Genomic DNA, 112730 nt, shown 5'->3' on the forward strand with positions numbered 1-112730 from the left:
TTTCAAAAATTAATAGGAGACAAGCCATCTCTTGCTTGAATTTTCCTTCATAAGAAAGTTGAGAAAAAAAAAAACCAACATATAGCATTAAGTAAAACTATGGGTGATAATTAGAGTTAATCTTAACTTTTTCTTTTCTGGGACTAAAATATACAATTAAATATTGCAAAGAATATTGATCAGAGTTATTTAACTGCACATATATAGTAATGGTGAGAGACATTAGTAACCATCACTTTGCTTGTAGGATTAATCAGTCATGCTTTATTAGGAATTTTCTTGAGTCTAATTAATCTCTTTGCTAGTGAAAATTGATATTCTATTAGGGATTAATTATAATTAAAGCCTTGTTTAATTATTGTAGTTAATTAGGATTAGTATGATTTATTTATATAATTTGAACTTTATTTTATGTCTCCCACACTGCCTTAATATAAAATAGCTCTTAAAGTTCAAGAATGCTATTGGTATATTGTCGGTTATTTTGTCTTGATAATAAATTTTAACTTGAAAGCATCAAATAGTTTTTAATATATATATATATATGGTAGTAGCAGTCATGTTGTTGCTAAAACTCTTAAAAATTATTGTGCTAGCTAACCTTTTTTTTTTAATGCATTTATTCTATATATAAGCAATTTTAAAATACCCTTAACTTTTTCCTAAACATATTGAAATATGAATAGAACATGGATCCCCCAAGGAGTTAGATGTATGCTAGGAAGTTAAAAGATGGACTACTGAACCCAGAGTTTGTTAAAGGGTTGGAAGCATTCATCAAGTTTGCTTATAGTAAGCCAAAATTTATGGATGGGAGTAAAATTAGATGTCCATGTAAAAAGTGCATAAATCAAAAGTATTTACCTGTGGATGATGTCCAGTTGCATTTGTTGAGATGGGGGTTTAGACCGAATTATCATGAATGGACTGCACATGGTGAATCTGTGATTTCTTCAAAACCAGCTATTGAGTTGACTGTTCCAATTGTAGAACTTTCCCATGGTGACAATAATCCATACTATAATATGGTGTATGATGCTGTCGGTCCCCAATTTCAACATATGGCTTCAGATGATCCATCTCCGAATATTGAATTTGAGAATATAGAAGAATCGCCTAATTCAAAAGCACAAAAATTTTATGACATGCTAAATGCAGCTGAAGAGGAATTGTGGCCTGGTTGTGACAGGCATTCACAATTGTCAACTGTAGCTCGAATGTTGAATATTAAGTCAGAATATCATTTGTTCGTGAATTTCATTAGGGAAGTATTACCGGACGATAATAAGTTTGTTGATAGTTTTACAAGACAAAGAAACTCATACGTGGTTTAGGTCTACCTGTTGAGAAAATTGATTGCTGCAAGCTTGGTTGCATGATTTATTGGGGAAAAGATAGTAGTTTAATAGAATGTAAGTTTTGTGGGCAGGCAAGATACAAGTTTCAAAGTGGGTTAGAAAAGGCAAAAGTAGCATGTAAGAGAATGTATTATTTTCCTCTTACACCAAGCTTCAGAGATCTCTATGCTTCTGAGGCGATTGTTGCACACATGCAGTGGCATGATGAGTATAACATGGAAGATGATGTCATGCGGCATCCATCTGATTCTGAGGCCTGGAAGCACTTTAACCGTACCCATCCACTGTTTGCAGTTGAAAGTCGAAATGTGAGGTTGGGATTATGTACTGATGGGTTTCAACCATTTGGACAGTCGGAACAGCAGTATTCATGTTGGCCAGTAATAATTACGCCTTACAACTTGCCTCCTGGTACATATATGAAGGAGCCTTATTTGTTTTTATCGATAATAATACCTAGACCACAAAATCCCAAGCAACGATTAGATGTCTATTTGCGGCCATTAATTGTTGAACTAACTCAATTATGGAAAGTGGGTGTGCAAATGTATGATGTATCTAAGAAGTAGAATTTTCAAATGAGAGTTGCTCTAATGTGGACAATTAGTGATTTCCTTGCTTATTCAATGTTGTCTGGGTGGAGCACCACAGGGAGATTAGCGTGTCTCTACTGTATGGATCATTCAGATGCATTTTCACTGAGTCATGGAGGGAAAATTAGTTGGTTTGACAATCACCATAAGTTTCTTTTAGATAACCATCCATTTAGACGGAACAGGGTAAATTTCCTCAAAGGAAAAGTATGCATGTTTGAGTCTCCTCCAATTCTAAGTAGCAAAGACATTTTTTTACAAATAGAGGATTTGGGGTTGAGGAGAGTAATAGACATTGATGGTGAAATAGTTAATTTTGTTGTAACCAGAAACACAGGTTGGTGGGAAAAGAGCATATTTTGGGATTTACCATATTGGTCTTCCAATCTCATTCAACATAACTTAGAGGTCATGCATGTCACACCTTACCCCTCCGTAAGGCATAGCATGCTCCCGTAGAATACTTAATGAACTACCGAACTTCACCTACTGATAACTCATTAAGTACCCTATAAGGGATTTTAAAACAATTTTCTTACATTTTGGAAGTGGTGAGCATTTTGGTAAGAATTAGAAACCATTTATTCCAAGTTTAAATACTAGTAAAAATTTTTGTCCATTCAAATTTTGTCGCAAATTTTATAAAAATTTTGACAGAGTTTCCTCTGTATTTTGAGAAACCAGTTCTTCAAATACCTGTAAAAAGCACTTCCAAAACTATTTTACAACTCCCAACCTCCAATAATTCACATTTCAACTCAAGTCAATCCATTTCAAAACAGTTTCACAATCCAAGTCAAATTTATCAACTCAGTATGTTCAATAATTCCATTCACAAAACATAAGGCAGAAAATCCATATGTACAAATATTAAATTTACAGAAGAAAATCTAAAATAATATTATTATAGTTTATTTACAACTGCTCAATTTACATTGATACTTATGACATTACAGTATTTACATCAAAATAACCATAAGGGTATAAAACAATACCCGTACAAAAAGGGATCAAAAAGATCTTGTCAATCCCGCAGCTCACTCTGCTGCTTTCTCCTTGCTTTTATCTGCGACAGTAAATTAAACTATCGCTGAGTATAAACATACTCAGTGGTGCACAATAAAGATTTAAAATGCGATACATAAATCATTTATTGATGAAACATAATTTGAATACTTCACAATCACATTTTGCAAATATCAAAGCTCATAACAACTCATTTTGTCAAATAATATATTAAACAACAGTTTAGTCAAACAATTGCATAAACACAGTGTTGCCAAAGTCGTACACAACTTAAGCCATGACACAAAATTTTCGATCAATGCCGTGTTGTACACCACGACAAAGCAATCTCAACCCCATTAATCGAAACCAATGAGGGAGGTGGCTAGCTAGCTAATGAGTACTCATCCGATCTACAACCTCAACTGGCAAGCCAGAGAGGGAGGAAAATAAACGATCTCAACCCCATAAATTGAGGAGGAATAATAAGTAACTGTCATGCTAAGTGTGAATAAAAAATTCGTTTCAAACATTTCATTCAAATATTGCATACAAAAATCAAATCCATTTCCAAAGTTACAATTTGATCACAAGGTGGCAACACAAAAGTTCATAAATTCATAATGCGTAATAAATCAATTTTTCAAGGATAAAATGCTTAAATAGGGTTTATTGTGCACAAACCTCAAGCGAGTCGTCTCTTAGCCTCGACTCGTTTCCTCGGGTTCCTTCCCAATATTCTTTTCAACTGAAACACAAAATTTTACAATGTTTCAGTACTAGAACTTAACATAAATCCCAAAATAAATTTTAACTTCGCATTTACCTATTTCTAACGTGTTAATTTCGACGTTCTCAAAATTTTGTGTTTCGGGTTACTATTCACTGCACTATTCAAGTCAAATTATTGACTTTCTAAGGCTTAATGAGTATGGGAACTCCAACTTCACCCACATACCACATTTTGGTCACCAAACTTGTTGGTTTTGGTCATTTGTTTAAAGCTTAGGTCATTTTGGCAAAATTGCCAATTTTCGGTTTTGGTTCTCCGAAGTTGCACTATTCCATTGGTCGATCTACTGTTGGAATTTGACAAAACTTCCTCCATAGAAAATGTTCCTTATTGTCTTAAGTGTATTCTCATTTTTGGATCACTTCAATCGGAGTTTTGTAGCTCAAGTTATGGCCAAAATAAGTTTACTGTTCACGTGCACTGTTCATACTGCACTTTTGGGTTCTGGCAGATTTTGGTTCAACTTTGGTCAGTAATTTGATTAAGTTAAGTTCATAATTTGGTCTAACTTTCTTCATATGAAATGTTCTACTATGTCTTAGGTTTCCATCGGTTCAAGAATCACCTAAATCCGAGTTTTCTAGAGAGAGTTATAACCATCCAAACATTGCTGCTCAATGAAAATTCTGCAGAATCTCAGTATAGTAAATTTAACTTTGCTCAATGATTTGAATGAGTTAATGGCCTAATTTGGGTTGGTGTTCTTCATGAAAGTTTTAGGTCTATATCATATCTAATTTCTGGTAAAATTTCAGGTCAATTTGACCTACCTAGCTCGAGTTATGACCAAATGAACAGTTACTGTTCATTTGGTCAGTTTGGTGCAGTGGCAGCCAGCAATCAATTCACTTTGGTCAATTATTTCACCAAGTTTTGGTCAGTTTTTGGCCATGGTTCCTTCATGAAAATTGTGCTCTTTTATGTCTATTTTCATCTCCAATTGGTGGCATATCAATGGGACTTGTAAAATTTGAGTTTTGGTCCTTCAAAGTGGGTTTGGTCATGCTGCCAGCAGCATGACCATTGACCTACGAATTTAGCTAAAATTTCCACCATTCCCTTACAATTTATTTGGTCCTAATTGATCATTATTTTATTTCACAATAGGTCAAATATGCCATTTATGCATTTCTCCAATTTTTGGTTCATAAACCCTTGCATTGAAACCCTAAACTCACTAACTCTTGCATTTAACCATAACTAGTGCACTTAACCTTAACCATTCAACTAATCAAAGCTTTTAAACTCATTCTAATGCATCAATTTCATGTAAATCATACTCCTATCAAGCTGCCCAAATTTCAGTTTGGTCCCTCTCCCATGTTGGTTTCATTTAAATCAAGTTCTAAGCTCACTTAATTACCTAAACATGCATTTAAATGGAAAAATAAAGAGTTTGATATGCTAACCTCACTTAAAGCTTCAAAACCCTAACCTTTGCTCTTCTTTCTTCTTGAAATCTCCTTCTTAAGTAGTAATAACAAGCTTTAGTAGTATTTTTAGGGGAGTTATGAGAATTGAGTGGGAAAATTAAAGCTTTTATGCAAGCTTTAATGGTGGCTTTCCATGGAGGAAAATGAGAGGGGATGGGGACGGCACAAGGAAGAAGAAATGAGGCTTTTCTAATTTTTTTTTTCTTTTGTTTCCTTTTGTTTATTTTGCTTTGGAAGACCATAAATATCAATTTAATAAATATTTAACAAATTTGTTTATGACATCATTAGTGATGTCATCAACTTTGACTTTTCCATCCTTTTTCTCTTTTTTTTTTCTATTTATTTTTCTATTAGTTCTTTAATTTAATTGTCGATTTCGAAATTTTCTTTTCTTCGATTTTATTTGACAGTTAGGTCAGGAGTCAGCTCTCGGGGTCAATTGACCAAATTGCCCCTCGCCGGTTCATCCCGGTTTGCAAATAATTCCATATTTCTTCTGGCTCCCTGACCTAATTATTTGACTGGCTTAACAGTTCTTTTTCGTGATTTTCTCTTTTCCACTGTGTTCATAAGGGTCCTAAGGACCGCAGCGTCACTTTTTACGGTTCGAAATTTGAGTTTAAAACGACTTCGCAGTCGTTCCCGAGGAGGTCACTCATCGCTGTGACTCTCGGCTTGTTAAACCTCTTATGTTCTGTTTTTCTTATTTATAGTCAACTAATTAAACATTACTAATTATTTGTGTTTATGGCTTCTCAAGTTGTCTTAAGTGTGGCCCTAATCCCATTAATGTCCGGACCGACACCGGTCACCAGAATAGTAAAATATACTAGGCTATACAACGGGGGTGTTACAATTCTCCCCCCCTTAAATAAATTTCGTCTCGAAATTTTACCTGGTATCAATCTCTGAATAGCTGTGGGTGCTATCTTCTCATGTCCCCCTCTCGTTCCCAAGTAGCCTCCTGGCCCGAATGATGGTTCCACAGCACTTTTACTAACGGTATCTGCTTGTTCCGTAGCTGTTTCACCTCATATGCCAGAATCTCTATGGGTTCTTCTTCATATGTGAGGTCTGGATTCACTTCAATTTCCTCTACTGGTAGTACATGAGATGGGTCTGATCGATACCTCCTCAACATAGACACATGGAAGACATTATGTATCTTCTCGAACTCTGGAGGTAGTGCCAAACGATAAGCCAAAGGACCCACTCTCTCCAGAACCTCATATGGCCCGATAAAACGAGGACTTAATTTCCCCTTTCGGCCGAATCTCATAATCCTCTTCCAAGGAGAAACCTTGAGGAAAACTTTCTCACCCACTGCATACTCAATATCCCTTCTTTTCAAATCAACATAGGACTTTTGTGATGCGATGCGGTTTAAGTCGACCACGATCACCTTGATTTTCTCTTGATCTGTTGAACAATTTCGGGTCCAATCATTTTTCTTTCACCCACGTCATCCCAACACAACGGGGTTCTACATTTCCTGCCATACAAAGCTTCATATGGAGGCATCCCAATGCTTGATTGGTAGCTGTTGTTGTAAGCAAACTCAATCAAAGACAAGTGTATATCCCAACTACCCTCAAACTCAATCACACAAGCCCGTAGCATGTCCTCCAAGATCTGAATTACTCTCTCGGACTGGCCATCGATGCATGGGTGGAATGCGATCAAGTTCAATCTAGTTCCTAGGGCTCTCTGAAGACTACCCCAGAATCTAGAAGTGAACCTAGGATCTCTGTCCGATACGATGGATATTGGCACTCCATGCAGTCTCACAATCTCATCAATGTATAACTTGGCCAATCTTTCTAAACTGTAGTCCATCCGGACTGGCAGAAAATGAGCAGACTTAGTTAGTCTGTCGACAATGACCCATACTGCATCATGACTCTTCTGTGTCCTCGGAAGTCCCATTACAAAATCCATCGTTATCTTTTCCCATTTCCATTCTGGCACTGGTAGTGGATGTAACAACCCAGTTGGTACTTGATGCTCTGCCTTTACTTGTTGACAAGTTAGGCATTTGGATACAAACTCTGCCACATCTCTTTTCATACCCATCCACCAGTAATGCTCCTTTAGCCCCCTATACATTTTTGTGCCACCAGGGTGCATGGCAAAAGGAGACTCATGTGCTTCCTTCAAAATGATCTGCCTCAAATCAACATCATTAGGAACACATATTATGCCCTGGTGTAACAGTAAACCATCATCTCTAATTGAGAATTCTGGTTTCTTGCCCTGTCGGACTTCTTCCATCAACTTCTGATACTTCTGATCATTACGGCGACCATTCTTATCGATCAATCAAGCCTTTGCTGTACATGCCATGCAACGGCTGCTTGCCCCTCATCATTAACCTCAAAGCTGGCATGCAATGATCTTAACTCATGTACCAAAGACAAAGGAGTAACCCGTAGACTTGCCATAGTCTTGCGACTTAAGGCATCAGCCACAACATTAACTTTCCCTGGCTGATAGTCTATCAGACAATCATAGTCTTTTATCAATTCTAACCATCTCCTCTATCTCAAATTCAACTCTTTCTGGGTGCCCAAATACTTCAAACTCTTATGATCTGTGTAAATGTAACACTTCTCCCCATACAAATAATGTCTCCAGATCTTAAGAGCAAACACAATGGCTGCAAGCTCCAAATCATGCGTCGGATAATTTCTCTCATGCGGTTTTAGCTGGCGTGATGCATAGGCAATAACATTTCGATCTTGCATCAACACACAACCTAATCCGTTGTGAGAAGCATCGCTGTAAACTGTATATTCTTTACTCGATGTAGGTAAAGTCAGGACTGGAGCCTCTGTCAAACATCTTTTCAATTCATCAAAACTTTGCTGGCATTTGTCCGTCCACTGAAATTTCACATCCTTTCTAAGCAGCTTGGTCAATAGAGATGCCAACATGGAGAATCCCTTCACAAATCGACGGTAGTATCCAGCTAACCCCAGAAAACTGTGAATCTCTGTGATATTTCTGGGTGGCTTCCAATTAAGGACAGCTTCAATCTTGCTAAGATCTACCTTAATGCCCTCTTCTGATACTACATGCCCCAAAAAGGATATCTCATTCAGCCAAAATTCACATTTCGATAATTTGGCATATAGTTGTTTCTCCCTCAAAGTCTGTAGTACAATCCGCAGATGTCTATCATGCTCTTCTGCATTCCTCAAATAGACCAATATATCATCAATGAATACCACAACAAACTGGTCGAGGTATGGTATGAAGATAGTGTTCATCAGATCCATAAAAGAAGCCGGAGCATTAGTTAACCCGAATGGCATAACCAAAAACTCATAATGGCCATAGCGGGTTCTGAAGGCAGTTTTAGAAATACTCTGCTCTTGTACTTTCAGCTGATAATAACCTGATCTCAGGTCAATTTTGGAGAACACAATGCACCTCAAGCGATCAAACAAGTCATCAATGCGGGCAATGGATATCTATTCTTTATTGTCACCTTATTCAACCGCCGATAATCAATACACAAGCGGAGAGTGCCATCTTTCTTCTTTACAAACAACACCGGCGCTCCCCAAGGTGACACACTAGAGGCGGATAAAGCCCTTGTCAAGCAATTCTTGCAATCGCACTTTCAACTCTTTCAGTGCAGGTGCCATTCTATATGGCGTTATGGAGATTGGATCCACACCGAGCATAACATCAATTTCAAAGCGCACCTCTCTTTACGGAGGTAATCACGGCAATTCATCAGAAACACATCAGGAAAATCACATACTGATAGGGATGTCCCTTAGTCTTTGGACTCCCCACTTGGGTGTCTATCACATGTGCCAAGTATGCTTCACACCCCTTTCTGATCATCTTTCTGGCTAGTGCAGCCGAAATGATGTTTGATGGCAGTAAATGCCTCTCCCCGTGTATGACCACATCACCGTACAGAGGGAGACCAAAAGTGACTATCTTGATCTACTGATCAATCATAGCATGATGCCTGGCTAACCAATCCATGCCTAAGATAATATCATACTCTCTGAAGGGCATCTCAATCAAGTCTGACAGGAAAACATGTCCTTGGATCACCAAAGGACAGTCTCTATAAATTCTGTTGACCCGGACCTCTTGTCCTAACGGACTAGTTACTAGCACTTCAAAACCCATTTGCACACATGGGACAGCAAGTGAACTGACTATGCTAGCACTAACATATGAATGGGTTGAACCCGGATCAAACAATACAAATACTTCTTGATCAGAGATAGAGAATGTACCAGCTACCACATCAGAAGTCTCAGCCTCTTCTCGCTGTCTCATTGTGTAGATTCTGGTCGAAGCACTTCCTTGTCCTGACTGACCAACTGTGCCCTGACTGCCTGAAGTAGTGCCTCTACCTCTGCCTCTTCCTCTGCCAACTGACTGTGAACCTCTGAGAGCAGGACTCTGAATAGATCCCTCGGCAGTAGTAGGAGCTGGACTATATCTCGGAGCACTAGTACAGTCTTTAGCTATATGGCCCTTGCCTCCGCAGTTAAAACAGGCTCCAGTGGCCCAATAACATTCCCCCCCATGAATCTTGCCACAAGTCTCACAGGGGCGGGCAGAATGTGAACCCCTGCTTGACTGCTGACCAGACCTAGGGGGTCTCTGACCAGAAAATCTACCTCTACCAAACCTTCCACCTCGACCCCTGCTGGGTCCACTAAACTTCTTTTTCTTTCCAGAGGTAGCACCAGAACTTTGTTCAACTGATTTTTCCCCCTTGTCTTTTTCTAATTTCTCAGCTTTTTCCTTCACTGGGTTTGCTTCTGCTTCAACTCTCTCCAGTTCAAGTGCTTGAGAAATAAGCTCTGAGAAGTTGCTGTGTCGAAATCCCACAACTTGCATCCTTATGCTGGGCTTCAAACCCATCTCAAATCTCTTGCATCTTGCTTTACTGGTAGTAAGGAGACTCTCTGCATAGTGACTCAGGCGGGAGAACTCCCTCTCATACTCTGCCACTGATCGATTCCCTTGCTTCATACTAAAAAATTCTTGCAATTTCTGGTCAACATATGCATCTGGGATGTATTTCATGCGAACTCTCGATGAAGTCATCCCGTGTCAAGACCGTGGTTACGCTAAGTGGGGGATGGTCTTCCACCAATCATATGCATCCCCTTGCAGTAGCGACACAGAATATTCAAACTTCAACTCCTCTGAGCAGTGCAGCTTCTTAAACACTCTGTCCATTCTTTCAAGCCATTGCTCTGCCTCTAAAGGGTCCACTGTACCCTTAAATTCTGTAGCCCCATACTTCAGTAATTTATCATATTGTCTGGCTGGAGGCAATGGTTGTGCCACAGGTGGTTGGGGTGGAGCTTGAGCAGGCATACCCCCAGCCATTTGTTGAAACATCGCAGCCATCTGCTGTGCAAACTGTGCAGGGAACTGCGGCATTTGTGGGGCTGGAGCTACTGACCCACTGACATTCGGTAAAGCTGGGGCTTCCCCTTGTGTCTCAGCTTCAAGCATCGCTCAAGGCGATCCCCTTCTTCCATTTCAGGCTGAAGCTAGGGTATCTCCTGAACAAGTAACACAAGGAGATTTCCCTCCGTTAGTTCACATTCATGATGTAATGCACTGTATGTAACAATTATGGACATTGAGCAGTTGTACTTAACAAAGAAAAGACACAAATTCACAATTTAAAACATAATTCAAAAACCTGGCTCTGATACCACTAAAACATGTCACACCTTACCCCTCCGTAAGGCATAGCATGCTCCCGTAGAATACTTAATGAACTACCGAACTTCACCTACTGATAACTCATTAAGTACCCTACAAGGGATTTTAAAACAATTTTCTTACATTTTGGAAGTGGTGAGCATTTTGGTAAGAATTAAAAACCATTTATTCCAAGTTTAAATACTAGTAAAAATTTTGTCCATTCAAATTTTGTCGCAAATTTTATAAAAATTTTGACAGAGTTCCCTCTGTATTTTGAGAAACCAGTTCTTCAAATACCTGTAAAAAGCACTTCCAAAACTATTTTACAACTCCCAACCTCCAATAATTCACATTTCAACTCAAGTCAATCCATTTCAAAACAGTTTCACAATCCAAGTCAAATTCATCAACTCAGTATGTTCAATAATTCCATTCACAAAACATAAGGCAGAAAATCCATATGTACAAATATTAAATTTACAGAAGAAAATCTAAAATAATATTATTATAGTTTATTTACAACTGCTCAATTTACATTGATACTTATGACATTACAGTATTTATATCAAAATAACCATAAGGGTATAAAACAATACCCGTACAAAAAGGGATCAAAAAGATCTTGTCAATCCCGCAGCTCACTCTGCTGCTTTCTCCTTGCTTTTATCTGCGACAGTAAATTAAACTATCGCTGAGTATAAACATACTCAGTGGTGCACAATAAAGATTTAAAATGTGATACATAAATCATTTATTGATAAAACATAATTTGAATACTTCACAATCACATTTTGCAAATATCAAAGCTCATAACAACTCATTTTGTCAAATAATATATTAAACAACAGTTTAGTCAAACAATTGCATAAACACAGTGTTGCCAAAGTCATACACAACTTAAGCCATGACACAAAATTTCTGATTAATGCCGTGTTGTACACCACGACAAAGCAATCTCAACCCCATTAATCGAAACCAATGAGGGAGGTGGCTAGCTAGCTAATGAGTACTCATCCGATCTACAACCTCAACTGGCAAGCCAGAGAGGGAGGAAAATAAACGATCTCAACCCCATAAATAGAGGAGGAATAATAAGTAACTGTCATGCTAAGTGTGAATCAAAAATTCGTTTCAAACATTTCATTCAAATATTGCATACAAAAATCAAATCCATTTCCAAAGTTACAATTTGATCACAAGGTGGCAACACAAAAGTTCATAAATTCATAATGCGTAATAAATCAATTTTTCAAGGATAAAATGCTTAAATAGGGTTTATTGTGCACAAACCTCAAGCGAGTCGTCCCTTAGCCTCGACTCGTTTCCTCGGGTTCCTTCCCGATATTCTTTTCAACTGAAACACAAAATTTTACAATGTTTCAGTACTAGAACTTAACATAAATCCCAAAATAAATTTTAACTTCGCATTTACCTATTTCTAACGTGTTAATTTCGACGTTCTCAAAATTTTGTGTTTCGGGTTACTATTCACTGCACTATTCAAGTCAAATTATTGACTTTCTAAGGCTTAATGAGTATGGGAACTCCAACTTCACCCACATACCACATTTTGGTCACCAAACTTGTTGGTTTTGGTCATTTGTTTAAAGCTTAGGTCATTTTGGCAAAATTGCCAATTTTCGGTTTTGGTTCTCCGAAGTTGCACTATTCCATTGGTCGATTTACTATTGGAATTTGACAAAACTTCCTTCATAGAAAATGTTCCTTATTGTCTTAAGTGTATTCTCATTTTTGGATCACTTCAATCGGAGTTTTGTAGCTCAAGTTATGGCCAAAATAAGTTTACTGTTCACGTGCCTTTATTCATACTGCACTTTTGGGTTCTGGCAGATTTTGGTTCAACTTTGGTCAGTAATTTGATTAAGTTAAGTTCATAATTTGGTCTAACTTTCTTCATATGAAATGTTCTACTATGTCTTAGGTTTCCATCGGTTCAAGAATCGCCTAAATCCAAGTTTTCTAGAGAGAGTTATAACTATCCAAACATTGCTGCTCAATGAAAATTCTGCAGAATCTTAGTACAGTAAATTTAACTTTGCTCAATGATTTGAATGAGTTAATGGCCTAATTTGGGTTGGTGTTCTTCATGAAAGTTTTAGGTCTATATCATATCTAATTGCTGGTAAAATTTCAGGTCAATTTGACCTACCTAGCTTGAGTTATGACCAAATGAACAGTTACACTGTTCATTTGGTCATTTAATCTTGATGGCAGCCAGCAATCAATTCACTTTGGTCAATTGTTTCACCAAGTTTTGGTCAGTTTTTGGCCATGGTTCCTTCATGAAAATTGTGCTCTTTTATGTCTATTTTCATCTCCAATTGGTGGCATATCAATGGGACTTGTAAAATTTGAGTTTTGGTCCTTCAAAGTGGGTTTGGTCATCTTGCCAAAGAAGATGACCATTGACCTACGAATTTAGCTAAAATTTCCACCATTCCCTTACAATTTATTTGGTCCTAATTGATCATTATTTCATTTCACAATAGGTCAAATATGCCATTTATGCATTTCTCCAATTTTTGGTTCATAAACCCTTGCATTGAAACCCTAAACTCACTAACTCTTGCATTTAACCATAACTAGTGCACTTAACCTTAACTATTCAACTAATCAAAGCTTTTAAACTCATTCTAATGTATCAATTTCATGTAAATCATACTCCTATCAAGCTGCCCAAATTTCAGTTTGGTCCCTCTCCCATGTTGGTTTCATTTAAATCAAGTTCTAAGCTCACTTAATTACCTAAACATGCATTTAAATGGAAAAATAAAGAGTTTGATATGCTAACCTCACTTAAAGCTTCAAAACCCTAACCTTTGCTCTTCTTTCTTCTTGAAATCTCCTTCTTAAGTAGTAATAACAAGCTTTAGTAGTATTTTTAGGGGAGTTATGAGAATTGAGTGGGAAAATTAAAGCTTTTATGCAAGCTTTAATGGTGGCTTTCCATGGAGGAAAATGAGAGGGGATGGGGACGGCACAAGGAAGAAGAAATGAGGCTTTTCTAATTTTTTTTTTTTGTTTCCTTTTGTTTATTTTGCTTTGGAAGACCATAAATATCAATTTAATAAATATTTAACAAATTTGTTTATGACATCATTAGTGATGTCATCAACTTTGACTTTTCCATCCTTTTTCTCTTTTTTTTTCTATTTATTTTTCTATTAGTTCTTTAATTTAATTGTCGATTTCGAAATTTTCTTTTCTCCGATTTTATTTGACAGTTAGGTCAGGAGTCAGCTCTCGGGGTCAATTGACCAAATTGCCCCTCGCCGGTTCATCCCGGTTTGTAAATAATCCCATATTTCTTCCGGCTCCCTGACCTAATTATTTGACTGGCTTAACAGTTCTTTTTCATGATTTTCTCTTTTCCACTGTGTTCATAAGGGTCCTAAGGACCGCAGCGTCACTTTTTACGGTTCGAAATTTGAGTTTAAAACGACTTCGCAGTCGTTCCCGAGGAGGTCACTCATCGCTGTGACTCTCGGCTCGTTAAACCTCTTATGTTCTGTTTTTCTTATTTATAGTCAACTAATTAAACATTACTAATTATTTGTGTTTATGGCTTCTCAAGTTGTCTTAAGTGTGGCCCTAATCCCATTAATTGTCTGGACCGACACCGGTCACCAGAATAGTAAAATATACTAGGCTATACAACGGGGGTGTTACAATGCACATCGAGAAAAATGTCTGTGAGAATATTTTTAACACAATGATGAATATAGAAGGGAAAACGAAGGATAACGCAAAAGCTAGGGAAGATATGGCACATTTATGTCATAAAAAAGGATTAGAGAGAAATGTGCAAATGAGAAAATATCCTAAGGCTTGCTATGTTCTCGATAAATAGCAGAAGCATGTTTTATGTGAATGGGTAAAAAACCTTAAGTTTCCAGATGGGTATTTGTCCAACCTAGGAAAGTGTGTTGATATGCAGAAGTACAAGTTTTTCGGCATGAAGAGCCACGATTGTCATGTATTTATGCAGAGGTTATTACCTATTGCATTTCGTGAGCTCCTTCCGAATACAGTTTGGCAAGCATTAACTGAGTTGAGCTTGTTTTTCAAACATCTTACTTCTATAAATATTAAAGTTCAAGATATGGAGTGTCTGGTGTCTGGAGGCAGAAATTCCCACTATTATTTGCAAATTAGAGTGCATATTTCCTCCTGCCTTTTTTGACTCAATGGAACATCTTCCCATCCACTTGCCATTTGAAGCAAAAATTGTAGGCCCGGTACAATATCGATGGATGTATCATTTTGAGAGGTAATAGAAACTTCTTATTTTTCTTTAAATGTTATGAAATGTATCATAAACTTTTTGTAAGCCATTTGCCCTTTTTTTTTAATTTTTAGATTTCTCCACCACCTAAAGCAAAATGTAAAGAACAAAGAAAAAGTAAAAGGTCCAATATGTAATGCACACGTAGTTGAAGAAGCATCCAATTTTTGTGTGCATTACTTTGAGCCTCTTGTAATAACGCGGGGTTGACAAGTACCCCGTAATGATGATGGTGGGGACGATGCTGATATCAAAGGAAATTTATCAATTTTCAAGTATTCCGATCGACCATAAGGTAAAGTGAAAACAAGGGTGTTGACTGATGATGAATATAAAGCTGCCCAAATATATGTTCTACTAAATTGCCCTGAAATTGACACATATGTGAAGTAATTCATCAACTATCCAAAATTTAAGTTAAGTTTTTAGAATTCCTTGTGAATTTTCCTTTCCCTCTAAAAATGGCCCAATTTAATTGTATATGTAGTTTGTTCCTAACTGAATTGGAACAAACGTCACGTAATATTAGTGATGCAGAAGTTGATGAAGCACTAGAAAAAAGATTTGCAGATTGGATCAAATGTTATGTAAGTATCAATTTGTTTAACTCATTTCATTATCAATCTTTAAAATATATAATACGTAATAATAATGATTTCAATTCTCTTTAACTTATTAGGCAAGGCATTCAAATATTGATAATAAATTCATTAAGGATTTAGCAGAGGGACCATTGAGAAGTGTGAAATCATATCCTGTGTATTTCATAAATGGTTATAGATTTTACACAAGCAGTCATGGTGCTAATCAATCCACAATGAATAGAGGAGTTTGCATTAGGGGTTCAACATATGGTGATAACTCCAATGATTACTATGGTATCTTGAAAGAGATATTTCAACTTGAATACCCTACATTACCAATAAAGAGAACTGTTCTCTTCAAGTGTGAATGGTTTGATCTAACTCCGAATGTTGGTATTAAGGTTCATAAACACTATAACTTAGTGGATATCAATAACTGAAAAGGATTAAATAAATATGAACCATTCATACTTGCTTCACAAGTAGTTTACATCCCTTATCCTAGCTTGAGATGAGACAAAGCTGACTGGTATGCCGTATGCAAAATGAAGCCTAGGTCTGTTGTCATCATGCCTCAAACAAATGTAACAGAGCAAATACCAGACCAAGCATTTCAAGATGAAGTAGTAGAAGTGTTACAAATTAATACAGAAGTAGAAGATCAACAGATTGGACCATTAGATGATTCAAGTGGTGAACTACTAGAGCTTACAACCGTTGAAGAAGAGGAACTATTGGACGAGGCAGATCTAAATCATACAACAGAAAGTGATGAAGAAGAACTCCATGAATATGATGATGATAGTGAGGATGATAGTGAATAAATTTTATTGTAATGGAGAGTGATCTAAATTCCAAAAGTAATATATAATTTAACTTTAACGTAATGATTGTTATATTATCATGTTATTCATGTTTATATCTATTATGTTATAATTTAACTTTATGAACTGTTTGTGACAAGGAGATGTGTATAATATATGTGTAAGTCAGGGTGACACTGTTATTATTATTATTATTATTATTATTATTATTATTATTATTATTATTATTATTATTATTATTATTATTTGCAGGTTGTGTTGTTGAAATTTTGGGAACATTTAATTTTAAGGGGAGGTTTTGCCAGATTTTTGGTACAAATAGAATAAATTTTTTTACAAATTAATTTTTCTTACTATGTTCATTTAATTCACAGATATGGTTAGGAGCAGACACAGAGCAGGTGCTTCTCATGATGTTAACACGGAAACACCCACATCATCTGAAAGAGACGAGCCTTTGACACCTTAGTCACAGCCATCAGTGTAGTTCAACACACCAGTGGCTAGCCAAGAGACTGCACCTGTGGATGGTCTAGAGAATGCACCAAGGTCTTTACATGAGTCTATAGTTCTTAGCTCACAAGATTCTCATCCATCCTTTGAAGCGGAGAGTGATTCTTTAGGATGACAACGGTTACAACTTCGTGATGGTAAGTGAGTTAAATAATTATATTTTCATTAGTTTATCAAGGTTATGTAATACAAATGTACCCTTTACTGAAAATATTTTGTTCCATATGTTCAGGTTAACGGGTGGATCTATAATCACTCGCATGATTACAAATACCTTTAAGCAATGGATCGACACTGAGGGTGTCAACTAGAAGGCTGTATCAGAAGAGACAAAAGAATTTTACTGGAAAGAATTTAAGGTAACATCAATTTTGTTTTTCTTATCTTTGGTCATATTTTGATCCGTATGTATTGTAGAAAAAATGTTGTTGGGAGTCCTTCGAAGAAGCAGGGATAAAGGCTGCATGGAGATCAAAAGCAGCTGTACGCTACAAGGATATGATTGCAGATTTAAAGAATTTTAGGAAAAGGCCCTTGTACATTTCTGAAGAAACTTGGGAAAATTTTGAGCAGCACTGGAATGACCCCAAGGTCATTCAATGGTCAGAGATATATTCTAGAAACTGCTGTGGTGCTGCAGATGCTCATGGACCGTCCACTCACACAGATGGATTCATAACATATGCTGAATGATCTGATAAATTGGTTAGTATTTTCACATAAGGAAAAAAAAAATTATGGATGGTTGTTGATGGAAATATGATGTAATTTGATAAAATTGTCATGAAAAATATTACAGATTGTTGTGTGATTGAATTGTGAGATTTTTGTTGATTCCTAACAAGGGGAAATGTCAAAATATAGGGGAAACTCTACCCGTTTTTACAAATTTATTAGTTATGCATATAATAACTAGCTTCTAATAAATGTTTATTTTTGTTTTGAAGAAAGAATTGAGCAGAAAGTCAACTCCAACTGAGTTGTTTATCCATACTCACACTCGAAAGCATGACAAGGAAACTTTTGTGGACCAAAAATCCAAAGAGATGCATGTATGATACTCTTTTATTTATTTAACTATAATTTTTTTATTATATTATATGATGAATTAATTATAAAAAATTTTCATTTTTTTATTACATACAGGACGCTATAGTAGCTAGGAGGGAGGAGCTGACACAAACCACACCTGACAACAGCGATGAAAACTAACTTTATTTAGATGTAGTCTGAGGCGGGGAAAAGAGACGAAAAGTGTATAGTCTTGGATCTGAATCATCTACTTTTTACCCATTAGTTGGAGCATCTTCTAGTAGGGTGTCTGCATTATACAATTATTAAAATGCTGCCTTACAACAACGAGTACAAGAATTAGAGAAACAGTTTGAGGATGAGATGTAAGCTATGACAGAACGAATGGATCAAATGAAGTTAGAAATGGAGACGAATATGGAATGCATGAAAAGCTCTATAATGGAAGAAATGATGAGATTAGTTAGAGACCTATCAATACCTTTGTCTCCACCTACACAAAATTGAGGATTTTGAATTTTATATTTGACTTATTAGACTTTAGTATGCTTTACTTTACTACTATGAATTTTATATTAATTTATTATATGTAGTGATTATTTCTATTTTGAATTTTATTATTATTATTATTTTCTTGTTAATTTTTAACTTTCGATTTAATTTTAAAATATTTTAAAAATTAAAAAATTAAAAATTATATATAAATTAAAAATACTGACTAAAATATATAGTCGATACATTTTTTCAAATTAAAATAAATACATAATGATATATTTTTTATTGTTGGTAATTAATTTTAAAAATAAAAAATATTACCGACCAAACCTTTAGTCGGTATATTTTTTAAAAATTAAAATATAAATTGATAAATTACCAACTAATTTCATTGAGTTAGCAATTACCAACTAAGATATAAACAGTAAATAGTAGCTATTTGCCCTCCTTACCGATCAATCTATAAATTACCGACTAAATTTACTTACAAATTGTGATGTCACTATTTAATTTTAAATAATAAAAAAAGTACCGATCATAAATTTTAATTGGTAAATTTTGAAAATTAAAATATAATTTATATTTTACTGACTAAAAATTCAATCGGTAAATAGTAGAATTGACTCTTATAGCCTATAATCAACCAACAAAGAATATCGACCAATATATACATTTTACCGACTAAATTATTAGTAGGTAATTACCTACTAAATTATTAATAGTCGGTAATTATCGACTACATTGTTAGTCGATAATTAATAACAATAGCTTAAATACTGATTAATATCAATTTGATCAGTAATAAAAATTACTGACTAATTGACCATGTATTTTGTCTATAATTTTAGTCGCTATATTTTTAGTTTCTTGAAGTGATATATTTTCATTATTAATAATTATTTTTATAATTTTTTATAACTCATTGTATTTCCTATTTCTCTTTCTATTTATTAGATGAGATAAATGATAATTTAATTAAATTATAAATAATTAAATTATTTTTTAAATTATCCTATAAAAATCTTAAATCACATATAAAAGTACATGGAGCAGTGATATAGGACTAAAAGGATCTTAAGAAGTGGTTAAAGAACATATGATTCCAGGATGAAGGTTAAGATGCAACCGAGATGCTATTAATCCACATGATGTCATTGGAGTTGCAGAAAGAAAGTTTTGTCATTAATTAATTAAAGCCAAAAATTAATCTTTCAATTCGTATTGTTTTTAATGGTTGAATTAAATAATATCATATTTTGCAAGAGTAAAATTATAAAAAATAATAATATCTCTCTTATGGTTTATTGTTAAAATTAATGTAAATTTTAATGAAAGCAGAGAGTGAATCCACTTATTAATTAGAATAATTTTTTTAATAATAGAATTATTATATGAATTAAAACCATATATAAAACTTGGAAAAATATGTAATATTGTTATTTAAAAAAATTATGATTAAAATCTAAGATTTTTCCTTTCCTTTTTCAGCTCGTGGGCAATCCATGGAACCCACCAAAGAGCCCTACCGGCCATGAAGTAGAGATGGAAAGCATTTGCCAAGAGCCTTCAGCTAATAGAAGGGAACAGGAAGCATTATCAATCCCCAGCATGAAGAGCATCTTCGAAGGACGGGCCAACACGTTTTTGATGATGCCATTCAGCATCATCACCAATGTCTTCGCAGCCTTGTGGGCTGTCGATGGCAATTGGAAACTTTGCTGTTAGGCCTTTCACTAACAACGTCGTCATTTTCCTCCTGGTGATGCTAAATTTTTATGCATCAATTGTTGGAATTTTGCTGTGGCAGGTTTCTCCCAAGTTGGCTCAGGGGATTTATCTGATTGCCTTTGTATGTGCCCTGCTGTCAATCACTATGCTGTTTTCTGCAGTTCTTCCAGGTAAACTCAAGGGGGTGCCCTGGATTTTTTATGGCAATTGTGATTGTCTTAGTTATTGGGGTCCTCATCTGTGAGCTCCCTTCGTTCTCCAAGAAATCATCCAGGCAGACCAACGTTGTCTGTCATATACACAAGGTCCTCCAGGATCATCAGCATTCAGCATATGTGCTAGCCAGCATCATTCTTGTTATCGCTATATTGTGGAAGAATGTACATATATTTAAGTATTGAGATTAGCTGAAATTTGAGTCTTATTGTCCATATTATTACAAAAATATTAATTAATTTAAAGAGGTTAATCAAAATGTACTTTGATTGTCTGGCTTTACTGGCTTATAATTTTTCTTTGTAATTTATCCGCTATAAAATTTATAAATTAAAATTTATGGGTAATTTAAATTTTATAATTGGAGAAGGCATTTTATTTATATACAGAATACAATGGACGAATATTTCTTAATTTTCAGAAGGTAAAGATTATAGTTAGAATTTATATAAGAAATATATGTGAACTTTATGTATAAAATTCAAATATTAAATTTTAAAAAGTAAGTCTTTAAAAAAAAATCTCATAGATGAAAAGAATTAGAAATTAAAAATAAATAAATAAAGGAGGGACCGGAAGATAGAAACGCAGAAAAACTGAATTTTAAACACTGGAGGAAGGCAGCGAAACATGAGTGCCATGGTTCATGGCAAGCCGCACTTCTCCACTTTGCTTAATCATCACAAGAATCTTCTATCGCCCCCCAAGAATTCTGTTCAACAATGCCCTACAAATCTTTTCCTTTTCTGCACTTCTTGCTCCAAACCAATCAAAACCATCCGCCAAGATAAAAACTTTTTCCTGTATTTACCAGGAATGCTCCAATCACCACTCCCTAAATCCAGGCAAGCAAGCCCATGCTCGCATGATCGTATCTGGTTTTGTCCCTACAGTCTTTGTCTCAAATTGTTTGATCCACTTGTACGTGATATGTTCCCATTTGAACTACGCGTACAAAGTGTTCGACAAAATGAATCAAAGGGATGTGATTTCTTATAACACAATGATATTCGGGTATGCTGGCTGTGGAAAAATGGATATTGCAAGGAATTTTTTTATTGGCATGCCCCAGAGAGATGTGGTATCATGGAATTCTATGATTTCTGGGTTTCTACAGAACGGAGAGTGTCGAAAGTCGATTGAGTTTTTCGTGGACATGGGTAGATCGGGCATAGGGTTTGACCGAACTACTTTTGCTGTTGTTCTGAAAGCCTGTGCGGTTCTGGAAGAGGGTGCAGTGGGGATTCAGGTTCATGGGCTTGTTATCCGAATGGGATTTGATAATGATGTAATTACAGGGAGTGCTTTGTTGGATATGTATGCGAAGTGTAAGAGATTAGATGATTCACGTCGGGTTTTTGGTGAAATTCCAGAGAAGAATTGGGTTTCTTGGAGTGCCATGATTGCCGGTTGTGTTCAAAATGACCAGTATATGGAGGGTTTAGAGTTGTTCAGCGAGATGCAAAAGGCTGGAATTGGGGTCAGTCAATCTATCTATGCTAGTGTTTTCAGGTCCTGTGCAGGGCTGTCTGCACTAAAACTGGGCTCTCAGTTTCATGGCCATGCCTTGAAGTGTGATTTTGGATTGGATATCATTGTAGGAACTGCCACTTTGGATATGTATGCAAAATGCGGTAGCATGGCAGATGCTCAAAAGTTATTTAACTCATTGCCAAAACATAGCTTGCAATGTTATAATGCCATTATTGTTGGGTATGCTCGAAATGACCAAGGGTTTGAAGCTTTACTATTATTTCAGCGTTTGCTGAAGTCTGGCCTTGGTTTTGATGAAATTAGTTTATCTGGGGCATTTAGTGCTTGTGCATCCATCAAAGGGGATCTGGAGGGGCTTCAAGTACAAGCATTAGCAGTTAAGACTACTTTTAGGTCAAACATTTGTGTGGCAAATGCCATTCTTGACATGTATGGTAAATGTGGAGCATTGGCTGAAGCTGTTTGCATGTTTAATGAGATGGAAAGAAGAGATGCCGTGTCTTGGAATGCAATTATTGCAGCTCATGAGCAGAATGGAAGTGAAGAGGATACACTTGCTCTTTTTGTATCAATGCTCCGCTCAAGGATGGAGCCTGATGAGTTCACTTATGGAAGCATCTTGAAAGGTTGTGCCAGTGAGCAAGCTTTGAATAGTGGTATGGAGATCCATAGCAGAATTATCAAATCTGGAATGGGGTTGGACTCCTTTGTAGGAGGTGCTCTTGTTGATATGTATTGCAAATGTGGAATGATGGGAGAGGCAGAGAAAATTCATGACAGAACAGAAAAACAAACAATGGTTTCATGGAATGCAATTATTTCTGGATTCTCACTGCTAGAACAGAGTGAGAATGCTCTTAGCTTTTTCTCTTGGATGTTGGAAATGGGTGTGAAGCCAGACAACTTCACTTATGCAATAGTTCTGGATACTTGTGCTAATTTAGCCACTGTTGGATTGGGAAAGCAAATGCATGCTCAAATCATTAAGCTAGAATTACATTTGGATGTATATATATCCAGCACTCTTGTTGATATGTACTCAAAGTGTGGAAATATGGAAGATTCCCAACTAGTGTTTGAGAAAGCACCTAATAGGGATTTTGTAACATGGAATGCAATAATTTGTGGCTATGCTCAGCACGGTCTTGGGGAAGAGGCCCTTAAAACTTTTGAGAATATGCAACTTCAGAATGTAAACCCAAACCATGCAACTTTTGTTTCGGTCCTTAGAGCTTGTGCGCACATGGGACTTGTTGATAAAGGGTTACATTACTTCAATGCAATGGTAAGTGAGTATGGCTTAGATCCTCAATTAGAGCATTATTCGTGCTTGGTTGATATAATAGGCAGATCAGGCCGTGTAGGTGAGGCTTTGCGTCTTATACAAGAGATGCCTTTTGAAGCTGATGCCGTTTTGTGGAGAACTCTACTTAGTATTTGCAAGATCCATGGGAATGTTGAGATTGCAGAAAGAGCCACAAATTCTATCTTGCAATTAGACCCACAGGATTCTTCTGCTTACATTCTTCTATCAAATATTTATGCTAATGCAGGAATGTGGGCTAAGGTATCAGAGATGAGAAAAATGATGAGGCACAATAAACTAAAGAAGGAGCCAGGTTGCAGCTGGATTGAGGTAAAAGATGAGGTGCATGCGTTTCTTGTTGGGGACAAGGGTCATGGGAAGTGTGAAGAGATTTATGAAGTGCTTGGTTTGCTAATTGGCGAGATGAATTGGGATGGATACACGCCTGATGTTGATTTTTCCTTTGATGAGGAGGCAGAAGAATATGAGCTGGCAGAAGAGCTAAGAACCAGTACTTACAATCTATAGTTCAGCAACTGACCTGGTAAATATGGGATTTTTGAACTGTTTACCCATGTCATTGGAGTTCTGAGTTAAGAAAAGAAAACTAAAATTTTGACTAACAAGTCCTGTGACAGATTCAGCAATTGTAAGATATTGTGTAAATTACTTGCAGATTATTATTATCATTATTTTTTTTACCGTAGGTTTACTTGAAGAGTATTGAAAATTATAATTAACAAAATGTTGGGAAATTATTAGATACATTATAATACATAATTTTAATGTCATATATATATATAATTAAAGCAAGCTCCTCAAAAGGTCGGTGATTGACCGGTCAAAATTTATGGCCAGTGAGGGTGAGGTGAGACATTTGAAAATAGGTCTACCTTTTGAGGAGCTTGCTTTAATTATATATATATATATATATATATATATATATATATAAAATAGGTTTATGGCCGGTGAGGGTGAGGTGAGACTTTTGAAGATTGGTCTCTTTCACAATATCTACATAGAGACATTACTTTCCCATATACGCATGCATTACTATTATATCAGATGATATCAACTTTGATTGTCAACTTAAAAATTTATAATTTAAAATATAGCTACTTATATAATAAGATAATATCCATGAAAGACCAATTGTTCAAAACTCTATTATTAGAAAAGGCATAAAATAGTTAAATGAGAGAAAATTATATAGAATCTAAAAAATAATACAATTTGGATGAGAAATTGCTTCAATTATATTTTGTTATAATATTTTACTAAAAAAGCAAAATTATTATATATAATTTTATCAGATAAATCTTAAAATATTTTAAGAATACTATAAAAATTTTAAGATACATTTTAAATTTTAAAACCATAAAAGAATTGCTAAGATTGAGATTATTGACATACATTACAAATTTATCACAAATAATTGTGTTTAGATTATTGGATTTAAAAATTTATTATTTAAATTCATGATTCATATTTTAAATTTCCATGGTCCAACACTATAAATTATAGATAATTTATAAATTTTCAATATATGTACAGTAATTTTATTTATTATAACTATTAATTGTGTAAATTTCAAAGTAAACTTCACTATGATCAACAATATTTAAAAAAAAAAAAAAACCTCATGCTCTCACAATAATACCCACCTTTCTTGTATCTTCAGATTGCAAGTTTAATTAAGCAAGTGACCTTACGCATTACCTAAATTCACACAATCGATCACATATCAGCAGCAGCATCTTCCAAAAGCTTTGTAGGCGCCAGCGTCTTGACAAAAACCCCTCCATCACCAACAAAAAATCCTCCAATTGTGCAGGCAATATATGGCAGTAGCCACTGGCCATTAGTCGCTATTTTTGCCCTGTCAGTTGCGTGTCTCCGCGTCCAAGTGCTTGAAAATAATGGCCCTCTTGATGGTGAGATGTGGAAGTGACTTTTCATGGGCCAATGGGTTGTTGCACCCACACCCTTTCACCATCACAACCCATAAACCCATGTGATAATGTGATTAAGATGCACCTCATGAGGTCACTTGTTGGATTTAAAACAACATACAAACCCAATTTTGATTGATCCTTGATTTCAAAATAAAATAATCCTCCATCTTTCTTCATGAATCATAAAATGTCTCTAATAAGGTAAGAGAAGCTAGTTAAAACCCATTATTTTAAGATATGTTTCTTGGCCTAGCTAGATTCCTATTTCCTAATGCATCACAGATCAGACTTGATTTCTTTTACAGCTGGTGCAACCATAACCCCATGTTTATAATTAATGATTTAATAATTAATTTATCAATGAATGATTCATAGGATGTCCTACCTTCCCTTTCTTTAATGGACTCTTGATAATGTTGATTGGTGCCTAACTTATGAGAAAGAAAACAAATTTCATGAATGGGTAGGGAAAACTGGAGGTCTAAATTATATTATTATATCATGTTGATATATTTGGATAATTTTTATAGTTTTTTTCTGAAATTTATCTTATATTTTACTTTTATCTCTTAATTTCAATTTGTTGTAAAAAAATTTTTAAACTTTAATTTTATTTTATAAAAAATATCCCTTTAACTTATAATAATAAAATTTTAAATTAATTTTTTTTTAAATTACAATATAAAATTTATAAATATGACTTCAACACTTTTAGATAAATAATAAAATTTTCTCTTCTAAGAAAGAAAATTATTATAATGATATTAATATTTTTTTGATATAATGATTAAAATGGCTAATGTTTTTATGAGAGAAAAGATGTAAAAGATAATTTTATTATTTTTGTATCTTAAAGATCTGCTATAACTTGTTATAAAATTTTTTATAAAATTAAATTAAAATTTAATGATTTTTCGAGTTTAAAAATTACCCAGATATATTTATTTTAGTTACCTTTTGCATGTTAAAAATAAAACTGTTACAACAGTGCAGACAATTCTGTCAATGAATAAATTATATTATTATATTAAAATTATAGTAATAATATGTTAATTAATAGTAAATATATTTATAACTTTCAATTCTCACACGTTGGATTTTAATTTTTTATAATTTGCTTTTTTTTTTTTTTAAGATTTTTTTTATTGGTGGAAAGAATAAATAATGATAATAATAATGGGCTTGAATTTTTTTTTTTCTCTTGAGGGTGTAAAAGGCTTGAATTTTCAAAAATTGGATTTGGTCAATAATATACGTTTAATAATGAATTTTGTTTATTTCGCTTATAAACTTTTTCTTATATTATTATTATTTTTTTAATTTTAAATATATGTGTGTTTTTAATTAATTAAAAAAAAATAAAAGAGTTACATTTTTATAGTATTTTATCCAACTCTTTGATTTTACCAAAAAAACGAGTGATTTATAAAAAAATTTATATTTAAATATTTAATTATAATGTTATAAATGAAATTTATTTATAGTTTTTATTAAAAAAGAAAAATATTTTTTGATATTTTAAGATTCCTAATAAATAAATATCCCATCTCCTTTTAATTAATTTTTGTCAAGTGGGAAAACAAAGAACAAAGAAAGACAGACAGACAGAACTGTACCCTCCTTTTCTTTTTCTGAATGCTAAATGGAGGAAAGTTTTCAATGCAGAATCATGAACACCAAGCAAAATTCATGGAGAAATCATCATTGGTTGTCATTGCTTCGATTAAATCACTTTTTTTTTTTTTAAATATTCTTTCATTTTGAACCACCGACCAAACAGTAATTCCACCAGATAAAATCCCTGAGGTCTCTGTGACCATCATTATTCGGGTGTGGATTTTACAGAATTTTGCCATTCTGGTCAATGCGTTTGTATCAGTAGACTGTAGACCGTAGACCATCCTTACAAACGTGTCTCCATTAAGACTCTTTGTCGTTGCGTATGGCTTTTTTCTTTTGGTTGTTTGTAAATTATAAGCTAAACGTCAAGAATTGAGAGCTAGAACGCCGATCTCTTTGTTACTTTTCTTTGTTCCTGGTTCTTGGGTTTCTGTCAATTCTTCTTCCTTCCATCTCGATCTTCATTTCTCCCTATCTGGGTCTTTAATTATTGAAGCTTTTTCCTTGAAATTGATTGGTTCGATATTATAATATTGGGTCACAAGCACAAGTATTAGGGGACTTTGCTTGATTTTCTTCTTCTTTTTAATCTTGATATCCCAGTTTTTTTGTTGTAAATTATTTGTGATCAGTTGTCTCTATGAAGATTTAGTTGATTTATAGGCTTTCTCATCTGGGTTTTATATTAGCTTATTTCATATTTTATCATTTTAAACAGAGTATCGATAAGTTGGTTTTCAAATTTTGTTGTTTGGGCTGTTAGGATTAATAAGATTAAGAAGCTTATCATTTAAAATAAAAATTAAGAGAGTTCCAATTTGGTTTCTATCCGCTTTTACAGGTTAGTACTATTTAGTTTATAATTTACTTGAATTTCATCTTCCAACTCAATAATTGTAGAATTGTGAAGTTGAGTTTTTATGAATTACGGATATTCTGGTTGTACAGAATACGAAGTTAGCTGCTTTATAGATTTTGTATAAAGTTTCATATCTGTATTTGGAGAAGTTTTCGAGACATTAAAAAGATGACAATTGGAAATCAAGCTCCCAAAAAGGAGAGAAAGTCGAGGAAGAGCAAACCAGTTAATGAGAATGCTCCCTTGTTGCCCAAAAGTAAAGAGGAGGATGCTGGTTTTGATGAGTTTGATGGAGCTTCCTTTACTGGAGCAGTGTTCAATTTATCAACTACCGTAGTTGGTGCTGGAATCATGGCACTGCCTGCTACCATGAAAGTATTAGGCCTTGGCCTTGGGGTTGCTATGATCATCTTTATGGCCTTCTTGACAGAGGCTTCAATTGAGTTGCTACTTAGGTTTAGCAGGGCAGGGAAGAATGCTTCTTATGGAGGACTTATGGGTGATGCCTTTGGAAAGTATGGGAGAATATTGTTGCAAGTTGCTGTTTTAATCAACAACATTGGTGTACTCATTGTGTACATGATTATCATTGGTATGCCTTCATTCTACTGTACGTGTGTGTGTGTGTGTACGTGCATAACATTATGCTATGTTTCTGACAATTTGCCTAATTTTATCAATATATTAATATTTCTTGCGCATTTGTTTGATTTATTTTTCCCCTTTTGAGTGAATACTCTGGTGAAAAATTGTGTACTGAAATTGTTCAATGTTTTCGTATTTGCTTATTTGAAGGGGATGTGCTGTCTGGAACATCTTCAAGTGGACTTCACCATGCTGGTGTGCTTGAAGGGTGGTTTGGTGAACGCTGGTGGACTGGACGATTCTTTATCCTTCTTGTCACAACACTTGCTATATTTTCTCCACTTGCTTGCTTTAAGCGAATTGGTTCGTATTGTCTTAATTGGAAAGGGTTGATGTGTTACTTTCTTGCTTGGTCTTATGTACGAGTTAATTATATGATGACAGTTTTGGATGCTAAAAGCAATGATTCTATATGCTGCTTCTCGTATACGTAATTGAGTTCTAGACCCCCTTTAGTAGTAACTTCCCATTTTTAATAATTTTCTTTGGCATGTTACCTGGAATTCATATACTTTCCAGCAATTTAGTTGTAATAGAACTTCTTGTTACTAATGTAATATGGAGATTGATCATGCCATTTTGTCTTTACAGATTCTTTAAGATTCACATCTGCCTTATCAGTTGCTCTGGCAGTTGTGTTTCTCGTCATCACTGTGGGAATCACTACTGTCAAGTTGATAAATGGAAGCATAATGATGCCCAGATTGCTACCCAATGTTACAGATTTGACATCATTCTGGAAACTCTTCACTGCAGTCCCTGTTCTTGTCACTGCATACATCTGCCACTACAATGGTATGCAATGTGATAATCAACTGAATCCTTTTCTTCCTAAAACTGGCTATAAATCTAAGTGGGACGGTAGTTTGATTAATATTCAGATTTACTAGCAATATAATGATGCTTTCCTTGTTCAATACATATCTGATTAAACATCATGAATATTACCTGAATTCATAAATTATTTCTTTGTCCAACCTTTAACCAAGCCAGTTAGTTTTGTGAAGTATGTTCTTTTATAATATGAATTCATAAATTATTTCTTAAACAATTAGGTAGCTTTTCTGTTTATGACAAACAACATACCTAGGAGTTCTGAAGACTCATTTTATATTTTTCCATAGCCTAGGTTTCATATTTGTTATCAGCATTTGGTTTCCAAAGTATTCTGATTATAATATCTTTTGTCAGAACAAAGTATTAGTTTACACATAAATCTATTTGAATGGATGATGTTGGTTAGGAAAAATGCTTAATTAGAATTAACTTATAATATTTTACTTCACAAATTGGGGGGTTAGAATTTTCAATTAGTGTTGTGTTTTTGACCTTTAAAATTGGAAGCATTTAACTGAAAAAGATTGATCCTTTTTGTGCTTCAATTGCAGTTCACAGCATAGACAATGAACTTGAGGACTCCACTCAGATAAAGGCAGTTGTGCGAACATCACTTGCTTTATGCTCAACTGTATACATAATGACCAGCATTTTTGGATTCCTTCTATTTGGTGATGGAACTCTTGATGATGTGCTTGCCAACTTTGATACTGACCTCGGCATTCCTTACAGTTCCCTGCTTAATGATGCTGTTCGAGTTAGTTATGCCGCTCATCTCATGCTAGTATTCCCAATTGTCTTCTATCCCTTGCGACTCAACTTGGATGGCCTCCTATTTCCCTCAGCAAGGCCTCTTTATCAGGAAAATATGAGATTTGCATCAATCACCATTGGGTTGATTGCTTTGATCTTCTTGGGTGCTAATTTCATTCCAAGCATCTGGGATGCTTTCCAATTCACTGGAGCAACTGCTGCAGTTTGTCTTGGGTTCATTTTTCCTGCTTCCATCACTCTTAGGTACTTTTACAACTCAGTTAGTTGAATTTCCTTCTCTTTTTCTTGATATACTTGTTTTAATGCTTGATTTGAATTTGCATGTTGTACTGTGCAGAAAGACCATTTAGGCTAGGTTTTTATGGTTATGACCTAAAAAAAAATTGAAAGGTCTTCTACATTATGAACTTGTTTAGAACTGAGGATTAAAATCAGTAGTTTTATCTTTATTTGTTTTCAGCTAATTGTATTAACCACATAAATTTTATCCCTTTCTTCTCTTTTTTTTTTTCTAAACAAAAGAAATTTTGGTACCACTTGAGTACTCTTTGGTATGAACTAGAGTTACTCTAGCCACACAAAGCCATCTAATCTTTTTAATGGGGGATTTTGGTTAAATATCAAACAGGAGGACTGTATGAATCTGTAGTAGTTTGTGAATTTGTGATTCTTCATGCTCTTTAAGTTTGGCAATTTGTTGCGTAACTGGAGATATGGATCCGATGTTTGAGTCAGATTTGTATCCTTATTTCAGATTTAACCTATGATGGAAGTGATCTGTAACGCTGGTTTTTAAGACCTTAATAATAAGAAATTATTGTTATTTTGTTGTTGCAAGGGCAAGGATTTCCATTGTGGTTTAATTTGATCTGAATCATCACCATCATTGTTTCATAATCCTGGCTAACTGCTAACCAATATATGATTTACCTTTGCATTGCAGGGATCGCCACAATATAGCAACAAAGAGGGACAAGATCTTATGTATTTTCATGATTGTCCTTGCCGTGTTCTCAAATTTGGTGGCCATCTATAGTGATGCCTATGCGTTGATTAAAAAGAATTCTTCACCTCGTGAATGATCTGTCATGTTACTCCATACTATTAAATTAACCAAGAGTTGGTCATCTTTCGGTTAAGAGACCTCGATTGGCAGAATATTTTTCAGTGCAACTTCAAATTTCAGGGTCCTCTAGGAAGGTGTTAAGCAACGTGTAAAGTCACTTTGCTAAAGACAGCCAATGTCTCTAAACCCTTCTGGACCTCTTACTTATGCATCGTTGTACTGGTTTGTGCTTTGTTCTGGGTTTTTTTTTTATTGTTGTGTGGATCATAATAAAACTGTAAAAATGAAGATATATAAATATATTTGCAGTGCATATAGCAATCTTGTAGTGTGATTTTCCAATTTGATATTGCAAAGCCGAAGTTTCAAAAATAAGTTTTCTTGGATTGGTTGATGAATTGTCTGATATTTACTTTTCTATGAAATATTTGCAAATTTCGCTTGATAGTATTTTGCCTATGGCAGTACCAATTATTGCTACATGGCACATGCTCTTTGGTGTTGTTAAGCCCATCATGGTTCGAGAGTTAAGGTTTGGTATTATTAGTCCTCTCAAGTGAAAATTGAAGTTTGGAAGTTGCAAAATATCTACAAGCTTGAAAACTCTTAACACTCTCACTGAAGAAAATAATTTTGCATATTGCAGAACCAGACTCGGCTGATTGACTAGACCCATGTTCTCAGTTGGAAGGAGCTGATGCTATGATCAATAACTTGCATAAAAAGCGGCCAAGCAATGGTGATTTAAGAAAAGAAGGGATGCTTACTGACACTACAAAAATACTACTTCACTAACTACAAACTTTAATTTATGATGCCTATTTACAAAACCAGGACCTAAAATTTTCCCAGAACTGAATTTAATGTATATTTACACTTGATAATTATATGCCCATCATGCGTTTCCAATACTGGTTACAAAAGGCACCAACTTTCTATAGTCTCTTCTCCTTCCTAGTGCACAGTTTTCCAGTACTCTCCCCAGGATAAGACGTGTGTTTTGCAGAGCCACCTCTCTAGGTGGAATTCCTGATTCAATTGCACTTTGTGCGCCTGGTGTTGAAGCTACGCCAAACCCTGATCCCATGGCATATTGTAAGGGCCCACTCCGAGCTTTAAATGAGGTCTGAGGAGCAAGAATCTTATCATCAGCACCATTCTCATATGACCCTGGCTCATGTGGGTGGGAACCTGTCAATGAACTACAGCTCTGCAGAAGGGCTTCCAGCACACTAAGCGCCTCCCAGCACAATGTACTCTCCACCAGCTGGGACACAATTGCATACACATGTGGGCTTTGGGAAGCATCCATGGGGGTATGCTGAAGCAGCGCTTTGAGCATCAGCAGTATCACACGCTGATACTCAACTGGCCCTTTCTCCAATAGTCTTAGCAAGTGCCCAAAGGCCAAAGCTGAGTGCTTTGGAAACCATTCATTGCATAATAGTGGTGAGACACAAGCAAGGAGGTTCTCGACACTTTTGACCTCTCCTCGGGCATAAGCAACAAAAACAGTGACTAATTCATTCAATGACTTTGCTCGACACCAAAGGGCAATGTTGTTTGCAACAGAGCAAGCCTTTTGCCGCTGCTGATGAAGTGGTGAAGCAGGTGCCACTGATGTATCCCTGCCGAGCTGCAAGCAAAGCCAGGGAAGCAAGCCTGTGATGTGCATCAGGAGCCTTGTCTCCGCATCCCCAAATATAGAATCACATGAGTGCACTGTGATCTGGGACAGAACCTCAATAGAAACACCATGACTAACAGTAGACATAAGCCCTTTGAGCACAAGAGGCTGCACCCCTTCAAATGTTGGCAGATTCCCACTGGAAGATGCCAGTGATTCAATTCGTTGAAAATCCCCAATGTCACCACCATTATCAAGCTCGTCGCGAGGCATGCTTGAAAGCAGCACGTTTTCAGTTGTTCTATCTCGGAACGATAAACGGTCAATCACACGTGAGAAGAGCTCGAGCACCTGACAGTAGACGTGAACAAAATCTGTGTGCATCATTGCTACGCAACCCCAGAAGAGTTGGGGGTATAGGATCACCTTTTCTGGCTCCATAGTCTCCACCATAACTTGTAATGTCAACAAAATTTCCATGATAAATCCCAAAACTGGGGGTATTGGATTACCTAGGCATCTGTGGAGGCATCTAAGGAGTGATACACATGTATCACTTGTGACACTAGGCCGCAATGCACGGTAGATCTGGTGTGAGCGGCATGCAAGGTGCCTTGATGTGCATTCCATGGCCCATTTGAGTGCCTCAGCACCCCAAGTCTCACGGAGATCTCCTTGGAAGAAGATAGCATCAACCATACTCTGAACAAGTGCCGACAAGAGTGCTGCACTTGGAAGCTCTGTTTTATAAACTGTGGGATCCTCGTTCTCCCACATCATACTCCCTCGCTTTGACTGGACATACTTGATCAGACTGACAACCTGCTGCTTGTTCTCTCCATCACTGTTTTCTACCTCATACAGTTCCAAGTGTTGGCCTGCAAGTGAGTATAACAGATTAACAAGCAAATGTTGGCAGTGCTCTAGCACAATACCCTCTGAACTATCCATTGAAACAAATGTGACATGAAAAAGCAGAGGCAAGTGTTCACGAAAATCTTCATCATTCTCATATGCAATTTCTGCCAGTAGAATCAATGCTATATCTGCATGAGTTAGTGAATGCTGTTGATGCCCCTGCAAGGCTGACTGAAGTTCTTTGGCACTAACACCGTGCGTACTAACTCCAGGATGAAACCCGTCTTCACCAGAGTTTGGAGTGTCAATGAGGTAGTCTCCACTATCCCTAGAAACATGGCAGCTCCGCAAACTTCCTGTTGAACTTCTAACCCCCATTAAAGGACCTGACATGTTCACCAATACTGGAAGGAGCTGACCTGACCGTCCCGTAGTTACAGGAACCACATTCAACTCTGGAGGCATTGGACTTAATGGGCCAGAGACACTTCTCCCTGTCACTCCTGCTTTTCGCCAACTCAGACTTCCACTAGTGTTTCTGAGGGGACCATCAAGGGAACCACGGACAAGTAATGGTGACATGTGTGGCTGGGTATCCATGACAGATGCAATTTGGGCTGTAGCAGGTCCATGAGAGAATTCCAACAAAAATTTCCATTTGTGTCACCCTTTGTTGCACTTGGCACAACTGGTTCAATGCTATCTTCCAACACCCTTTGAGCCAATTGATAAACCAGGTGATCAATTGTGCGCTGTGGACAGATCCTTGCTAAATATAAGCTTACACGCTTTGCAACGGAGAAATATGTGGCAAATGCACCACTTATTTCAGCTGATGCGTTTGAATCACAATCTTCAATTCCTTTTGTGATTAAGAAATCTAACACTGGACTAATATTCCTAGGCTTGCTAGCAATTGTGCTCCATATTTTTTCAATTTCATCAGGGAACTGATCACCGTGTCGCCATGTTACATAGTAAAGGCTCTTCAGTAATCTTTCACTCCAACCTGAATCCTTCAGTTTCCAGAAATTGAGGTTCTCAATCCATGGAGCCATGCATGTTAAGACCTGGTGCTGTGCAATTATATCAACAGCATCCAGTTGCCTCTGCATGATCTCCTCACAAAGAAGCTGGCTTAATTCAGGGTGATCTTTGGCAAGTTTACATGAGAGCTTGTACTGGAATTGTTGGTAGGAATCAGGGAGGTTGCCAACAACAGCAGCTCCATAGCTTCCTGAGCCCTCAATGCCGTCCTCGGCCCACTCACAGACAGAGAGTGTTTCAAGCATCTGAAGGGCATCATCACGTATTTGTCTGTTTGGGTCCACAACTTTGTAGAGGATCAGGCTCAAAAGCCTCTGTATTTCACATTTTGGAATCTCTTGGCGCATGTAGACCTCAGCCAACACACTAAAGTAACCATCAGCTATAGCTGCGTCAGAATAGGAGCACTGGAAAAAAAAAAGATTATTATTTATGTCATTTGGATTGATTATCGCTGACTATGACATTGATGTTCATGACAGAAAAGAGAAGACTGGTGCAATGCAGCAAGCAAAGGCATAAGAATAATGATGGGATAAGCCTAGAGCATGAGTAGGTAACATAGGGGAATGACTGAAAGACAAAAAGGCAGAGCAAACCAGCACTTAATCATCACAAACATCTTGTGCACATGAGACATCAGAATAATACTACTAATAAATGTTCTCAATTTTGGTAAGAGAAATTGAAGTATGCAGTATCACTGATTAGCTTCATAATTTCACATGAGGATGTGATAATGCACCCCAACCAAAGGGAAAAAGGTCTAAATTTGTAAGAAGAAGATTCTTCAAAGCCAATTTTGCTAAGGAAACACGATGCTGACCACCTCTATGTCTGTCACGACCAGTAGCACCACCCCCACCTTCTCCAGTGTACTTGGAGTAAGATGGAGTTGATGGAGAGTAACCAAATGGAGCCCTAGGTGCAGGATCATTGAACAAAACATTGATCCATGCTATCACCCGGCCACTCATTTTTCTCGCATTGTCATCAAAGCATGGTCCATATAAAAGCGAAGCCATAGCATTCATGGATGCCCACTGGATTGCCTCAACTTGTTCATTCAATTCTTTATCAAATGAAATTTTGTCTATTGAATCTTTTGACCTGTTGTGCTGTGAAGCCTTGTAACGTTCAACATCACGTCGATAATCATTAACACCATCCTGCCCCCATGTACTGCCAGTTTCGTCACTCCAGGACAAGAGAAGATCAAATAGTCGCTTTCTAGTTCTGAGGTCAAACTTTTCTGATTTTGACTCAACAAATTCAGGTGCAAGAGACCTTAAAACAGAAGCAAGTGCATAACGGAGAGGTTGCATTTCTTGGAAGTTCTCATTTGTTGCTGTAAAGATCTGTCTAGTTGTTTCATCAATGAATCTTAGATAATGAAGACAGAAAACTGGTTTACGGCTCAGCATGCCAGGCCAGATTTTCTCAGCAACAGTACGGTATATATTTGCAATGTGGATTCGAAGTTCCTCACGACGAGACCTTTGAGACTGCACTCATAGAATTGGGATATTTAGTTAGTTGTCTGGATAGACACCCAAAACTTGGGAAACTAAGAAATTTAAAGAAAATGAAGCAAAGAGGAATTTTTTTTGGGAAAAAAATAACTTTTTTGCATCACATAATGATTAGATATTAATGGGCAAGTGAAATGATAGGTTTTCTCAAGGGTAAGAGTATAATCGGGCTTTGACTACCAAAGCTAAATACAATCTTCCCAAAGGGGGCAAAAAATTAAAAAAAAAGAAAGAATGACTCTAATCCTTGATTAATTCTGGAATGCAATATTGTAATGGCATGTTATTGGAATGGCATTGGCATAATGAAAAAGAACTGGAAACTCAACCACAAACAGAAAATTGAAAGATATTCTGTTTTCAAAATCAATATTCTTGAAGGGCTGCTGTAAATGAAATTCTAAGGATTCAGATGGAAAGATTCAGATGATCAACTAACTTGATGCAAGTTATCAAAATGGGTCAAACCTTGCAACTGAATCCATCCTTAAAATTTTTGTATAACACATGGAGTCCCACTTCCTTGGCACAACTTGCCCCCCATAATCTAGTTATCTTGATCATGGCATTCTCTGCTCCCCAGAAGTAGCTCACTGGCAAAAAAGTCACTGATTTAAATACCCAATCTTCCTCAAAAGATCATATGAACCCCAGGCATGAAGTCATTCCTATGCCTGTGTGCTCAATGGGAAAAAACAGCTCAGCTGTAACAATTCATAATGCTTCAAAGAGGCTCAAAACTTCCTGCTGTTGGCTATTTTTGGACCCATCTTTAACATATAGCAAAGTAACATGTTCTTCCCAACTGGACTAGCAGTTTTTTTCAATGCAATACTCAGTGACACACTAGGTATATGAGTATATGACTTATGCTTTCGTTAAGCTACAAATGACAGTCACAAAAATAACAGAAATTTCAGACACTTCATGATAAATTCATACCTTCCACTTTGGTTTTCCCTCAGTTTCTGAAGAAACTTCATCAATAAAAGACGAAAGCTCGCTAAACATGACTTCACATGCTTCCAAGTGAGAATGACCAAGAGCCATAGTAGCTGCATGCTGAAGAAATGAAAAACAATCAATTTAAACATCAGCAACAGATCTAAAATGAATTGGGCAGCTGGGATGCATGGCACAAAAGATCAATCCTTCTTATATTGTTAGCTAAAAAGGAGGAGTAAGGTGCTTGTCTACTTCCGTGCAAAACCACTTCAAACTGGTTCTGACTGCATCTCTTATAAAATATAATGCTTCTCCTCTTTCATTATGAATAGCCAAACATAGCATAAACATTCCAACAGGAATACAAAATATGAAACAGACATGCATTGGGAAAGTAAACACTTTCCTATAAAGGATTTCCACCTCAATTTAATCCACAGTGACATTACTATGCAAATTGAAACTAAGACAAATTTAATTATTTCATACCCGTTCTAGAGAGCAATGCCAGGAATCTGTTAAAACACTAGGGGGTTGCAGGGACAAAAAGAATGCCCTGATCGGATCCCAAGCTCAGTATTAATTACCTCACTTCTATAAAAACAGCGCTCTAAAATCTATAAACATTTCTTATAAGATTTACTTACTATATTTGCTTCAGATCCAGATTTTAATGAGGGGAAAATAAGATGGTAAAGATCTTTGGTTGCTACTAAGCCACCAGCTTCTCTACTATCCGGTGGGCATGAACATGCAAAAATAGCATACATAAGCCACTGATCCAGCTTGTTGTCTGCATCCTGTGACTGATGAGCCTTTCCGCCTAACTCAATAGGTGTTATATGAGCAAGGCGTTGTATAACCTTTACCCTGACAATTAAAGTTTAGTCACAATGACAATCCAGCGTATTTTTGTATTGCTGAACTTGATTAATGTGAAAAACTTGATTAAACATTAAGAAAGCACAAGAAAATTATAATCAACAGAACCATTGTACAACTCATACCTTCTGCACTGACAATTAAGCATTCATTCCTCTATATAATTTGAATCATTCAGGTTAACCTAATATCTTAATGTTATATCTTCAGTAAGTCAGAAGCACCTAACAAACTTATTACATCCCCACTCAAATACAATGTAATAAAAAATTGCACAAACTAGATACAAAATTTCAGCATCATGACTCCTAAAAGTACCAGAAAATCAAAGATCTGCATTGGGAAAACTGTAAAAAGTTAACTATCCTCTTGATATACTTGGAGGGAGCGGGAGCAATTCATCAAAGTTGGCTAATAGGCATGTACCAAGAAAACAAATATGACGCGAGCGAAAAAAAAAGAGGAGTAACATGGATATGTATAAATCATGCACTACTTACTTTGCTTCCTGAACAGAGTTTGGGCAAAGCTCAGCTGCTATTTGACAAGTTCACTAAGACACCAAGCCCACCTGTTCTTGTCAGGAGTCTCAAATATTATAGATTGAAGAGTCACTTCAGGAGGAATTGCATCAGATTCTCGTCTCAAATCAAATGGACGCCCAGAATCCCAATAGCAGTTCTGAACAATGTCATCCTATCATATTAAAAACATTAAGTTCAGAAAAAAAAGAGAAAATTTACATTCTCAAGAGTTTACCACACATAAAACTATATAAAAATGCAAAAGATGGAGAAATTAATTATTGGCATAGCTCACCCCATGTTCTTCAAGTACATCAATTAATATTGGTTCAGGTTCAAGTCTCAAACTATGGTCCACTTGCTCACATAATGTAAGGTCTCGTATATCATTCCTTAAGGCACGTACACAGCGCAATAACTCTAATGCTGTATGCCGAATCTGGCTATCCACAGAACTAAGGAAGATAAGACCCACTGCATCAATCTCAGATGCATGAAACTCAATCATTTCTGATTGATGAAAAGAAGACTTCTTAAATCCTTCATTTCCCTGCCCCCCACGCTTCGTGTCATCAGCACCAAATTCCAGTTTATCATCAAGCAAACAAGCTCTCCAAAAACGCATAAGTTCCAACAAGCGTCCCAATGAAGTTTGAATGAGAAGAGGAAATTCATCAGGAAGCCTAAGTATGAAGTTGGCCATCCCTGTCATAACTGCAAATCGACGATGGGGAAGATATCTAACAATTCTATTCAATACCTGTACAGCTTCCTCACGTACGCCAGGATCAATACTTATGCCATGTTGTGGGATTATTTCAGTAATCTTATCACTTCTTCCAACTTCTTCTATCAGGTATGGAATACACTTTAAGACTGACCGAAAGAGAAACCCTTGGGATTTTTCCCTGGTTACAGCATCTGTGAGGAGTGAGCACACAGTTTATTCGGAGTGTACCACTGCAACCCAAAGAGGAAAAAGAATACAAACAATACAAGGATGAAGAACAATCTAGCTCATGAACGGAATGGATCTTAAGAATAGTAAGTGGGCACAATGTGAAAACTGAAAAATAACACCAAAAAATGCAGACCTGTTGCCCAACCCACCCAACTACATAAGGGAAAGCGCATGAGAAGTGAGAAAAATAATTAATCAAGGTAATATTAACTCTTTGTTTATGCTTCCCACTAACCAAACGAGCTCTTTTAGAACACATTGAGCCAATTAAATTAGGCTTAATTTCAAATGGCAAGCAAGCATCATATTAGGCCAATTATGACACTCATTGACAACTGCACAGAATTCAGATTTACATATTCAGATTAACAAATAAGACCACGTTAAGCTACTACAATGCTTTCAATCAATCCATGATATTACAAAGAAAATTTATCCATCAATATGAATGTAGTAAAACAAGTTTATAAGAAAAAAAATTGCAACAGAAATAAAATTAGCCACCAGATTAGTTGACAAGGTAATATGATGCTAAAGTACATTCATGTCCAGTTATGACTTTATACAACAAATTAATGACAAACTCAGTCCTACAAATACCAATTATACACAATTTCAGAAAAGATATTACCTCAGAACAAGAGAAAAGATGTTACCTATTGTAGTCTTCGAAGAAGTCAGAAGAGCCTGATTATAGGTCCTATGACAAGATCTCAAAATTGATTCAATTGCAGCCTTAACTTTTGGTATGTAGTGGCCAATATCATGTCCTGCTTGTGGGACAGGAGTTAAAACGATGCTTACTTAGATAGTCTAAATACAATAATGAAATCATGTATTGCATTTCTTTAATATGACAAGCAATCAATTACCTCTAAATATTTCCAAGCCAACATGCTGACTTGAAGGTGACATAACAATGGCAAGCAAAGCATGAAGACCAATAACCTTTGCTTCACTCGGACTATCTTGCTTCAGCAACTCTAATATCATATGGTTCATAGCAAAATCAAGGTTATGCTCAGCAATAGTCACACAGAACTCAACTAGTTTATCGTGTTGAACATCCCGAGTAAGCATTCCTTTCCTCAGAACTGTTAAGAGTTGAGAAGTCACACTGTCTAAGTAATCCCATATACGATTTGGGGCCTGGCTAGCAGCATGAACACTCAAGTAAAACCTCAAAACTCGATGAAGACAGTCCAAGGCCATGAAACGATGGTTCTTGTCCTGTACAAACAAAACATATGCTATTACATAATAATTTTAAGTCAGAGCCCCATAAAACTATGGCCTCAACTCCTCAACAAATCAACAAGATAAGGCAGAAGCACAGTGGAAAAAATATCAACTGTATCATCCATTGACTTCCCCAAGATTTGAGTTCAACTGAACATGAACTTACTCTTAATAACTTGTAGAGTTGCTCCATGTGAGGACTTAAGTTGTTGTGGAATATTTGAGGGTCACCAAGACAGAGGAGAAGAGTCACAAGAGGGTAGCCAACCTAACACATTGAGTAATCCATGTGAGGATAAAAGAAAACTGTTAAGATATGTACCATAAATAGGCAGGATATGTGTATCTGTAGTGATTGTGTGAATATATTTAGGTGTTAAAATCGTAACTATAATTACGTATTTAATTAGGATTGTATTTCCTATTTAGTTATCCTGTACAGATTATAAATTGACATTATTGGCTTGAGAGAATAATCAAGCTCTTCAATCATTCTCAATATTCTTCTTCTGTTTCATTTTCTCATATGTTATCAGAGCCCTCGGTGGGTCTGATTTGAAATTTGAAACAAAGTCCTCATAGGGAGAAACTTTCCCTCTTTTTTCGGTCACTTTCTGGGAGTCCCTGGCTGTCACAGCCTAGCCTAGTGGACTACCTAGCCCAAGATCGACCTCTCCACTGACCGCCAGTGAAAGACTCCGGTACACGCGCCTTCACGCGCTTCTTCCCGTCGACTCGCCGGCCTCAGACGACCTCAACCATGCTGGTCCCATCACCTGTTTCTCACTTTTTTGTCACTACCTCTTCATACAGTAGGCTTTTCTGACGTATTTCTGAGCAACATTTCAGTGTGCTTCTCTTGCCAACATGTCTGAGATTGAGGAGTCCTCCAATACAGCCTCCAACACAGGTTCTGAGATTCTCACACTCATATCCAACACAGGTTCTGAGATTCTCAAACCCATATTTTCTTCCATTGGTAATTCACCAACTATTACTACTGTTAAATTAGTAGGAAGTCAAAATTATATGTCTTAGGCTGCATCAGTGGAATTATGATTTATGGGGCAGGAGTATGATGACCATTTGGTTAAAAATGCCATAGATATAGCTTTAACAAATAGAGCTAATTGGACTAAGATTGATGCTCAATTATGTAGTCTCTTATGGCATTCTCTAGACTCAAAATTACTTAATATTTTTTAGTCTTGTAAAACCTGTTGCAAAGTCTGGACTAAGGCAAAAACCTTATGTACAAATGATGTGCAGCGTATTTATAAGGTAGTATCAGATATGGTTCATCTGCAGCAAAATCAACAAGATATATCTAGTTATTTGGGACAGGTAAAATCACTGAAAGATGAATTTAATTCTATTATGCCATGTACTGATAATATTTCCAAGCAACAGAGGGATAGGTTCTTCATGGTTTTGGCATTGATTAGGCTAAGACCTGACCTTGATTCTGTTAGAGACTAGATATTAACTAGTCCGATTATTTCTACGCATCTCACTTAATAAGAATAATTTCTCTGGAATTGAATTTTCAGTTTTAGCTGCACAAAGTGGAAACCAACCGAGACAGGGTACTTATCAGAGAGGCAAGGGTAAAAGGCTCCATTGCACTTATTGTGATAAGAGTAATCACACTTGAGACACTTGTTGGGCCCTTCATGGTCGACCACCATGCCCCATTCAGTCAAATAATGTGAGCCGATCAACTGCTCATATGGCTCAATCTGGTGAAAATGGTATTCTTCCATTACCTGATGGAAAGGATCAGGTGTCAGATTCATCTTATTAACTGGAACTGATTACAAGGAGTATTTGCAATATCAAACAGCCAAACAACAATCTTCTTGCAGTGCTCATTCTGGTAATTCCTTTGCTTGTCTAACACAGTCTTTGCTTACTGGTCTATGGATCCTCGACTTTGGTGCTTCTGATCATATATTTGGTAACAAAAGTCTTTTCCCATCTCTAGTTTCTCCTTCGGTTTTGTCTAAAGTTACTTTAGCTAATGGTTCACAAACTTTAATTAAGGGTATAGGAGAAGTAAAAATCTTTCCATCTATTCCTTTAACTACAGTTTTGTTCACTCCAGAATGCCCATATAATTTAATCTCCATTAGTAAATTGAATAAAAATCTCAATTGTTCTATCACCTTTATAGCTGACTCTATTGTTGTGCAGGACCAGAGTACGGGGAAGATGATTGGAGTAGGATGTGAGTCACAAGGGTTGTACCATCTTTCTACTTCAAATACTTTGGTTGCTCTTGCCTCTACCACTTCCGCTGATCTTCTTCACAATCGTCTGGGTCATCCGAGTTTTGCCAAATTGCAAAAACTAGTTCTTAGTCTTTCTAGTTTATCTTCTTTTGAATGTGAGTCCTGTCAACTTGGGAAACAAAGTCGTGTTTCCTTTCCTAAGAGAGTCAATAATAGGGCTAAGTCCATGTTTAAAATTGGTCATTCAGACATTTTGGGTCAAAGTTGTGTCAGTACAACTTTGGGATTCCATTATTTTGTTACTTTTGTTGATGATTATTCTCGTTGGACTTGGTTATTTTTAATGAAGACTTGTTCTAAATTATTCTCTATATTTTAAAAATTTTTACTGAAATACGTAATCAATTTGGTATTTCTATTAAAATACTTCGTAGTGACAATACAAAAAAATATTTGTCTATTCCCTTTACTCATTTCTTATCTTCTCAGGGTATTACTCACTAAACTTCATGTGTTTATACCCCTCAACAAAATGAGATTGCCAAACGAAAGAATCGTTATCTAGTTGAGACTGCCCGCACTTTACTCATTCACCATAATGTTCCTCTTCATTTTTGGGGAGATGCTATTCTTACTGCTTGTTACTTAATTAACTGAATGTCTTCTTCTGTTTTGCAGAATCAGAGTCCTTATTCCATTTTGTTTCCCGACCAAGATGCCCCATCAGTTGTCCCTGCGTGTATTTGGTTGTATTTGTTTTGTTCATGATCACACTCCTGGCAAAGACAAACTTCAGCCCAAATCAATAAAATGTGTCTTTTTGAGATATTCTAGACTTCAAAAAGGTTACAAATGCTACAATCCACTTACAAATAAATACTTTGTGTCAGCTGATGTAACCTTCTTTGAAACATCTCCCTATCTTTCCTCCAACACTGCATCCAAGGTTTTTATTCTCACCGCCTTACAAGTGCCTACTCTTTCTCCACCACCAATCAGTCCACCACCTCTACACATCTACTCACGTCGTCTTCATCCTCTCACTAACACCATTGATGTTTCTTTGCTTGATACAGGTACAACACCGGCTCCTGGTGACTCTCGCCCTCCTTCATCTTCACCTATTCCGGTCTCGCCTTCAATAAACGATGCTACCCCTATTGCCATCCAAAAACGTATTCGTTCGTCTCAAAATCCTCATCCTATTTATAATTTTGTGAGTTATCATCGTTTGTCTCCTTCCTATTATGCTTTGGTCACCACTTTGTCTATTGTATCTGTACCTAAGACTGTTAGAAAAGCTTTGGAACATCCAAGATTATGTAATCAATGGTTGAAGAGATGACTGCTCTCCATAACAATGGCAATTGGGATTTGGTGCCACTATCGAAGGGCAAATCCACTGTTGGCTGTCGATGGGTTTATATAGTCAAGATGGGGCCTGATGGCCAGATTGATAGACTTAAAGCTCGCCTTGTTGCAAAGGGCTATACTCAGATCTTTGGCCTCGATTACAGTGATACCTTTTCTCCTGTGGCTAAGATTGCCTCGGTTCGCCTTCTTATTTCCTTAGCTGCCATCCATCACTGACCACTTCATCAACTGGATATCAAAAATACCTTTTTACATGGCAAGCTAGCTGAGGAAGTTTATATAGAGCAACCACCAGGGTTTGTTGCTCAGCGGGAGTCTAGTTTGGTGTGTCGCCTATGGCGTTCTTTATATGGCTTGAAACAATCTCCGAAAGCATGGTTTGGACGGTTCAGTACTGTAGTCCAACAATTTCGAATGTCTCAGAGTTAAGTTGACCATTCAGTATTTTTCCACCATAATGGCCATGATAAGTGCATTTATCTCGTCGTTTATGTTGATGACATTGTTATTATAGGAAATGATCATGTTGGGATCTCAAAACTCAAACAACACTTGTCCAGTCATTTTCAGACTAAGAATCTTGGGAAGCTAAAGTATTTCTTGGAGATTGAAGTGGCACAATCCAAGATAGGTATCGTCATTTCTCAAAGAAAATATGCTTTGGATATATTGACAGATACGGGCATGTTAGACTGTAGACATGCAGATACTCCTATGGATCCAAATGTCAAACTTGTTCCTGGACAGGGGGAGCCATTGGAGGATCCTGGTAGATACCGGAGATTGGTTGAAAAACTCAATTATCTTACAATCACATGCCCAGACATCTCATTTGCTGTAAGTGTGGTCAGTCAATTCCTTCAAGTACCATGTAGTAGTCATTGGGATGCAGTTATTTGGATACTCAGATATATTAAAGTAGCTCCAGGACAAGGCCTATCATATGAAGACAGGGGTCATTCACAGATTATTGGTTACTCAGATGCAAATTGAGCAGGTTCTCCTTCAGACAGACAGTCTACTTTAAGATATTGCATTATGATTGGAGGTAATTTGATTTCTTGGAAAAGTAAGAAGCAAGATGTGGTTGCTAGGTCAAGTGCAGAAGCAGAATGTCGAGCTATGGCTTTGGCAACTTGTGAACTTATATGATTGAAACAACTTCTCCAAGAGTTGAAGTATGGGGAACTTAAACAAATGCAGCTAATCTGTGACAATCAAGCTGCACTTCACATTGCCTCTAATCTAGTGTTTCATGAGAGAACGAAACATATAGACGTGGATTGTCATTTCATCAGACAAAAGATTGAATCTGAGTGTATTACCCCTAACTTTGTTAGCTCAAATGACCAATTAGCAGATATCCTGACAAAATTTCTCAGAGGCTCTCGGATTGAATATATTTGTAATAAGCTTGGAGCATATGATTTGTACGCTCCAGCTTGAGGGGGAGTGTTAAGATATGTACCATAAATAGCTAGGATATGTGTATCTGTAGTGATTGTGTGAATATATTTAGGTGCTAGAATCGTGGCTATAATTACGTATTTAATTAGGATTTTATTTCCTATTTAGTTGTCCTGTATAGATTATAAATTGACACCATTGGCTTGAGGGAATAATCAAGCTCTTCAATCACTCTCAATATTCTTCTTCTGTTCTATTTTCTCACAAAAACAAAACCATAAATGAGTATTGGGAATGTGTGTGGGAGGGACATAGTGTAGAAGGAGAAGGAAATTTCACACAAATTAATAACAAAGAAATGAACTAAAAAAAAAATCAGGATTCAAAAGGAATTAAAATGCAATATAACAAGGGAATAAAGTTTCAAACGTTGGCTCAATGACAGAGTTTACGGGAAATAGCAAAGAGAGATAACCAAAAAATCATAAGAATGTGCATAAAACTTCCACAACCATAGATCTCACCCTCCCATCCAGTGTCTTCATGACCTAAGAGAAGCAGGATAAACTACAGCCATTGCAATAAGGTCATGCTGATGACTGCTAAAAGTCAAATTTTGCAATTAAAAAGCTGGTCCAAGTTCAACCCAGTGGAACCTCATGTTTGAGTCAGTTACCCAAGCTCAAAAATCAACATGACTGTAGTTGTGGCATTCACCATTACAAAAATTCACAAGATATTGTGGTATTGATCAGCACTAGCAAGTTGAATAATGCAGTCCATTATGAGCGATTGAGCTAAAATTTATGATCACGATGTAATATAAGCTTTAAGATGTGTAAGGGGCCAATTTGACCTCAGAAGTGAATTGGGAGTCATGGAACTAAAGCTATAAAACCACTGCAGATTAAAAAATTCTAAAATCTCTATAAAAACTTTGAGAGATTCAGGATTTCAGAATTCAGAATGCTAGCTTAGGAAAAAAAATCTTACCACAGAAGATTAAGCCTAAGAACTAATTAGTTAATCTGCAGATTCATTTAAATGGCACATATAGGGCTTTCAAAACTAGTTATTTCATCAAGAAATTCATTAAGCAACTTTTTCATGCTTTGGAATTGCACAGTATAATCAACCTAGAGAACAGCAGGAAGCAAGCATCTCAAAATTTAGAAGCAAAAAGAATTCATGTAAAAGAAACCAGTTTATATTTTACTATTAAAACAACCAAAAGTTTGGAATTTAGAAAAAGAAGTAGATGATCTGAGATGCACTCACAGCTATATGTTTACTTTGTTTGTCCATCCAATGCATAAGTTGTACTCTTATCCTCCCGACAGCTTCATACCACAGTGTAAGTGCATTTTCTACACCTAAAGGGGGCCAGTGGCTTTTTCCACCATCTGCTAGTGGAGAAAGGATATTTGAGAGCATATTACATAGCGCATGGTAAAGCTCACTCTTGCGTTTATGTGGAGCACGGTTAAGAGGGTTTGCTTTTGCCACAAAGGAAGCTGACGCATTCAATCCTCCTTCAGTTTTAACCTGGTATTTCAAATTTATTGTTGAGTCCTTGTTTCCATGCCATTTACCTTGTGGACAAGTTAATTATATACATACCCAAAGTTTCAGATAACGCATCCCATTGATAATGCTCAGTGTTTCACTTCGGACAATGCTAGTATCAATCCGACGAGTGTTCAATTCCATAAAAAAGCGCTCAGTTACAGAACTAAACCTGTAGAAGGAAAAAATGAAAACTATAAAATTGTATAATATTTTACTTTAGAAGTATGGAGAGGGAAAATAACAAAATTGGAGAGGGAAAATAACAAAATAATACCTGCACCTGCTTCTAACAACAGATTCTTTGACAGTACTTGAGCCATGATCCGGTCAACTAAAGAATGCATGTTTTAACTACTCAAACTATACCTTTAATTGAAGATCAAATGCTAGAAAAGAAAGGATAAGATGGAATATTCTCCCCCTCTTTTTCTCTCTCTCTCTCCTTTTCACCCTAAGTCAATCCTAAAATCTCAAATGCTACAATAGGATTAGGCTATGTTAACTGCTACTTAGTACTTCATATATAGTTCCACAACTTAAACTTATGAAATTCAGATGCAATCACAAAACTTTCTATAGAACTGAACAGGACTGGATGCAAGAAGGAAGACTCTGATATTCCATTTATTATTGTATGCTACAATCTCTCAATTAATAATATCAATTCCTCTTAAGAATATCTGAGCCTATACAGAAGTCATAATAGATAGATTATGCATTTCCATTTCCATTATTTTCATTTCATCACTTGTATTTCAGATAGGATTCGAAAATTGGATGAAGACATAATTAAATGGATACTATAACATAAAAAAAACCCAAAAGGAAAAGATAGAGAAAGTTTAAGCATTTGGATAAGAGAAAACAGAAGCAGCAGTGGTTCCATATATAGAGTACTCAACTATATAAGAGTAAGTAATAATAACAGTTATTGTCAGATATTTATGCCTGTAGAATATCATTCCACAAAATATGACACACATAATTATTCTGCCTAGAGAATAAAAAAGTCAAATAAATGCCCAGCTGAAAAGAAATAGTCAATATATGCCCAACTGGATCAAGGATGGACCTATGGAAAAGCTAAATTAACCTTAAAACGAAAATGTACTGACTACTGACATCATTTATTCAGAAAAGCAAAACCAAACACGTAATTAGAGAAGTAACATAAAACAATTTGAACAATAAAATATTATAAGAAAAAAAAAAAAGAAAACCTTTCCTGTTATCAATACTCTGAATTGAAGAAAAATACTCAATGTAAGGAATCAAAATTTGTGGATCACCTGATGCGAGATAAGGCACCTAAGAGTTGAGCAACTAAGTCCAGAAGGAGGCCTCGTAAATCGACCAATGAGGGATATTCAATCTGGCCTACAACCCTGCAACAAGAATTTACTGAGTGCATGCCAAAATAGATGAGTACAAGAACATTTAAGATTGATGGGGCACATATTTTATGATTGATTTTCAAAGTTTTGATTTATGCATCCCTAGCAATAGAGAGGCAGGAGTTAATTCTCGAATGCGTGCCTTTTTGCTTCAATCTAGATCAAGGAGGGGATTGCTGTTCTCAGTTAAAAGTACTACCAACAGTTTTTGTAAAACAATCTGAAAATTTCATTTGATCATATATCTTATTCCAACATTTAAGAGAAAACCATGAATGCAAATTTCGCAGTTAATGCAGCTCATACAAAATTTTCCACAAAAGAGACTTAAGATTTAACAACCAAAGTAGGAAAGACAGTTCTGAGTTTAGCAGTGCCATGAAGAATCATCCCATTTTGCATTTGATATGCGCAAGAAATTAGGTTGCAAGTGAAGCAGATATTTTAAGTCGCCTGCTTTAAAATTTCCTAAACTAATCTATAGCAACCTCACCTGTCAGCATTGATAAGCCAGTCAAAAACAAAATTTTCAAGCCCAGACCAAAGCTTCTCTGCAGTGAAAACAAGATATTATATTTCACTGGCATGAAGTACAAACTCAAAATAGAAAAGCAACAAAAGAATATCATGAACAAACCAGTAAGTGCTTCCTGAGGGCAGCACTCCACAAAACGAATACATGCTGAGCAAAAAATACACTCCACTGCAAGCTGATCCCATGTGAAGATAATATTAAGCTCTAAATCAAATAAACATATTTATCTGAACCAGAGAATGTATGGCCTACTACATTCTCTACCAAATTAATAAAAAGAAAAAAAATTAACCACTCTGAAAACAAATGAGATAATTATATTTCACCATATAAGTGATCATAATCTAAGATAAGAAGTTACAAGGGCACATTGTTTTTCCTTCTAACATATGAATCATTCATAAGGAAAACATCAGAAGTGAGCTCCTGGATAACAAAACAGCCTCACCATCTTCTCGCACATCAATTACATCATTGCTAAACCATGGACTGCTGTTCAGAATGACTCATCATCTCGAATTCCCTAGAATAACAACAAATGAAAACCCTAATGGGCTAACATCATATATGGCTGGGAGGAGGGAAATTAGAAAGGAAGGAAAGTCACAAAGTGAAGGAAGGATTTAGGATGGAATGGGGCTTGAAATTCATTTTATTTGTTATGTTGACAAAGGAAGGAAAGGAAAAGATTTTATAATTATTTATTGTAAGGGGGAAAAAACCTATTGGCATGTGCTTTGATAGGTTAAAAACAAGGGAAAAACTGGAAAGCAATGCCTCTATTTCAAGTCCTCTCTAATTCTACCATTCTAGAAGGGTGAGAATATGAGCCCAAATTACAGGATGCTTGATTTAAACTTTTCTAGGCTACTTGAATTTTAAGAAACACTAACCAAGCAATCCATTTGAATGTGTCAGGATGAAGTTTTAGCTCCTCAACAACTATGAGTGCAGGTACATTTAAGGACACCCAACATTTCTCTTTTTTGTAGAAACACATGTTACTAAAAACACACACACTCTCTGTTATGAACAAAACTATGACTTTTAATAAATAAACTACCAACTGTATTAGTGATTCGTGTAATTTGGTATTCCTTAACCAACCTTTCTTTGGAAGGTAGACGCATCATTTGCACCTTTGGGAGATTCACTGCAACAAAAATCGAATGGAGAAAAATTTTATCAGAGAACAATTACCCACTAGAATAAATGAAGAGGATATTTAATATCTGAGTTAGAGACTTAAGAACTGACAATGCAGACTTAGCTATTGCATTGCTTTCTATTATGCTAATAAAGAAAAGTACCTTTTGTAAACTTAATTTCATACTGTCTCCAATTCATTTTGTAGTTCATTTTCCTTAATCTTATGCTCCATTTGTTCCATAGAATTGAAAATATCTTTCATGGAAAACATATTTTTCAGAAAATGACAACTACAAATTATTTTCTAGCATTTAGAGCACACTAATGAAAATTCATTCTTGTTTAATAAATAAAAATATATAACTGTGAGGATGTTTAGACCTATGAGGACTTTATACTATTCAAACATTTTTTAAGAAGACACTCAATTTTAATCTACTTGGATAGAAGATGAAATTTGCAAAGAAAGGGTCTATTGCAACAGCTTGAAACAATCAGTGGATTATAACTATGTGCCTAAGTAGATCCTTGGTGATCTTCTTCCCCATTGTGAATTCATAGAAGTCCAAAAAATAACTTTCCTTTTCTAAAATGAAAATTTGTTTTATTTGATAATAGCTTAGTTTTCCTTTTACTAGAAAAAATGTTTTGATCAATTTTTCTCCATGACCCAAACATAGAATTTAGAAATATATTACTAAGAAAATAATTCTGCAAAACAATGGAGCCCTAATGTAATGTATGAGTTCATTTGTACCATCCAACAATTCACATGCATTTCTCAAATAACAAGATATTGATAATTTCAAAGTAACCACAACTAATGCAAATCACATTTTCTTAGCAAATGAAAAGTGAAATATTTTGCTTAATAAACGCTTGCAAGAATATTCCTCGTCATATTGATTGATCAAGCCACATAAGGCTAAAGACTTTTGTAGTTCATTTTCCTTAATCTTATGCTCTATTTGTTCCATAGAATTGAAAATATCTTTCATGGAAAACATATTTTTCAGAAAATGACAACTACAAATTATTTTCTAGCATTTAGAGCACACTAATGAAAATTCATTCTTGTTTAATAAATAAAAATATATAACTGTGAGGATGTTTAGACCTATGAGGACTTTATACTATTCAAACATTTTTTAAGAAGACACTCAATTTTAATCTACTTGGATAGAAGATGAAATTTGCAAAGAAAGGGTCTATTGCAACAGCTTGAAACAATCAGTGGATTATAACTATGTGCCTAAGTAGATCCTTGGTGATCTTCTTCCCCATTGTGAATTCATAGAAGTCCAAAAAATAACTTTCCTTTTCTAAAATGAAAATTTGTTTTATTTGATAATAGCTTAGTTTTCCTTTTACTAGAAAAAATGTTTTGATCAATTTTTCTCCATGACCCAAACATAGAATTTAGAAATATATTACTAAGAAAATAATTCTGCAAAACAATGGAGCCCTAATGTAATGTATGAGTTCATTTGTACCATCCAACAATTCACATGCATTTCTCAAATAACAAGATATTGATAATTTCAAAGTAACCACAACTAATGCAAATCACATTTTCTTAGCAAATGAAAAGTGAAATATTTTGCTTAATAAACGCTTGCAAGAATATTCCTCGTCATATTGATTGATCAAGCCACATAAGGCTAAAGACTTTTAGGACCATCAACACTAAGTCAGTGTCCACACGAATAGGATAAGATAATTGACGCGTGGCCTCCACTATTCAAGTTAACACCAAACCTAATAAATCTACATAGGGACCGCTGCGTACCGCGTTCCAGGTAACTATGGTCAAGCCCCCATCCATTTTTTTTAACTTAATACCAAACATTGTAAACCTACATAAGGTAGCTTTTCATTTTCATAATTGCCATCTACATGCAATAACCTAGCACTTAAACACACTTCAGCCATTAAAATGTGTTGCGCTTTTGAGATACCTCTAGACAAACTTTCTCAATGGACTTACACTAGCAGACTGATCAATCCCTAGGAAATGTAGTACTCAACTTAAACCTCCTTATCCCATAAAAATAATAATCCTACTATATCTCCTTCTCTAAATGACCTTATCTTCGGACATTTAAATGTTTCCAAATCAGGAAAAAATTAAATTGCTGTACAGGCATACCATCTTTATTACACAATAATCTCATCTCTTCTTCTCTTTTGTCCAATTCTTTCTTTTTCTAAATTTATCTTCTCTCTTTCTCTCTAATGGACCTACACTAGCAGACTGATCAATCCCTAGGAAATGTAGTACTCAACTTAAACCTCCTTATCCCATAAAAATAATAATTCTACTATATCTCCTTCTCTAAATGACCTTATCTTTGGACATTTAAAAGGCATACCATCTTTATTACACAATAATCTCATCTCTTCTTCTCTTTTGTCCAATTTTCTCTCTCTCTCTCTCTCTCTCTCTCTCTCTCTCTCTCTCCCCATTAAGGTTTAATTGATTTGAGTTAAACTTTCCCTTTGCCCCCAAAAGAAATATGCTAAAGTTCCAATTGCACTTCTACGCTTTCCCATCCACATATTATGGGAACATGGAGAAAGCGCCCATATGGACACATAGCAAAATGTAAATCAAGGATTATGATAGACTGTAACACCCTAGGCAAATCCCACATCGACAAAACACGGGAGAGATACTGGGTTTATAAGTTGGTGGTTCGTAACCCCTATTGACGCGTTTTAAAACCGTGAGGGCTTCGGCTCAGAGCGGACAATATCACTAGTGGGTCGGGCCATTACATTTGTGGTATCAAAGCCGCTCCGCGTGCAACCTTGAACGATGGTGGGGCAAACCTCAGCGAGGACGCTGAGTCCAATAAGGGGGGTGGATTGTAACACCCTAGGCAAATCCCACATCGACAAAACACGGGAGAGATACTGGGTATATAAGTTGATGGTTTGTAACCCCTATTGACGCGTTTTAAAACCGTGAGGGCTTTGGCCCAGAGCGGACAATATCACTAGTGGACCGGGCCATTACATTTGTGGTATCAGAGCAGCTCCGCGTGCAACCTTGAACGATGGTGGGGCAAACCTCAGCGAGGACGCTGAGTCCCATAAGGGGGGTGGATTGTAACACCCTAGGCAAATCCCACATCGACAAAACACGGGAGAGATACTGGGTATATAAGTTGATGGTTTGTAACCCCTATCGACGCGTTTTAAAACCGTGAGGGCTTCGGCCCAGAGCGGACAATATCACTAGTGGGCAGCGAGGACGCTGAGTCCCATAAGGGGGGTGGATTGTAACACCCTAGGCAAATCCCACATCGACAAAACACGGGAGAGATACTGGGTATATAAGTTGATAGTTTGTAACCCCTATCGACGCGTTTTAAAACCGTGAGGGCTTCGGCCCAGAGCGGACAATATCACTAGTGGGCGGAGCCGTTACATTTGTGGTATCAGAGCCCTCACGGTTTTAAAACGCGTCAATAGGGGTTACAAACCATCAACTTATATACCCAGTATCTCTCCCGTGTTTTGTCGATGTGGATTTGCCTAGGTGTTACAATCCACCCTTATGGGACTCGGCGATTTGCCCCACCATCGTTCAACGTTGCACGCGGAGCGGCTCTGATACCACAAATGTAATGGCCCGGTCCACTAGTGATATTATACGCTCTGGGCCAAAGCCCTCACGGTTTTAAAACGCGTCAATAGGGGTTACAAACCATCAACTTATATACCCAGTATCTCTCCCGTGTTTTGTCGATGTGGGATTTGCCTAGGGTGTTACAATCCACCCCCCTTATGGGACTCAGCGTCCTCGCTGAGATTTGCCCCACCATCGTTCAACGTTGCACGCGGAGCGGCTCTGATACCACAAATGTAATGGCCCGGTCCACTAGTGATATTGTCCGCTCTGAGCCAAAGCCCTCACGGTTTTAAAACGCGTCAATAGGGGTTACAAACCATCAACTTATATACCCAGTATCTCTCCTGTGTTTTGTCGATGTGGGATTTGCCTAGGGTGTTACATAGACAAAATTGAGATTGAAAATAGAAACAAACATTTAACCACATGAATGAAAATTCTTGTTCCCCTTGCAAAATGTAGTTAATTATTGATCTTTTAACAATTAAATTCATCATTAATAAACGTCATTATGTAATATAATTGTAAAAAGAAACTCCAGGTTCAGGGTGTGGACTGTAGACTTGTAGTAACCTACCTTTCTCTCCATCTAAGAAGAGCTTCTAAAAGAGGCACAGGAGTGTGTCGAGCAACCATAGCCAAGGAATCCAAAACCTGTTCATAGGCAGGGTCTGATGGTCGAAGGTACTGTCCATCCTGCATATCCCCAGGTAGCATCAATAAGAATACTGAACACATTCAGTAAATTTCAACCAAAATTAGCAGTACCTTTAAAACCAAAAACACCAAACTAATGCAACAATAATACAATGGCAAAATCTTCTGCCCTCTTCAAGCAAGAACATCTAAAATCCAGCTTTAATAAATCCTTCAAAAATTTTTGGCGAGTTCTTTGGAAATGCCTGATAATTGGTTCTAAATCATGGACCAAGCAAAAAAATAATGAAAAGAAAATGGCTATAAGACTCATGTTCTATAGCCAGAAACACAAAAGTTTCATATACCCTTATTACCTCTCCTCATATGTAGCAAGTCATTGTTGTTAACCTTCCTAGCTAAGAACTGAAAACCAAATAAAAATTTTAGTTGGGAAAAAACCTTAAATTTGAAACAAAGTTAGCAGAAGGAAAAGGTTTGCATTAGGAGAGCTTGTGAATCACTGGCAAAAGGATTTACAAGAGCACACTTCTAAACTTTTGGAAGCCCAAATTCCCATAATAATCCTAGGTGAAGGGAAAAAAAGAAATAAGAATATTTGCCAAAGAAACAATATCCTCCATTTAACAAAAATTGAGAAAACCAGCAACTATTAGTATTGTAAAATAATTCTTCCAAGTTTGAAAATTATCTGTAGCTTTTTTGCAATAATAGAACACGAATTACAGAAGAGTACAGGAGAACTAACAAAATAGGAGCAGAGAATCGGTAAGCAAAACATAATCATGTATCTTTCTCATACCACACAAGTCAATGTGCCATCAAGAGGCTAAGGCTTCCTCCTTTAAATTTCACTGACACCTTAGGCAAATCAATTTATCACCTCTAAAGTTCATTGATAACTACCACAACCGTGTAACTGGTTCAGAGACCAGAAACAACAAATACATGTGCGAACATGTACAATAGAAACAGTGGACTTCAATTTCAAATTCCATGAGATTTGTACTGGATGAATCATCTCAACAAAATAAGCAATTAATTGATTACTAAAACAAGTACAATGTAAATCTTTATAAGTCAACTATAGAAAGACCCTTGACTCTCCCATGTCAAATTTTCAATCAAACTTCACCACATCCTTGGTATTCCATGTTGGGTCAAGAAGTCAAGCAATAACTATTTCTACCCATCAAAAAATAATTTGGTGTCAGTATCACCAAAACCCATCATCACCTTTTAAGAAAGATGCTGGGAGCCACAGATATATAAAATTTGCAACAATGACATTTCTGAGAGATTAGTACTATTTGAGAGAAACATCAAATGTAGATCCTAATTCATAGTACTGACAACTTAAGCATGCCACTAGAAAAAACCTCAAGTTTTACTAAACAAGCAGTAGTGGTAATTCTAAACAAATGAAAAAAAGAATCCACCATGAAAACAATATCGTCCAAATTGCAATCTACCCATGAATACTTTTCTCCCAACCCACAAAAGTAACAATATCCCACACTTCTATTTTGCAATTTCTTCATTCTCTATCATGTTCCAAGAACAGAAACCCAATCTTACACAGAATCCCAAACGTATATAACGAGTGCAACAAAAGAGAAGGAACACTACTGACCTGAGCTTGAGCAGTTTCGAAGCGACGCCTGGCCAGCGGGAGGAACCGCTGCAGTAGCGCATCAACAATCAGCTTCGCAGCGCTTCCTGCTTTCATTTTTATTGTAATTGACCAAGTACTACACACAAAAAACACCCTAACACCCCAAAGAAAAAAAGAAAATTAGTTCCAGAAAAAAAAAGGGATTTACATGAAGAAATAGTGAATCAGGACTGAAGAGTGTGAATTTGATTAAAATTAAGAGAACGGAAAGAACCTGAAAACCCTTTTAGGGGTTTGGTAAATGATTGCTTTAAGCTGTAGCCATTGCTGGTTTAGAGGATCTAGCACCACGAACAACAGAACCTCTGTTTGATCGATCGAGAAATAATTAATTTAAACTGAAGAGAAAACGATGGATCGTTTAAACGTTTTGTTCTTCTGTGACTGTGAGATCGCATTGAAATTTGATCGTTAATTCTTTCAGTTGACGGGTAATTTCCGTTTATGGCTGTTAATGCAAACCGGGAAAAAAAAGGCCCTAAATTTTTATAAAATAATAATTTGTCATGTAAATTGAAATTAAAAAATGTTATTAATATAAATTAAATTTTAATTATCATATATTAAAATTTAAGGTCAATTATAATAAAGTTCCTATATTATAATCATACTTATTAATTGATTTCTATTTTAACAATTACATTAAAAAATTAAAAAAATTAAATAAATTCATAATATCAATACACCGTTAAATAAATTCAAAATTAAATTTAAGGTTAAATAAATATATATACTTTCTATTTAAAGTTAAATAAATAATTATTTAATAAAATATTATTTTTCATAATTTTTAAATTTTAAAAATTATTTATTATTTTTAATTAAAATAAAAATTTTAAAGAAATTAAAAAACATGACAAATAAAATTTTATTTTTAAAATAGAGAAAATAATATTTTATTAGAAAATCATGTTCTTATTTGAACCAAAAGAACTCCATTGAAAATACAAGAAGTTAATTTTTTTTTTTCCTTGAAACATCCCTATTAATTCTTCCATTAGTCCAATGTTAAATGATAATCTTATCCTCATAAATTTAATCCATAAATCACTAACCCTAATTAAGTGAAACGTTAAAAGATAACCTTATCCTCATAATCTTCTTCTGCTTTTGTTTTGTGAATTGGCATTTCCTCATTTCATTTCAGTTCCTAATGTGGAAAATAAGCCTAAAAATCATTTTGAAGATGTCAGTTTAAAGTATGTCAAATTTCAGAAAAGCAATTAGCTATGCAATAAACTTCGGGGGGGAGGAGAATGAGGACACCATCTAGCACTCACATGAAATATATTCAGATAAATCAGTAATTTCAATGAGTTCTCTTGCTTTCCGGGGGGCTTTGCTTCATTCCTTTACAGCCAGAAAGCCGATTCATAGTTTATCACAGAAGTGAACTTCATAACAATTACACAAGGACCATATATATCCTCGATTCATGTGAAAGATGCAGAGCTTGTCATGACGCATCTAATGAGCCAGCATAGTATTGAGGGTTTTCTCTGAGATATCATAGAGGTTCACCAGATGTAAATGCAACAATACAGTCCACTACATTTCACATTGGATTTTTTTAATTCCTCTATTGAGACCTTATGCCCCATTCTGCATATTTTTCTTCAAAAAAGTAATGATGAGGACCTGCTACACAATTTTAGCACCTATTCCTTCATCCACATGTATCCTTGCCGATTCAGCTCCAGAAAAGCTTGTACCCAGGACTGATAACTTACGACTCCAGAACTAAAATTTCATGCTTGCTACACAACGTCACTCGAGGCTCTTAGTGAAGTAGAGATCATAGCCGCTGGAGATCTTTCTTTCTTTTTTTTTTTTTAAGAGCAACCCACTGGAGATCTTTGAGAGTGTCTTTAAAAATATATACATAGCTAGTCTCCACCATGAAATTCTTGTCAGATTGTGGGCTTTCCTTATCATGCTCACTTGTGCAAACAGGCTGACACCTAGAAATGTTGAGTCATGCTAGTGCAACATAAAGAAAAGCCCCTGCATTTGATCAGTTGAAGAAATATGGTGATTCTAACACATCCTGCAGATCAAAGTCTCCTCGTTCAGGTAAAGAGGGAAAGGATAATGTCGGAAAAGATTGCTGAAAGCTCTCCATCAACTGTTCACAAAACAAACACATTCATGATTATTACTTGAGACAAAACTAGGCAATAATGCAAACTCAATTTAACACAACTTTACACTGAAATTCAAGTAAGCTGCTGGAAATTTTTTTAAAATCTAAAAGGACAGCTGAATTAAGACTCGGTTCACTTCTAATAAACATCAACCATTTTTTTCCTTCTCTATTTATTCAAACGCAAAGCAGCCACAGTTGCTTGAGACAATATCAAACATGAAAAGCCAATTAAATTGATCACTTTAAAGATGGTTAACTCAACAAATTAAGAAAACATAAACTTGAAATGGGTTTCCCTTGAACAAATATATTATGATCCCCAGCGACAGCTGGGTTCCTTTATCTTCCCAACCTATTGGAAAATTCAGTAGTACTGACACTTACATTCTCCAGGATTGGTTTTTCGTAAAGCTCAACAAACTTTTCCCTGAGTATTCTGTTCATTTCATCCACATCACATGCATGCGTCCAATATGAATCGTGAACTCCTGCAGTCAAATAGCATTATACAATAATGAGAAATCAAAACTAGCAATAAGAAAGCAAATGAGAGGAAAGCCCACAATAAAAGGACCTGCAAAGTTTAGGCCTGCTTTTTTGCAGGCAACTGCAGTCATCATCATATGAGAACCATCAAGGGAGTGAACAAAATTTGGTGGGAAAGCTGTTCTCTGCCGCTTGACCATAACCTGCAACCATAGTACCATCAAACTTAAGACTTGAAACCAAGAAGTTCAACTTATTTGTCCCTTTTTTCAATATTTTGGTCAGAAATCCAAATTATGACAGACCTTCTAATTTTCTCAAACCATAATTTGTCTAAGATTTATTCTACTACAGGCACACCTTCTGTTTCACATTTGACTTTGAAAAATGGACAGGACTATAGACCATCTTCAAGAATATTGTAGCATGCCTCTGATTAAACTCTAAAATGAGTTCATAGCTGGCAAGGGAAATCAAGATTTTTTTTTCTTAGGGGTTCATTTAACATGTGTGCAAGAGGGATCAACAAATCCTATGTGCAAATATGCAAACCCAAGACCTTTGTGTAGTGGCAGACTGACACATTAACCAAATGGTGGCCACCTACTCAGGTAAGTCCAACAACCCCCCGCCCCCCCCCCCCCCCCCACCGGATCTTTCTTTTTCTCCCCCCTTTTTTGCCTGGTGTGTGCAGAGTGAGGGGAATGCATGTGCCCAAAGATGATTCATTTACTCCGAGTTGACTGGATTTCTCATTTAAGTCCCCCACCCAACACCTCATCAAAGCTGCTTTGGAGAATTGCAAAACATCCTAAGTAGAAATCCGTAGGACGGTAAGATGATGAGTTCCTGGGGCAACCTTTTCCAACATAAAACAAGCTAACCTAGACTTTTCAGATCTTTATGTGTTGCATGGTTGATAACTGAGTGCAGGTTGGCAAATGACAATAGCATAAAAGATATAACTAAAGCAGATTGAGCTACCTTTTCAGTTTCCTGTTGTAGTGTTAAGACCTGCAGGGAAGTTTTGATCTGCAATTTTACATGTAGCTAAATAAGTTAAAATGGCTTCATAATTAATATGAATGTAATAACAATAATTAATCACTGTTTATGCTCTATAAATTTTACAAACTCACGAGATGCCTTCCTAATTTACGGTAAGGTTGCACAACAGGAAGTCCAAGTGGAGTTGTCCACCTCACAGGCTCATTTTCAGATGCAATAATCTGGTAATGATCATGTTATTTAGTCAATACTCAATAGTCATAAAAGGAAAAATTAAAGAGAAGGAACATTCTACGGAAAAATTTTACATATATTTGAGAGAGACATGCCTTTGCACATTCACCAAGCCAGCTCATGATACTTCGTGCAGCTTCAAACATCTCTCCTAATGCAGTTAAAGTCACCTGCTCAATCATTAAAATACAAAATCAATGAAGCATTTGCCTGATTTTGTGAAGTGAAGCTGAATTACTACTAATATTCCTTTTCTACCTTTGCAGCATAGCAAGAGGAACGAAAGATCTCTGCATCATCTGCAATAAAACCACGTTCTTTCAACCTCCTCTTGATCTGATCTCTTGCACCAATATAAGTGACACCATATACAGATGTCATCACTGTCTGCTTCACCAATTTCCTATCAACCTGGAACAAATCCAACCACCAGAGACAGATATTAGTTTGAAGGCGCAAGTAATTTCCCACTTAAATGCTCATTTTGGGCAACTATAACCAGGCTAACATAGAATCATTATAATCAAGAATTAAAGTTTGCAGAACCTGATTAATTAATGTCCTTGCATGCAATGCATCAGGAAAAACAGCAGGATCTTTCTGTGCATCCCTCCTCATGATATCAAGCACTCTACATCACAAAATTGCACTTCTATCACTACTATTTTGCAGACAACTTCTATCACTGTCATGCTCAAATCTCTTCCACTATAGCACAAGAAACTAACTTACCTAGCAGCTATTCCTGAGTAGACATCTGCAGGCTTCTCTCCAGCAACCAGATTAACAGCAGCTGCTCCCAACTGCAGAAAATTTTCCGATGGAATCACAATGCAAAACTATTCAAAGTAGACATAAATACTGTTTTTTTTTTTTTTTTTTTTTTTTGGGGGGGGGGGTGTGGGCTTAAAATAACCTTTAAAATAATTGAACCAATGCATTTAAAAAAGAGAAAACATGTGCATATATATATTATGCACAGAAGGCTTTATATATCAGAAATCATCATGAGGAAAAAAGCAAACTTGAATATTGATTTTCAACTCTAGTTAAGGCCACCACCTTGTCTCTTCCTAGTGCAGCATAGTGTTGTAGGCCATTACAGGAACCATCCTAGAAAACAAATAAGCAGAAAAAGTATCTCAGTATCAGTTCTGAAAAGATATTACAATATCAGTACCAGGACAGACCAAATAAATGTGGTCTAAGGACAAGCAGGACCATGAGAAGAAAAAAGAAAAAGAATGAATAGGGAAAGAGCAAGTAATGCAACATGAGTGCTTTTGTTGACCACCCCAAAAATGTGTAACATGGAAATCACAGTGCATGGGACTAAAGATAAATAAAAATCCCAACATCCACTAGACCAAATAAAACCCAGTTCAAAGAATATTTGGTATTGTGGTCATTACTTTTTTCCTTCAATTAAATAAATCAAAAAAAGAAAACACATTCAGTAAACCAGTTACATTTGTTCTTTTACCTCCCTCTCTCTTTCTGCAGTCAAGTTTGGCTTTGGTGAAGATAGATGTGACTAACAGCAATCTTGATTCATATTGGCCTCTATTAGACAATAACTATGGAAAGGGAGAACATATGGTCAGGGGTTTATTTTAGTGACATTGGCTAGCTGCATTGTTAAGAATATTATGGAGTAATCTAATGGGCTTTGATGGCTATGGTTCAAAGAAAATCATGTTGGTGATTTAAATGTTAGGAAGCATTAGGGACAAAGTTAAAAAATTGAAGGTTAATGTTACTCCCGTAAGTTTTAAAGGACTAATTGTTAAAGGGGTAAAAAATAATTAATGGTGTAACAATTAATGGTGTTTGGTGCGAGAGGATAAATAATTAATGGCGTAATAGTTAATGACACTTGGTAGAAAAAAATAATGTCTTATTAGCATCTATTAAGCCCTATTAACCTAACCCTCCTAAGGTGTTTAACCTCTAAAGAGAGTATAAATATTAACAAGGTTAAAAATTAATCTAACCTCTTATTAGCATCTAAACAATAATAATAAGCGGTTAAAAGTTATAAGAGTAATAACTACCTCTTATTAACCTTGGACCAAATGCCCCATTAGTTGCAATGGCAACTAATGATAGTGGTCAATGTAAAGAATAGAAACGGCTTTGCTAAACACGATGAAAGCAACAAGAAAGAAGGCAAATCATTTTTTAAAGGAGCAAGAAAGATGACAAATTGTTTTTAAAAAACCAAATCTGTAAATGGTTTCCAGTTGCTTAAAAGAAATCAACATTAATGAACACATCCTATAGCATTTTGTTTACTTTCCAGTAGAAAGGGAGAGCAAGGAGTTTTTCTCTTTTGTTATTCTCATGCTTTATACTGCTCTTCTTCATCCACTTGCTAACACAAGTAAAACCTGTGACTAACCCAGTAGGACACTTTATAATCTATCTACAAAAGTTCTAGAGGAGTTCACATAAACACAATCTCATGACATTTTGGAGAAATTACCTGATGAATTGGAATATGTGAAATAAATGTTTCTGGAGAGGAACTTCTCAGAGCCTCAGTGAGATCAATGCATACTGCCAAGCACTGAAATGGATCTTCTGCATGTAACCACCAACGCTTTCCCTCAAGTGGCCTTTCTGCAGAATCAAATATATCATCCAAGTGATTCTCAGTAAAAGCCATTCGACCATCATATGACAACTTGTCCACACCACCAGCAAATAAATTTGCAAGGTGTATCTTGAGCCAGCGTAAGCCAGACTTTCCAAGAGGGCGTCCCTCAGCGAACTCCAAAATGCCCCGACACAGATCTGAACCAAGATGGTTCAAGTATGGGTGCATGGGATATGCACGTCCTCGAAAGTCGAGATTGTGTGGATAATAAAAACCTTCTTCATCCCTAATTTTCCGTGCTACCTGAATCCAATTAAGAAGTTTGGCTAAAACCTATATGGAAATTGAAACAATACTGTCTTACTTGAAGTGAAATGGATCTTACAGCAAGTTTTAGTTCAGTGTCACAACGCTGAGAGTGTCTCTCCTTGTTCTCTTTTTTCACAGATCTGATTTTCCACTTCCATTTCTTCAGCAATGCTTCATCTTCAGTATCTGGCTTTTCTGGCAAAGGAACCTGAAATGATGAAGTTTGATAATAATGGTTTTAATTTTATCAATCTATAAACACTCCTTATCGAGAACAATGATGAAATCAAATAATGTTAAAACAATCAAGAGTTACTTGGGAAATATTATTGAAAAAAAACAATATATGTAACTCACATCATTTTGATCTACCAAATCAGCAAGACGGCCTCCACTATTCCATATTCTATCCACAATACTAAGTACCCTCTTATTTATTCTCCATTTTGTATGTCCAAGTGTATCCAAAGCCTGGCAAATTAACTCAAACATATGACTGTGTCATCCTTCCTAAAACTGATGAAACTTAATACTGAGCATAAATAGCTGATATGCACTTCTCAATTGTTAGTACCACAGAGATTTAGATCAAATAATAAACAGTTCCGAATCAGGATGCACAGAATCTACTATTTACAAACCTCAAAAACTGGTTGAAGTTGCTCTCTAGACGTCCTCTTGACTGCCTCTCGTTGTTGTCTAACACCATGTGTGCGCATGACATAGGATGGCAAGAACAAGTGTGCTCCTTTGTCATAACTGCAGACAGTATGGAAAACATGGTTGATGAGACAATTAAAAATAAATCTAGCAAGCTATTTACTTATGCTTTCTAAAACAGAGAATTCCAGTCTAGTGACAATTTTATAAATTTACATATTGGCTTCATAAGGACAATTTTTTACTAAATAGAACTACAGCCACGCTTTAACCACCCTGCTTTGATTCCATGAATAGCATCCTGTTTAAATTATTGAAACTAAAATAAGATAAACAGCAACAAGAATGTAAACATGAAAAAGAATGTGCCATACCCTGTCCACTTTATTGGTGGCACCAACATTGGCATATAAGGAATTACCATGTGCCTTGCCTGTGCAGAGAAACAATAGTTTTATAGCTCCTTGTAAAAGAGAAGGGGAAAAAAATTCAATTTCAGAGGTACCATTAAAAAAGAAAATCAACAGATCTTATTTATTTCAGCCATTTAGACTATTTTATAAGTTTACACACTAGAAATGAACTAAAAACTACCAGCATACAAGTTCAACATCGTTAGAATGATACAATTATAGAATAAATTTTCATAAGAAGAATGACAGGATTACTAACAGTTATCTCAAGGCCCTTCAGAACTAGTGGGTCACACTGAATGATACCATATCTTCTGCCGCTCTCCCTGTTCAAAAAAGGGCCAATAAGCACTGATATGCAGTTACTATTATTATTTTCTTTTTTTTTTTTTTTGCACCCCCCGACAACAACCCCCCCCCCCCTCCCCATCGCATGTGCGCGCGGAGGGGAAATATAATATGAGCCCATCAAGTGATAGAAATGAATGACTCCTCACTTATTTCCATGTTTCAAAGTCCTGAATGTGTGTACAAACGCAGGTCGAATCTCAGGTGGATCATCAGCTGACTGATTAGCGGGAGGCTGTATATAAGCTGTTTGAATCAGCAATTCAATCAAACGGCTCCCAACCTGAAATATGTTCGGACACAGATCAAATTTTCATGTAACATACATATCAGGAAGAAAAAGTTAGTTTTCCCAGTGATTACATAATGATGCACAGACCTTAGCCTTAGCATCCTGGCTCCAGGGTTTTGAATCATCATGCCCCTTCACTATCTTCCTCACTGCAGGCAACTTTTGCTTCTTAATCAAATCAGTAACCTTTTTCCTTAACTTCTGCTGCTCCTTCACCATGCCATTAGATTCATCTTCCTGATTTTTCTCACTACCAGCTCTTTTCTTTTTGGTTTTCTCCAAGAACCTGTGTATTCTAACCTGATCCATTACAGAAACAGTTACAGATCCATACCAATTTCCAACAAAAATGAATGAAGAGGTCTGGGCAAGTAGTGGGTACAATATATGGACTATGATTAGCATCCTTATGTACTTATTCTTTATGGGAAGGGGCAACCTCATGTGAGACAAGGAACTATATTTTGATTTTCACATATGCCCATTTCTAAATGATTTAAAAAATTTGCAGAATTTTTTGTCCTGTATCACCAAAGTGACACACTATGAAAAGTAGGTACAAGTGCAAATATAAATATGTAAAATACACATTGTTGCATCCAGCAGGGAAGTACTAAAAGCATGAATCCACATTGATAAAAAGTTTCAAAGCTCAACAGAGATGTGTTTTCCATAAAAGAAAAGTTGAAAATTCCAGTCCTTTAAGCCCACCATGCATATAATGTAAAAATTGCTAGTTCTGTAAAGAAAGCTGATAGCCAGCCAAGGTTCATGCTACAAAAACTCATAAATAATGACAAAAAATTTGAATCTTGGCACCTGTAACACTATTGTTTTTCCCTAACTGCCTTGCTAACCAAAACAAGAATTTAGACCACATACAGGACCAAAAGATACTATGATAATAAATTTGATACTAGGAAACTACAGATATAGGGAGCAAAAAAAATCAACTAAAGTGTCTTATAGCCATCGATCTCCATCCAATCTGAACCAAAATAAGCTCTCATCAAGTCATATCTTTTGTTGATATTTTGTAAGATGATGCAAATTTGCCTTAATAGAGACCTTCACTTCCTTGAAATCGAGGCTTCATCAATTCTAGATCCCTGATTTTATGGAATTTACATACAGACCCTAGTTTATCACATATCACTATGGCTTCGACATCTAAGTTTCATAAATAATTATCATTGCACTATTGCAGAAGGTAACTTGGCCAGTGGCGACCTTTCTTCCAAGTCCAATAACCTCTATGGAGGTTACCAGCTGCAACCTCAAAGAATATGTTTTTTTCCCTTTCCCTTGGCTTACTGAATTTGTACATTCTTATAATTTTCTATACCTATCCTAACTTCTAACACATATCATATAAGGCATCATTCACAAATTTAAATCCAAAATAACAAACAGACTAGTTTCCACTACTAAAGTCTACAATAAAAGTGCAATTCAAATCCAAACAGACAGCAGGGTAAACAATTAAAACAACTTATATATTGCACACCTCCTGATCAATTGCATCGCCAATTTTACAAGCAGCAGCCACAACCATTGCACATCCATGTCCCCCACCGGTCATTACCAGACCCACCAGCTTATGCATTGTAATTACAGCCATCATATCAGCTGGTAACTGATCAAAATATGGAGCATAAGCCGTCCTATTCTTTCCCTCTCTAATCAACTCTTGCTCTTTCAGAATGGCATCCCTCAGAGGCTCAAACCAACCAAGAAACAAAGACTTCATATAAGGTAAATTTGGAGCCAATTTCTGTTCACACATGTCCGTTAAAAGCTCCTTATATTCTTTGGCCGCCTGTTCCCATGCTTCAGTCTCGATTTTCACCTGCCTTCTCCTCAACATATGATACTTCCCTGAACTCATTCCTCGTTCCTTCTTTCTCATATATTCTTTCTCTCTCCACTCTTCTCTCCTCATCTCCTGCAATAATTCTTGGACTTCTTCAACGACAGAGACGTCGTCTTCAACATCTGTCGATGATGAAACAGCCTCAGCTACATTTACATACCCTCTGAGCCTCAAATACACACTAGACAGAGAAACATTAGTAATATCATTAGCGCTATTCCTAAGGAAGCCAAACCTCTCATGTGTCAGAATTCCACCGTATTGGCGAAAACGCAGTTCAGCATTTGAGATATTTTGTGGATGCAATTTGAATTTTTGGGTGAAAATGGATTCCTGGAAAGGAAATACAAAGCTACAAGTGCCTGAAAACGAATGAGAACTGAGGGATTTCCAGGAGCTTTTTGAAATGGCTTGTTTAGCTACGTTTCTCCACATAATAGTGGATACTTTTGGTGGGTTTGAAGAGTGTATTTCTGATTTTGTATCAAAGGAAATGAAATGATCGAACTTTTGGGCAAAAACTAAAGGGGACTTGGCGCTGGACATCAAATTAATGTAAAATTTTTGAACGAACCAGAGAAAAATCGAAGAGATGGAGAGATTAAAGGAGACGAGTAGATGAAGATATCTGAGAAAGAAATTGGATACATAGAGAATGAGAAGTAGTAGCCGCCTTAAACCCGCCTTAAACCTTCTTTGGGTTCTTTGCAGTTGCTAATCGTCTGCTTAGTTTCACTTGCCCAGTTGCCCTGAGGGGCGATTTTCCAATTTTCAAATATTTCGAGGGATTATATGAAAACAAAAATCGTCCAATTTGCCCGTACAAATTGGTTAATTAATATAACGCCGGGCCTTGCTAGATGGGCCCCAAGTTGGCCGACATTTTATATTCAAGGCCCATCCCATATCGAATAAAACGTACATGGATACTCAATTTTCTTTAGGATATCCAAATTAAAATTCAAATATGTTACTATTTTTCTTTGTTAAACCTTTTTTTTTATTATAAAAATAGATTTCTCCAAACATTTCATTTTTCCTTGCCTTTTTGTAATATAGCATTTTCATGCATAACTGTTTCCACAAATGCAAGCCAACTTGCTGATATCCAGACGAATTTTGACTACAAAACCAGAGGGCGCAAATCCTAAAATGTTATTGTTGAACAACTTTGCCGCTTCCAACCCAAACATAAAACCCACGTACTTAACAAAAATTACTTCTTTGATTTAGAATATTCTTTTTACATAAAACTTTCCTTTATATTCGAATGCGAGGAATTTGTAAGACAACATTTGCTTTGAGAGTCAAATCATAATTTCATCAACACCTTGAATCTCTACATTTAATTCTTATCAAAGTGTGAGACAGAAAGCAGAGGAGGAGATGATAGCAATTACAAATACGAAATTCAAGCAGGAAACATCAAGAAATTATGCTAGTAAAAACGCCCGGTTAACCTTAGAAAGCAGAAAGCCATTTTAGCTGCGTGACAAGGAGCTCTGCTTCTCAACAACTTGAACTGGTCCTTTTGTAGCCATTTTAGACACATCTTCACATCATTTTGGTGAGAATTATTCTTCTTCCTCCCCTTCTATGACTATGGTCTATGGGCACGTATAGAAAACTAGTGAATATCTCTCCACAGGGGGGTGCTGGAGGATGTGAAGTATCTAGAAAATATTCCTTTCAAAATTGTTGACAAGTGAAGCTGAGTGCTGGCTGCATCGTGATGTAGAGTCTCTGGAGTCCAACCTCCTGCATCTTACATCCATCTCAATAAAAAATAAAGGGAAGCTTTCAAGATTTTGCATACTGAAACTGCCAAGATCTGTTCCTGTGCAACACAAGTAAGGTTCCCAAATGAATTTGAATGCATTCAAACCCTAGAAACACACACAGAGTGAGTGAGGTGAGACAATGAAGTTTACTGGTTAAAGTAATTTCTTATTTCTCTGGAAATTTCACTATCAAAACAGCACCATCAACCCAATCAAATAATTGAAGAAAAAGACAACCTGAATCAATGAATCCTTGAATTTACTGCTTTTTCTTCAGAGAGCCGCTGAGGTGGGCTTGAAACAATCAATATTGCACAACCTGACTGACCTTATCATGTCGCCAAAGCTACCACCACAATTGACATTTGCCACCACATTAGGAACAAAGAAGAAAACAAATAAATGCTAGAATTGAAGAGGGGAAGGGGATAAAAGAGAAAAAAAGATAAGATAGCTTACCGATCAATGCTGTTCCTTGCTTTCTCAGGATGGTCCGACACATAATTCTCTTTGTCAGGGCAATCCACACTCTTTCTTGATCTCTCTCTCCTATCAGTGCTGGTTCTTGATTTCTCTCTACAGTCTGTGCTTAGCCTGGTCTTTTCTCTTTGCTCAATATTCTTTCTAAACTTCTGTCTTTGATCCATGTTTGGTCTAGAAATCTCTCTACAATCTGTGCTCTTCCGGGGATTCCCCGCTTGATCTGTGACTGGCACAGATCCATTTCTAAGATGAGATGATCTCTCAATAGCTGATATGAACTTCTTGAGATGTTTGATGTATTGAGGATAAAGCTCCAAGTCACAATGATTTCCTCCCTTCACCCATAATGGTTCATAGTTCTCTTTGCAAAGGTCCCAAAGCTGCTTACCATGGGACCAATCTACAACATCATCAGCAGTGCCCTGCAAGAGAGGCAAAAAAAAAAAAAAAAAAAAAAAAAAAAGCCCAGCAATTAAGCTTAAGCCTGAAAATTTATAAAAATATTTTTGGTAAATTATGGTGCTTTAACTGGTTCATGAAGAAAGAAAGCTCACTGTTTATCATGGCAGCTGCCAACTAATATCAACAAATTCTAAACATTTCCACCATAATCTTAAAACATTCAAACCTTGTAAAAAAATATTATCTGATACACACAGTGAAAAGACCAGCATATATAAGGTTCACACAACACTAAAATGACAACCAGGTGATACTTTGGATAATTTTAAGCCTTAAAATTATTGCATTAAATCGGTGATTTTTAATGAGGAACTAATGTTTATTCACATGTTCAGTTGGCTGTATTTTGAGGACCACCCTCAATATTCCACAGTGCTAATGTCAAGCTCGCTACTCTGAAAAATGTAATACTACAAATTAAACATGCATCAAGTTAGCGGGAAAATAATGTTTAAAGTTGAAAATAAAGGTCAATTACAATATACATATCTGCAAGCAGAATGCATTCCTAGACAACACTCATCATCTCTTGCTGCATAGATGTGGCAATTCATCTTGCCTCAAATGATTGCAAACAAGACTTAACATAATCTGAAAACAAGTTGCAACAAAAATACATCAGCAAGTAATTGTCTTCTTAGTTTTGCTGCATTCTCAGGAAGATTCAGCTGAGTTTACTAGTTAAAAGCATTTATCCGCATCTATATGCTATTTTGATCCAAGTTATGAATTTCCAATACTTCATATTCTTAATTGCATGTGATGACACATATATATGGCCAAGTTCTTCCTATGATATTGCTGCTGCTTTTATTATCTCAAAGATTTCTTGATCTTTCACCAGGTAACACAGCAAACTTCTTCGGAAGACAGTATTATAATGCAACTCAAAAGAACTCAACTAACACTAATTCCAATATAGTAGAACCTGCTCCATGATTTCTTTTCTCAAACAAAACCCCACCAAATTGGTAACCTTGCGTAGGACTTGTTACCACACCAACAACCAGAAAGCACATATACAATACTCAAAAAGCATGCAAAGCACACTGTAAGCAAAATTCAGAATTCAGAACTTATGCCCATGACTGGTTTCTCAAGTTATAGATCATAAATTCATATCTGCATCACAGAGACATGCGAATTTACTTTATGACTGCGTGTGGATATGACACATTTAAACACGCATTAGATTATGGCAGCAAACCCTGCATCTTATACGACTCCATAAGAAGCAAGAACTCCTGCCAGATCATATAGGTGACTGCATTGGGTTCTCTAGACTTCACCAAGTGCCTCAATGAGCATTTCCCATGAAATGTGGGTAAGTAAAAGGGAAAGTCAAGCACCACATTAACATTAGCAAGCCATACTCTAAAATATATCACAGACTAGCCATCAATCTCAGTTTCTTTAAAAAAAAAAACTCACATGGATTACCAATACTGGACAATTGACCATTGGCATTTTATCAACATTCTGCACATTATTAAAGCAAAGCACCATTAACATATAGTTAATTTTTTAAATACTGGAAACATTTAATGCATCAATACTCTGCAACTGAGCACTTAATGACAAAAACAGTACCTTATATATATCAAACCAATATGTTCGCTTCACAGGATACATGACACGAAGGCCAGAAGCAATTGGACTATGTAGAACCACAGCTCTCAATTTCATTAATCGGGCTGCTAAATCTAGAGTAGGTCCACTTCCAACTGATTGTCCATATAAGATGATATCCTCTTCCTTCACCCCATATCTCTCTTCAAGGCACCTATATGCAGCTTCTATGTCAGCATAAGTATTCTGCTCAGTTGGCTGCCCGAAAGGAATGAGGAACAAAGAACGAAGGTTAAGCTACCTTCTAAACAGTGTCAAAGCATAAAACTTAACAAAAAAAAAAAAGATAAAAAATCATTGGTCCATTTGCAGTTCCTTGAAAAGTTGAAATCAAGATAGACCATTATAAATAAATCTAACACTCCTTTTGGTTGCCAAGATACTGAGACAATTGCAAAGAAACCGAGAGCTAAGTATAAGATTCCATAACCGGCAAACGAGGGACACTTGGTGGATAAGCATCTATATAGTTCAGGAAAATTCCGACCAATCAAATAACTAAATAAAAGCATTCCTACACTTAAATGAAAATTTTGGGACAAAATCTACTGCTCCAATGTTTTATGAAGAAAGGCAAGCCACAAAAGGAAACCCCAATTCTTCAAATTCATCGGCCCCGACAGCATTTAATACTCGTATTAAGTTCATCTTTCAAACCTGAAGTCATTAAAAGGGAAAAAAATAGAATGAATATGAAATTTCAAATTTTCACTTCCTTCACTGTTCTTCCCTTCTCACAATCAGCAAACAGTTAAGTTTTTTTTTTTAAAAAAAAAAAAAGCAGATTTGCTCCTTTTCTAGCCATATTTTCTCAGCAGCAAGACGAATCAAACCGAAAAAATAAGAAAGAACAGAGCAAATCATATACCTTCCCACTGGATTGTCCATACCCACTATAATCGTACCTGCATACAAAATACCAACCACTTCAAAATTAAAAAAAGTATACCCAGACAATATTATAACTTTTCCCTTTTTCTTTAACCAAAAAAAAAAAAAAAAGGTGTGGATATGCAGTGACTGAGACTAACCCCATCAAGTTGACCCGTAGATGCAAGCTGAGCTCATTAAACAAATCAAACATCTGCCCCAGATCGGCCGCGTTGCCATGGGAGTAGAGCAGAGTCAATGAAGCAGCAGGGTTCTTAAAATACACCGCCACCACCTGATTCCCTCTCTTGGTATCCAGCTTCAAAACATCGACATTTTCTCTCGTCCCCACCTCCACCATCATCAACTTCCCACTCGACTCGTCCATCTCCACCTGGTAAGAAGGCGGACTCGGCGGAAAAAATGCGAACTTCGCCGCCATCGTTGACGTAACGGCCCCCATCCTCAAAAAAACACAAAATGCCAATCCAAATCACCGCATCCAGAATACGAAGAAATAAATTAATTAATTTCGTTCTTAGGGTTTAGAGATTTTAAGCTCTGGTGACGAAGGTAAGGAAAAGAGGCGGAGCGGAGGGAAGAGAAGAGGAAATTCCGGTGAAGAAAAGCAAAGCACGTGTTAAAAAAAAAAAGGGATTTTATCGCGTGATGAGGATGTTGTGGTAAGAAGACACGTGTCTTTGTAGGGATGGGGTTGAGGTGGGGACCAGCCCAGAAGGAGGACTGCCATTTTACTTTGTAAGGAAAAATTTAAAAAAAAAAAAATTCCTGCTTATTTCGTCAATGTATCTTTTTTCGTTGGAATTATCAGCTATACAGCTACCATAATAAACATTTTTGTTTTTAGCAATTAAACTCAACAAGAAGGACGAACAAGAAGTATACCAATTATCTCCTAAATTGTTCAAAATTTTATTATTAATTATTTAATTTTTTTATTTTTATTTCATATATTCTTTTTTTTTTTCAATTCAATTATTCAATTTCTATAATTTAAACCTATAAACTATTCAATTTTTACCTAATGTCAATGAAAGTCGATTAATTTTTATACCAAAGCTTCATACTTGATATGAATTTTGATAAGAATTTGAAATTTGCATACTTGGGCAATGACTTATTTGGCTAGAAATCATCATCCAATGCCAAAACTTGAAATCTAGGCACATAAAGACAAATGGGATTTAGAAAATTGAGGAATGAATGGATGGGATGGTATTGGATTGGGATGAGTTAGAGGAGAAATTGGTAACATTTTCCTCATAATTAGAATCGAGTGATACTCATCGCAACTTGCCATTTAGTGATTGAATTAATAATTTATTCTGATTGAGATTGTTGAGGTTTAGACATTTAGTGATGGATTTGATAATTTCTCTATGCTAAGGGCTCTACTTTTGAGTCACGAAAAGATCATAAGAACGATTAATTATTAGATATATTGAGAGTACTAAAAAAAAGTATTTTTTTTCTAATAGAAAAGTAAATTCTTCTTATAATATAAAAAATAAATCTCATATAATTATAATAAATGATATATATACACCAGGTATACCTCATAATTTTTTCATAAAAATTTAATAATTGACTTTCTTTTAAAGGCCGTTCACAGCACATCTTGTCTTGTGTACCAAACATTGCACTTCTTTTTTTTATTATTATTATATTTTAAATTTCATTTATAATAAATTAATTATTAAAAAATTAAATAAATTATCACATAATCATAATTTATTTATTAAATTCTTTTATTTTAAATATAAGAATTGACTAAATAAATTAATTGAATTTAATTTTTATAAAATTTTAAACTAAAATTTGATTTTGTTATATTTTAACAATTTTTTTATAACTCTACAAAGTGTAATCGTTATAAGAACAACCTTATTAGTTAGTTTCAAGACATTTTTATAAAGTTTGGTTTCAGTCATAAAAATATTTTTTTTTACGGTAAATAAAAAAAAACTAAATTCAAAGTCTTTTTTTAATTGAGAATTAACTACAACAACTGTTTAGCTGATTTTGGAGTTGAAGGTACACCTGGTACAACGTCTCAAGCAGAGGCACAATTAAAAAAAATTTTAAATCAATAAAAAATATATATATATATATAATCAATTTTTTTTTTAATAAAAATATACATATATTTAAATCAATAATAAAAGATAATTTTGAGAGGGTTATAGGTATATTTTATAGTTAATGTGTAATTTTGAAGGATTAATTCATGAGTAAGCTTAGTTTTGATATTTTAATTTAAATAAATTATAAATTATAAATTATTAATAATTAATAAAAAATTCAAGATTAATTAATAAAAAAATAAATTTAAAAATTTCGGAGTTAATATATAAAAATCAATGGACCTTCTATTAATAAACACATCATTCATTAAAAAAATTAAATATATAAATTAATAAAAGATCAATGAAAAATATATATATGTATATATAATTTAGAAAAAAAAAAAGAGGTAAATGGACCTTCTTTTAGTATGAAAAATCCACTGCTGTGAGGCGCCAATAAAAATTTAAAAAATTACTTAACAAAAAAATAAAAAATTTTACGCCTACTAAAAAAAATTTATAACTGGCACCCCCATCTGCTTCCAAGACCAGTTTTTATATCTGCAAATCACAGCGATATCTGCTCAGCCATTTTATTTATTAGCTTCAACTATCACTATTAGGATACTTAATCAGTATTCAAATTTTTAAATAACAAAAAACAAATTTAATATCCATTAATAACTTGAATTTTTTTTTTTCTTGATGTAATTTGTTAGTAATAATGTTGTTCTTCTTTATTGTTGGTACTGAATGCATGTCTAAATTAGTAATGAAAATTGGACTATAAAATAATAAGATTAAATAATTAATAGTATGCATATTTAAGGGCCCTAGCTAACTCTTTATTATTGTATATAATTAAGCAAGTAACTTTATATACAAGTATCTTATGATTATTCTATTCGAATAATATATTATTTGATACGCAATTATTCATTATTTATTTTTTTATATTATTTGAATGATTTTATTATCATTAATTCTCGTGAGTATTTGAGCTTTTAGGCTTGGTAAACCTTTAATAAACTTTTTTTCCCTCTTATTGAGTGCCTTTTGTGGTTCTTAGTTAGGTGGCATTGTTTGACCGATAAAAGGTCAAAAAGGCTTGGTAAATTTATTTTTATAAATTATTTTAATTAAGTATTTTATTATATTATTTTTATTATAAATTTTATTTAATAATTTTTAATTATTTTAATAATAAATATATTTATATATTATTTTTATTAAATACATTAAGTTTTTATCAATTAATCACTTTAATTAAATATATATCTACCTAAAATTTTAACTACTTATAAATTAAAATTAAGTTATAAACAGTAATTACTTGTAAGACAAGGGAAACACCCTCCTAATACAGCATAACACCCACAATTTCTTTTTCCAATATTTTTGCTAAATAGTTAAAAAAAAAAAAAAAGCAAATACAAGTGAGATTTTTTTTTTTTTTTTTTAAGCATAGTCTGAGAGAGTCTTCCAGGTTAGGTTCCTTTCCTGCTCTCATTTCTATGAATGCCAGCATCATTTTACTTCTTTAAGCTCTGACAGGCGTTCCTCACCAAGCGGATTTGATAATTCTCAAACCCAAAAGGTGAACAATTACTAAGTCACCACCAAGCTTCCATCTTTTTATTCTTACATTGATCTCTGCTCAACATTATTACTTTTTTTATTTTCAATCGATTTCTCGTCTGGAAGATTTTTAATTTTGGATCTCATTGCATATTGGGGTTTTTGATCTGAAATGTTAGCTGAGGTGGAGAGGATTTTTGTTTCTGTTGTAGACATGTGTTTGGTTAATGGGTTTTCTTTCTTGATGCCTAAAATGATCATTTCGGCTGAAAATTTTTTATTTTTTGCAATGTATTTCATGAACTAGAGGTTGCATTTCGAACTTAGGTAAGGCTTCTCACGAGACAGTTAGGGTTTTAAGATTTTATCGCTGTTGGGTCGTTTAGGGTTTTGAGAATTTATTGATTATGAACGCACTTGGAGAATCATCTGAATCTGGTTCTATTTTATCTAGTCCCACGTTGTCAAAAAGTGTGAATTTACGCGCTGATGATGCTTTTCCTAGGCAAGTGTCACCTATTAGGATTGGTGGCTCGAGGAATACAAGCCCCTTGGGCCGTGTTGGATCGAGGAATACCAGTCCTTCTAGGCAGAAGGCGATTAAGACCAAACCACGGGGTTTTGATGAGGAAACAGCAGCTACATTTGGTAAAGCTGTTCATCCTGATGTTCAAATGGAGGATAACATATGGGCAATGTTGCCTGAAGATCTACTGAATGAGATTTTGGCTAGGGTTCCTCCTTTTATGATATTTCGTCTCCGTTCAGTCTGTAAAAGGTGGAATTCCCTTCTTCAAGACGGCAGTTTTCTTAAATTTCACTCACAAGTGCCATCTCATGGGCCTTGTATTTTGACATTTTGGAAAAACACACAGACACCACAATGCTCAGTTTTTAGCTTGCCTTTGAAAACATGGTACAGAATTCCTTTCACTTTTTTACCACAGTGGGCATTTTGGTTGGTTGGTTCTTCAGGGGGCCTTGTTTGCTTTTCTGGGCTTGATGGTCTAACTTTCAAAACTTTAGTTTGTAATCCTCTCACTCAAACTTGGAGAACGTTGCCAGGGATGCATTATAATCAACAAAGGCAGTTGATATTGGTTGTTGATAGAATGGATAGGTCGTTTAAAATTATAGCCACCAGTGATATTTATGGTGACAAGTCATTGCCCACTGAAGTTTACGATTCAAAGCTTGACAGATGGTCACTCCACCAAATTATGCCTGCCGTCAATCTGTGTTCTTCAAAGATGGCATATTGTGACTCCAGATTGTATCTGGAAACTCTTTCACCACTTGGTCTGATGATGTATCAGCTCGACACAGGTTACTGGGAACACATTCCAGCCAAGTTCCCACGGTCTATGTTGGATGGCTATTTGGTGGCTGGAACTCAGAAGCGTCTGTTTCTAGTGGGAAGAATTGGCCTTTATAGTACTCTTCAGAGCATGAGAATTTGGGAATTGGATCATGCAAAGATTATGTGGGTTGAGGTCAGTAGGATGCCACCAAAGTATTTTCGGGCTCTGTTGAGATTATCAGCTGAGAAATTTGAGTGCTTTGGGCAGGATAATTTGATCTGCTTCACATCTTGGAACCAAAGAAAGGGCCTTCTATATGATGTAGATAAGAAGGTTTGGTCTTGGATTGCTGGATGTGCTCTTCAGTCGTATAACAGTCAGGCGTGCTTCTATGAGCCAAGATTTGATGCTTCCATTTACTAAGCTGACAATTTTGTGGTTTGCGGCTTCAGTCATTCTCTTGTTATTTGGATGATCATGAGATCATCAGAGGGTTGAGGCTTCATCTTTGTTTTGTGCTTTCTACATCTATCCCTCTTCTTTCCCTTTTGCACTTTTGTAAGGGTTCTCTTCTCCAGCCTACTAGCTAATGAGTTCCTTTAGTTTTGCACATTGGATTGGCTTTATTGGTGCAACAGTAGGAAGCAGGTTAGGTCAGCAAAATTTTCGATTGTGTTGTCAATGATGTCACCTCCTAGTACCAAGGCCAGATCCTGCATACACCTGGAGCCAAGCTCTGTGATGCACATTGACTAACCACTTTTATCACTTGATGAGGAATGGGCTTTTTAATGAATGTGCAAAATGGATAATGGTGTCTTGTGGGAAATTGTAATAAGATTTTCCCCCCCTTTTCCTGCTTATGTACATTTTCTGAAAATGTTTATCACATGCTTAATTGAGTTGAGTTGAGTTTTATCACATGAAATTGTGCAACTTGAGTCTATGATATCCTCGCTCATTAATTTATTTTCGTGGTGCTAATTGTGTGATGGTTGATCCCAGTTTAAGTGATATGGTTGCTTTGCTCATTGTGTTGTTGATCTTTGCTGTTCTTTCTATTTTAAATTGATTTTTTTTTTTTTAATTTTAAAATCTTGCTAGATTCCTTTGTTTTGGGCGTTGATGTTGCCCGAGTATCATTCGAATTCCAGGTTGCACTGTATTCCTTGCAGTCATGTGTACGATTTCTTAAAAGTGGGAGGACTCGTTGCCTGGATGATTTACATATGAGGAATGCATTTTTTATTATGCTAGTCCATTGCCCTTATATGGAGCATTTATCATCTTGATTATCATAAGGAATAACTATATAGTTCCCCTAAGATTTAAACAGTTTTTCCTTGAGACCTGTTTTTATGTTCCTGTTGTATTTGTCGGGTTGTGGTGTGAAACCTTCCGTTTACAGTTTCTTGGCTTTGTGACTCTGTACAAATTATACCTGGCCTGAGAAGAGGAAAGGGAGGAGGGTAGACAGAAGAAGAGGGAGGGGGGCGGCGCGGCAGGGAGGGAGGGATTTTTGAGATTTCTTGGAATTTATTGCTTTTAGCACCTTAATATTCTTCTGCTGGATAATTATTTTATTTCCTCGAAAATGGCAAATGGGTGGCATTTATTGTGATAGACACAAGTTTTTACGGTGATTAGATGGATCAGGATCTTAATTTATATCAAATAAATTTTGTACTATGATCTTGAAGTACATACATGCTTTATTTTCTGGGGAGATCACCCCATCATTTGTTTTCCGCATACAGTACAGCGGAGGATTTGTTTACCGTGTCACATTGCTGTATTATGTATATGAGCATTAGGTTTTGTTAAAGTTTGAAACATTTGAGCATTGGAAGGAGTACTTATCAATTGATCTGCAACTTCTCCACTGCTTGACTTCACTGATATATGTTGCATTGATGATAATTAATTATTAATAGTAAGCACTGCTATTCTTCAGGGTTTTGGAAAAATGGTGGGATTTCCAGCTTGATAATTGTGTTAGAATCTTGTTTGCCAGATTTTATTTAAACCCGAAATTTTAATATAAAAATACACAAATTTTTTAGAAGAATAAGGTCAGTAAATTGACTAAAATTAAGGATAGAAGACAATTACCCTCCCCTCATCATATAATAGTAACTAACCTGAATACGCTGTGGCTTTGATTATTTTTAACTAAAGTATTAAATGGCTGTCTCTTTTTATTTTATGTTATTGAAAGGTAGTAATATTCATTAGATTGAAAGGGGCTAGAGCCCAGATGCCAAGGCCTAAATACAACAAATCCTAACCCTATCCGGTTACTACAGCTTACTCAATCCACCAAACCTAACAAAACCTTAAGGAGAGACTCAGTTCTTTTAACCCGTAAAGGATTCGTTAAAACTACCCATCTCTATTGCATCACTTAGACGCACAATAAGGCTCACCAAGGAGCATGCACGGTTAGGAGAGACCATCTCAGACCACCAAGAATCGCAAGTAGTAGGAAACAACCATATAGAACTAAGGCCATGGGGCCAAAAGGAGCAGCAACCGCATCGTCCAAGGACGGAGGGTGATGATGACACAGATCATTGGCATTTCACTTGCGCCTTAGTCTCACGCCACACCATCAAAACAATGCTTCTATCCAGACAACGACCACGCAACAGCCCGACAGCAATTATACAAAATGACAAGCTATTTACATGCCTTACTTGAAGGGGAAGGGATAAATCCATGTTGAATGGAGGAGCCATCCCCTGCCTAGAGGGCCAGGGAATAGCCATTAAACGTAGAAACCGACGAGACTTGCTCTTGAGAATAGACTTGTGTTAATAGCCAGGAGCCCTAAGAATAGAGCTCCCCTCCTCTTTTTTGAGAGGGCCCTAAGAAAAGAACTTCAACAGAGGTAATGGGGCTCAATCATGGGGTCATGTAATGAGGCTTGGACCATCTATCTGAAGTTGGAATTTTTTGGATTTTTCAAGTAAACGGGTTGATAACTTCTAAAATTTGAGGTAATCAAAAGTTAAAACTTGAGAAATTATTTGCAAACGTGAACTGATGAAATATAAAGTGAAAATTATTTGATAAAAAAATTTAGTAGAAGTCCAAAGAAATTCACGATGGAACATTTCTGATTTTAGTAGAGAAGTAAGTTTATCAAATGGCAAGACAATTATTAAACATTGAAATGAGGCAAATGCATGCCCTTTATAGTAATACATGGACAATTCAGCCTTCCAGCCAACTGCCGAATGCCAACCCACAAGTATATGAATTTAATTTACAATCTCCAACAACCTTAAAAAGCTCCATGTTGGTACACTAAGTGCAGTGTAGGTGTACACCATCCATAGAAAACCATGATTTTGCATTTTGGCCTCGACACATCTTAGTGATACTAGTAATTACTTCAAGTACTTTAAGACTTGACTTTGGTAAATTGAGCCATACTATGTGTTTGTATGTGTCCAAATATCCATTGTTCTAATTGATAATCTTACCTTTCTCCTAAGTTAGGCAGAGTTCAAAGGAACCATCTTCATCAAATAAATAAATAATAAGAATTTCATTACAAAGATGCTTGCTTTCGGCCATGTTTTGTGCATAGTGAATGGTGGACTTTGATGGATTTTAATAGATGAAAGATTTTGAAAAATCTTGGGATTTTTAATAAATTAATTTTAAGGATTTTCTAATTTCTCAAAATAAAAATAAAAAAAAACACTAAAATATTATTCCCCAATCAGAAAAAATAAGAAACAAAAAAATGGTCGAAGGAGCTACATCAAAAAGATTTATGTAAGTGTTTTTCATATTGTTTTGAGAAGGCTCCAAAGAGTGAAGGTGTTTTACCTATTTTTCTGTGTTTGGTTGGCAAGAGTAAGAAAATAAAAATTTGGAAGCTTATGAGTTTCGGTTCATTTGTATTTTGTTTTCATTGTCCTCTTTCTTGGACATTGAAAAATTTTGCTTAAAAAAAAAAAAACACCATTTTCATGAAGGTTCAGAGAGATTTCCATAAAGTTAGAGGCTTATCATTAACGGGTTAATTTCCTAATTAAAAAAAAAAACTTGCACAGTATAATCAAACGGATTGCTGAAACAAGCAGCTTTTTTCTTCCCTTGAGAATGGAGTTTCTGATGACTTTATCAATAAATATATGAACCGACTCAAGCAAGCAGAATCAGAATCACTCTTCTCAAGGGGAAAACCACAACATGCCCTCTGTCCTGTTCTAAACTTCAGCACTAATAATCTAGTATTAGGCTTAATTACTGTTAAAACATTGTAATTAGATTTAGTAAATCCATACAGTAATCACTTGAACATGTTCCCTCAAGCTCTTAATTTGATGCTCATGCATATGCGTGCCTCTTTTTTTGGAACCACCACCGCCTCCTCTTTCTCATCACCCTTAACTTTTCAATATGGTACTGCTTCATTTGATTTTTTTTCCCCTTCGATCCCCGGCTCTCTCCCTCTTAAATTTTTCATTCATGACACATCGCTTGATTATGTAGTTTGAAACCTTTTCTTTTTATAATCTTAGGTCTTTGAAATTGGATTTGGGCTTGCTCTAATATGAATTTGTTTCTTGTAGTCTTATGTGAAACTTGAGAAACAATTGCTTATTGTATATATAATTATATTCATTTTTTTAAAAAATATTTTTTGTTAATTAATAAGTTTTAATTCAGTATTATTAAAATCGTCTCTAAAATTATAAAATTCAATGAAAATATAGTTAATTTTCGAGCTAAACTAATATATATATTATTTCTTCCTAGCCAAAAATAAGAGGAATATATCCCACATGAGTTTGCAGAGGCCAATCACCAAATCAAGATTTGACATCTCTATACTATGTGATGACAAACAATCTTTAGTCACAATACCCTAATTTCCCCTATGCATTGCAGCCTCCATTAAAGAGGCTACCAGCAGCTAAAAACAGAAAGATTTCTCTTGTATTCTGAGCTATATAAATATGAACATGGTGAGACATATGCATGGCGTTTCTATATAGAAAGATTCCATTGCCTTCAAACAAAAGGAAAAATATCTGTGTTTTCTTGGCTCAGGGATACCAAATGTACCTAATGCCCCTACAACTCTAGGGTATCCAATGGAAAAGAGATTCCATTTGTTTTTCCACATTCTTTTTGCTTCTGTATATGTGATCTATAACTAAGATGAAGATCTCTGACGCAGACTTAATTAATTAAATATGCCAGGTTTAATTATTGAACTTATTTATTATTTAAGCAGTGCTGAAGATAGAGGATGTCTTCTTGTTCAAGAAAGATATAGGAATATCTTGACCACATTCATCTCAACCAGAGACTGAAGCCACTTGGCCAGCTACTACTCAAATTTCATTAGAAAATGGCAAAGAAAAAAAAAAAAAAACACTCAGCCCTTTATTTGCAGCGCTTACAATGTGTTCCCTATTTTTTTAGAACATTTTTTTAAAAATTTTTTTCAAACATACATATGTATAATTTATTTTTACAGAACATATAATCCTAGAAAAATCTAGATCGTTATTAAATTATACTACTTAGAGAAGATCACTACAGCTTTAAAAGTTTTTAATGCCCAATAAGCCTTTATACCAATAATTAATGAGTAAATTTTTATAGCTTGTTACTACGTAATTCCTTTTTTTTTTAATTTAATTCAAAATTTCTCGTATTTTAAAGAACAAAATTTTTAATCTTTTTATTAAATTTTATAAAAAAATATTAGTTCATTTATTTCGATTTTATTTAAAAAAAATTAAATAGTACGAATAATTAAAATCATATTGTTAGTATAAAATATAAAAACATTTTAATTAAATAATTAATTTTAACAAAATTACAGGAGCTTATAATAATTTATTCATAATTAATTAATATTGACACCAAAACAATGAGTACAATTTCCTTTTTGCATGCATGGTCGTTGATAGGCACAAAACATCCACATTTCTCCATAAAAAATTAATCTAGCAGCACGCCTCAGGGTTCAACCCATTAGACCATGTTCAAACTTTTGAAAACATCGTTCCTAATTAATTTTTTCATATATATATATATATTGAGTTTTCCTAGCTCTGAATGTAGTGTCAGGAAGTAATATTTATTTTATGCAGGAAGAAAGGCAGGTGTGGGAACCCTAGCTTTGACTTGTGTTTCAAACGCTCTATAAAACCCACTTTATGTTTCTGCTAGTCTCCTCTCTTTTTGCAGTTGATGAAATACGGAAACACAAAAAAGAAAAGGAAGAATCATCAAAAAATGGCGTTTATAAGATTAGTACTTGGGCTTCTCTTTGTTGTGAATGCCCCTAGAGACTACTCTTATGCACATGCTCACCAAGAAGGTATGTTTCTGTCTTATTTAAGGTGATTAATAAGTAGGAAATTAAGCCCATAAAAAAAAAGAAGGATTAATCAATTTGATCTTTGATTATGTAGAGTGGGAGATGGATAAAGATAAGCTTGTGGTGCGTGAAGATATTATGTCTTCTCAAAAGGTATTGTAGCTAAGCTTCTTGATTCTCTTAAATGTCATAATTTTTGGTTCTTCTTTTGTTGATTAGTGATCAGTTGAGTAAAATGCAGGAACTTGTTGATGCTTTCACCACTACCAGCACAAGGAAGCTTGGATTTGGAGGAAGGAAAATGGTAGCTCATGAAGGGCTGATGAGGAGAAAATTTGAGAAAGAGCAAAGTACTATTCAAGAAGGGGCTTCAGAGGATATCTCAGGTGCAAACTGCTCTGATATCAAATATAACTTTGAAGTAAAGGGGAATTATAGTGTAAAATATAAATTTGAAGGCCGAACTGCTAGTGCTAAGAAGAAGAAGAAGTAGAAAGAGATTGATTTTGTAGCTTTTGGCGATGATTATCATGGACCTAAACACCTTACTCCTAAACATAACTGAGTCATCATGATCGATAATCATGAGTTGCTTTTATAAGATCCCTTTTGTCCGTCCTTGTTTTTGCGTTTTACTCGCATTGCTATGTACAATATATTCACTGCTTATCCATGTGAAATTACTTGCACTATTTAAGCTTTTTGTACTAAATTGTAAGATGTGGCGTGTGATACATAATATATTAAGAATATTGATTCATTTTGGATAATTAATTTGTTATCTGAATGTAACTATGCAGGAGAACAGAATCATGCTTCAGTCAAGCCTCTTCAAGAATCACAAGACCAATATTTGAATTTGAATGATCATAAGGTATGCACTAATTTTCTTTTTGATCCATTAGAATTTGTTAAAAAGGGCAAAAAAAGTGCACCAAACCAATGATTAAAAGATACATATACATATATACATATGTATGTGTGTGTGTATATATATATATATATATATATATATATATGTATGTATGTGTATATCAGTATATAGTTAAGTACTAGCTAGTGTCTATATTTTAATGTATATTCAACCTAACTTAATATTTTTGCACACCCAGAAGAACATGAGCAATTTGAAGCGAAAGACACAAAAGTCAGACAGCTGGGGAAGTCCAAGGAGTGAACCAGTCCATCTCCCAAACACCAACGCTAAGCACTTTTATCAAGATTCCAAGAAACTGCCAACCAACGCCAGCTTGGAAAATCTTTCAAGATCTGACAAGCTACTCTCTCATCAACCTCAAGCAACAGTTCCAAAAAGTGAAACGCAAAGGCTTCTTGAGGCAACTAAAGAGATAGTAAACTTGATGGCCAGAGATTATAAGGGAATGGCTCGCCGCAAGCCCCCAATCAACAATCATGTGCCTATTCATTGAGAATTAATTAGTAGTGTTACTTAAACCCTAGCTAGATGGGCTTCTGACTCACAATTTTGCCCCCCTAAATAGAAAGTGAAGTCCCTGAACCCATATCTAGGAGATACAACTACTTTGGTATTGGTTTTGACAATGGCATGCATAGGAAAAGGAAACTTTTTTTCCCTTCTAACCTCACACTTAGATGCAGAAACATATACCTTTTGTAATGTTTAATTTCTCATGTATGATCCTGGCAAGACTGTTTTAATTTATGATCATGACGAGATATATACAATTTAAATGTATCGATCGATTATATGTCTTTATTGATTACATTACTTTGAACAAGCTCAGTGATTGTTGGAGAACAGACCAATTTATCGATGATACACAACGAGAAGCTAGAACAGAATATACAGCTTCAGTGAGATGAAAACCATAAAAAAAAATTAATGTTTTATTTGGATTAGGGCACGGTTGTAGCAATGGAATGCAGGCAGAAGTCCCATCGAACCAAGTTTTGCAACGAGGATTGCTTGAATCAATTAAGCCTGCAGGAATCAATAATGAAGCAAACGCGCTAATAAATGCCAACAAATTAATTATTTCATTCAATTTGATTATTTAAAAATATATTTGCGTATATATATATATATATATATATATATATATATATATATATATATATAGAGCGACGCTTGTTTGTACAAGGCAAAAGAAAAAAAAAATTAAACTTTATATGGATCCGGTCAGTTTTCTATGTGCTTAATTTGAGCCCAATTTATTTCGTCTTAAGATTTCTTATTATTTTTTATTCTTTTATCAATCAACGAAATTAATCTAAATGGGGTCGCCTTCCCCAATTGGTTTCTCTCTTGAAAATTTCTCTCCGAGTAGCCCTTAATTTCTGAGGCTCTGTCTTCGTCTTCTGCCATTTAGTGGCTCCCTCTGCCCCTCCGGGCAAGGGGGGTCTCCATCCCCTTGTCCTGGATGTGGGTCGCCTTCCCTACCTTCGGGCAGGGTGATTATGCATAAATAAGTTTGTTTTGAATTACTTTTATAGCAGATTTGTGGTTGTGGAAAGAAGGTTTTCTCGATCTGCTTATAGAGCTTTGTCTCTGATTGTTCTTTGCCTGAGTTTTTGCAGTGCATGGGCTACCAAATGGTATCTTTTGGCTTGTCTGGGTCTTCTAGCTGCATGCAGGGGACGGTATTGGCAATGACTTTGATCTGACGGCTTACATCTCTCAGTTGCCTTGAGGCATGGGGATGGATGGGTTCACTTTTAGCTACGGGGTACCTCTTGGGGAGGGTACCGGTGCCATCCTTTTGGTACCCAATCCCTCAATACCCAACAAAGCTAAAGAGCTCTGCCTCGCGCCCATCTGGTTCCCTCTCCTTTGTATTTTCTATTCTTGCCAAGGTGATGGTCTCATGGTTCTTTCATCATTTGTTTAAAGGCTTTGATAGGCTTGCTTCCCTCCATGGGTACTTTTCAGGTTCTACAGTGGTAGGTGTTGGTTGCTGATTAGAAACCAGGTGCTTCATGACTTCTTAGTTTCCCTGGAGTAGCTCGGTTAAGCTTGGTGGGAAACGACAACAGCTTAGATTGCTTCTTCAGATCCTTGCTTTTTTCGAGTCAATTTTAGCATGCTTAGAGTTTTTCTAGGTCTCTAGCCTTGATCGGTTCTAGCATGGTCTGCAACCTATTATGGTCTTTGTTCTTTGACACAAGTCTTGGTTATGCCAGCTTGGTCTTGTATGTGTTGAATCTCATATGAATCTTTTATTTGTACTGGCCAAGGCCATTTTATGTAATGAACTTTATATCTTTGGTTAAAAAAAAAATCAACGAAATTAATCTTGTGAAAAAAAAAATCTCTTTTTTTAAATAGTAAAAAAATATAATTTATTAAATGAAACATTTTATTGTGAATTCACTTTTCCGTAAATATTTCATTTTTACTCAAAGTATTGATTAAATCAGAATGTAAAATTTTGCAAGAATTTAATTGATTAATTCTCGTGATTAGAATGAAAAATTTTAATTCATTTTAATTTAAAAAATTTTCATTTAAAAGAAGTAGAATTCGTATATAATAGATTGTGTGAGAATTTTATAGATTGTGTGAGAATTTTTTTAAAAATTTTTTTATGAGTGATTTATTCTAAATAAAATTTAAAAATATTTAAATTTACATTTCAAATAAAATTTTATAAAATTTGAACATAAAATTAAAATTAAAATATTTATTGTTATAAATATGTACTATATTATAATTATTAGTTAATCAAAATTAATTCTCTAATAAATTTCTAAAATCAATAAAAACTACAAAGAATCAATCACTGCCGTAACATAATTTTTATTTTAAAAAAAAAGTACAAGAAGTTTTACTAATAAAGTGTTTGGAAGGAATGAATTTTATAAAATTTTATCGAATTCATTTTAATTCAAAATTTTATATTTGAAAAAATTATATATATATATATATATATATATATATATAAATTTCAATTCTATAATTTAAATTCTGCAGAAATAGATATAATTATCTTAAATTCTATCAAAATAATTAAAATTTTTAAATAAATTTCAAAAAATTTATTACAAAAATTATAATGACAAAATTACTCATACTTAAACTCATTTTTTCTCCCCAATCTTCTTCGTATCATCTTTACTTTTCTCTCTCTTTCGAGATTTGCTAAATAACTAAATTTCAACAGTCTTCTAATTTTATATATAAAACTGAATTTTGATTAAAAAATTATTATATTATTAAATGACAAAATTTTTATGGAATATTGTATATACCATATGGTCCAAACCATATAAAGTGTGAACAAGTGAGAGAATCAATACAAAACCAGTAGACAATTGATGATATTAACAAAAACTTTCAAAATCTCAATCTCACAATTAAAATTACAAATAATATGTAAAAAAAAAAAATTCTCATGGTATCAAATAAATGAGACAAGTTAAAAGTAAAATAAATATTATTTATTTTATAAGATTAATATATCAAAAATATTTTAAAAAATAAATGTAAATAAATATTTAATTTTGCATTTATTTTAATTCTACATTTTAAATTTTAGGGCGTAACTCTCCTATGATAGTTGTCTTGGGATCAATGCTAAAGTTGGCATGGTTCCTGTGTCAATAAGTAGGACAAATAGGGGCATATAAGGAAATCATCAAACCAAAAAACTCTAACAAACCGAATAAATTTAACTCAAAATTAATGATTTATATATTTAAATATTAATTTAATTTATAAATAATTATAAATTAATTTTTTTTATTATATTTTCGGGTTATAGAGTAGAGATGAATGTTAACCCGAACCGATTGTAATATTCTCTCTCTCTCTCAATATATGCATATATATATATATATGGGGCAGTGGTGTGCAACTGTCCTTAGCCTGCTGGGCATTGCGAAAAGTTGATGGCCTGCAAACTGGTAAGAGGGAGTTGACCCGGTCAATGTACGGAATTTTAAAAAAAAATTATAATTGGTCCGGCCAGCCTCCTATTTATGTAAATGTCACTATTAATTAATTAATTATATATATATATATACATATATATATATATATATATATATATATATATATATATATATTTCATGGCCCATTGTATTGTAAGAACCAAATTTCATTATTCCTCGCCCAAAGCTTCACATGCTTGCTTTTCTTTAATGTATTTGCATTATGATATCAACATGCAAATGAAATAATTAATCATTGCCTGCCCTACATAATTTGTTCGGGACAAATCAGAATTTAATATGTTGTCACTCCAATAAATCTTTTTAATTTAATATTTAAAATTAAGTAATCATAATTTTTTTTGAAAAATAAAATTTTATGAAATGAAAAAGGTGACTTTAAATTAAGTAAAATTAATATTATTCTGGTTAATTAAATTATAAAGTTTTATTAATAACTGTAATTTAGAAAAAAATATAATTTATATATTTAATAAGTAAATTTTATTATATATTTTATTTATTAAATTTATAATATAATAAGAAAAATTCTAATTCAATATGTAAATAAAAAAAATTACGTGTAATATCACTATCACAATTAAATGTCAACGAAGTTGTGAATAAAAAAATAAAACAAAAAAAAATTCCATTAACTGTTTCAGACTGTTCATTTATTGTTAATTTTTTATTATCAAGAAATTAGACTTTTTGCTCTCAAATTAGCAGATTAAAAACATAATTAATGTTGTAAAAACAACAATTAAAATATTAAATTATGTTAATCGTGACTCGATTATTAAATAATTATAACCTATCGACCTGCTAATCAAAGCACTGCTATGTCACCCATCCTCTCTTCTTTTTTTTTTTTTTCTTTCTATTTTTTATAGTTGGCAAAATTGAATGCAAAAGCTTTTCCTTCTTGAAGCCTAATTCATTCTAACCCATGCATTTAAATTGACCATTAACATTTTACTTAAAATAACAAGTTAACTAATTTTCTAGGGATGGTTTGAGAATTGGGACAAATTTTATTGTCATTATTATATTACTACCTTCTTACTATTTTAAGTAATGTTTTGGAATTTTTTTTTATAAAAATGAAGTTATTTAATAATTTTTTTATAAAAATTAATGATTGAGTTTTTATAATATAATATAAAAAAATTATATATTTTTAATTATAATAAAAATATATATTTTTAAAATGAGATTAAAAATTATGACTGGAAATACAATGAGTTAGCGGCGGATAAGTCTAAGCAAATTTATATTGTCATGGGATTGGTACGATCTTTCCTTATTATTCGCTTTTATCGCCTTTCGGCTTTGCCGCTCCCCACCACAACCCAGAAAACGACTCTCCAAGTCCAAGTCACTTCATTCTTCAGTTCTTCACTTTCTTTCTTTCTTTCTCCCTGTGTGGCTATCTACAGATATTTGAAAAGATGAACAAGCATGTGATGTATAAGCGGATACTCTGATCACCAGTCTGTGAGGTATGTGCTACTTGTCAACGATTTATCAGATAAATTTTGTTTATTTGTGTTTTTTTGGTTTGTTTTAGTTACTTGATTCTGGTTGTTTTGTTGGATTTGGGTTTTTGGGTACTATTCTTTTTTGAGATGGATGTGATATTTTAGACTCTGGTGGTTTTGATGATCAGAGTATAAGTGTAGGCGATGGGATTTTGTGGGTATGTGCGAGTATCTAGCTTTTTACCGGATTTTAGGTATCATGGTGAATAGCCGTCTTTTAGTTGTAGATGAGAATTGTTGCCAGTATTTGTTCTGCGAATAATTTGTCGTTCTCTAAAGAAGCGGGCAACCTCACTTTCCTGGAAATTGGAAATAACGCATAAATTGTCTCAAATTGTTGATCAATAGTTTGTTATCGTTGCCCTTGATACTTTTTATCAATGAACACAACTACCTACTTGTTGGGTGCTCTAAAACCAATAAAATATACAAGGGGCTACAACGGTGGTAATGGACTGGTGAAACTTATTATATAGAATGACCATCTCCTTTAGATTCAACTGAGATTTTCTGTTTTAAGAATATTATAACAGAAATATGCCTAGTCATCTTCTTCATTTTCTAAATTGTACTATTGTCCATTGTATGGCTGTCCTGTGAACTTATATGGCTCAAATTCCAAACAATTATTATAATGACTTGCTTGTTGTACTGTCTTTTTTAATACCCCTTCTTTTACTTCTGCTTAATTTTATAAATATGTATATTTGTTGGATTTCCTTTATTAGGGACCTTATAGTTTTTGTATTTGAAATAATATGCTTTTCTACAATGGCATGTTCTGTTACATTACATACTGGTTCTGAGTTTGAAGTTTCTTGCATACTGCAACAGACTAGCATTCAAGTTCTAACATACACTTGATCAATATTTTCTTCTTTTGCATGGGTGTCTAAGATGCAGGAAAATATAAAAATTTTTGCTCTTATACTTCACGGGATATTACTTGTTCGGAAAAAAATTCTTTAAAAAACATAATGCTTTTGTTCATTCATGACAGTGTACCTCCAAAAATTTTCAATCCCAAAATGCTTTTGCTGCTTAAGTTCCAAAAGAGACCAAAGAATGGTTCGTGAAACTGATTTGGTCATAATTGGAGTCTCTGTTGGTTTGGCCCTTGGTGTTGCGATAGCTTCTCTAGTATTTTTTGGCATAAGGTGGTATAAGAATCGTGCTCATCTCCGACAGTGTGCAAATGAGCGTAGTCTAGCAACCCTTCCTATACGCATAAATGGCTTGGAGACTAGCAATGACTTCAGTGCATCACTTACAAATTCCACAACCATTCACCAATCAGAACAACCTCCGAAAAGTTCACAATTTTTTTGGTGGAATCACCACAGTAAAGATCAGTTTACGTCTACATCAGGCATACTTAGATATTCTTACAAGTATGTAAATCTCTAAATTTTAAGCAAAATTTTTGTTATATATCAGTTTATGTTTGTGTTGTCATGTGGCTTAAGTCTTCCTTTGCTGGATTCTTATGTTGACAATAACCATGTGCAGATCTTTTATTTTAAATTAATTTCCTGTAGAAAAACCATGCTTTGGTGTTAAAAAGTATTAGATATGCATTGGAAAAATAGAGCTTGAACCATTTCACTTCAGTCACATATGTTTATTCCATTTTTCTTTGGTCTCAATGACAACATGTGAACAAATTGACCATGGAAACTTTATTAAGAGTATAAAGTTTAACTGCACAGCATTTGTTTTGGAAAAATAGAATTTATATCCTTTTGTTAGCTGTTGTGCCACTGGTTGTGGGGGGGAATGATCTCATGGTTTTTCAAAATCTATGCAATTTAGTTTGTGTAGTATGTTGCCAAATGTGGAACAATATAAAACACAGAATCAGAACTCTTAAAGTGCTTTTGGCAGATTGGTAATACTTGGAATTTGCTTCATAATCAATCTAGCACTTGGCCGCCAGTCACTCTAATGGTTCATAAATGAGTGGTGGAAAAGGAAGCTGCAATTATCATGAAGTTAGCATGGTTCTGAATATTTTGTGTTGGTGGAGGCCTTTTTTTATGTGTGTTGGAGGGGGGAGGGGGGGGGGGGGGGGGTTGGGGTGGGGGTGAAAGGTGAAGGGGAAGTCTTGGTTTTGTTAATGTTCTAGCCCTCTCCCTCTACTCTTTCATTTTTTTTTTTGTCCTCCAATTTTGTCGAGTAGCATCTATTTGGACAACTAAAGAGGCGCAAGTCAAGCGCGCAAGAGAAGGGCATGGAAATGGAAAAACCGAAAAATAAAAACTGCTCTGTTATCTTCTGACTTTCTATTCAGAGCATCACATCTAAAAGTGTAATATATGCTACTGGGCCAGTTTCATGCATCTAAATTATAAAATCATTTCTACAGGTGCTTCCCTATTAGATTTATTTTTTCTTCAGTGTTAATAATCTGGGGGTTGGTATTAAAGCGGGCTTGAATTTATGGTCTGGAGTATTTACCACCAATTTTCACCTATCTAGAGTCCTTTATCCAATTATTAAAGCATTAAAGTATATTATAAGAAGTTATTTTAATTTTTCAGGGATATTCAGAAAGCAACACAAAATTTTACAACTATATTGGGACAAGGTTCATTTGGTCCTGTTTATAAAGCTGTGATGCCTGGTGGAGTAGTTGCTGTAAAGGTTCTTGCTTCTAATTCAAAACAAGGGGAGAAAGAGTTTCAAACAGAGGTAAGACCCAGACTAACAAGACTAGCACTAGATACTAGAAGAGTGACTTCTATTCATGCCCTTCTACATTTGAAGAATTGCAAGTTTAGAACATTTCAAGCCATTAAATCAAGTGCCATTAGACTATTGTTGTGAAATGATGGTCTATCACTCTTTTCTGTAGACTATTGAAAATTGTCACATTTCAGGATCATTAGATTAATTCTTGGAGGAATTATTTATTATAAATGCTTCTGAAGAGTTAGGCAATAGGCAACTATAAATATAAAGAAAGGTTCCGCAGACAATTTATCTCTGTCCACACGTGTGTCCCCAATGTTGCTTTTGTTATTACAAACATTTTTTGAACTTGAATTACATTCTTATCATCTGCATTTTCTAGAAAGAATGTTCAGTTTTTATTTCTTAGCCTTGTCCTCTTGCAGGTATCATTATTGGGAAGGCTGCATCACCGGAATCTTGTGAATTTGTTAGGATATTGTGTCGATAAAGGACAGCACATGTTGATCTACGAGTTCATGAGTAATGGGAGCTTGGCAAACCTTCTGTACAGTAAGCTCAGAAGCCCCCATTTGTTTGATTTGTTATACCTTTTCATATTTTGGTAAATATCCAACCATATAGAAGGAAACTTCATTGATTAAAGCTGCATTATACATTGTGGTCATAGGTTATTGTTTTCTGTTGCTAAAATTTTGTGCAGCATGGAATTATGCCTTTTCTCATATAATAAGATGGCAATTTCAGTTTCTTTTTTCTTATCTCTTTATCTCTTAAAAATGAACATGTACATTGAACCAGATGAAGAAGAACTAGTTTTGGGCTGGGAAGAAAGGCTTCAAATTGCTCTAGATGTTTCACATGGAATAGAATATCTTCATGAAGGGGTAGGCCAAATTACTTCTCATAGTCCCCTTGTGGAATGCTGCCTTTATGATATGTAGCCATGTGACATTTTCCTGGAACAGGCAGTCCCACCTGTTATACATCGTGATTTGAAGTCGGCTAACATATTGTTGGACCAATCAATGAGAGCTAAGGTAAGCTACCATATGAAGTTAATCTTAGACATATTAGTCCAAAAGTTCAAAACTAAGATACTGTCTATGGTGTTTATATCAAGAGTATAAATGAAAAAAAAATTAATGATTGAAAAGGATAGCTTGATAGTCAGTTGCATGCCTTTTATCTTGTGATTATAGACATTTGCTGGTAACTTTATGTTAGGTTGCTGATTTTGGACTCTCAAAGGAAGAGGCCTATGATGGGCGAAACTCTGGTCTGAAAGGTACATATGGCTACATAGATCCGGTGTACATAACCACAAACAAGTTCACCATGAAGAGTGATATCTACAGTTTTGGCATTATCATCTTTGAACTCATTACAGCCATCCATCCACATCAAAACCTAATGGAATATATTAATCTTGTGAGTGTTGATGCCCTCGCCAGTAGTGTTATTTCTTTCAATAATTTTCCAATGCCTCAATATGAAGCCTTCTAACTTTTCCCCATAAATTTTTCTGGAAAAGGCTGCTATGAGCCCAGATGGTGTAGATGAAATACTAGATGAGAAACTGGCAGGAGAGTGCAACATTGAAGAAGTGAGGGAACTAGCTGCCATTGCTCACAAATGCTTGCAAAAATCACAAAGGAAGCGACCTTCAATAGGAGAAGTTTCACAGGCTATATCAAAGATAAAACAAAGGCCCCTTGTTAAGGAAGACACCATGTCTTTTGCCAGTCAAGATTTTTCAAGAGTTTTAAGCAGGATAGAGGATCAGCATGTGGAGTTGAGTAAGATGACCAGCATTAAAGAGAGCAGTTAAATGACCAGAAAATTTTTTTTTTTTTTCTCTACTGCTGTCAATTTTCTACCAACTAATACTGACGATAGAATGTGATATGCAAAAATAGGTAAATGAATCAATGAGATTTTTGTGTTACCTCAATTCATCTTGTTGTAGCAGTTAAAATTTCAGGAATAGAAATGCTCCCTTTCTACTTTGTGCGAAAATTTCACTGATATATCTTGGTTCTTTAATCCGCTTGTGTTTCTGCGTTAGACGGGGTGTGGAAAAGAGTAGGAGCATCCATGGTTCGGTTCAGTTTGGTAACTGAAAACAAGAACTTTATATAAGCGTGTGCGTGTACGGGAGAAATAGGTGCTCTTTCAACTCAACCGCACCTAAAATTAAAGATTAAATCCCTCGGCCAAAGAAAAAAAAAAATCTCATTAATCAAATATTCAGATTTCATTGATACGAGGACATTCCCGACCTAACAGTATAATATAAAAACTGTAACTAAAATTAGGATAACATCGGATCGGGTGTTTTCAATAGCATATAATCAACTTACATATTCATTATCCTTCATAAAATTTATTAATTAAACACAAAATATATATTTTTATAATCATATTTATAATTTTTTATATGTTATATTTTAAATAAATAAAATTTAAATATTTTATAAAATTATTAATTTTTAAAATATAATTTTTTAGTAAAAATTTTTTTTTATTAATTAAATCAAATAATTTTTAATGAGTTTTAATCGAATTTTCATGAGCTCTAACCTCTTGTCAAAATCGTGGGTTTTGCATTATTGTTTGGGACTCGGATGCGCCAAGCTATAGGTTAGATTATAGTGCTGTGGCAATAAAATTTTGTGCTTGGTGGAAGAAGAAAAAAGTGAAACAAGCGCATATCAATATTTTTCTTCACTTCATTTATTTTTTTAATTTATAATTATTGTTTAATATTTTAAATTAAATTAATTTATCATAGTAAGTATGCTATATATTTATTATTAATTCATAATTATTAAATTAAAATTTAATAAAATCAATTATAATGGTTTCATTTTAAAATTTTATTTAAATTGTTATAATTTGTCTTAATCAAATTAGAATTAACAATACAATTTTATTTTATCGAAATTAAATTTAAATAATAATTGTAAATTGAGTGACAAGATCGTAAATAATTGAAAATTTTAAAAGAGAGTATAAATGATAAATTTTAGCCATTAATCTACTGCAGGTCAAAAGAAATAAATTTTTATGGAACAAAATGCATGAATATCAGAAAAGTTTAAAGACAAAAGTGAAATAAATTAATCCTCCAGTTTGAGAAACAGATGGTGCAATTAATCCTCCATTTTGCACTGTACGTTTATTGATCTGAATACGAGTAAAATCTACAAGCCAAAAATGCTAAACATAAGAAATCACATATATCAGACACTGAACATCCAAGAGACATTAACCATTATTCTCCTCTCTCACTACAAAAGGGAGGAGGACACAGCAAATACCTGAGAATAAGTCAAAGCATAAATAACTCCTACATGACACCCATACCTATACATGTCTTATTTATTCCCTACACACTCTATTTTTGTTATATTCGACACTCATTGTGCTGAACATGGAGCAGTGCAACCAAAAAAGAAAACAAAACAGAGAGACTACATATAGAAGAATAAAAACTTAGGCCTCACCTCAAGCAGCTGATGACCACATTGTACCATCCAAAATTTCGGCAACATAACATTATCCCAAATCATAAATGAAATCCATCCTCCTCACACACCAAAATCACTTACGTATTTCTGATTGCAATTTTTTCTAGTTATCATTTCCCACATTTATAGCATCCATTAACTAACCCTCAAAACTGGCAAGATGTCCCAAGCCTCTGTCTATGCCTCTGACCAACATTCCCTGATTTACGATGAGCAAAAGCTGGACATAGTAACTTCTGTAAATGCTCAAGGAACTGCATCCACTCCCTTTCAGTCAAATCAGCCAGCTTCACAAAAGTGGTGCTCGCAGCAAGCTGCTCATTTGCACTCCTATTTCCAGATGATGTACCAGCCAAATAGCCACTCTTCTGCATCACATCCTCATGTCGCCAACTCTTCTCACCAACACTGATACTTTTCAATAACATTGACATCTTCGAAATGGTTGAAACATGGTCCTGCATTGAGTCAGCATATTCATCTGTTCTTAAAGTCAACTCATTCCCTTCACAGTCTTCAATTTCCTCCTCATCTTTCTCCTCCAGACTTTCCATCAGTTTGGAAAGAAGAGTTTGGGCATTTACACCACTGGACCCTGGACATAGAGGTTTCATTTCCAATTTTTCTCCTACATTTAAAGTCAAATCTAACTCACCCTCACAATCAATGTCAAACTGAAACTCCTCGCTATCTCCTGCTTTCACCTCATAAGAAAGATATTCTGTCTCCCCTAACAGACTCCTCGCCTGAATGCATATAAGCTCAAGTTCACTAGGCTCTTCCATGTGGCCTCGAAACTCCCTACTCATCATCTCTCCAATCTCAGCAAGACAGAGACCAAAAGCTGCTGCTTCCTTGAGGAAAACTGTACAAACCACCAAGACCCTGAGACATGCCTCTCGAATCATGGGCAACTCCCTTCGAAGCATATCAGAATCTTTTAAGGGGTCAAGACAACTAATATACTCAAGCTCATCCTCAGAAAAAGGAATGGATGCTTGTGGCCAATGGATCCACTCGTAGTAAGGATCCTCCAAGCTTTCTGGTAGGCAAAGGCCATGGTCAATTGGAACAAGCTCCACCTGACCAAACCTCCCAATCCCATCAAGCTTCCTGACCAGAAGGTTCCCAGCATGTCTGTCTGTGTTCAATATCCGTATATCTAATATCCCTATCCTATGCACAGCAGCAACAGGAAAACTTGAAGTCCCATAATCACTGGCATCAAAATCATGAGGTATAAACTGCTGCAATGATGCAATTTTGCTAACCTCCGTTCTCTGTTGGTGCTTATTTCCCTTCACCCCACAATTAACATTGAATATTGAGTGGCTGACCTTCACAAGGGCAGTTGAGGGCACATTAGCAAAGTGATTATAGTCGAGAAGGTAAGCTGCTACTTCTCTGAAGCCTGTCTCCCCAACCCTCACTGAACGTTTCAAGCCTGGCTGCCCTAGAGCTTGGCCAACAAAGCCTTTTGGATTATTAGGGGCATATGGTTCCTCATCTGTGGGCTTTACAATAGCCACATTTTCACCATGGCAATTTTTGAAATAGTATGCCCCTCCAAGCCCGCTACAAATAGGACTAGGATCAACACCAATCTTCATTGCTTTTACAATTTCCTTCACCAATTCTTTTACTTGGGCAAAATGATCTGAAAATCCTAATATCTCAATTGGACCACTCTGGTCGCTCTGCTGAAGATCCTTCACAGTAGGTGAAAGACATGGGGTAGATGAGCTTCTATGCATGGAGTTCTTGGTGAGAAGAAGAGGAGAATCATTCCTAACAGCACTCAGATCATTTTTTAACACTGTATCCCCAAAAATCAATGACCTTTCCTCAGTTGGCACATTAAGGGCAAGCTGTAATTTCCTCTTTACAGTATGGGCATTGTCAATCCTGTCTAATTCCATACCCAAAACAAAGCCAGTTTCAGTCTGAACAAATACACGCCTCCTTCCAGAAGATTTTCTTTCCAATCTCTTATTCCCACAATATTCACCGCTAAGGGCTTCTCTAAAAGTTGCAACTGCCATATCTGTGTGTACAGAGTGCTCCAGATCAGGGAACGTGGAATGAAGAGAAGAAATTGAAGATCTTGAAGCCTGCAGCACAGATGGCGATAGCAGAGAACCTTTCTCTCATGCAGACACCAAACTCAAATGCCAGCAATGAACGTGGGAATGCTGAAGATAACCATAATTGAGAAAAAGAAATTCGAATTGCTTCTTTAATTATCACATTGGAAGGCTTGCAGCAAAAAAGGAGAGACTCAGGGAAACTGCTACATTGAAGATGCCATCTGCTAATGCTCTAATTTAAAGGTAAAAAGGGTCATAAAAAATATTTAACAAGTAATTTAAACTCACAATAAAAGGCAAAAAAGTTCAAATGATATAATTCAACAAATTTGCATACTCTTCTGCCCATATTTGCACTACAAAGCCATATATGATTGAAGTTCTAGATAACACAAAATTTAACACTTGAAATGACAATTTCAGAAAAATTCAAATGTGTGGTTTATATGATGGCTGCTGAATCATTGAAATAAGCAACACTATTTCAATTTAAAAAGGAAAGTTACAAACCTGAAAAAAATCTATGACCAAGTAGGCATGAGTAGCCTGATTATGGGGTTTCCCAAATATTCATCCATACTGGCAACCATCACCATGTCCGCCAAGTTCTATGAACTAATTTTCTGAAAAGAATATTGACATTCAAAATAAATAAATAATAAATAAATGAAAAGAAAATGCAGAACCAAAATAATTTCTTCTAACATACCTTCATCTCAACTTAGGTGCCTACATGATCTGAATAATCATTGACTTGAAAAAAGTAGGCCCGTAAGAAAAGAGGGAAAATAACAAACATACATTGGCGATATAGATGCTAGGGTGTTTGCAGTCTAAAAGAATTCGAGGGTGCTATCTAAATCACCACATGGTATCATGTTCCTTATTAAAGAATAAATTGAAGCCCTTAAACTAATTAATGATCAACAATAAAAGTTAGATTGCCAAAAGAATCCCTTCACTCTGTTAAAACAAGGATTCTAATTGGAAAAAAAATATTCCCAGTCCAACAATATTAATAAATCATCTTGTCCATCATATACAAGAATTCTAACCAGGAGACACTGACCGAGGAAACCAAATTTTGAACTAAAACAAACTCAGATAACTGAAACAGAAATCCATCTCTGATTAATCACCCACAACAATCCACGATTTTTCCATAATTTGGTTTGTACGATTGAAAAAACACAAATTAATACTCCCAAAATAAAATAAAATTCTCAAAATAATAAAAACAATACAAATTCGCTAACTGTTTCAGCAAAATTGAATCACTTTTCAATTTCTCCGCAAGAAATTCTTAAAGTAGTTCCAATATTTCTAAAACAAAGTGGCAAATGGAAATACTGAGACCTCATATATTTTTCCACAATTCTGTCCAGAAAAAAAAAAAAAAAAACTGAAAAGCGACCGAATTCGAGCCAATGCGAGAGGCAGCTCACCGGGGATCGGTAATCGGACGGCGGAGACGCGATGACAGCCACCGCCGTTGAAGATACGGACGGTTGGAGTTCGATGTGGCTAAAAAAGAGAAAAAAAATCAACGGCTACGATGTGATTGTATGAGTTTCGCGTCGTTTCTCTCTCTCTGCCCCCCCGGCCTTGGAGATATTCCCGAGTCTTTTAACTGTTAAGGAATGGCCGCGGGACGGTAACTGTCAAATTTTAACTGCCCGAATCCATCGAGTATTTTTAGGAGTCTGGTACTGTTATTTTGTTAAATTAAAATATATATTATTTTCTATTTATTTAATATAAATAAAATCTAAAAAAAGCCACCGCCGTTGAAGATACGGACGGTTGGAGTTCGATGTGGCTAAGAAAGGGAAACAAAAAAAAAAATCAACGGCTACGATGTGATTGTATGAGTCTCGCGTCGTTTCTCTCTCTCTGCTCCCGCCGTGGCGGTATTCCCGAGTCTTTTGACTGTTAAGGAATGGCCGCGGAACGGTAACTGCCCGAATCATCGAGTACTTTTAGGAGTTTGTTACTGTTATTTAGTTAAATTAAAATATATATTATTTTCTATTTAATATAAATAAAATATAAAAATTAAAATAACTGTAAAAATATTATATTTTTATTGCATTATCCGTTTCGAATCCGATTCGCTAATACCCATCTCAAAAAATTCCGAACCCGTCTTCTAAAAAATTTAGCCAAAAAAGAATTATTATTTTTTTTAACGCACGCATAAATCAATCAAGAAATATTAATTTAATATATTATATTATTTATTATATTATTAAAATAAATATATAATTATTAATTTATTATATTATATTATTTATTTTATTATTAAAATAAAAAAATAATTAAATAATTTTAAAAGTATATTTATAAAATAATAAAGTAATTATTATTATTATTGATAAATAAAAAATTTATAATTAATTTTAAGTTTTTAAATGTAAAAAATGTATTTTTTATAATAAATAAATATTTTATATTTTATATTATTAATAATGATTATTTTAATAAAATTATAATACAATAATTAAGATGTTGAGATTATAAATGAAAAAGATAAAAGTATTAATAATATTAATTTTTTAGTTATATAAAAAATAATAATATAATTTAAATAAAAAATAAAATCAAATCAATTATTAGCTGATGATAAATGATTCTAAAAATATAGCTGATATAAATTATAGATAATATATACCATATCAATTATTCATTAATTATCAATTTTATTTTTTTACATTTATCAAACATTTTAATTCATCTGTTTAGATATTTATTAGTTATCAATTATACCTAAAATATGAACTAAATACTCTCTCAATATGTAAAACGATGTAACTTTGTACAACTACAAATGTTTTTCACAATAAAAGTCTAAAAATATATTAGTAGTTTTTTTAAAGAAAACAAATCTTAGTAGTTATTATCAAATTAATTTTAACCATTTGTGATAATAATTTTTAATATGCATTAATTATAAAATATTTTTTTTACTGTATAAATAATATATTTATATATGTCATTAATATGGCAAGTAGATTTTTAGAACGGTGTGAAATTATTCTTGGGTCATTGATATCTCGTATATATGTCTTTAATGCTATCTTTCATTTCAATAAATGAAATTAAAATGTTAAAATTTTGTGTTTCTAAAAAATACAATTATTTTAATAATAATAAAATATATATGAGATTAGCTAGACATTTTCAATAGGTAATGTTATGAATTTGAATTGAAGTTTCAATTCAAAGTTTAGAGGATTAAAATGCAGTTCAAGATTTATATTGATTTTGATTTTGATCTGGTTTTGATTGTAATTTTAATATAATTCTGGTTGAATTATTGTTTTGTTTAAGTATAATGATTGAAATTTTTTTAATTTTTAATTTTTTGAAAATAATTTATATTTAGCTCATAATTGAGCATGTTGATTTTTATATGGTTCGGTATTGATTTTGATTAGTCCAGCATTAATATGTTTTGATATTTTAATTTGATTTTAATTATAAATTAATTATTATCAAGTCTAGAGTTAGTTTTATTTTAAAAAAACGATATAATTTTAAGGAAAATTTCAGATTTTTAGTATTAAATGAAAGTTTTATTGTAATTTTTATTAGAATTTGAGACAATTAAAGGCAATTTTAACATTATTAAATTAAAATTTATTAGTAAATAGGAGTTTATTATTAACGATAATTACAATGTGTATAAATCATTATCTTTATTAAATACACTTTTATATTTCTTAAAGTGATTATATATATATATATATATATATATATATATTAAAAATGTCATAATATTTATTTTTAAATAATTTAACTTATATTATTAAACCACCTTAATTAAAAATTTTGAATGGAGGCATCTTAGAAGAGAGACAATGTCAATGGAGGTATGGTTTTGACATGTTCTTTGCAATTCCTGTTGTCTTCTTCTTCTTCTTCCTTTTTTTTTTTTTTTTTTTTTTTTTTAAATGAAGTCTCCCAATGGTGTAGTAGTGGTCCTAACCAATCATGGAGCCGACCATTGTCATCCCACGTTCATCCATCCAATAATCTATAGCAAGCCCAAAAGGGAAACCCATATTTCTGTAGCTTGGAAATATGAAACATATTAGCAGTGAAGTATCTGCACATCCTTTTAAAAAAGAAAAGCAAGAGAGATAGAAAGCAATCAAGGTATTGAATGGATTTGTTATAATTGTCACTAATTAATAGTTGTAAAAATTTTTTTTATTTAAATTTAATTTATTAAAGCTTGTAAATTACAGAAGCAGGTCATGGGCAGTAAGGTGCCTGCAAGGCTGCAACTTGCGTGGAAAGTTTCAGGCTGCTCATGTGGAAATTTCAAACTGGACATCTGCAACTGCACCGTCTTTTACAATGAAAGCTCGAATCAGGCAAGAATTCTGGTCACCCATGTGCATTTATTGCATCATTTATGATATTGCCTAACCTATAAATAAGAAAACAACCTTCTTCTGAGTTTGTACCTAAAGCACTTTGCTGGTTGCTTTCCCATTCCAAGCTGAATTCCTCTGTGGTCAGTACCTTTATTAGACTCACTTTTTTGCCTTTCATTTCTCAATGAAGTGCCCAAATCTCTCGAGATTTTATTAACCAGCACAAACCCACCACCAAATTAAGATTTTACAAGAAAGGGACAGAGGCCCAAATAAAATGAATGAAACAGCCCATATATGCTAGTCTCTAACCTCATATGCATGAGGTATTAGCTAGTTCAATTTAATTTATTGAAATTAAATTGATCAAAATTAAATTGAAATTGCCCAGTTTAATTTAATTTATTTTTAGTTAAAATTATATATTTTTAAAAAAATTTAAATTATTAAATTTAATTTAAAATGTAATCATATTAAAATTAAATTTTAATAGAAAAGAGTCATGCAATTGGATTATGAATTATATGATCCCTCCAAATCATAAATCTGAATCGGCATTTTTATGCAAAACCGGTCTCCTTTACCAAAAGGGGCTCTCACGTGACATATGGCCCATGTCACGTGACCCGATGTCTCCTATTGGATGTCAAAGGCAGCCAGTAATTGGGCATGCTAGTGGTGGCAAAATTATCTAATCAGTGAAAGCTGTTACCGTGTTCCACTTTAAGCAATAGAAATTTAAATTTCATATTTTATAAATATTTATATTATTAAATTAAAAATGATAAAAATAATTAAAATTTAAAATATAAAAAATTTAAATGAAAAAAATAAATTCCCAATTTTAAAAAGTTAAACAATATTAATAAAGGATTCATAAAATAAAAAAAATATATAGTTTTAATAAAATGATGGGAGAGGAAATTGGAGGGGTCCTCTTTTAGATGACCAAACATGGAGTGAGGAGACAGTGCAGCGCAGCACTGGAACCCATACAATTTCTTATTTCTCCATAATCTGCACGTTAATTTCTCCATAATCTGCACGTTAATTAAACTTCTCTCTTGCTTTGATTGGTCCGTCAAATGCACGCTCGAGAGTGTGGGAGTGGTTAGATCTGATAAAATCTTACAAAAATGGTGTTGTCTGATTCATCGAACTCAAGCACTCTTTTTGGTTTACAAGACATGGATTCTCTCTCTCACGCGTCACTTCCCTTTCTCTCTCTCTGACTCTCGACTTTCAGACTATTCCCCACCTTCTTCCCTCTTTTAGACTTGCCTGGCTTCTTCACTCGACAGATAGAAAGAGGGTGGTGTAGTCTTGTAGAGAGAGAGTCTGTGTTTTTACTTATTTTGGAGAGAGAGAGAGAGAGAGAGAGAGAGAGAGAGCGAGCGAGCGAGGGAGGGGGATTCAATGAAGGAGGAAGGGAAAATGGTGTTGAAGTCTAAGATGAAATGGGTTGGTTTAGTTGGGCTAGTTTTGTCTGCTTTCTCTCTTTTTGTACACTTTCTTCTTGCTAGATTCACTGAGGAAGGCATTGCAGAGTACCAGTCTTCCATCACAATCTTCTCTTGGAGACCCATATTTGAGAACGCTGAATTAGCCAAAACTGTACTTCTAACAATCCCCCTTTTGTTTAATATTGTTTAAAAGTTTGGATTTTGTTGCTGCTTTGTTGGGTTTTCACTGTGTTTTTTCTGACTGCTCGTGGAAAAACTTTTGATTTTAGTCTTTTTATGAAGCTGTGGGTTTTGACTTGTGGGAATGTTAGTTTTAGCGTAACCATGAGGCTCTTTTGGATTTTGCATGGATCTGAAGAAGTTATTCAATGAAACTCAGATGAATTTATCTGCTTGTTTTCTTGAATTAGTTAAATTATATTTGTTTGTTTATTTATTATTTTTTTTTCTTTAGTTTGGATCTGTTATGAATTTTGGCAATAATTTTGATTACTCCTATTTCCATTTACGTGCTCAATTTTTTTTTGGGGTACACTGTGCGTGGACCATATCCTCTCTGAATTTGCAAAACTGTGTTATTGTGTTCGTAGTCTATGTATGGGAGTAATAGTTTTGCTCTTAATCTGTGGTGCAGGGTCCACTGTATAGAAGACTATGGGGTCCAGTGAGACGTTTTGAATCTCTGCATCCGGATGCAAATCCCAGAGGACATTATGCAGGTTAGCTTTCTTGCATATCTTGGTATACATAATTTAGCGGTTGAGATTTGCAATTCCAGCACTTGTTTTTTATTCTCCACTTAATAAAATTGTCTTGGTTTCTTCTAATTAATAATTAAAACAATTAAGTGTTTACTCAAAAACTAGGTTCAGTGCTCAGTAGGTTATACCTGCAAAAAAAAAAAAAGTTTTCGTTTTTGGTTTCTACAGATCAATGAAGAGCTGCTGAAGCCTTCACGATCAATTCTGGACTAAACTAACACTTACAGGATTAAACAGGAGATGGATTAGGATAGAGGTGTCTAACACCAGTTCCATCTGCTCTCATTTGACTTTTGTTTATTGTCAGAAGCTTGCCGAAGTCATGAAAGTAGCACTATGCCAATTACTCCTGTCCCAATAATCAACTATGAAATCATTCTAAACGTTCGAATGTCTGGAAACATTAAGATGTCTATATTGAGTTATTATTGTGTATTTTATTATCCAATCTGAATGCCTGGATTTACACATATTTTGGTGAATAATATAGTCAAGTAGCTAACTGCTTAATTGAAGTGAGTTTTTAGCATTTCCTATTCTTTTGCTTGATCTAATTGTATTATTGTAGGTTCTCTTTGTAGCTCTTAATATCGCAAAACTTCATTGTCCACTTGAAATAATTCTTTTTTGATTTATTTAAAAAGTTTTTGCGCATGCCTGCGTGGGAAGTTTTGTAGTAATTCTGTACCATTCAAGAAATTAGTCATTTTTCTGTGCATCTTTTTGAGATAATATCAAAGGGCTGCAAGGATCTATGCACACGTGCTTGATGTCTTATCATCCCAAAATCTAAAGCAATGGGTTATGGGTCTTTTCTAGTTATATGTCCCTCATTTAGCTTCAATCTTTGTAATGTGGTATTCATTCACCTTCATCTCTCACATTCACATTTGCTATGATGCTATCATATATAACACTTTGTTATTCTAAATCATCCATATTCATCCCTAGACTTGCTCAACATCTTATGTATTGATTCTTCCTATTGTACAGTGTAATGAAGATATAAACAAAAAATAAAAGATGTAGTAGATGTGTTGTCAATTTCAGATCATTTTCACTTGACTTTTTCCTATGAACGTATTCCCCAAAAAGGCAGGCAACATGTATGAGACCTCCATAATATTTATTCTGCAGCTGCTTTTTTCACCCCCTATATATGAATCTCCATTCATTGGTTTAACTGTGTAAAGCTTACCATGCTCTTATGCACAACCAAAAAGAGATAGAGAGAAGCCAAAGTTGCTTTTATATCATACAGCTGTTCGTGCATGTTGTTTTTTTTTTTTTTTGTGGGGCGCGGGGGCGTGAGAAGAAAAAAACTGCTGTTAGTTTTATTTTTTTTGGATTTCTAAAACATTGGTGCCTTAGTTCTAATTATTTTTGTTATTAACTTATTGATATGAATAGTTATCTTATATAGGTTATTTATCTTATTTTATTCTTTTGTGCCTCGCCTCTGCAGTCTGCGCCCTGCTCTTGCCCTTTGCATCTAGGCCTCTAGGACCCCTTCGCTCATTAGTTCGTCTTTAATAACTGTGCTGTCTTAGTATCTTATGTTGTTTTCAATTGATAATCTTACAATATATTGCAACTTATTAGGGCTTACAACATTTTCTATATTTTCTTTTCTGCCTTTACAAGAAAATATAACCTTTTGTGCTTGCATCAAGAGGATATGTTATCATATGAAGTTTTTGTGCTGATAGTTTATGTTTAACATTATAATTGATGCTGTATTGACTTCCTAACTTTGATATTATGTAACAGATCCCAAACCACTATCAAATGGATATATCTTTGTCAGGATACAAGGTGGCTTCCATGAAATTAGGAATTCGGTGAGGATAGCATGCTCAATTTGCACGTCGATATTAAAATTATAAATTTTTATTACGGAAGATATCTTATATCTTAATGATATTTCAGATATGTGATGTGGTTGTGGTTGCTCGACTTCTTAATGCTACTTTAGTTATACCTGAGCTCCAATCAACCACAAGCAGTAAAGGAATCAGGTGACTACTTGTTTGTAGGTGCAATATTAATTGTTACTTGTTCATTACTAATTAACTGTTTGATATGTTTGTTGCAGCTCTGAGTTCAAGAGTTTTGCATACCTTTACAATGAGGACCAGTTCACAGCAGCTTTGGTAAAAGATATACAAGTTGTTAAAACCCTTCCAAAAGATCTTAAAGGGGCAAGGAGAAAAAAGAAGATCCCATCATTCAGGGTGTCTCATTCAGCTTCACCATATTTTTATTTGCATCATGTTCTTCCAGTACTTAATAAGCATTCAGTGGTTGAACTGGTGGTTTCTGATGGGGGATGCTTGCAGGTGGTGGCAACCTAGACTTGATTATATGCCTTTGCTTTTAACTAGGTGTTGTTAAGGTTAACTTGATATACTAGTATGTTATCTTAAAAAATGAATGCAATAGAAAACTATGGAACTAGTGGTTGGATCCCTCCTGCTGGCCAATCTTCTCTTGAGTTTTAGGTTTCTTCCACCTAAAATAGGTCAAAAGTGTTTAAGAGATCAAATATCTTGGGCTATTATGAATTTTAGCCTATGAGAGCCTGGATATAGGGGTGGCCGTCGGGCTGGGCTGGAATCAGTGGTTTTAGTTCAAGGTTTGAGAAGACTGAAACTGGACCACAGGGTCTCATTTCTGGTTCTGGTTCTGGTTCTGGTTCAGTTCAAGTTGAATTTTTTTTTTTTTCAATTTTTTTTAAAATAGAAGAAAAAAAATCTGCTTTTAATCCGGAAGCAGACCAAACTGGTCGATTCAAGACCAATGTTGGTCAATTCAGTTTTGGCTGATTTTAATCTTTGGTTGGACCGGTTCTAAATTGGACCTGACTGAGTTTAAATAATTTATTGAATATTATTCTTCTGTAGTGATACAGAAAATGCAGAAAATTATGGCTCTAATAACATGGACGCCAAAGAGAATTTTCATTCTACAATGGTAAGATAGAGTGATCGAGATGATTCATAGTTTGATTAATTTGCCTATGGACTTGAATATTGAGGGCTGGAACTGGTGGTTTTAGTTCAACGTTTGAGGAGACCAAAACTAGACCATAGGATCTCAATTCTAGTTCAGGTTCAGTTCAAATCCAACAGTTGAATTTTTTTTTTCCAATTTTTTTAACAAAGAAAAAAATCTGGTTTTAATCTGAAACCAGACCAAACTGGTTAATTGAAAACCAATGTTGGTCAATTAGGTTTTGATTGATTTTAATTTTGGGTTGGACCGGTTCTAAATAGGACCTGACTTGAGTCTACCTCTATATGTAGGGTGAAGATAATAATTTTTTTTTTTTTTTATAATTTTTCTGGTGCTTCTGTAGGCCATCCTCCCACCCCACTTTGAAGAATATCAAAGGCTGAGATGTAGAGTTGCTTATCATGCCTTACGCTTCCGAGAAGAGGTCCAGGAACTCACAACTAAAATATTGTACAGGTCAATGACTGCACATAATATATTTTTTTCAATTTACTTCCACATTATTCTTTCTTAGTTTCAGAACTCTCTTGTCTGTTAGGTTGCGAGCTCCTGGCCGGCCATTTATAGCCTTTGATCCTGGGATGACAAGAGATGCTTTGGCATATTATGGCTGTGCTGAAGTCTTCCAGGTACCTTTGACAAACCCAGATGTCATGCTTGTTGCTTTGATTTGTCAAACCTTTTAACAGTAGAGCTTACCTTGTGTTTGATTTTGCATTGTGTCTTGGAGCTTTTCCCAAGGATGTGCACACTGAACTCATTCAGCACAAACGAGCCTGGATGATAAAACGTAGGATTGTCAAGGGAAAGCTATCTGTAAATTCTGATGAGCAACGTCATAATGGTTCATGTCCATTAATGCCAGAAGAGGTAGAGCATATCTGGAATTTAGCTCTTGTTTGGTACAATACTGCATGCATATAAAACATAAATACTTTTGCTTTTTACCCTTCAATTTTTTGGGACTGTAGAATGAGCTACTTTTTAATTTGAAGATTGGAGGCTGCTTCCATCACTTAATCCGTAGAGGAAGTAGGGTTGTATTCAAAATACACTGATTCGGCTTTTATAGAAAAATTATCTTTGAAATCTGTGATTGGGTAATGTGATCGGTGAGATAGTAACGATGGTCCAATTTTTAAAAAATGGCTGTTTGACTCGGCCACTTTATTACCAGGCATAAGTATCTTTTGAAGGACTGACTAATTAAAGAAATCATAACCAAGCCTTTGATCTACATCACATGTTTTTTCACAGGTTGGTATTCTTCTTCGTGCATATGGATACCCATGGGACACAATTATATATGTTTCTGGGGGAGAAGTGTTTGGCGGCCAAAGGACATTAATTCCTCTTCATGCAATGTTTGAAAATGTTGTTGATAGGACTTCCCTCAGCACTGGATGGGAGCTCGGTAGAATTTATGGTCGCGAGGTTAACCTTGCTGGTAATAACCCAAAGATCCCACCTTCTGTTGTGGAAGAAAAGAAGCTTGAAGCATGGAAAACTGCAGGTCCGCGTCCTCGTCCACTTCCACCTCCTCCAGCTCGACCCAAATACCCATATAACATTGAAGGTTGGTGGGGCTGGGTTGCTGAGAGCGATAATGAGCCTGAAAGTACTGTTATAGAGTTGAGGACCAATGCCCATAAATTATTATGGGATGCAATTGACTATGTAATTTGTGTTGAAGCTGATGTGTTTATTCCTGGATTTGATCATGATGGGAAAGGACATCCAAATTTTGCCAGCTTAGTTATGGGGCATCGGCTCTATCAATCAACTTCATCTAAAACATTTCGACCAGACAGGTAATAATTGAGCACACAAGTATCTATACAAAGAAAGTACTTTACCATCAATCCTTTCTCAATGGGAGTGCCTTGTCCCATTTTCCATTGCTTTTTTCCAACTCATGTTAAATAAACAATTGTCTTGTATCTTGAGTAACATGACAAATTAGTTGGTTTATTCTTCCTCTTAAAACTGTCGTTTGTTAAATTACATGCTTTAGAATTTGGCTATGTATTGGTCCTATAGCATTTATGCAAACCGAAGTATTAAATTATGCGGAGGTAACATGCATCAACCTTACCAAGTAACATCTGAGTAGTAAATGACAAAACATCCATCATCCTTTTCTTTTGTTATATTGTTAACTTGTGTGTTATTTGTTATTGCAGGAAGGAAGTTGCCAAACTTTTAGAAGAAACCCGTGAACACCTATATCAAGCAAATCGTACCTGGCTGACATCAATACGCAGGCATCTGAGGAGAAGTTTAGTTGATGGAGCAATAGAAGCATCCACAAAGTCAAAACCATTTTCTTTTCTTTCGCATCCGGTTCCTGAATGTTCTTGCTCAAGATATAATGTTACTGAAACACCAGGGCATGCTTCAAGCTCTCCAACTCATGCACAAGTTGAGGCTGCTCTTGGAGTTACTCACCGCTGCCCTAGATGGATGGATGGTGAAACAATCTCAAGATTAAAGGACAAAGAAATTGAAGAAATTCTTGATGAAGATGTTTCCTCTTCCGGATTGTTTTTCAAGCATAGTGTTGGAAGTCATGAAAGTGGAGGTGGAGAAATAAACAAAGAGGAAACTCAATTGGAGGACCAGGAAGAATTTGAGGGTGTAGAATAAAAAGAGCAAGCCCCATATTAACTCCAATGATTGTCTCTGAGTGTTAAAGTGACCTGTTACATGCCTTGAATGCATGTTCTTCATGAAGAAAGAGTTTCACAAGCTGATTATGAGGAAGGTTGCAAAAAATACTTGGCTTCTATTGATGGGAAAAAGCAAGTTTTGGGTAGACTCTGGTTGAAGAACTTAACGAATAAAGCCCATAAAAATTAACACGTATTCAATCCATATGCTCGGGTATGAAGCTCCTAGACCATTTGCATTAGATGAGTAATTTAGTTGAGTCCTTTTTGGGGAAAAATGATTTTTATACATGCAATCCCCAACCAATTTTGATGTAGAGACTAGCATGCTTTTTTTTTTTTCTTTATCTTTTTTTTTTTGGTCAAAGCTAGCATGCTCCTAATGGTTACTATTTGTAGAGAACGCATATTTTTCTTGGGCATATTGGTAACTATTATTGATGTAACGTAGCAGAAATATAGATGTTTGATCCATGATGGAAAATATATTAATAGTTCTTTTCTTTGATTTTATGGCTGGTTTAATAGGAAGATTCTTGTTATCTATGTACCACAATGGATTGGCTTTTTTCATTTTTTTCAGCTTTAGCCTTATTGTCTGCAATATTGTAGTCGTCAGGTTTCAAATTTATTTGCAGATAAAGATAATTAATTAATTTTAAGTTTGGTACATAGTGTCCCAGTTCGTTCTCTAGCTTGCAGAAGAGTTTAGTTTTGACAGATTTCCATTTTTCCAAGGCGGGGAAGGATGTTTCCAAACAAACATCAGAGGAACTTGCCGAGAAACCATGGGAATATCAAATATGTGAACCCAGTCGGCAAGTTTCTTACTGGTCAAAAACAAATGTCATTTCCAGCTGAGATCTTAAAAAATGACGCTTCCTGTGACCAAAATGCCTCCAATATAAGCGTGACCACCAAGGTATCTTTTGTATACAAATAGCAATTCTATTGGTAATAGAACCCATCAACATGACCAACCAAAACTGAGGTACGGCTTACGGATTACAATTTCAGAACCACGTACTTTCCACTTTCAGCTTTGCATGGTTCAGTTCAGTTTTGATCAAGGAATAGCAGTCCCTTGAAGAAAATGAGCAGAGATAAGAAGTCCAGTTGGTTTGCAACCTTTTCAGGGTGGATTTTTTCGTGCTTCGGCAGCAAGCCTAAAAAAACCAACGAGCCTAACAGTGCAAGAAGTCCAGCGCCGTTCAGGCCTGAGGTTGCAATGGTAGCAGCAGCTAAACATTTCTCTGCAGCTCATAAGGTCCGATTTGGTTAGCATGGGGTTGGTATCTAAGTGCAGGTATATGGGCTATCCACCAGCTTCAATATCTCATCTTTATTCATGAAAGACAAATACCAAATACCCAGCTCTAATATTATCGCCATAAATACCCCTCTGTTGATAAACAACATCACCACAAGCTGACAAGCATCAACAAGTACCCAATATCACTTAGTTCACCACGGAAAGCACTACTCCGGCTAGCCCCACCCCAATCATTTCCCTTGCTCATCTTGGATTGAAGCAAAGGCTCTTTTGTCGCTAAATCACCGGTTCCAACGATGACTCCGAAGCTCAAGCTAGTACAGAGGTTAGAGTTGGTATAAGGCATAGGCAACTACACAAATGAGGAGAGTCGGGAAGAAAACCAAGCAAGTTTTGGCGCGGCCCCAGTCCATCAAGTGATGGAGATAGAAAGGCAAACAAACAATAGGGGGTCATTATTTCGTTCAGTTTTTTAAATTATATTGAACATGAAAGGTTCTATAATACTCTTGGTGTAGTAGTGCTTCCCTTATTAATATTATTACATGATATCATATACTTTAATTTGAGAATTTTGAGTCTAATTAATTAAATGTAAAAGAATGAGACTTAATTGAACTAAATTAAAGTATAATAATTCAATTTATTTTTGAGATAAAAAATAAGAGGTCGTGTATATTATTGTTAAAATCATAGACAGGCTCATACGATTTTATGAATTATAATTAAACTAAATATAATTGAGTTAAAATCACGTAATTAAATAATGAAATCAATAAAAAAAATTAATATAATTTATAATTTTATGAGTTTATTATCCTATAATTTCATATATTTAAAATTTTAAATTTTAAAATATTACTTTTTAATTTATTAAAATTATTATTATTTATTTATCTTAACATCATTTATATATTTTAAAGTTTTAAACTATAATAATTTATGATACAGCAGTAGTACATTATAATTTCTTTTATATATTTTTTTTATTTTTTTTAGTTAATATATTTACACTTATAATTTTCAAAGTCAGAATTGTACTTTTAAATATAAAGTATTTTCATATTGATAATTTAATAAAAATATAATATTTTAAAAATTAAATGAT

At 34.9% G+C, this 112730-nt stretch overlaps 10 protein-coding genes across 17 annotated transcripts; 6 read left to right on the forward strand and 4 right to left on the reverse strand.

Annotated features, from left to right (window-relative positions):
- Positions 1-21028: 21028 nt before the first annotated feature.
- On the forward strand, positions 21029-24030 carry LOC110672331 (pentatricopeptide repeat-containing protein At3g02330, mitochondrial). The gene has a single exon (XM_021835074.2). The coding sequence runs from the start codon at positions 21230-21232 to the stop codon at positions 23909-23911; it is 2682 nt and encodes an 893-aa protein (XP_021690766.2). The 5' UTR covers positions 21029-21229; the 3' UTR covers positions 23912-24030.
- Positions 24031-26929: 2899 nt separating this feature from the next.
- On the forward strand, positions 26930-31452 carry LOC110672343 (amino acid transporter AVT6A). Of its 2 annotated transcripts, XM_021835098.2 has the most exons (6): positions 26930-27799; positions 27907-28409; positions 28613-28765; positions 29054-29257; positions 29851-30316; positions 31017-31452. In XM_021835098.2, exons 2-6 carry the CDS (start codon positions 27986-27988, stop codon positions 31153-31155), a joined length of 1386 nt encoding a protein of 461 aa, XP_021690790.1. In that variant the 5' UTR covers positions 26930-27799; positions 27907-27985; the 3' UTR covers positions 31156-31452. The 2 variants fall into 2 exon arrangements, with proteins under 2 accessions (XP_021690790.1, XP_057993520.1); XM_058137537.1 differs by having other exon boundaries at positions 26930-28409.
- A 454-nt stretch (positions 31453-31906) lies between these two features.
- Positions 31907-56846, reverse strand: LOC110672344 (uncharacterized). Its single transcript, XM_021835099.2, is given in 20 exon segments — positions 31907-34271; positions 34274-35125; positions 35423-36176; positions 37146-37265; positions 37796-38018; positions 38531-38570; positions 38573-38726; positions 38850-39475; positions 40172-40285; positions 40388-40745; positions 40921-41022; positions 47045-47311; positions 47387-47504; positions 48625-48720; positions 49223-49280; positions 49367-49439; positions 50372-50417; positions 54628-54746; positions 56341-56476; positions 56597-56846. Coding segments are annotated over 19 exon segments (6453 nt in total). The 5' UTR covers positions 56437-56476; positions 56597-56846; the 3' UTR covers positions 31907-32034.
- Positions 56847-57652: 806 nt separating this feature from the next.
- Positions 57653-67536, reverse strand: LOC110672347 (DNA-directed RNA polymerase 2B, chloroplastic/mitochondrial). Its single transcript, XM_021835104.2, has 19 exons — positions 66385-67536; positions 64965-65177; positions 64735-64868; positions 64497-64563; positions 64199-64257; positions 63806-63923; positions 63522-63635; positions 63241-63372; positions 62742-63158; positions 61319-61369; positions 60989-61059; positions 60803-60887; positions 60515-60667; positions 60352-60426; positions 60154-60243; positions 59999-60046; positions 59103-59217; positions 58913-59016; positions 57653-58507 (listed from the first exon to the last, which is right to left on the reverse strand). Exons 1-19 carry the CDS (start codon positions 67294-67296, stop codon positions 58397-58399), a joined length of 3069 nt encoding a protein of 1022 aa, XP_021690796.2. The 5' UTR covers positions 67297-67536; the 3' UTR covers positions 57653-58396.
- Positions 67537-68065: 529 nt separating this feature from the next.
- On the reverse strand, positions 68066-72615 carry LOC110672352 (uncharacterized). Of its 4 annotated transcripts, none has more exons than XM_021835111.2 (7): positions 72137-72615; positions 71974-72010; positions 71067-71303; positions 70908-70955; positions 68991-69436; positions 68769-68877; positions 68066-68581 (listed from the first exon to the last, which is right to left on the reverse strand). In XM_021835111.2, exons 1-6 carry the CDS (start codon positions 72436-72438, stop codon positions 68805-68807), a joined length of 1143 nt encoding a protein of 380 aa, XP_021690803.2. In that variant the 5' UTR covers positions 72439-72615; the 3' UTR covers positions 68066-68581; positions 68769-68804. The 4 variants fall into 4 exon arrangements, with proteins under 4 accessions (XP_021690803.2, XP_021690802.2, XP_021690804.2 ...); XM_021835110.2 differs by having other exon boundaries at positions 68066-68587; XM_021835112.2 differs by having other exon boundaries at positions 68066-68636.
- Positions 72616-75494: 2879 nt separating this feature from the next.
- LOC110672367 (F-box/kelch-repeat protein At5g15710) lies at positions 75495-77859 on the forward strand. Its single transcript, XM_058137408.1, has one exon. The coding sequence runs from the start codon at positions 76048-76050 to the stop codon at positions 77362-77364; it is 1317 nt and encodes a 438-aa protein (XP_057993391.1). The 5' UTR covers positions 75495-76047; the 3' UTR covers positions 77365-77859.
- A 5263-nt stretch (positions 77860-83122) lies between these two features.
- Positions 83123-84972, forward strand: LOC131174397 (uncharacterized). The gene is made up of 5 exons (XM_058137409.1): positions 83123-83296; positions 83391-83449; positions 83538-83682; positions 84097-84170; positions 84409-84972. Exons 1-5 carry the CDS (start codon positions 83167-83169, stop codon positions 84724-84726), a joined length of 726 nt encoding a protein of 241 aa, XP_057993392.1. The 5' UTR covers positions 83123-83166; the 3' UTR covers positions 84727-84972.
- A 4523-nt stretch (positions 84973-89495) lies between these two features.
- Positions 89496-94393, forward strand: LOC110672373 (calcium/calmodulin-regulated receptor-like kinase 2). 2 transcript variants are annotated; one of them, XM_058137410.1, is made up of 9 exons: positions 89496-89709; positions 90749-91139; positions 92289-92439; positions 92865-92991; positions 93241-93326; positions 93408-93479; positions 93667-93727; positions 93830-93870; positions 93974-94393. In XM_058137410.1, exons 2-9 carry the CDS (start codon positions 90814-90816, stop codon positions 94268-94270), a joined length of 1161 nt encoding a protein of 386 aa, XP_057993393.1. In that variant the 5' UTR covers positions 89496-89709; positions 90749-90813; the 3' UTR covers positions 94271-94393. The 2 variants fall into 2 exon arrangements, with proteins under 2 accessions (XP_057993393.1, XP_021690829.2); XM_021835137.2 differs by having other exon boundaries at positions 89502-89709; positions 93667-93870.
- Positions 94394-95659: 1266 nt separating this feature from the next.
- Positions 95660-99759, reverse strand: LOC110672339 (phosphatidylinositol 4-kinase gamma 5). Of its 3 annotated transcripts, none has more exons than XM_021835090.2 (3): positions 99505-99759; positions 98570-98682; positions 95660-98280 (listed from the first exon to the last, which is right to left on the reverse strand). In XM_021835090.2, exon 3 carries the CDS (start codon positions 98012-98014, stop codon positions 96119-96121), a length of 1896 nt encoding a protein of 631 aa, XP_021690782.2. In that variant the 5' UTR covers positions 98015-98280; positions 98570-98682; positions 99505-99759; the 3' UTR covers positions 95660-96118. The 3 variants fall into 3 exon arrangements, with proteins under 3 accessions (XP_021690782.2, XP_021690781.2, XP_021690783.2); XM_021835089.2 differs by having other exon boundaries at positions 95660-98291; XM_021835091.2 differs by having other exon boundaries at positions 95660-98291; positions 98769-99759.
- A 3747-nt stretch (positions 99760-103506) lies between these two features.
- LOC110672350 (O-fucosyltransferase 27) lies at positions 103507-110857 on the forward strand. The gene is made up of 10 exons (XM_021835107.2): positions 103507-104055; positions 104539-104623; positions 106436-106506; positions 106595-106683; positions 106761-107004; positions 108024-108136; positions 108219-108309; positions 108422-108550; positions 108938-109491; positions 109864-110857. The coding sequence occupies exons 1-10, from the start codon at positions 103858-103860 to the stop codon at positions 110324-110326; spliced, it is 2037 nt and encodes a 678-aa protein (XP_021690799.2). The 5' UTR covers positions 103507-103857; the 3' UTR covers positions 110327-110857.
- Positions 110858-112730: the final 1873 nt, after the last annotated feature.

The sequence above is a fragment of the Hevea brasiliensis genome, chromosome 16 (genome assembly GCF_030052815.1).
Source record: "Hevea brasiliensis isolate MT/VB/25A 57/8 chromosome 16, ASM3005281v1, whole genome shotgun sequence".
Classification (NCBI taxonomy): Eukaryota; Viridiplantae; Streptophyta; class Magnoliopsida; order Malpighiales; family Euphorbiaceae; genus Hevea; species Hevea brasiliensis.

What these genes read in the sequence shown, in the direction of transcription:
- LOC110672352 (XM_021835111.2), bottom strand. Translation starts at nt 72,438, where the DNA reads ATGGGGGCCGTTACGTCAACGATGGCGGCGAAGTTCGCATTTTTTCCG. An exon ending in ATGGACAATCCAGTGGGAAG is followed by an intron (nt 71,304 to 71,973) that starts GTATATGATTTG and finishes CCTTTCGGGCAG; the next exon opens with CCAACTGAGCAGAATACTTA. An exon ending in GTCCAGTATTGGTAATCCAT is followed by an intron (nt 69,437 to 70,907) that starts GTGAGTTTTTTT and finishes CCTCTCTTGCAG; the next exon opens with GGCACTGCTGATGATGTTGT.
- LOC110672373 (XM_021835137.2), top strand. Translation starts at nt 90,814, where the DNA reads ATGGTTCGTGAAACTGATTTGGTCATAATTGGAGTCTCTGTTGGTTTG. An exon ending in ATACTTAGATATTCTTACAA is followed by an intron (nt 91,140 to 92,288) that starts GTATGTAAATCT and finishes TTAATTTTTCAG; the next exon opens with GGATATTCAGAAAGCAACAC. An exon ending in CTTGGCAAACCTTCTGTACA is followed by an intron (nt 92,992 to 93,240) that starts GTAAGCTCAGAA and finishes ACATTGAACCAG; the next exon opens with ATGAAGAAGAACTAGTTTTG.
- LOC110672367 (XM_058137408.1), top strand. Translation starts at nt 76,048, where the DNA reads ATGAACGCACTTGGAGAATCATCTGAATCTGGTTCTATTTTATCTAGT.
- LOC110672343 (XM_058137537.1), top strand. Translation starts at nt 27,986, where the DNA reads ATGACAATTGGAAATCAAGCTCCCAAAAAGGAGAGAAAGTCGAGGAAG. An exon ending in ATACATCTGCCACTACAATG is followed by an intron (nt 29,258 to 29,850) that starts GTATGCAATGTG and finishes CTTCAATTGCAG; the next exon opens with TTCACAGCATAGACAATGAA. An exon ending in CCTGCTTCCATCACTCTTAG is followed by an intron (nt 30,317 to 31,016) that starts GTACTTTTACAA and finishes TTTGCATTGCAG; the next exon opens with GGATCGCCACAATATAGCAA.
- LOC110672339 (XM_021835090.2), bottom strand. Translation starts at nt 98,014, where the DNA reads ATGGCAGTTGCAACTTTTAGAGAAGCCCTTAGCGGTGAATATTGTGGG.
- LOC110672350 (XM_021835107.2), top strand. Translation starts at nt 103,858, where the DNA reads ATGAAGGAGGAAGGGAAAATGGTGTTGAAGTCTAAGATGAAATGGGTT. An exon ending in TCCATGAAATTAGGAATTCG is followed by an intron (nt 106,507 to 106,594) that starts GTGAGGATAGCA and finishes ATGATATTTCAG; the next exon opens with ATATGTGATGTGGTTGTGGT. An exon ending in GTCCATTAATGCCAGAAGAG is followed by an intron (nt 108,551 to 108,937) that starts GTAGAGCATATC and finishes GTTTTTTCACAG; the next exon opens with GTTGGTATTCTTCTTCGTGC.
- LOC131174397 (XM_058137409.1), top strand. Translation starts at nt 83,167, where the DNA reads ATGAAATACGGAAACACAAAAAAGAAAAGGAAGAATCATCAAAAAATG. An exon ending in ATATTATGTCTTCTCAAAAG is followed by an intron (nt 83,450 to 83,537) that starts GTATTGTAGCTA and finishes AGTAAAATGCAG; the next exon opens with GAACTTGTTGATGCTTTCAC. An exon ending in TGAATTTGAATGATCATAAG is followed by an intron (nt 84,171 to 84,408) that starts GTATGCACTAAT and finishes TTGCACACCCAG; the next exon opens with AAGAACATGAGCAATTTGAA.
- LOC110672347 (XM_021835104.2), bottom strand. Translation starts at nt 67,296, where the DNA reads ATGTCCAGCGCCAAGTCCCCTTTAGTTTTTGCCCAAAAGTTCGATCAT. An exon ending in GGCTTGGTGAATGTGCAAAG is followed by an intron (nt 60,244 to 60,351) that starts GCATGTCTCTCT and finishes GATCATTACCAG; the next exon opens with ATTATTGCATCTGAAAATGA. An exon ending in GTAAATTAGGAAGGCATCTC is followed by an intron (nt 60,047 to 60,153) that starts GTGAGTTTGTAA and finishes GTAAAATTGCAG; the next exon opens with ATCAAAACTTCCCTGCAGGT.
- LOC110672331 (XM_021835074.2), top strand. Translation starts at nt 21,230, where the DNA reads ATGGCAAGCCGCACTTCTCCACTTTGCTTAATCATCACAAGAATCTTC.